This window comes from Emydura macquarii, unplaced genomic scaffold (assembly GCF_026122565.2).
Source record: "Emydura macquarii macquarii isolate MOO-44397 ecotype Brisbane River unplaced genomic scaffold, CSIRO-AGI_Emac_v2 contig_1146, whole genome shotgun sequence".
Lineage (NCBI taxonomy): Eukaryota > Metazoa > Chordata > Testudines > Chelidae > Emydura > Emydura macquarii.
This window is the reverse complement of record NW_027131283.1, coordinates 3,606,156-3,728,051: the sequence shown is the minus strand read 5'-3', so window position 1 is coordinate 3,728,051 and position 121,896 is coordinate 3,606,156. Positions and strand designations below refer to the sequence as shown.

At 41.1% G+C, this 121,896-nt stretch overlaps 1 protein-coding gene across 3 annotated transcripts; it reads left to right on the top strand.

Annotated features, from left to right (window-relative positions):
• The first annotated feature begins 4,193 nt into the window (after positions 1-4,193).
• Positions 4,194-90,589, top strand: HACE1 (HECT domain and ankyrin repeat containing E3 ubiquitin protein ligase 1). Of its 3 annotated transcripts, none has more exons than XM_067546525.1 (24): positions 4,194-4,384; positions 8,543-8,597; positions 10,220-10,309; positions 12,386-12,490; positions 20,683-20,758; positions 21,663-21,794; positions 23,100-23,182; positions 24,729-24,825; positions 27,371-27,472; positions 28,343-28,449; positions 37,027-37,177; positions 43,797-44,134; positions 50,786-50,854; positions 51,597-51,684; positions 55,990-56,101; positions 56,209-56,306; positions 56,504-56,591; positions 59,210-59,359; positions 65,956-66,152; positions 75,234-75,365; positions 78,643-78,741; positions 79,017-79,087; positions 88,412-88,525; positions 89,031-90,589. In XM_067546525.1, the coding sequence occupies exons 1-24, from the start codon at positions 4,309-4,311 to the stop codon at positions 89,131-89,133; spliced, it is 2,733 nt and encodes a 910-aa protein (XP_067402626.1). In that variant the 5' UTR covers positions 4,194-4,308; the 3' UTR covers positions 89,134-90,589. The 3 variants fall into 3 exon arrangements, with proteins under 3 accessions (XP_067402626.1, XP_067402625.1, XP_067402627.1); XM_067546524.1 differs by having other exon boundaries at positions 37,027-37,273; XM_067546526.1 differs by lacking the exon at positions 79,017-79,087 and having other exon boundaries at positions 37,027-37,273.
• Positions 90,590-121,896: the final 31,307 nt, after the last annotated feature.

The following is a 121,896-nucleotide window of genomic DNA, read 5'->3' as shown; positions in this document are numbered from 1 at the left end:
TAAAATTTTCAGAAATTAGGGGGCTACTTTGTACTACTTAAAGTCCGCCGGTTGAGAAACACTGGTCTTAATTTTAAAATTAAATTAAATTACATGAAAGGACAGTTAAACCAGTTCTCCAATTTATCAAGATCCCTCTGACTTTTAGCTTTATCGTCCAAAGTGTTGGCACCCAACCCCCCCATCTTTGTTGTTTGCAAATTTGATCAGTATACTTTTTATTCCTACATCCAGGTCATTAATAGAGATATTAAAAAATACTGGACTCAGAACAGATCCCTATGGAACCCCACTTGAGACCTCCCTCCAATATGACATCATTCCATAGTCACTTGTTTGAGGTTGTTTAACCAATTATGAATTCACTTAATGGTAGATCCACAAAGTCCACATTTCTCCAGCTTACTTATCAGAATATGTGGGTCTGTGTCAAAATCTTGCTGAAGTCCAGGTATATTATGTCCACTGCATTTCCTCTATCCACCAAACCAGTTATCTTTCCAAAGAAGAAAATCAAGCTGGTTTGGCATAATTTATTCTTGGTAAATCCCATGCTGGCTGCTAGGGATTGCCCCTTAATCTTTCAAGTATACACAAATTGAATGTTTTATACATTGCTCTAGTAGCTTCCCAGTTATTGAAGTCAGGCTGACTTGTCTATAGTTTCCTGGCTCCTCCTTTCTCCCTTTTTAAAAATGGGCACTACATTAGCCCTTCTCCAGTCTTCTGGGGCCTCTCCTATCATCCATAAATTTGCAAATATTATTGCCAGTGGCTCAGAGATTTCTTCAGCTAATTTCTTCAGTACCATCAGGTAAATAGCATAAGGCCCCGCTGATTTGCATTCATTCAAATTGGTTAGAAGATCTCTTACTTATCTCAATCTGCATTCACTCTCCTTATTGTCTACTATAGTAACCTCACTTGTCATCCAATCACAAGTTATTTTTTGTGAGAATCTGAAGCAAAGTAGGTATTGAGGAGCTCTGCCTTCCTATCACCTTCCATTACCAGCTCATCATCTTCATTGAGCGATGGACTCACACAGTCCTTGATCTTTCTTTTTTGTCTGACATATCTGAAGCCCTTCTTGTTGTGTCTAACATTCCTTGCCAGCTGTAACTCATTCTTGGCCTGGGCTTTCCTGATTTAATCCTTATATACTTGTGCTATTCCCATGTATACTTCCTTGGTGACTTGCCTTTCCTTCCATTTCCTGTATGTATGTATCCTTTTTGGTTTTTTGAGAGCTAAAAATCTCCTTGTGCAGCCACATTGGCCTCCAGTGGCTCTTCTTGTCTTTCCTGTGTGTCAGAATAGCTTGATGATGAGCCTCTAGTATTACCTCTTTTAGGAACTGCCAGCCTCCTTTGACTTCTTTTCTTCCTAATTGGTTTTTTCATGGGATCTTGCCTACTATTTCTCTGAGTTGGTTGAAATCCATCTTTCTGAAGTTCAGTGTCCTTGTTTTGCTGTTTTCATATCCTCCTTCCCATAGGGTTTTGAATTCTATCAGATCATGATCACATCCTCCCAAGTTCCGGACCACCTTCACATTTGCAGTTAATTCATCCTTGTTGGTCAAAACCATATCCAAAATGAATGCCCCCCTAGCTGTTTCCTCAATTTTCTGATTCAGAAAGTTGATCCTTACACATACTAAGACTTTGCAGGACATACTATGTTTTGCTGTAATAGTTTTCCATCAAATATGAGGGAAGTTAAAATCCCCCATTTATATTAGCTCATTGTGCTAGCTAATCTTGATACCTGCTTGTAGAATGACTCATCCACTTCCTCTTCCTGATTTGGTAGTCTATAATAGACTCCCACCACAACATCATGATTGTTCTTTTCCCTTTTTATCCTCACCCACGGGATCCCTAGGGTATAACCTGCTGTGCCCCCTGAACTCTCCAGCCTGGGCTGTCTCTCACAATGCCTTGCCAGTAACAAGCAGCAAACCCTTCTGGGCGCTGTTATCATCTAGCACAACAGCATGTGGATCCCCACACCCAGCTAAATGGAGTGAATGTTCCTTGAGCCACTCACTAATCTCACAAAGAAAGGCACCCTACAATTTCCCATGACCTCTCCAGCCATGCATCCCAGAACTGTACCATTTTGTCCTGGTCAGAAGCATGACCAGTGTAAATTTACTACCCAGTCTGCCCCTCCCTTGATGTGGAGAGGACACATGCAAGTTTTTGTAAACTGAGCTGAGATTTCCCAAGCACTTCATGCGAAATACACCGTTTTAGGGAAAATATAAAACAGATTTATTAACTTCAGATAGATTTTAACTGATTATAAGTGGTAGGCATAAAAGTTCAGAGATAGTTACCAAAGAAAATAAAAGATAAGCACACAATCTAAATCTTAAGCCTTATTACACTAGGCAGTATTTAGATCAAGCAGTTTTCTGACCCCACTGGATCTTACAGTTCTTAATACACAGGCTTATCCCTTAAGCCTGGGACCAGTCTCCTCAGTTAAAGTATTTGTCTTTCCAGCGTTCTTATTGCTTCCAACATGGGGAGGAGGAAGAAAGGCAAAAGCTTGATACCACTGTCCCTTATTTTATACCCTCAGTCTATGGGCCTGGAAAATACTAGCCCAGACATGTCCTAGTGGGCTTTGCTTAGTCACAGAGTTGAGCAATCCCCTACTATGTGATGCTTGTGCAGTCCTTTTATAGCAGTGTAAATCCCTTGATTACAATTCCCCTGCTGATTAATGGTCATTTAACACTCTCTTGGGAGTAGTTCACCTCCTTTATTATCACTGGAGAACTCTTAAACTTACAACTTATTTCAGTAACAACCATACAGCAAAATCTCATAACTTTGTACACACTAACAATATACATATATTGCCAGTACAATAGGTTTCAGCAGTTCATGAACTTTCATATGATATCTTATATGGCATGAATTGTATGAAATATCACAACCATATACAAATGAGGCACAAGGGGTTACAGGGTGCTACTTTGAGGTACAGTGTGTCACACCCAAAGACTCTCTGTATGTCTGTTGCTCACTTCTTCTTGGACCTCAGACCAAGTGTATACGTTCTTGTCGTACAGCACAACACCTCCTTTTTTCCCATATCTATCCTTTTGGAACAAGCTATATCCTTCAGTGCTGCTACTCCAATCATGGGAGTTGTCCCACCAAGTCTTTGCAAGGCCAGTTAAGTCATAATTGTTGTCATCTGCTATGCCTTTCAATTCATTCTGCATCTAGATATTATACCTATCACAACACCAAGGGCTTGTCTAACCAATTTAACTAATTCAGTGCAATCTCAGGGTGTAGATCAGAACTAAAGCCCAAATCCTACAAATATGCATGTGCCAAACCTTACTGCCATGAGTAGTCCCACTGAAATCAGTACAACTACTCCCAGTAAAGGTCAGACTTATGTAAGATCAGGCCTCCAAAATACTGCTAAAATTCTTTGAGTAGGTCCCTGCTTTTAGAGCTCCTTAAAAATGGTACAGAATTTTTGAAAAAAAATTTTTTTTTGGAAACTGTTTATTTTGCACTTTTCCAAAAGGACTTTCATTTTTTACTTGTGCTTCCATAAGAGCTACATATGAAACTTGCTGTTTGAGAGCTGGCCCACTAATGGATTTATTTCCTATTTCAACATGTGCAAAGTCACTTGGGGGATGCAATCTTCTCATGACAGCACCCAGTGAAACAAGCACCCTCCATACCTTGCAGACATGGGAAGGAAACAGCGGGGGGGTGTGTGTGTGTGTGTGTGGCACCAATGTTTTGAGGTGTGCGGGTGCTACCAGGACGGGTGCAGTATAAGCTCCTGGACCAAGAGATCCCTCCCTCTGTTTTCTCAGGCCCCAGCCTCCAAAGCCAGGGGAGAGCAGCAGACCCCTTCCTCCCTCCAGCTCCTATCTCCCCTCAGCCCCCTGCCCAGGCACCATCTACATTCAACTCCCCAGAACCCAAAGAGCATCCACATTCTACTCCCACACACACCGCCCGCTCCCCAGCCCCGCCCCCGTCTCTCATCCCCGTAGCACTATTGGACGCTGAGGTGGGCGGGGTGCTGCTGAGGGACGAGGGCGGGAGGGGGGATTGAAGAGCAGCCACTTCAACGAGGCTCTCTTCCGTTGTGGGCTCGCGCATGCGCCGCGGTCTCGCGGGAGCCTGTGTGAGCATGCGCAGTGGGCGAAGGACTGGGGGGGGCGCTCTACGCTCATCCCATTCTGGGAACGGGCAGGCTCTGGCCGCGATGGGTTGAGGGTCCACGCGGTTCTGGGCGGAGCGGGCCCGCCCGAGGATGGAGAGAGCCATGGAGCAGCTCAACCGACTCACCAGGTCCCTGCGCCGCGCGCGCACCGTGGAGCTGCCCGAAGGTAGAAGAGGGGGGCGGGGGGGATCCTGGGTCCAGCGCCCGCGAGGGGGGGCGCCGCTCCCCGGCCGCCGCTCCCCGGCCGCCGCTCCCAGCGCTGGGTGGGTGACTCGCTGCAGCTGCCGCGGGAAGTGACTCGGTGCGAACGGCCCCGGCAGTCGCTGCTCCGCTGGCCGGTGCCCAGAGGTTTAAACACAATGTAAAAAAAAAAACAAACAACAACCCACTGGCCGCCCCCGCCCGGGCAGGGAGAGTCAGCAGCGCCCCTCCCCGTGACTCAGCCTGCCCCGGAGACGGGCTTCTCCTGGCAGGTCGCCCTCCGTGAGGAAGGGCCCCGGCGGCCGTTCTGCCTGTGCCAACTTCTGGTCAGACTCCAGACTCCTGCCACCCTCTCGGGCTCAGCTCCAGAGCTGGGCACCCGCCTGGGAAACAGCTGGGGCTCGTGAGCTAGGGCCAGGGCAGGACTCCAGGGAGAAGTCCAGTCCCCACTGCTGCTTGTGGGCAGGGGAAGGGTACACTTCACCGGGGGGCTCGGCCCAGACTGCAACCCCCATGGGTATGTGTGTGGGAGGAGGCCCTGTCGCAAGTTTGTACTGGGCCTGAAAAAAATTATGCTTGGGCCCTGCTTGTGGGTCTGGGGAGCTTACAGCTTACTGTGATTCTGAACCCTGGTCTGCATCTACAGTGTAGGTCGATTTTTGGTGACGTTACTAAGGGGTGTGAAAAATTCAGACCTAAGTCCCTGTGTAGACACCACTAAGTGGACAGAAGAATTCTTCCACTGACCGAGCTACCGCCTGTGGAGGGGGTGGATTTGCTACAGCCTTGAAAAAAACCGTTCTGTCGCTGTAGCAAGTCTACACCACAGGCACTACAGAGGCGAAGCTGTAGCACTTATAGTGTACACAACCTTACTTGATGTAGTGTCCCTGCACCCTCAGTGGATTCGAGTGGCTCTCCACTCCCCTCCTTTGCTACTGGAAGGAAGAACTTTTTTCCCCTCTGATCTTCTTCCCCCAACCCTGCCTCAAGCCTGCTGGCTGCTCTGTGGGTCCTCCCTTGCGCTTTCAATTACTATAGTACTATAAGTAAATAGTACTATGGGGAAAGGAGTCGACTCCCAGCTTCTGTATAGCAGCAGTAAAAACTGAACAATTTTTTTAGGCCTGGTCTAAACAGGAAGTTATACAGACATAAAATCACACCTTTAGTTATACTGATTTAGCTAAACTGGTGCAACTTTGTGTGGATAATACACAGGTGCACGCTGAATTGACATAAACAGTGCTATGCAGTGTTGTTGTAGCTGGGTCATCCCAAGGATATTAGAGAGACAAAGTCGGTGAGATAATAACTTTTATGGGACCAACTTCTTTCTGTTGGTGAGAGAGACAAGCTTTCGAGCGTATGCAGAGCTTTTCTTCAGGTCACTTTTAAACTGATATAAAGCGTTCAGGCACAAAAGTTGCACTGGTTTAAACCATTTTAAATTAAACTGATGCAATGTCTGTGTGTAAATAGCCCTTAATTTCATGCTGTAGCTGTTTAGGAAATCTATGCAGATATATCAGAGTTATACATGTGCAGACTCAGGAAGATAGTATTTGTTTACGCTTGGAAGGTTGTCATCTGTAATGTTTAGAAACTTCATTTTTTAAATGAAAGCTCTAATTCTGCAGAAGCTAATGGCTTAGGCCCCCTCACTTGGCAGGAAAAGACTTACACTAACCAAAATGACTAGGCAAATGTCTCTTTACGTGCGCTTCTACTCTGACATATTACTCCTTAATTAAAAAAAGACATTATGCGGCTTTATTCATTGCTTTAATTTTGTTACAAAATATTTACACTTTACAAGTAAATCAATGTTTTGTTTTTTCTAACAGACAGCCCTGCAAATTCAGCCTGGGCTTTGAGTCAAATTGCATTCTTTCATCTACAACATCATTACTAGTAATAATGGTTCATCAGGGAAAATTATGCCCTTAGTGATACTAGTACATTCCCACAACCCTCAATAGTAAACAGTCCTGTTGCTGATATGCAAAATGGAAAAGAATCCAGCTCTGAGCTGTGTTGGCTGTGCAGAGTTTAAAATATATACTCTTTGTCTTCAAGTGTATATCAGTCTGCGCAAAGGCTGAGGAAAAAGGTCTTAGTTTCATTGACAAGGAAGATTGACATTGTAAGTTTATTTAGTTAAGTGAAGAACACATTTCTCTCTTTGTGCTGTATCTGTTCTTTGAATAAATAGGATTTTATTAATTCCTCTTAAGGGCTAGATTTAGCAAAAACACAAAACCAACATCCTTTCTAAGAGTTTGTCTGTGCAGTTTTTATAGTGATTTAACTATATTGGCTAATTGACATAGTTAAATCGGCACAACCTAGCATCGAAGCAGTTACACGGGTTTAAAGGTGGTAATGAGAGTTTGTGCCGATTTAACCGCTGTATGTCTGTTCTGAACTGGTATAGTTAAATTGGCACAAACTGCATTAGAGTAAGACAAGCCTTAAGTTTGTGAGCCAAGATTAAATTCACTAGAGAAAAAGCATTTGCAATAGTATATTTCATATTAATTCACTTGTTTCTGCTTTATATTCTTCTTTTGTTTTACTGGGTATACTGGTGAAGACACTTAACAGTAATATACTAAAACTTAATTCATGCTGTTGGTGGACACATTGCTCAAAAATATTTTCTGATGTTGTCCAGAACTGATATTTTTATTCAGTAACACCATTACATTCTGTTTTTATCACTTTAAATTTGTGTTGCTCAGAGGCTTAAATTCCAACAATTTCTTTACATGCACCTTGAAGATAGAGCTTACTGAGTCAGTGCTTACTGAGTTTTGCCATAAGGAGCAAACCGTGGAAAACTCTCAAGCTTTGAAATGTCTGAACTTTTGATTGTGCTGATGGCTACAGAGATTCACTGCAGCTTTGAGACTCAGTGATATCAGGCTTGCTATGAGATTCTTCTGACTTAATGTTGTTTACAGTAAAACTACAATGAGAATGTTGTTGAACCTTGGGTTATTTATGATTTGTATTCGTGCAGCACCTAGGAGCCCTAGTCATGGACTAGGACCCCCATTGTGCTATGTGGGGTATGTACGCAGAACAAAAAGATGGTCCTACCCCAAATAGCTTACAATCTAAGGGTAAGTCTACATTGCAGTCACACCTCTGATTTCAGTTTGTACAGATACACCTGCTCTTGCTTTACTCCAGCTAACAGCTAAAAATAACAGTAAAGGCGCAACGGCTGGGACCTGTGGTGCTCATATTGGTAGCCTGTGTATACAGTGTTCTGGGCAGGCTTATGCTGAATAAGAAATATTAAAAAATGTATTTGTTCTGGAGCTGTTAATGCTGAATATTTTGATTCCTTTATATCTTGTAGTATATAAAAAGATCAGTTTAGGTATTGCAATAAATGTTTTAGAAAGATCAGTAGAAATGATCCCTTGTTTCTTTTTACATTTTGTTGAAAGCATTATCCTTTTAAAAGAGTAACATTCTACTACAGTGTTTGGAACACAAACACTGTAGCTTTGTGCTAGTGTGTCAGTACCAGAAAGTGAAACTGTTTGGAAACAAAATGGAAATTGACTACTTCTCAGTGTGTGAATTGAGACAAAAAAGTAAAAGTAGACAGCATTAATAGTATTATGTAGATTAGATTTTTTTTTTTAAATCATTGTTAGTAACTTATCAGTAACACAGTTATGGAAATAATGTGTAAATACAGAAAATCTAAAACATCCTTTACTTTTAAATTAGCTTACATCATACTAAGACAATTGTATAATTAGAACTTAGCAGCAGTCCGAAGCATAAAAAGATAGACAAAAACAAATCTAAAAATAAAAATCGCAACATATATTTTTTTGTATAGAAAGAACAGTTTGCTTTCACCTACAGTAAAATTACTACTATATCATAAAAATATTCTTTTGACATATTTTCCATATAAATAGCAGTAAGTAGCTTTTTCTTTAGAATTGTTAAATTTGTTGTCTCTGTATCTATATATATCTATCGTACAGTGCAAATTGTCTATTCAACTACAGTAACTTCTAAAAACAGACAATAACTACTGGATAAACTTACATGTAAGACTTTATAGTAACTGAATCATCTAATTTCTACACAGATAATGAAACTGCTGTCTACACACTAATGCCAATGGTTATGGCTGACCAGCACAGGTGAGTGTTTCTTCCTACAGGTTTGTGTGTATATTAATTCTTTCTCAATTATCTTATTTGTAATATTGCAACCATTATCCTGTCTGTAACATCCATCTAAATGGTAATAACAATAAACATTCTCTATAGTAGTAGTCTACAACTAAATATTTTTAAGGGCATAGAAAGCAGTATATTTAATAGAGCTATATTTGTTAAAGTAGTGTTGTTTCCAGGGTTTCTGTTGCTGAGGGCCACAGAGGCCAGGTCTACACTACACACTTTCTTTGGTATAACTACATTGCTCATGGGTATGGATTTTTCACACTTCTGAGTGACATAATTAAATAGACCTTAATTCCCTGTGTAATCAGAGCTATGAAGAAGCTCTCCCGCTGACATAGCTACTTCCTCTTGAGGGGGTGGAGTTTTAGCTTAGAGCGTCTGTCAGACGCTCTGCCTCAGTGGCACAGGTGCATCGGTGTAGTTGTGCAATGCAAGACTGTAGTGTAGACCTGCCCAGAGGTCATGTACTTTATGTATCTGAGGAGACCTGTTGACTTAATCCTGGAAATGCCTTCAGACCAGGAGTTTGAAGTGGGTCCAGTGATGGAGAAGGAGCTAATGTATAACGAGTACTGGGAGAACAGAGCAATGTCCGTTTCTTTGTAAATGACATGTAGCATCAGGAGTTGATGTACTGTTGGTCTTGAAAGTCAGAGTATCTTTAGAGGAGATTGTCCAGCACATGTGTTGATCAGACAAAATTGATGCTTGTAGGACTTTTTAAATAACTGCAGTTTGGAAAGGGGGAGAAACTGTTGGAATCTCTCTGAGGAATGTGTAAAGCCACTTCGCTGCTACTTTCCCACCCCTGTTGAGTTTTGTAGGCAAGTAAAAAGCATTTTATGACCATCTTGAAAGTTGCTGATCTAATATCAGCATGGATGTTTGTCCTTCTCCACAATATGTTTATGCCGATATGTATACTAGACTTTCACTTACATAGTGTCCTGTCCACCACAAACAGAACTGGAAGTCACCAGGTCATTTCAACCTGAGCCTAATTTGAAATGTGTGTATCTTGTTGATTCTGTGATCCATCCAGGCTTATAATGTTGTATGTCTTGCGTGTCAGACTTCTTGCATAATAATGGCAATTCGGTCTAACAGTCTCTCTTAAATTTCATTATATTGACACTTTTTCCTTCTAAATTTGGGTATGCATAGGGAACTTGCCAGAAATAAATAAATAATAACTTAATTATAATTGCTCAAAGCAAAGTCAGTATAGTTCTTGTCACAGTATAGAAATAGCTTGGACATCTTGTCCTAGTCCACATTAATGTTCATTCAAAATAACCACACAACATGGCATATTTGTTGATGTCAATTTGAAGTAGGAAGTTGAAGAGCAAGGATTTTGTAGGTTAGTATTCAGGTATTTTAACAGAGCTGTGGAGCCTTACCTTGTTCATAGGCTGTAAGGGGGAAAAATAAAAATGGTACACTGAGATGGTTGTAAAACAGATAAGACTGTATTTAGTCATGCAAATAAAATGTATATTGTGATGCATATTTGAAAGTGGGCAAAACTATTCTTTAAACTTTTTTCCTTTACACACCGTTTTTATCTGTTTAAGGTCTGTTTCAGAGCTGCTATCAAATTCAAAATTTGATGTGAATTATGCATTTGGACGTGTGAAGAGGAGCTTGCTTCATATTGCAGCAAAGTAAGATTTAACTCTTTGAGTAGTCTGTAATTCTTTAAGTCTCAGCTCCCATTAATGCTGTAGATTTCTGTGGTAAACTGGAAAACCCTTCAGTGCATTTTTATTACTATATTTTTTCCTAACCTTCCTTGAATTAGTTACCAGCGTGCACACTTGCCTCTTCAAGAATAGCTTTTAACACAAAACCAGGCAGCTTACACTCAGGATTTCAAGTGACCTTCCATATCCTAACAAGCTTGTGTATTGGAAACATTTATGGTTGGTTGCTTTTTCACCCGTTTTGAAACAGGACTGCTGTGGGAAGAATAAAGACTATTTATGCTGTATATTGAGTAAAGCATTGCCTCTGCTGTTGCTAGCTGTCTGAGCTTTACTATTCCTGATTTGCTTTCTCCTCCTTTGGTAGACAGTTTGCTTTTTTTGGAGGCATTCTATCTCCTGGTAAGGACATTAAGGGAGTGGGAAGCACTCCACTAATTATCAGGTGCTTTGCTGTCATAATATGGTAGGCAGGTACTTTCCCTATCTGCTTATAATTAGGTAGAGAAGAATTTGAGGCTGTTCACTAAATATTTATAGTACTTTTGGATCCAGGCTGAAGTCTTTGCTTAATACAATGTCATATTATTTGCATCTGTCAGTAGTAAAAATAGGCTAACATTTGCATATTTGTATCGCTCCTTCATTATAAAGAAATTTACATTCCTAAGAAAAAAGTTTACTAATACACTTAATATTCATGGCTCTTGGAATAACCTTACAGAAAACAAAACCTTAAAAATCAAATGGATAAGCACATTATTTTAATTTGAATCATATGGGTAATTTCAACCTGCTGACATTTTAACTCAGTAAAAACCTTTAAGGAATTCTGTAATCGTGTGCCTTGTGCAATAGGAGTTATTTGAGCACCTCTGAGTAAAATAGTGTGTATTTTTCCAGTCTTCCTTGAAAATTAAACTTCATAGTTATGTATCTAATATAAAACCTGTTTAACAGGAAAAGCATTAACTGCTTTTAAAAACTTTTTAAAAAATTCCCTCAGTACTAAACAACTTAATGTGTTAGGAATCAATTAAAATAATTATATTTGTTCTGCTTTAAATTCTGTACACTGAAAAAGTAGTGTCATTACTTTAACTAGAGTGGATCTATAATATCTTCACTTTCCTCCTCTGGACTATCTTAGCCGTTATCAGCAAACTGTCTACTCCATCCACTATGGAAATATTGCATGGTTTCATAATAGAGAAACTAAATTAAGAACCTAACCATAGCAATAAACACAAAATAAGGAACATTACTTAAAAAGTGGAAATCAAAGTTAATCAACTACCCCTCGCCATGTCCATTTAGAATTTTCTCAGTGTTAAGTGATGGTAATGCTGGATATTCTTGATATAGTGACAGTTTAGGTTGCAAACAGGAAATAAAGAGAAGGCAGTTACTTAAAATTGTAAACAAAACTAATAGCAGACTCAGGTATTTGGATGGGTCCTGTAACCCTCACTCTTCCTTTTTTTTTTTTTCTTTACTTACATTTGAATATTTACCTTTCTTTTGAAAACTAAACCTTTTAACCCTCTCTTTTTTTTTTTTTTTTTTTTTTTTTTTTTTTTTTTTTAAATAAACCACTAATATTTTAACTAAAAATGTGTTAGCGGTCTGATGGCCAGTCCAATACTGCAAAAGGACAAATTGGCATTGTTTATTTTTTCCCTCAACCAAAGATGGACAAATCATATATTTTTGAGGGTTCCTTGCACCTGCTACAGCGATTTGGTCTTGAGACCACTAATCTAAGATTTTTGACCCTGTCCCTGCAAATATTGATCAAATATTATATAATCAGTTTTCACTCCAGTGGAGTCTTTTTTCAAGTAACCTGAGCTTTCAGGTTGTAAAAAACCAAGTGACATTAAAGCCAAATTTTGTGCTGACTTCAGCCTATGGAAATTAATGAAGTTTGCATGGTAGTGTAGGTCTGTGTGGAATTTGACTCTTGAAGATCTTTGCTATGATTTCACTTCACTGATTTTGCCATTTCCTTACTTTCTTTCCCCACCTTCTTCCCAGCTGTGGATCAGTTGAATGTCTAGTTCTGCTGTTAAAAAAGGGAGCAAATCCTAACTACCAGGATATTTCGGGATGTACACCCCTTCATTTGGCAGCTAGAAATGGGTAAGAAAAGCCTTCTGAAAGCATGCTGAATTTGCTTAACAGAGATTATAGACCTGTTTTAAGAATGTTCTGTAATATTTGTTTGCATACTGGTTAAGATATAGATTTTGCTTTTCACTTGCAAAAGTATAAATAAAATGACAATGTTTACCATGAATTTGCAGTATATTTAATTTTTTAATTTTAGAATATTGATTTAGCAGGTAAATACAACCAAGCAATAAACATGAATTTCTCTGATCATTTTAGCATTTTTTGCTAATCATTAGCTTGATAGTTGGAGAGATTTTGTTTAGCAGCTACCAATATTAAAAACTCTTATTGTAATGTGTTGTACTATATAGTTACAATATTGCGATAAACAAGGTAAATAAACTGAAGGAGTAAAGCATGGATTGGATTATTCAGGATCTGGAAGAGGAAGTTGAAGGGATTTCACTGTTTGGATTGGTACATAGATATCAAAAAATTAACTGCGTTCCTTGAAGGAACAGGGCAAGGAAGACTATTACCACATGTATGGTATTAACAGGACAAAATGGCTTGTCCTAGCTTCTCTCCTTGTGTCTGGTAGTGTATTTCTTCAGCCATCCTGCTGTGAATGTTGGTTAAGTGTGGAATCTTTTTGAGCATCTTGGGAACAACACCACTTAAGAGCTGTGACTTGCTGCTTCCCATCTGACCCTTTTCTCTGTATACATGAATGCCTGATGCCTCTTCATTCTCAGCTTTTCTTGTTGTGTGACGGGCAGACACCCTTTTTAAGGGCCTGGGGAAGAATATGTTCATAAAATGTCTAGGGGCATGTATATGAGTAATGTTATGCTAGTGCAGATGATGGGAAGTACAATTAACCATAATTGAAGAAGGTGAACTGAAAATATGTTAAGTCACATAAACAAAGTGAACAGAAAAAAATGAAGAAGATAACTGAAAAATGTTTTAAGTGGTGGTTATAATGGAATAGTTACAGAAGGAAATCTGACTCTTCAAGTTGTCCCTTTAAAGTACGTGAAATGTTAGTGATTCTAGGCTGGGTTATTTTGTTAAAAGAACAGGTTATTGCTATCAACAATCACACTTTTTTGCATTAAAGCAAAAAGTCACATGAAATGAATAAGATGTGTCTTTCTCCCTAACCACTTTGCTTTTATGTTGTAATGCTTCCCCCACCTTTCATCAGTTATAGTAATATTCACAACTGCTCTTGAGGTTTTCCTAGTTGTGCGCATAGTTACAATAGCATTATCATTTGAGAGCAGATTACTATTGCAAATGAATATGAAAATTTAAATCTCTAATTAGCAACATTCATAATTAGCTACAGCTTAGCTTTAATGGCTCAGTGCACGTGACTACAAGAATAAGACACCAATTATGGCATGTCTTCATTCAAGTGATTGGCACACGGGTTAACTTAGCTTGGATGTGAGTGCAAAGCCATACTCAAATTACTGTGTCCTCGTGTGTGTGTGTGTGTGTGTGTGTGTGTGTGTGTGTGTGTGTGTGTGTGTGTGTGTGTGTGTGTGTGTGTGTGTGTGTGTGTGTGTGTGTGTGTGTGTGTGAGGGGGGGTTTAGGACTTCTAGAAGCATATCCCAAGGTTCTTTGTGTGTGGTACAATGAGCTGCATTATGATTATTTCCCAGTGAATTGTGGGAAAACATGCATCCTTGGGCACATGGGGAGAATTGTGCGAAGGCACTTTGAGTGGATTAGCCTGTATCCTCACTGCAAAGTGGGCAGATTGCTAGCCTGAGTGAAAGCCTCATTCAGGCCTTAGCTTGTACCTCAAGATGTGTCAGCTAGCATGTGTTGAATGTACCTCTATACTCAGGTCAGAGGTTTCAATGTGTGGACTGGAACTGGGATTAGGGATGCCATTTGAGTGAGAACTTGGTTTAACTCTGGAGTGAAGACATACCCTTGGTACTGATCTGTGATACTTAGATGTGAGGTAAGGGTGCTATTTATTCCTTCTTTAAGAGAGAAACTAAGACCCAGAGGCTGTGTCTACACAACTTATCCATCAACAGTCTGAGGCTCACAAGGCTTGTGCCATAGTGCTAAAAATAGCTGTTGTAGACACTGTGGCTCCAGCTGAAGCTCAGGCTTTGAAGCCTGGGGAGGGGATGGGCTTCAGAGCCTGAGCTGCAACTTGAAAGCACTGTCCCTACAGCAAGTTGTAGTGAGAGCCAGAGTCTGTTCACCTGGGCTTGGAGGCATGCTGCCACGTGCTGTGTTGACATACCCAGAGAGACTAAGTGACTTGCTCAAGGTCACACAGGAAGCCTGTGGTGGAGCAGTGAACTTGATCCCAGGTCTCCTGAGTCTTAGATATACCACTGGACCATCCTTCCTCTCTACCTGCTCTAGTGAAACGCCAGCATGCTGACTTTTTTTTTTCTCCAGATCAACTGGGTACAGTACCAGTAATATATGCACTTTGTGTGCTACTGTGGAAGATATGGCTATATTGGTGAAATGTGTAGGAACATTTAGGAAGACTATTATAGGCCAACCAGTACTCAAAATGAATGAGCTCTAGGGATTTTGCACTAACATTCTAATTCTTAAGCCTACAATTGCAGTTCCTGCCCCCTATGGTCTGCTTTAGGGGCAGCCTTTTGGGTTGTAGGCCTCCAGCCATCACCTCTCTGTGGGCAGCCATCACCTGTGTACTTCTCCCCCCAAATGGGTTTAGGCTTGAAATTTCCCTGTAATTCACTGTGACTACCCCAGTCAGTCTACTTTAGTTCAGGACCTGCTGTTTGTGCTCACATGCTCTCAATGGAAGATGAGCGGAGTGCCCTAGGGGTCAGTCCTGGAGCCAGTTTTGTTCAGCCTCATTAATGATCTGGAGGATGGGGTGGATTGCACTTACAGCAAGTTTGCAGATGACACTAAGCTGGCAGGAGCGGAAGATACGCTGGAGGGCCAAGATAGGTTACAGAGTGACCTAGGCAAATTGGAGGATTGGGCCAAAAGAAATCTGATGAGGTTCAACAAGAACAAGTGCAGAGTCCTGCACTTAGGATGGAAGAATCCCATGCACAGCTACAGACTGGGGACCGACTGGCTAGGCAACAGTTCTGCAGATAAGGATCTGGGGGTTACAGTGGACAGGAAGCTGGATGAGAGTCAATAGTGAGCTCTTATTGCCAAAAAGGCTAACAGCATATTGGGCTGCATTAGTAAGATCATTTCCAACAGATCGAGGAAAGTAATTATTCCCCTCTATTGTGCACTGGTGAGGTCTCATTTGAAGTATTATGTCCAGTTTTGGGCCCCCTACTACGGCAAGGATGTGGACAAGTTGGAGAGAGTCCAGCGGAGGGCAACAAAAATGACTAGGGGACTGGAGCACATGACTTGTGAGGAGAAGCTGAGGGAACTAGGCTTGTTTAGTCTGCAGAAGAGAAGATTGAAGGGGGATTTGATAGTGGCCTTCAACTACCTGAAGGGGGGTTCTGGGGAGGATAGAGCTATGCTGTTCTCATTGGTGGCAGATGGCAGAACTAGGAGCAATGGTCACAAGTTGCAGTGGGAGAGGTCTAGGTTGGACATTAGGAAAAGCTTTTTCACTAGGAGGGTGGTAAGGAACTGGAATGGGTTACCTAGGGAGGTGGTGGAATCTCTATCCTTAGAGGTTTTTAAGGTGCAGCTTGACAAAGCCCCGGCTGGGATGATTTAGTTGGCGTTGGTCCTGCTTGGAACAGGGGGTTGGACTAGATGACGACCTGAGGGTCCCTTCCAACCCTAATATTCTATGAGTCTATGACATTACCTTCCAGTGGCCAAACAGCTTTCACAATGCATTTTATTTTAGGACATAAGTATTACAGAGAAAACATTTCATTAAAACAAATCTGCACACATGCTAAGCTTACCAGATGGCACCCATCTGACATATGGAGACTTCTTCTGTCCTTCAAACCTTTAAAGTAGGGTCTTTCCCACAATCTCATGTCAGTTTTTGGATCAAAAGGAGGGTTTCCCAACCCAGTTAGACTGACCCATTATACCAAAATCTATTTTTTGCTCCCTGGTCCTCTTGAACCTGATCTGAACCAATGCAATTCTCCCCAGGAGGTGATATTTCTGTGGAGGAGTTTACCTATCCCAGGATTTGCAGTACAGTAGAATATCAAAGATATGAACACCAGAGGTCTGAACTCACTTTTCAACCAAACACCATGTGGAACTGGAAGTAAGCGATCAGGCAGCAGCGGAGGGGAAGGGGGGAAAAAAAAAGGAAAGCAAATATTATACTGTACCTGTATTGCATCTTAAAGGTCAGCACATCTGGGTTTCCTGTCCCCAACTCCACTTGCCATGTGAAGGGCAGCCACTTATAAGTAGTAGGTGAAGACGCTGAGGTTCACAGGCACCTCTCTGAGCCCCTGCTGCCAGCCCAATGCAGCCTGAGCATGCAGAGCAGAAGCAGCCTGGGTTCTGTGCTGTTTCCTGTAAGCCACAGGTGCTGTTTCACTTCAGTCCCTTGGAGGGGGGATACTGTTTTCACCACCTCCACCCCCTCAAGAGGGGGACAAACTTGCAAGCTCAGTCCGAGCCCGGGAAAGAACTAAGCTGATGCAGCCAGAGTTGTTGATGCTGCAAGAACTGAAGGAAACTGCCAGTGGTAGGATGGGAGCTGCTTTTGTTGCAGCCAACGCGTGGCCTGCCAGACTTCAAACTGCTGCCTGCATGCTGCTCTCTGGAGGAGTTTTCAAGGGCCACAGCCTGTGCAGTGATGCAGCCCAAGCTTTGCCCCTGGCTGCACTCCTGGGAGTGCAAGGTGTGACCTGTCCATGCCTAGGGTAGACCACCTGAAAATGCCAAGGTCAGGGCAGGCTGCAAAAAGAGAGCAGATTCTCCCAGCACTGGTGGGTGACACTGAAGTTAGACTTCCCAACCAGCCACAAACAGTGCTTCTGATTCCCTCTACTGGTTATCAAGAAGCTAAAACAAAATATACACAGCCCCCTTTACTGCATTCCAGTCTCTGGCTCCCAATAAGCCACTAGGTCTACTAAAGAGAGAAGTTATTTAAAACTCTCATGTTCTTTACCAAAAAGGTTTCTCCTGACCCCAAAGGGTCAGCCACAGAACCAGATCAATATAAGTTTGGATCTTACCCAAAAATCCATGCTGCCAGCCAATCCTTTAGTAACTAAAACTTTATTATAAAAGGAAAGAAACGAACTATAAGAGAAATGTTAAATGACTAACGCAATCGGATACCTTCAAATGATTTCAAAGTCCATATATATCAGGTTTTGAGTAGATTGGGGGAGTTTGCAGGCTTGTATAGTCCCTCTGGTGTACATCCAGTACCTGGATGGGTCTCAGTCCTTTGATTCACAGCTTCAGTTGCAGAAGAGATGATCCAGAGGTAGATGAAGACTGATGATTGATGACTGGTGACTGAAGACCAAATGGATATGGTGCAGCTGCCTTTTATGTCCTTTGGCCTTTGCCATGCTGCTTGTGGAAATTTACAGAAATACGATGGAGTCCAGGGTCACCTGAGTAAGTCCTGGTGACTCATAAGGTGTAGCTCCTGGGTTCTTTCGCAGGGCTTATTGTACCTTTTGGGTTCCCCTAATGGGCCATCAAGCAGCTAGTGCTGCAGCCATCCTGTGTGGGGTGTCGCCCAGAAACACAGCACAAGTTGAAATACAGATACATCAAACCTATCCATAACTTCCAATACAGATATGACACATACACACAAATATCATCATACTTAGGCCATGTTGGAAAGGTTATAATTTGCTATCTCATATGAATTATTGTAATTTTGACATATTGATGCCAAATAACGTCATAAATGGTCCCCGTAATCCAGCCAGCATCACATAAGGGGCAGGGGAGGGAGGGGGCTGGTGCCAAACCCCTGCCACGTGCTGCATCTAGAGCATGGCAGCAGTGCACAGCGCAGGGCGAGCCCAGGGGAGAGGTGGCTGAGGACTGGGGCTTGTAGTGCCAAGGGTGTGGGGCAGGCCCACCCAGTTCAGCACAAAGGCAAGAAACAGGAATAGGGCAGGGAGCTGCTTGCAAACCAGGCAGTGCTGCCAGGTGCCACCTTTGCAGAGATCTCTCCCAGCCTCAGCTGGAAGACACTGACTGCAGGGTACTGCCCCATAATGTTTTGTTCAGAGTTATGAACATTTCACAGTTCTGAACAACTTCCATTCCCCAGGTGTTTGTATCTTTGAGGTTCTACTGTAGTTCCCCCCTGCTGTTCCCCCCTCCTCCCTCACATGATTTTAGTTCTACAAGGAAGCTCAGTAACCCTCCCTTCCCTTTCAGCTAAAATACAGTCCCTAGCTCACAAAGAGATACATGTATATAACACTGTTTGATCCAAAATGTGTTTAATCATTGGGCCCATAGCATCTGGCACATCTCAGTATAATAGTCTTCTGAAGTTTCCATGCTTCCAAAGTATCAGATTTATCACACCTACAACAGACGACAGTCAGATAAGCAAGTTCAAATCATTCACTGTAGTTTATTTACATAACTGATCACATCTGAGCTTGGAAAAAGAAAGCATTCTTGAGACTAAAAGGCTCTCTTAGGCTATGTCTACACTAGAGAGCTTACAGCAGCACAGCTATACCGCTGCACCTGCACTGCTTTAACGTCTCCCATATAGCCACTCTGTGGACGGGGGTGAGCTCTCCCCCCAGCATAATTAAACCCACCCCAGTGAGTGGTGTTAGCTGTGTCACTGGGGGAGCATCTCCCACCAACAAAGCGCTGTCCACACAAGCACTTTTGTTGGTGAAACTTTTGTTGGTCCGGGTGTATGTGTTTTTTCACCACCCTGACTGACAATAGTGCTTGTGTAGACAAAGCCTTTGATAGTAATGCAACAGTTCAGCTTAGTTCTCACTGTCTACTGCAATAGGATGCTTGAATAGTGTTTAAACAATTAAGACCGCTATCTATGCTTCTGTTGTGCATTACTCCTTTTTGCTCTCCATTTACAAGAGAATACCAGCCTGTTATGCTTATTAAAGAAGCTTTCTTCCTTTACTTATGTGAAAAAGTAATGTTTGCCTGAATTAACTGGAATCCCCAACTTTGTTATTTTAACTACTTCAGTGAAAAGGGGCCAACCTTTCAGTTTAACTAACTTCTAGTGTTGAAAATCAAATGTTTTCCCCCTCTGAAGTTCAGCAAAGCTATTTTATGGTGGTGTGGTGTATTGTGTTTTGGTAACATTGCTAAGTTTTCTTTAAAAAAATCTCAATGGTTCCCAAACTGAGGTCATTGGACAGATAGCTTGTCAGTGCTTGCTTTTCTTGTTTCTTTGTTATGGATGGGACACCTGTGGAAAATAGTTGGAAACAAAGACGTACAGGTAGTCTAACTACTGTTAGTAGGGGCCACTGCTACAGAGGAGCGGTGACAGAAGCTGCTGTTAGGTAACAGCCACCTGTGGGAGGTGACTATCCCGATGACAAGGAAAAGAGGCAGATGGGCAACATACAGGGCCAGACAGTGACTAGGTAGCAGGAAAGCATGTCCTGGAGAAGTTCAGGGGGCAGAGAAGCATGAACAGGAGGTCTGAGAGAGAATCAAACTCACTGGAAAATAATGCATGATTAACTCTTCTTTAATGCTGTAAGTATTTTGTCCTTTTAAAGATGGTTTAAAATAAAAAAACCAAAAATGTTCTTACTATTCCATGAAAGCAATTGCTATGATTGCAAATGGAAGTGGCCTATTAAACAATGGAGAAATGGTTTAAATTAGTATAGTTTCATTGACTTGATTGGAGCTACTTCAGTTTATACCAGTTGAAGATCTGGTTAGGTGTCCCTAAGTTGTAGTACATGATCATATATTTTGAAATGGTATGTTAGAACAGGACAGTTAAGTACAGTATTCTGTACCTAACTGAATCACAGTTAAGTATCACAGAAACCTGGCTATACAACCCACGTCCCTCTCCCTGCTGTAAGCTAAACCTCTTGGCTGTGAGAGTCTTCTATGGCATTGGTGATGATTTGTTTTTCTTTAAATACCATTAATGATACACTGTCATGAAGCAAACTTACATACTGCAGTTAGTGCATGTGATGAGTTAGTCTGAAAGGGGCATTGGGAAGATATTTGCTTTCTGCAGTCCCTCTTTCTTTTTGCATGGTTGGAATTTGATATGTTCTTTCCTTTACAGACAGAAGAAATGTATGAGCAGGCTCTTAGAATACAGTGCAGATGTCAACATTTGTAATAATGAAGGCCTGACTGCAGTAAGTGCTATCCATTTTTGTTAAGTCACTGAAGTGCTTTTCTTGACATTAATAAACCAGTGATATGCTAACTTTACTGCAAATGCCTGTAGCTTGTGCCGGCTGAGTGTCTGACCAGCTCTGCAATCATTAAAACTGTGTCTTTGTTAATATGGAATTGTAAAGTACTGTGGAACTGTTAATTTACCAGTGACAATTGATCAAAATATTTCTAAAACAGTAAAACCTTTGATTCAAATAAAACGCTTTCAGAAATTTTGTATATGCTTAAGGATAATATTTTATTTTTTCTACCTCCTTCCTCAGTGAGAAGGCAACATAACGAATTTTCATTTTTATACAGGACTTTAACTTTTCCATTCCTCTCTGTGTAGCTGGTATTATAGCAAACTGCTTTGACTTAAGGAGGGTAAAATTGTGGTACCACATGATGCTATATTTGCAACTGCTAGTTTTGCTGGCCTGAACAATGAATGGGGACTTCTGATGTTGAGACAGAGGGCTCCTCCGTCAAATATTCTTGATTGTTTTAGCCAGCACCAGTCCCTCACTCCTTGTGCACGTCATGAGCACTAAGAGTCTAAATTTAACTCTTGGTTCTCTGATTGTAGCTCCTATTACCAGAATATTCAGGCAGTCTACTGTTTATGTTCCTCAGCAGGTACAGTGTTTGAGGATCCTTTCTTAAATGCATTCTTGCAATCTACTCATGATCAAAGGGAGCTGCTATGAATTCAGGCACAGATTTAACTGCCTAAATATGCATCTAGGTATCTAATTCTAGGCTCCTATTTATGAAAATCTTGGCCACAGAGCCTTAGGTTTTGTACACTTGTGTTTATGAAATATTATATATCTGTATGTTTTGACTACTAAGAATATTAGTAATTGATTTTTTACTTAGATTCACTGGCTTGCTGTCAATGGGCGAACAGAACTACTTCATGATCTAGTACAGCATGTCAATAACGTAGATGTTGAAGATGCAATGGGACAGACAGCACTTCATGTGGCTTGCCAGAATGGTCACAAGACAGTAAGTTCATAAAACTCATTTGAACTGACTGTAAATGTTAAAACCTTGGTAATACTTGTCTCTATAAAAAATTCTTGAAATTATGACTAATCATACATTTTATAAAGGTTAAGTGACAGAATTCTTCGCATGCCTATTTTAGTAATTCTTAACTGCATGTACTTGTATAGGAATAAGTGGTTTATTCTTGTGGGGATGATCCTACTGTCTCCTTTGAGAGTTTAAATAATTTATTGTACACCCAACAGCTATTCCTGAAGTTGATTAATGTATTATTGCATAGTTGATTGCAGATTTTGATGAAGTGTTTAATGTTCTTGAATATTTTTTTATGCATTACTCGCTATAAGATGTTGTGTTTTGAGCCATGTTTGTGGCTTTTTGTTATATTAACTATCAGGATGCTTTTGAAACCATCTAAATTGGTAGGTAGTTAATAATCCAGTATAAAAAAATAAATGAAGTGAGATCATTAGCAGCAAGTCAAAATGACTACATACAGGCAGGTATATATAGCAACTTCGTTACTTTTAATCAGATACAGGTAAGTATCTGTGTTCACTCAGTCTTGCGGATTGATCTTGCACTGATCTAAGCATACATGTGTGGAATAAACGAGTGCAGATTTGGACTTTAAAAAAATTATTTTAATATCATATGGAACAATTATCCTGTTATCCAGTGATACAGACCACTTAGTCCAGAGATCATTTCTTACTCTATTTCCCAACCCAATTCTCCATTCTACCACTGTCAAAAAGTGTTACTCTGTGAAGTACCATGAAGGGTGTCTAAAGGCAAACTATCAAGGATTACAAGTTTCAAGACATCAGCTAGTCGTCAGACCAAGAATTATTGACCCATCTGCCTCATGTGGATGGGATAGAGTTCAGCATTTTCATTCTTTAGTGTTTGATTTTACATAGAATTTTCTCCTTAATATATTTTTCAAAACTAAATTTTTTTAACCTCAATTTACTGAAAATATTTAAACTTCAGTATAAGCTTTTTTGGGGGAATCTGATTTCAGTGGTCTTGCAGAATGGCCAAAGTCCTACAAAAGGCATTTTTATTAAAAAGCCAAGGCCTAAGAAATAGAGACTAAGGTATGGGAAAGCTGTTCAGGGTTTAACTGTCATAATTCTTTTCCTAATGTTTAGGTATCTTGTTTTTGAGATTTATTACTGGAAATGAAATCTATTCATATAATTGAAGAGATGCATAAAATTAAACAGTTTCAAGCCAAGTGGAATTTTTGTTGACTTCTTCTAGTTCTGATACTACCTTTTTTCCTATTCCCAAAAGACAGTGCAGTGTTTATTAGACAGTGGTGCAGATATTAACAGGCCAAATGTGTCAGGAGCAACTCCACTCTATTTTGCTTGCAGGTATGGTATATTTGACTTCCAAATATTGTACAAAATGTAACATTTTAATTTTAAGTACACAAAACTACATGAATTCAATGCATAGCAAAGAACTCAAATCAGGAAATATGAAAACTAAGAATGTATTTAGTTTAAACTCTGCCCCTTGCAGTATGGTATAGTATTTGAATATTTTGTCTACAGTTATAGAAATACACATGTATATAACAGTTAGTATTGCAGGCTAAGCACCTTTCTATGGGTGTACCATGGTATACCCTAATAAACTCATGAGTCATTTTAAATGTAAATTTATCAGCAAAATCATAAAACAACCAGTATTTAACCAGCTTTGCATGCTAGGTCAATATTTTTGGTATACAATTCTTAAACCACACTGAAAAAAAATAATTCAAACAGTCAAAGGTACTAGTCTTCCAGGAAGGTTATGTCTGCCAAGTTTGACTTCATTGTAAGACTAATTTTGTTCTAGTTTTATTTTTAAAACAGTAGTACATTTAAGAAAAAAATCTTTGAGGGCGTTGGAAATTAAACTTGTGAAATAAGAGGGTTATAATGGAAATGGTTTGCAACCATAACTGTAATGGATGCTAACCTATAATGTGGTCAAAAATGCCTTATAAATCATGCCTTGTTATAAATTAACCAACATAAAGGAGATCAGCTATCTAAACTAATCAGCTATCTAAATTAATCTAAACTAATCTGTCATAAAACACACACCCATGTCCTAAATACTTAGCAACTAAATTCTTACTTGTAAGAACATGGTTAGTTAGGGTATGTCTACACTGACAGTGTCAAATTTGCTGCCGTCAGATTGTCTGGAAGTCGATCTATTAAAACCACCTCCAAAAAAAGGATAGCGCTGCATTGATGGGTATGCATTTCCTGTCACGAAGCGCAGTGGAGATGGTGCACTAAACGGAAGTTACGAAGTTGATGGGAGTTACACAAGCTACTCTACGTAACTTGCGTAACTCCCGTCGACTGCTGCTGAATTTTGCTGGCAGTATAGACCAGGTCTTAGAGACAAATTATATGAATGATTCTTTTATTTAAATTTTACTGAATGAAAGCGTACTAGGCATCTGGAAAGAACCATAATACCTCATCTTATCTAATAGGTACACCTTTCCACTGTAAAAGTAGCATTAAAAATGCCTATATTTTGGCTTGTGCACTGTACTAAATTTAGGAACCATCAAATGGGCCTGGAGGCTGCTTCTGGTCAGAGTGTTCCTTCATTAATAGGCAAAAAGCTCCCACGCAAGCCAGTGCTTGTAATATATCTCTGCAGTGGGCTGGAGAGCAGCCACTCAGCAGTGTGTCAGGGGGACCAGAAGATGAGTAATCTTCTATCCGGTGCTTCTGCTTATGGATTTCTGTAGTGTAACTATACATTTGGTCCCTCGTTTGTATTGTTTTGGGAATCAGAGTTTGGGAGGAACACCTATTGTGCTGTTAATTAGCTATTTAATGTAGACCTATGTACCACTCATGGGCTAAATACTTTTTAGTAAGCCTTCTCCTGTGTTTCATGTAGCCATGGTCAAAGAGATACCGCACAAATCCTTTTGATGAGAGGAGCCAAATACTTACCAGACAAAAATGGAGTTACACCACTGGATCTCTGTGTACAGGTATACATTTGCTTTACACTAACAGGTTGCCTACAGTGGATAGCGAATACATTATTTTTTTCTCTTCTCATTTGTTTCTGCTATCTGTAAACAATGACTTAATCCCTAGAGGTCAGACCTCTGTTGAGGAGTTTCAGGGAAGCTTTTCTATCTAACTCTTCTAGTTTGACTTTTTGGATTAGTTCAGAATATCACAACATATGCTGTTTTTTGTCTATTAATTCCTTTAGAAAATGTTTTGTTCTTCTGAATAATTAGGAGGAATGTATATTCTTACTACATTCTAGATCAACCATGATTGCTTTCTTAGTTGGAGTAGGCCTGTAGAAGATTGACCCTTCTGTTAGAAAATAACTGCTCACAAGATTAGGGTCTTAAAAGAAGTAAACAGGCAGCCATTCAGTTTGTCTCTTCTCAAAGGCCATGTTTATTCAGGCCATGAATTACATCATCTTGGGGTGACACATTTTCTTTTAGGTGTTCATGTGTAAACTGCTAAAACAACTCAGAACTGAAGGCCTCTATCTAAGAGTAACTTACTACTTCAGATGTTAACTTTTCAAGGAGATCAAGAACACGTTCTCAGCTGCTATGCAAAACAAAATCTAGTTTTGTCCGAAGTCTACAAGGTTTTTATAGACTGTATGTACAGTAGTGAGTATCAGGTAACTCCAGTGACATGTCTTTTTGTTTGGCAAGACAAAGGGTCATGATTCAGGATGTTAGGTATGCTATTTCCAAGTCAAATTTAAAAATTAGGAAAGGTCTCATATTGCCTTTTAGCTTCCGAAGACTGCTCACATAGAGTCATAGATTTATGTTTGGTCACCCACAGTTAAAGAATATCTTCATGCATCTGGCAGCAATTCTGCTTTTTATGCATCTGGAATATTTTTAAAGAAGAATGATTCTGAAAGATTTGTTTCATAGATTAGTCTGTAGAATGTCTTACTCAATTGAGATCACTTTTAGAAGTATTCTGTCCTCTAACAGTGGCAAATACCAGACACTTCAGAGGGAATGAACAGAACAGAGCAATTATTGATTGATCCAGGGTCCACTCCCAGCATCTGGCTGTCAGAGGCTTAGGGACACCCAGAGCATGGAGTTGCATCCCAGACCATCTTGGCTAATAGCCATTGCTGGACTGTCCTTCAGGAACTTATCGAATTCTGTTTTGAACCCACTTATAATACCACACTAAGCCATCCTTAGCATATTATTTTCCTACATAGTTATCAAAATTGTATTTTCTAACCATTACTGATTTCTAATGCTTGCTCCTAATAGTTCTGCTTTGGTAGCTTAAATCATTTATGATGAGAAGGGGGTGGTTACTGCTCCTTTGGTGCGTTTCATTTTGAATATAGCATTCTCCCTCCTGCCCCCACATCTGGGAAACCAGATTGCGGAACTAAGACTCTCATAACAGTCTGCCAGGTAAACTCTGCTGGGATTCTGTGTTTTTGGCTGAGAAAGCCATGAAAGGAACACAAGCTGGGGATTCCTCTAATATGAATAGCCTCTTATTTTGCATATTTTCTTCATCAAAGCAGTATATTCTGGCATGATTCTAGTTGGATAGCTGAGGTCTGTCCTCCGTGAGTTGACAGGACCCTGGGCGTGTTTGTGCAAGTGCTCAGTTCTGTGGGTATTACAGTTATAAAGTGTCACTGACTGACTCTTAAAAGAGTCCTTCCTAGTGAGTTTTGTATGCAAAGATGTTTGTGACACAGGACTTGGAGGATGATGTGTTTGGTGTGAAACTGTTGAGGAAACTGAGGGTAAGACCTATATAAATATTCTTATTCTTTTAAACATAACTGAAAGATAAGGGCTGTTGACTGGTGGGAAAGTCCAAAAAGTCATCTAGGGTAGAGTTTCTGAAACACAATTAGAGATGTGATACAATTCAAAACTCCAGGTTTTGGGAAGTTCATTTCTAAACCTGGTATTTCAGGCACATATCTAGTCATAATACTTTGATTTTCTTGTCCTGTTCATTTTAGCTTAAAAAGTTATACATTGTTAATGGGATTGTCCTATTGCAAGCATCACAAGATCAAAAGAATTGTGTCCCACGAGCTTGTGGTTCAGGAACCTTTAGCTAAGGCATCTTAACCATGTTTTGGGGATTAGTTTTCTTCGTGTAACAAGCTAGAATAGCAACATGCAACAAGTGTGAAAGCAGGAGCTAATTCCATTATGATTTATGTTTCTTATGATTTATCAGTTAAAATGGCTGCTGAAATGTAAAGTTACTGTAGGATGAAATTGATTACTTTGAGAAGAGAAGGTGAGAAACTGAGACTAATGCTTAGCATACGGATGTTCATTTATCTGTATTAACAAAAAATCCACTCAACACCTAAAGCTGACCTTATTTAACTTTCAAGTCTTTACTTTGAGATTAGGGTTTTGAGTAAAACATTGCTCTTTAGTATTGGTCCCTAAGAGTGGACTGTCTAGCTGTAAGTATTCATATAGTATTTGTTTTTAAAACTGTTTTACAATAGTTGTTTGCTTTAAAAATGCTGTCTTACAGGGTGGGTATGGAGAGACTTGTGAAGTTTTAATACAGCATCATCCTAGACTCTTCCAGACGATTATTCAAATGACACAGAATGAAGATCTACGGGAAAACATGGTAATACATCTTTTGCTGTGTCTTCAAGTGTGTGTGTGTAATATACATATCTTCATGTCATGATAAAGATGTTCTAATTTAGGAGGCATAAAAGGATATGGTGAAGAGCACGGAAAGAGGAGTTAGAGAATTTTTATGGCTGGAAAAGCTTTCAAGGTCCTAGACAATGAAGGGTAAAGATTGAGGATTGAAGGAAGGAAATGAAGGTAGAGAAGAGTGGATGTTGGCAAGTTAAGAGTCTGGCTGGAACAAGTAAAGTTGTTTAGCAAGGAAGAGGGTAAAATTGAAAGGAGAAAATGAATTTAAAGAACTGGTGATTAGGACAGTTTGGATCTTCTCCAGTGGAGCTCCTCACTGTTTGAATAAGAATGGAGGTAGTGAAAGCTATGTTGAGATTCAAGATTTGGGATCAGCCAAACTATCTGTATAACATTAAAGGGCAGCAAAGGAACAAAACAAGACGACTGAGTCATATTGGCAGAGTGATGAAGCTTGTGCTAGACTTGAATTTGCCCTCTTATATTTTCACAAATTCTAAAATCTACTTGATTTTTCATACCAAAAAAAGACACTGTGCTTTATGATTCATTTTTAGTACTTTCAGAGCATTTATTCATAGGACTTCATGTTATATTCTCATGTCCTATAATACAAAACCTAACTTGTAAAATATACATTTTTGAATAGATTTTCAGTTTAAAACATCTCTTATTGAATATTAGTTGCTAGTTATAAAATGGTTAGGCACATACATATTACTGTTTCTATGGGATTCCTGCCTCACCTAGCTATATGTTGTGTTTTAGATTAAACTGTAACAGAACACTTAGTAATATTACTATGTTATCTACTTTATTTTACCATATCCAGTTGCGGCAAGTTCTAGAACACTTGTCCCAGCAGAGTGAAAGCCAGTACCTTAAGATCCTAACAAGCCTTGCTGAAGTTGCCACAACAAATGGTCACAAACTACTTAGGTAAGTGCCAAAATATGCAAGTAGTCACTAATGAAAAATATGTTTAATTCCACTTTTTATTGAGAACCCAAATATTTATTTTCAACTGATTTTCTACCCCACTGGCATGAAGACATAAATATTAATTAATCATTTTTTTGTAGAAACATTTGAAGAAAGGCTAAGCCAGTAGGGCTTTCATTTTACATTTTAAAAGAATCTCTTTAAACAAAAAAACCAAAAACAGTGCAGTTTTTTTCAGTGGATCTCAGGTAGGCCTTATGATTTGTGGGGCTCTGTGGTGCTAGAACAAGGATCTAGTGGGGTTTCCTGCCACCTCTTTTCACTTGAAATGGCAGATCAGGGTCAGGTAGTAAGCTGCAAAGCATGGGGTCCCCGTAATCTTTTTTTGAGATTTTAGGTAAGCATATCTATAGGATGGGTTCATTATATGCTAAAGTATGTGGTTTGGCATGTCAAGATCTCCCAAATATAACCGTAGGACACTCTAAATTTTTAAGCTGTCAGCCCAGCTGTGAAAGCTGTATACCACTTCCTGGTCATTTCCTGCTGCCTATTCCCTAGTCATCTCATCTGTACCTTTTTAAACTTAGCTTGTATATTGATAATACTCAATCATGTGTCTTCAGAATCTTTAATGACTGCTTTGTCTGCCATTTTTACATAGTTGAGCTAAAACTTGTTGCTTCGTATTCCTTCAGCCAAATGTCGCCCTAACATAAGTGCTTCTGCAAGGCAAAAGTATCCTCACACACAATGTACTCTATTTCCCTCCTCAACTCACATGCCTCGTGTTGCATCTACTGTCTCACACTAGCATTATCCTTAAATTGAATTCTCATCTCGCATCTCTGTAAATCAGGCTTTTGCTGTTTCACAGTGTTGCCTGATAAGCATTCCTCTGAAGTATCTGAATAATGTTTGCTGTTGCAGGAAGGATCCTGGACTACATGGCTGTGGCTATGTATGTCACTGCCTCAACTTCTTGTCTGTTGCAATCCTAATCTATTCCCTCACTTCCTCTCACTTCAAGCACTATAAGCATCTTATGCCCCTGCTCTTCAGATTAATGTGAAGAAAGTGAATGTCAGGCTCCCTGTATGTTACAGAACTCCATTCAAATAAGATTTTGTCTTTGTCAACCTACTAAAATGTCCTGGTAGGTCTTTGCCCCTTGATGTGTCTGCTGACACCCTGAAGAAGGTACTTCTTTCTTTGAATTTGCTATAAGAAGCATTTCTGAGAAGCAGCTCCTGCTATTGGCAAAAGCTTTTCTGCACCTCAGTCCATCCTTCCTCTGCTGTTCCTTGCTGTATGCAATATATATAGTATATTTTGGGATACAGCTTTTACCTCAGACCTTGTATGCTACTTGGTAACTCTGTCTAGCACTGACCTCTTTTGTTACTTCACACAATCTTATTGTTGGCATGAAACACCTCCTGGGGTCTACAGGATAGTTTACCAGATTTCACTGCTTTCAGTAGTAGTGGATTGGCACTGACTCTTGTCCTCTGCCAGAGAAATGAGTGAGACTTTCTCTGAAAGGGCTAACTGAAATAAGATAACTCCAGAGTGGAATTGCCACACGAACACCTTCTTGATAGCTTTCTGGAAAGGGGGTGATTTAGAGAGAGGGTGAAAAGGAAAGGACTTGTTAGGGCAGTTCTTAAGAACTGTTTGAGGGAAGATGGCAGTTTCCCCTTTCAATCGACAGGGGATCAAATAGGTCCCCTTCCACTCCCAGCTACACTCGTTTTACTAGCAACGTTGAGTATGGATCCAATTCGTAGATAGCAGGTCAAAGCTTTTCAGTATGTCTAGAACTTCAAATTCCTCTCGAAACTCATTTGTTGTCTTCTCCATCTGACATGGATCTATTCACTAGATAAACATTAGAGGTATGTTTAAAAAAATCATAATACATTTCAGGTTAAACAGAATTAAAGTGTATTGGTTTAATGCCATTTTATTTGTGCATTGCAGACAAAGATGAACTCAAGGTTTTTTAAGTTTCAAGTTGAACACCAGATTAAATGTACACATTTGCGGTGCATTTTTTTAGATTTCTAAATTCATGGAGGTCCAACAAATGTACTGCTGTGTAACATGGTGACATCACAAACAACACAGAATCCTGCTGAAGCATGAAACCAACCTATAGGAGTCCATTAACAGAAATGGATTGGGGTTTTCTTTTACACAATGTGGAGCAAAAACAAGGAGAGTCCTGTAGCACTTTAAAGACTAACAAATTTAATTTCTACAGGCATAAGCTTTCGTGCAGAAATTAAATTTGTTAGTCTTTAAAGTGCAACAGGACTCTCGTTTTTGCTGTATACAGACTAACACGGCTACCATCTGGAACTTTTCAATGTGGAGTAGTTTCACAAAATTCTTAATATTTATATCTCAAATGGTATAATTAAAAAAACCCTCTGCTTTACTGGTTATTCCCCCTTCCTACGCCAGGCCATTTCTATGCTTCAGCAAGATTTTGTACTGATTATTTTGTTACCAGCATTGTGCTGGTGAAGAAATGGTACCTGAGAGATCCTGGATTCATTTCTCCACTGCAGGCTTCAGGTAATTTGCCCAAAGCACACTGAATCTCAGTGTGCCTCAGTTCCCCATATGTAAATTGGGGATAATACTTCTTCACCTCAAAAGTGTTGCAAATAAATTGTGAGGTACTCAGGTATTAGTGTAGGGGGTCACGAGTACATATATACTGCATGCTGATGCTTGTATGGTTAACATTTTTTGGAACTAAGGCTATGTCTACACTGCCGCGGGAAGTCGACTTTGTTTAATTTGACTTTCAGCAGGCAATTTTTAGAAATTGCAGCAGAGTGTACACACTACGGTGTTTGCGCTGGTCTCTTGTGTTCACACTGATCAGCCTTAATTCGAATTAGAAAGTAGTGCAATGTGGGTAGCTATCCCACAGTGCAACTAGCCATGGTGGCTGTTGGGATGAGTGTCTTCATCCCAGGATGCAATGCTGCTTCCCCCACCATTTCCTCCCCACCCCAAACAAACAGGAAAAATATTTTTGTGCCGTTTTTTTACTCCCCGCGATCGCCATTGCTGCAGAGACATGGATCCAGCTCAACTCTGCACTATAGTTGTGAGCGTGACAAATACATCGTGGCTTATCATCGATTATTTTAGAAATAGAGCAAGAAGGCGAAGAAGACACTACACCAATGCCACCGAGGCTGCCCTGCTACAAGCCATCGAGCAGAACAATTCCCGATTGCTGCAGGCTGTAACGTGTCATCTGCAATCCATGGAGCGCAGGTTCTGGTGCAGGGAAACAAGCACAGACTGGTGGGACCGCATTGTTATGCACATGTGGGATGATGATCAGTGGCTGCAAAACTTTCGTATGCGAAAGGCAACTGTCCTCGAACTGTGCTTGGAGGTGGCACAGTCCCTGAAGCGCGTGAACGCTTGCTTGAGACAAGCTATGACATTGGAGAAGAGAGTCGCCATCACTCTCTGGAAGCTGGCAAACCCCTACTGTTACTGCTCGGTTGGGAATCAATTTGGAGTCGGTAACTCTACAGTGGGCATAGCCGTGAATCAAGTGTGCAATGCCACTGTTACGAAGGGTAGTGACTTTGGGAAAATGTGCAGGGCATAGTGGAGGGGTTTGTCACGATGGGCTTTCCAAACTGCGGGGGGTTCATTGATGGGATGCACACCCCTATCTTAGTGCCTGCCCACCTATCAACCGAGTACATAAACCGCAGGGGGTACTTTTCCATGGTCCTGCAGGGGCTTGTGGATCACAGGGGTCGTTTCACAGACATCTGTGTGGGGTGGTCTGGGAAGGTGCATGATGCTTGTGTATTTTGTAACTCGGGGCTGTTCTCTAAGATGCGGGCGGGCACTTTCTTCCCTGACCAAAAAATTCACATTGGGGATGTGGAAATGCCCATAGTGATCCTGGAGGATCCTGCTTACCCCTTGCTCCCTTGGCTAATGAAGGCATACACCGGTCACTTTGACAGTGACAAGGAGTGTTTTAATAAGAGGTTAAGCAGTTGCAGAATGGTTGTAGAATGTGTCTTTGGGCATTTAAAGGATAAATGGAGGAGTCTCCTCGCTAGGCTGGACATGAGTGAGAAGTATGTCCCTTCTGTGATATCTGCTTGCTGTGTTCTTCATAATGTGTGTGAAGTGAAGGGTGAGAGGTTCCCCCAGGGTTGGGCTGTGGAGGCAGAAAAACTGGCCGCCAATTATGAGCAACCTGATGAGCTAACCGTGGAGCGCTTTGCATTAGGGAAGTTTGAAAGCCAGGTTCTGCAATGAGATTTAGGACTGATTTCTGTTCCTGTATGTTGTTTGCCTTTGGTGAACCCCCCCGCCCCAATCCCCGGTGATATCTGTGCCCACCAAATCTCTCTTGAACAAGATATGATTTAATAAAGAAACATTTTGGAATGATGCAAAACTTTATTTCTTAACATTCAAGTCATAGGGAAAGGTGTGTGTGGGGGGGGGAGGGGGAGGGTTCATTCACTGTCTCAAGGGGTAGGGTGGTAGCTTGCTGGCCAACAATCAGCGTGGCCGTCGCAGCTTTCTGCTCGCCTCCACCGGGGTGGAGGAGAGCACGTACTGCAGCCTGGACAATCCCCTCCGAGTCCTCTTGGGGGCGGGGGAGGAGGGCAAAGCAGTCAGTTGAGGAGCATTATGGAGGGGCTTCAGCTGGACTCTCTCCTGCCTCCACTCCTCCTGAAGCTCCACAAGCCGCCAGACCATGTCTGCCTGGTCCCGCATGATCCACAGCATTTCCTGCACAGTACTGCAATCATGCACCATCATTTCTTGGCAACTCTCCCTATCCATGTCTGTATTCTGTGACAAGGTCAGCCACCTTGCTCTTTGCTGTCTCTGCGGCTGCTGAGGCGTTCATGAGCTCCCCAAATATGTCATCTCGTTTTCCCCCCCCCTTTCTAATCTGAGACAGTCTGTCCACGCATTTCGTAAGGGTTGGTGCAGTGCTGAGGTGTCTACATGAGAGAAAAATAACAAGCTACCCACAGTTAGGATAGTGAAGAAAATGATACAAATGTAACACTTTAGATAATGATCCCATGATACAATGTAGCAAAGGATTTCCTCTCTCTGCTTGTATTCTAAACCCTTACAGAGAGGAACTGTGGACAGTGTTGTGACGTGTGTGTGCGCGCGTGGGGGGGGGGGGGGGAAAGCTCTGCTTGTATTTCAAACCAAATCAGAGAGGAACTGCAGATACTGTGGTAGTGGGTGCTGGCTACCTTGATTGCAGAGAAGAATCCTACCGTGGAGGGAGGAACAAGGCAGCCCTCCCCTGAAAAGTTTTTCGAGGGATAACAGATTACATACATCAAATTTTACATGAGATATCAACTGATGATAAACATAGTATTTCTCATCAGATAAAAAAACTGATTCCTGGGTAACCCCCCAGATCATTCACTGAAACGCCTGAGATCCCCTTCGTGCCTCCCTCATCCAATGTACAAGGACAGAAATGCTAATAAGAAAGAAAACTCACCAGATGTGCCTTCCCCGGGATCATTTGTGCTGTCCTGTGTGCTGGTGGACTGCTTGGGGGTCAGGAATAAGTCCTGACTTTGGGGGAGAACGGACACCCAGCTCTCCTGCACCCTGCTCTCCTCAGCTTCCTCCTCTTCCTCGTCCACCGAGTCCTCCTCATTGATTATGGACTGTGACCTACCGGAGGTATCGATGCTACGGTGAGGCACCGTGGTGGGATCCCCACCTAGAATTGCATGCACCTCATCGTAGAACCTGCATTTTTTGGGCGATGAGCCAGAACGGCTGTTAGCTGCCCTGGTTTTCTGATACGACTGGCACAGCGTCTTTATCTTCACGCGACACTGCTGAGCGTCCCTCTGGTGTCTCTTCTCCAGAATGCCCTGGGATATCTTCCCATAAATATCCAGATTCCTTTTGCTGGCTCTGAGCTGAGCCAGAACGGACTCCTCACCCCACAGCCCAATGAGGTCTAAGACCTCTGGTCGACTCCATGCTGGAGTGCGTTTGGGCTTTGCAGTAGACATGCAGAGAACAGTGGCAAAGCTCTCGCCATGCTGGCAGCAAGCACAGGAAATGAAAATTCAAATCTTCCCGGGACTTGAGGGGAGGGGACTTTTCCTGCCAGCGTGACCACTGAGCAACGTAGTGCAACTGTCCAGGTAGGTCAAAATGGGGCATTGTGGGATACATTTTAGAGGTCAATTGATTTGAATTAAGTTCCTTTGCGTCTACACTGACACTAAGTCAATTTAACAAATTCAAATTAGGCGCTATGCCACTTGCAGAGGTGGTCTTATTAAATCAATTTTATAGACACCTTAATTCAAATTGAGTGGTGCCAGTGTAGATGTGTGTGTTATTAAATCGACTTAAGTCGCCAGTGTAGACCAGGTCTAAAGGAGTTTAGTCTTGCAGGTGGAGCAATGCAAGTAGTATCTTTAAAAAAACCCAAACAACTCAGCATGTCTAAAATGGTTTTTCTGCAACATATATAGCAGATGTGGTGAGTTACTATTTGCAGAGGAGGACTGGATGGAACTCCACCCAGGATTCATTAATGCTAACTTAGGGAAAATGTTAGTTTATTTCTTCTTTTGGGCTGGTCATATGCTTATGAAACATTCTTAGCCTGGGGAGCAAGAGATTGGAACCAAAGTCTATTACAGAAAGCATTGCCACTAGGCCATGGGGTGAGCCACATGGATGCATTGTTGGTCTCAGATAGTTATATTTAATTTTTTTGTGTTTGTATACTTTGGTTGGTAGATAAGAATCTCTCAAATGATAAATGTATGGCTATGACCAAGACCTTATGGAACCACAAGTTTGAACCTGTACATTTTTTTTTCTTTTCCTTTTTTAAATTTAAATGGGGAAAATGCAGCTTTTTCTATCACAATGTTATACTATTTCTTGTTAATCCTAGCTTTCAAAAAACTATCTGGTCAAAGGTCAAATAACAGAAAGAAAAATGTGAACTCTATATATCAATTTTCCTAAAAGGGTGTTAATTTAAATCCTACTTAAATATTTTAGTAGTAACTTTTACTTAAAAAAGGCAGTGTTAAAAAATAAAGTTTTTCCCCTTCTTTGTCTCCTGTCTTAGAGAATGACTCTCATACCTCATCAAAACCAGAACAGTGCTGTCTTTATTTGTCTAGTGTAGCGCTGCATATACTGGTGGCACTCTTACGTTGATTGAACCAGTTTTAAATGTGGCTTGATCTGGTTTTAGGTTATCACTGTTTAAAAATGGTTATGCCTCCTTCCATGATGGACAGGCAAACCATATTTTAAGAAATATTGAAAACTGGTTTAAAACCCAGTATTCATGTTTTATGTGTAGGCCATTGCAGCAGATCTTGGCTGCTTCCTCACTGATAAATCTGCTTTAAAGAATATTATAATATCGTTGGGGCATTATTGTGGCATGACATTATTTGGTATGCTGCATAGAATGGAACAACCTATGCTATAACATTAATATTCATTGGTTCAGTAACCTAGTCAGGTCACCATAACAATATGCTTCAAGATAGTAGGTAGGCAGGTATATGACTTCTTATAGCCATGTCACCACACACATCTCAAAAACCAGAGGGTATAATTTATTGTATTTATAAATCAGAGTTGGAACTCTAACACTTGTATTTTAATATTGATTAGATACTAAATTTAACTTTGTGAAGTTGTTTAAAACTGTGGTATGGCACCAGTTTTTTCATAGAGGACAAGCATTCTACCAGGCTTGAAAAATTCTTGAAGCTTGATTGCACAGCTTGTTAAGAGAAAGCAAGCTGAACATGGTTGAGTCTGTGGTGTTTAATGAATAAGTGAATTCACTGATATCTAGAACATATATTAATAATTATACTAATGGTGCAGGGATGTGGTCAGCAATTGAAGTTCTGTCCAGTTAAGTCTCACAGGGATTAAATGTCTTTATTTAGTAAGTGTGACTTTTTTTTAATACTAAAATCGTCCAATATCACATGGGGCTAAATACTAGCTAGCATGTTGTGGATCACTTAATTATTTTTAGTGGAAGCTGTGTGATTTCTGTCATCCCGGTCCATTAGCTGACCAAGATAAATGGGTCTAATTTAATGTGCTTAGCACAGTACCTAGATAATACTGGACTTTATCACAGTGTCTCTTTGGCTGGCACAGTTCTTACAGTAGGCTGAAAGATAATTTCACTTCAAGAGAAAACACTTTCTTCTGAGTCAACTTTGTTTATGATTGTGTGCTAAGATCTTATGGTTGTAGATTGGATCTCTTACCCATGCTTTGGAAGTATACAAAAACTAACAAAATATATCACATGGGTTTGGTTGGAAGTCAGTAAAAATTACAGCATGTATACTTTGAGCTCTTGGGCTGAGGAATAGGTCTGTCATTTGTTAACCATGTGTGTTGGAGAATCGTTAAATCCCCAGACATCAGGCTGTATTTACCCCCTTTATATACTGAATCATTTAATTTAGGGAAAAAATATTTGAATTTTCAACTTTTTTCCCCCAGCTTGTCAAGTAATTATGAAGCTCAAATGAAGAGTCTCATAAGGATCGTGAGGATATTTTGTCATGTCTTTCGCATTGGCCCATCCTCTCCCAATAATGGAAACGACATGGGCTACAATGGAAATAAAACTCCAAGAAGTCAGGTGTTCAAGGTCAGAAAAGTATATGACGTTGTTAGGAAGATAGACGTTAAAGAGATGAATTTCAGAAAGCATGCATTCATTAATCAGACATCTCATGAACAGGAAGTAAGTTTGGTTGATACCCATATCAATTTTTAAGTTAGGCCCACCTCTTTACTTTTTTGTTTAGTCATTTTTTTTTTTACATTAAATTCTTTTTTTTACTGACTTACACCTTACCTTTTCTTAACTTCTCTTTACTAATAATCTCATGTTATGTATAAAACATTTAAATGTTTTAATTGTTAATCTGTGTTGACCTTAGTTTTTTATTTCTCTTTTTAGGTTTAGTAGTATAGCTGGTAATATCAATATTGATAACATTAAGAAATGTAGTAGATTACATTAACGTAAATCCAAAATAGGTTAATTAGACGTTTATCATGTTTTTTTCACTCTTTATCTGACTTCTCAAAATAGATTAAATTAATTTAGTTAATAATTTGTGTGTTTCTTTTCACTTTCATCACCAACTCTTTTTCTGAGATAATATTGTTTAAGAGCTTTCAGCTGATAACTTTATTATTGAATATTTAAAGCTTATTAGTTTACTATTACCTTGAAACATCTGCACAAAGCTCTGGTTAATAAATGTCCTCACCTTTGAAGGAACATAATTCATGTATATGGTACTTCTGTAGGAAATTGCATAGTTTGCTATTTTGTAAAGCATTCTATTTTTCCTATCCACTAAAATGCTCTTTTTTTCAAAACACTTCAGTCACACATCAAAGTTGTTACATTTTCTTTATGATGTGAAAATCACGTTAGCATTGAGGTATGTATGTATGTTGAAAGATGAATATGTTGGTAGGAGCAGAGCAGCCCCAAAGGAGATTACTCAAAATTCAAACCTTGTAGTAATTCTTCCTTTTGTTGAACAGTGTCATCTGCTGGAAAGAGGGGAGAAAATATATAAATTAAAAAAGCCTTTCTGGTTCAGATACTGTCCAATTCTTGATAAAATAGTCTTAATCCTTTTTCTCAATGGATTCTGTTGAGTAATATGAAATATTGATAATATAACTCTACCTTTCTCCTAAAACTGAAATATTACATTTGAAAACTTGATATGCCTCTGTACATCACTAAACTCTACTCAAACAATGCCCTCTCTTATTGTCAGCAAAGATTTAATCACTGAGTGCTGCAGGGAAGGTTTGTATTACTAAAATCACATTGCTTTCTCAAAATACACTGGAAATAGCCTTTTGTACACTATAAAGCAGACTTACATTTTCCAAATAAATGAACTAAGTATATACTACAGTACTCACATGGCTTTAAATCTTAACTTGTTAATTAGCAAAAGTGCGAATTGCATGATGGGTCTCAGTTTTTTTTTTTTTTTTTAAGTGAAGTTTGTCTGTTTAGAAACTTTAAAATTAGAAGAAAGATTCTGCTTTGGCTTCTGTATGGTCTTTCTGTCTGTGTATTTTAAGACTGATTAATTTTCACTTTGAGGTGTTAACCCTCATCTTGAGTTTTATATTTTACTTGACTAGCAATGAGGATGGCTAGTTTGAAAATCTTCAGTGGCATGTTGCAAGTAGTATGCTCCTTTTGGACTCACGGTATTCAGATAGCTGAACTGGTGGGGTCAGACAGCATTTGGCTCCCAGAAGTCATTCCTTCCTCTTTAATCCTTCCCTAGGTATGCAGGGTCCTGATCACTTTAATCCTTTGAGAAGGAAGAAATGTCATACCATTGGTCTACTGTCTGCCAGTGAGAAGTATTTACTGTCTCAAGTGAAGGCTTCTTAAGACCTGTCAATTGTAGCACACAATGTGTACATATTTAATACATTTTAAAATACTTATAAACCTAAGGTGACAGTCAATCACAAAACTCCTATTAACTTCAATAGGGCCAGAATTTCACACCTAATTAATTGATATAGCTCAAGTACAAGCTTCTGAAATAACCAGAATGGGTAGCAAAAGCTACTGCCACAAGTCAAAATATAAATCAGCACAAAGTTAAAATAAGCACAATGTCAAATCATATTAAAATATTTTATATAGTACTGTTAAAGTTGCTAAATTTAGGCTTTAGATTGTAAACTTTAAAGGCAACGATCCTTAACTTAGAGTTTTGCCTGAATCTGCTAGCCTTTGACATGCTGAAAGACTGTTTTAAAAAGCAAAAACAACGAGAGTCCTGTAGCACTTTAAAAACTAACCAATTTAATTTCTGCAGGCATAAGCTTTCGTGGGCTACAACCCATGAAAGCTTATGCCTGCAGAAATTAAATTTGTTAGTCTTTAAAGCGCTACAGGACTCTCGTTGTTTTTGCTGTATACAGACTAACACAGCTACCCTTTGGAACTTTTCACCATGGAAGGCACAGTTTTAAAAAGGCTGCTGATGAAGCCAAATGTTATCCATGGTGTTGTGTGGGAACTGTGTGGTTTATCTAATGTGATCATATGCAGTGGGGTTACTCAGAATACACTCTTTCTTTTTACTCACTGACTTACTATATTTAAAAATGTTCAGAAGTACCCAAAGTCTTGGGCATCTCTTGTTACTTTAAATTAACAAATGGCTACAGTAAGCTGGTGTGTAAGGGTGGATAGATCCTGAGCATGAGAATAGCTGTGCGAATTTACAGGAGGCCTAGTTAAGATCCTACCCTTACCTCATTAAGCCCTGGTCCACACTCACCTGGTGATTCGGGAGCAGTTGACGGGAGTTACGCAAACTACACAGAGTAGCTTGAGTAACTCACGTCGACTATTGTGCTTCCCTTCTGCGCGTTGTCTACACTGCGCTGTGCTACTTGAAGGAGTGGTTTTACTTAGTCGACTTCCTGATCGATTGAGCAGGTCTACACTGACTGCTCAATCGATCTGGAAAGATCGATCTGGCAGCGGCGAATTTGCCACCGTCAGTATAGACATGGCCTCAAACAGTCCAAGCCAAGCTTCGTTTAAGTGATTCCAAAAGTACTATACAGTGGATGTTACCTGTGTCATGCAGATTAGAGAATGTACTAGGAGTCAGACCCTCTTCATAAGTGAAGGAATCACTAGCTAATTAAAACTCACTGCTTGAATATATTGAACTTTGGCTGTGCAAATAAGTCCTTTGGTTAATATATATTTTTTGTTTAGAAACCCAAGTTTGAAGGAAAACCTTTTTAATTCAAATTAAAACTCTACCTATGAGAAGCCCTTTTTCTGTTTACCTTGACTAGGCTATAGTCTCTTCTCTGTTATAGTCCACTGAATATCTCAAATTATTTCAAATTCAAGACTGAAGTAATGGTCCCACATCACATTGCAGCTCTAATTTGTCAGTGACAAGCATGGATGGCTGCTCTCATGTAGTCATTAGAAAAAGATCAGAACTTCTTTGGTCTGCATTGTGTGTTCAGAGTCCCTGTAAATTATCTTTGCTACCTTGTAACCTGGAAGTAGTAACTGATCAAATAGGACCCTAAAAGAGCAAACGGTCTTTGCAAAAAATCATGCAGGCACTATCTCTGCTTATTCTTCTAGATGTTTCTCCCTGTGAGCATGCTTCTGTTTTACTTTGGTTAAGCTATAGCCTGTTTGCTTTTATCTGGGTCTAACAATGGGACTATTTTAAGTTCAATATTTCAATGAATTTGGCTAGTAATTCCAATAAATAATGGCGTGATCTGCACACTTCCAGATTTGCAAATCAACAGTATTCCTTGATGCTTGGACTACATTATCATGTCCTTGAAAGTGGGCATCTTCTAAACCTCAGATCCAAAGCAAAACACATGACAACACCTCCTTCCTGGTTTGAATTCATTTCACATTGGACTAAGTATCTAGTTGGAACAAGCTGAACTAACAGTGCAATTTAGTTAAGTGGGTGATAATATATACAAAGTCAGATGCCTCATCCATGAGTGAATTATAGAGTATGATGATGAAGCATTAAACAGCTAAAAGTTAAGGTTGCTGTTGACCAATTTCCCTGTGCATCCAAAGCAATGTCCTTTAAGAGACCACTGGGACAAATAAATGTTAGATGTGCTATGCCTGAATTGTGGCTTGTGTATTGTGCTTAGTATTCTGTAGGGGTCAGTGCATGTATTAAGTTTTTAATCATCATGTTCTGGTGATTTTTTTTTTTAAAGTCTGATAGTACGTTGTCATATTTACCAAAGGAACCTTTTTGCATAATCTCTCTGTCCTAATCAGAGAAGCTTGTAATATTTGATTCTCTCATCCTATACCACTCATTTCTAGAATCTGATTATGATTAGTTGTTGCGATATGGCTATTGCTTTATGAACAAGTGGTTCCTTGCTCTAAATCTTTTAAAACTAAAACATTTTTCAGTGGGCTGGAAGATGTTGCTGTATACTGCTGCATGAGAGTTGGGTTTGATTTCTGGCATCTGGCTTCCCAGGCCAGTAGAGAATGAAAGTGATGCCCAGGCAACATGAATAGGTGTAAGAGAAGGGGTAGTGCCTTGTGTTGCCGAATATTAGCCTTTCTGGCCAGATAAAGAATAACAATGATGCGACTCGAAGGATGTTTGATATGTGGGCTAGAATCCTAGAAATGTAAGGCTTGAAGGGACCTTGAGAGGTCAAGTACAGCTCCTTGCGCAAGGGGAAAACGGAGATCAGTTATTCTTTCCTGATTCATACTGGATATAGAATGAATTTAATTCTATTCTTACCATTCTATAATGAAGCAATGCCTGCATTTTTAAAAGCAGACTACGTTGGTTTCTTGGTGACAGCTTCAATCAAGTAGGCATGGTTATTAATGCAGGCATAAAATGTAGATAGCCTTGGGGAGGAGGTGGGGAAGGGAAGAGAGTGAGACTGAGAGAGAACATTGGGTAAGTCATAAAGTAGAAATGGAAAACAGGAACTGAAACTGTTTAGACCACAACTTCAAATCCTGAATGAATTTGTGGTCAGACCTCAAGGAATACCAGTGGTGCCTGGAGGGCATCTAACGTTGCAAGTCAAATGCAAATGAATCTGAGAGGCATAATGGAACTGAGAATTAAAAACCTGAGTCCTAAGAAATCAAGAAAGAAGGGTGTCTGACAACATGAGTTTCTGACATACTTAAAAGAAAGAATGCTTTAGAAATGCAAGGCTAATCCAGCAAATGCCTATCTAGCTTTTGTCTTTCTTAGTATATATGTTATGCATACAGCTACTTTTTAATCTGACTTTTCTATAGATTCAGTAAATCTTGTTTTAATTAAAAACATTTTAAGTCTTGCATTATTTTGTGGTAAAGTCAGTCATGCATCTTGGGAGGGAAACCAATCTTCTGATTCCTTGTGAGAGTGATTGGAGTAAAAAGGGCAACTATGTTGAAGCACTCAGTTGAGGTGACCCCCAAGGAGAGTCACCCAGATATTGTATGGTCAGCAGGGGTGCAAAGAAAACAGATATCAGTAAGTGACAGAAACAGACGTCCTGATCCCACTTTTCAAGTACAGTAGAACCCCATTTATCTGACCCGTCCCTTAACAGGCTCTCCCCATTTACAGAACAACCAGGACTCCAAGGCCAGAAGCGGGTGATCTTTCCTTTGGCCACTAGATGGTGCTGCAGCATCACATTTTCCCATTCCCCGTTTTTTCCTAAGTTTTTTGATGATCTGATCTGTCCTGGCCCCAGTCCCAATTAGATTGGATAAATGGGGTTCTACTGTACCTCTGCAAATAATGCTTTTAAGATGGGGGAGGAGCTGATGATAGTGTGTGCATACAAAAGCTGCCTTACTTAATCCATACTCTTCAGTTATGCCTCCAATGAGCTGTGGTCTTGAACAAAATAGATACAAAATATTTTGTCTTGTAGAAAACAAACTGCTCTATGAATATCTTTTTGTAAAATAGCGAATGAGATTTTTTTTACAAGACAGTGGGGAAACTTGCATAATTATTACAAATAAACTTGTTTCTAGCCAGTAATAATAATCTTATTCGCAATATGAATTCTGATACTATCAGAACTATTCACAAAAGTATTAATTTTGGTCCTGCTCTGGCAAACTCTGTCAGTGGGTGGAGTGTGCTTGCATGGAGCCCTGTTGATTTAAGTGGAGCTCTGTACAGGTGCTGGGGTCCACCTGGTTGGGCAGCTTGCTTGACCTAGGTTTAAAAAAGAACAGACTAGTTTCAATATTTCAAATAGTATACTGAGGATTGTTAGGACTTGAATTTCATCGCTCTGTCTCACTGCTTGACCCTACCAGTCAGGATAGCACTACCTGTGGTTATTAGCATGTATAGAGCAACTGCTGGACCAATGTGTGTGTATGGGTGTGAGTAAGAGAAAATTAAAGTTGGTATAAAACACAAGGCTATTGTATATCTCTGTTTATCTACTACTTTATTTCTCCCCCTCTTTCTCCTCGTTTGTTTGTTTGTTTTTAGATTAGTATATGGGTATGTAAAAGGATTTACATGACTCCGTCTGTGAGATTAGTTTTATTAGAATTTAATATAGCAGCTTCATCATTTGCATGGAACTCCTGCTGTAATTGTCTTTCATATTTATGGCATGATCTTATTTTTAATATTCACAAATATGTCCAATTAGCTTTTTTGTCATTTCCTTGTGCATTGCAGCCCCTGGAATTACTCTGGCACTCATTAGATGAGTGGCTAGTTCTAATAGCTACAGAATTGATGAAAAACAAAAAGGACTCTGCCAACATTACTTCCATTTTACTAAAACAAAAAGGGCCAAATCAGCAGGATGCTACTCTTAAGCCTCCCTTTGACGCTGCAGGAACTGAGAGCAGAGAAAAGCTATCTATTGACACAGGGGATTCTAAAGCATATGACGTTGCGAGGACGCAGGAAGCTTGTGCGGATTGCCAGGATGTTATCTCAGTGACAGCAAACAGGCTAAGTGCTGTCATTCAAGCGTTTTATATGTGCTGCTCCTGTCAGATGCCTCCGGGGTAAGGAAAATTCTGCTTGTTACCTAAAATTTATTTTTTAAAATTAATCTGTGCTTGTGAAAATATGAATACTGGTATATGAAACTAATGACAATCAAGGGATGGTTCTATAATGCTTTCATTTGTTAAAGTATTTTATTATTTTTCCAGCTCTAACATTTCTAAACAATGCAGCACATCTTCCTTTTCTCAGTGCTGCTGCTATCTCATGAAAACTCGTGATGCAATTTTGCTCACGTTGAGTATCTTGAGTAGTTTTTGCTTTTTGTCTTTTTACATGTGATATTTGTGGGAAAACATGATTTCCTGGGGTTCAACTACTGTTTTATATTTCACATGAGAAATCCTCCCTACTTTCACATAATTGTCTTCATAACTACAATTGTAATGTCAGAAAAACCAGAACTCTCATTTCATGCAAAAATAAGCAACAGGGACAGAACTCCTCTGACCTGTTGTCTCAGAGGATTGTAATGGGATACAAAACCTTTCATTTCTAGGTCACCCCCACTGTGAATTCCATCCCAGGTTAGCAGACACTAAAAAGTTGTTTCTATATGACATCTCTTCCAGTGGCCTATGTGAAATACATTGGTGGTCTCAGTCCGATACCTAGTTAGTAGACAAGTGTCTTCGTCATAACTGAATTCTTGTTAATCTGTTGGACATAAAGGATTGAACTTTGTATGAGAATATGCTACTTGCCCTAGAAGCAGGACACTGTTAGTGTTAGTGGGATAGTGTAGGAGATCTCGTATTGCTGCTCCCTCCGTTTTTCTGAGGCTAAGAGTATTTCACTGTCAATGCAACACTTGTTTTTTTCACAACTCAAGTCTCAGAGAAAATTCTTCTGCTTTCACAAATATACTCAGGAGGAGGAAGAGTAATAAAAAAGCTTCTTGTCTAACTCCAAAATACTAGAATTGAATCCAGAGGTTATTCCCAACAGAGCAAAATGAATTACAGGCTGATAAGTTGTAGATGCAGGTTTTCTGACACGTTGAGCAAAACGTCCTCTTTTTAAGTTGAGAAGGGAGTCAAACTTTTACAGTCTCCCACTCTTTCTAAATATTAAATATATTTTGGAAAACTAAGAACATAGGTTAAAATAGTATTCCAACTTTAAGTGAAGATTATAATTGTACAAACTTTTAACCACTCAAATTGGTTAACACAATACTGAATATAGATCTAGGGTAGGCTAAAAAACATAAAAATGTTTAAAAGCATTTAATATATTTTTAAAAACAATTTCCTTTTCTTCTTTGAGTGATTGCTCATGTCCATTCCACTGTAGGTGAGTGCACGCCACCGTGCACGGTTCCTGGAACTTTTTTCCCCTTAGCAGATCCTGTAGGGCCGTCTCTGGTGCCCCCTGGAGTCTCGTGCACATGCCGCAGTATATGAGGCACTGCCTGCCCTATGCCCCCTCGGTTCCTTCTTTCCGCCTGTGACAGTTGTTGGAACTAGTTGCTCTCTGCAAGTTCTATTCCCCTTCTTAGAACTATTAGTTCTTCAAAGTAGTTTAGTTAGCTTTAAGGAGTTGTTAAGTGTAATTAGATAAGTAAATCCCTGCGGGGACTTAGAGTGGCTGGGCTATGCCCCAGTCTCTGGGATTTAAATCGTGTGCCTCCTGCGGGAAGGCCTTCTTGCTTAGCGACTCCCACGATCGGTGCCTTAAGTGCTTGGGGGAAGAGCACAGAAAAGATGCATGCAAGTTCTGAAGGGCTTTTAAACCGCAGATTCAGAAGGACCGAGAGATCTGGTTAAAAGCCCTGCTCATGGAGGCAGTGCTCCACCCGGCATCCGAGCTGTCCCACTCCACCTTGGCACCGAGCGTAACTCCATGCAGAGTGCATCACTGGCACCCGGCTCGACTCGGCACCGAGCAACATCTCCGGTGCCTAAGAAGAAGAGACCGCGTGGAGCACGGACACTCCCCTGCGCCGTCAGTATGGGCAGAGTCGAATGCGGAGATGCACCAAACTTGACCTATCAGGTGTTCTCCGGTGCCTGCATCTCTTGTCAGGGAGCCTCCCCTGACTCCTGGGAGTGGGAGACTGCCCCTGCCAATGCCGTTAACACCGGAGGCTTTTAAGGGGGCAAGAGCGTTGTTGGCCTTGCCTACGCCACCTCCGTTCCCCCACCTCCCTGCCGAGGGAGAAGGGGCCGGTGTTCCGGGATAAACCTCCCGAAGGGCAGTGGAGATCTCCGGTATGGGGAGGAAGATCTCCCATCGATCGGCCACCGGGGTAGAGCGAGGACGCTCCTCCAGCAGTTGCTCCAGGTTGGTGTTGTTGAGCCGGCCTGCTTTGACTCAGGATGAGGATTCTCCCTTTCGGTGCCGACGTTGGTTCCCGGCACTGGAAGCAGCACAGGCCAAGAGGTGGCATCGGTCGAGATCTGCCAGGCAGCGCTCGGACAGCTCCCGTTCCAGATCTCTGGCACTGAGGAGTTCACTCGCACCGAGGCGGCGCAGAACCCGGTCGCCATCAGAGGGCCCGGCACCGCGCAGCTCCCAGTGCGGAACCCGGTCACTGGAGTCCGGCTCAGCACCACAGAATTCATAGTGGCACCCATCTTGGACACCTAAGGGCAAGCAGCACCGCAAGTCATCGGTACTGAGACGACGCTCCGGTACCTCGAGCTCTTTGGAGCGCACCTCTGCTTGTCGGCACCGCTCGTGGCGATGGTGGCAGACCTCGTCGTCCTCCAGGTTGGAGGCGTCGAGAGGACGGTCCCTGGCACGGAAGGGCACCCGGAACTGAGGACGTGCACAGCACCGCTGGTCCAGTGGCTTGGGTTCCCACAGGGGGGGACAGTCGTTGGGACAGCCGATGCCCCCACACGGTGTCTCAGCTGGTGGCGCAGTCAGCCCCAGGTTGGCCCCAGGGACATTGGGCGCAACAATGGCCTTATTGGGCTCCATGGGGCGTCCATATGGGGCTAGGACCCCAATCCACCCTGTCACTGGGGGTTCAGTCCGTGCCCCCGGCCCAGGAGAAGGCCCATAGACACCACTCAGATGAGGAGTCTGACCCTCTAAGGGTGCATCCCTTAGTCAGGTGGGGGAGCATCCACAGGATGCGCCCCGGCAGTCCTCTTCCTTCTCACCAGACAAGGCAATCTCCTGGGACCACATGGTGCCACTGGAGGATTTCAGGGTGCATCAGGAGCTGCTCAAGAGGGTGGCCTCTAACTTGGGGCTGGAGATGAAGGAGTTAGAGGAGGCCAATGATACCCTCTTCAATGTGCTGGCAGCGGCTCCCCAGCTAGAGTGACCTTACTAATCCATGATAGGGTCCTCAAAATTGTAAAGGCCCTGTGGCAAACCCCTTCCTCGGTTGGGCGTACGTCAAAGATGGCTGAGAAAAAGTAATATGTCCTGGCCGAAGGGTTCGAGTATTTGTTCACTCACCCGGCCCTGGGAACCTTGGTGGTAGACACAGCCAACCAGTGGGACAGGCAAGGTCAGCTAGATTCCACTCCCAAGAACAAAGACAAAACAAAAAGCTGGATTTGTGTGGGAGAAAGATTTATTCCATGGCAGCCCTGCAGTTCAAGATTGCCAACCATCAGGCCCTCCTGGGTAGATATAATTTTAACTTGTGGAACTCCCTCAGGCAATTGGCGGGGGCCCTGCCCCAGGACCATGCCGCAGACTTTACCACCATCCTGGATGAAGGAATCACAGTGGCTAGGGCAGCACTCCAGACATCCAGTGACATTGCTGACTCGGCAGGTAGGGCAATAGTCTCCGCCATTTCCATGAGAAGGTGCTCGTGGCTGCAATCCCCTGGCCTGTCCCATGAGGTGCAGCAATCGATTCAGGACCTCCCCTTTGATGGGTCGGCGCTATTCTCTGATCAGACCGATGCGAAGTTGCATGGTCTGAAGGACTCCAGGGCCATGCTTTGCTCCCTGGGCCTGAAAGTTGGGCAGAGTCCCGTGGTATTCCGCCCAGCCTCTCGCCTATATAGGCGATCCTGGAGTACCTGCTCCAGCTAAAGCTCCAGGGTCTGTCGCTGGCCTTGTTGAGGGTTCACTTGGCGGCCATTTCGGCCTTCCATCAGCCGCTAGGGGGGAGAGATCCCTGTTCTCCCATTCCATGTCGATCAGGTTCCTCAAGGGTATGGAGATGCTCTATCTGCAGGTCCGTGATCCGGTGCCTCCCTGGGATCTCAGCCTGGTCCTCTCGAGACTCACGGGGCCCCCCTTTGAACCCATGACTTCATGTCCTCTGCTCATGCGTTCATGGAAGTTAGCCTTCCTGGTGGCCATTACCTCAGCTAAGAGGGTCTCTGAGATTAGGGCCTTGACCTTGGAGCCCCTTGTACAATATTTTATAAGGATAAGGTGCAGTTAAGACCGCATCCGGCCTTCCTGCCCAAGGTGGTTTCCCAATTTCATTGTAACCAAGATATTTTTCTCCCCGTGTTTTTTCCCAGACCGCATGGTTCGGAGGAGGAGAGGAGATGGTATTTGGTGGACGTGAGATGAGCCCTGGCCTGCTACATCAAGCATATAAAGCCATTCCAGAAGTAGACGCAGCTCTTCATCGCAGTGGCTGACCGGATGAAAGGCTCACCTGTCTCCACCCAGCACATCTCCTCTTGGATTACATCATGCATCAAGTTCTGCTACGAGCAGGAGAGGGTGCCGCTTCCGGGAACCATCACAGTGCACTCAACCAGAGCTCAAGCCTCATCTACAGCCTTCCTGGAGAGAGTGCCCCTGCAGGACATCTGCAAAGCTGCCACCTGGTCGTCGGTGCATACCTTCATGTCCCACTACGCTGTCGTCCAGCAGGTGAGATTGGAGGCAGGATTTGGCAGAGCAGTGCTGAGGGCAGCTCACTGGTAACTCCTACCCACCTCCAAGGTATTGCTTGTTAGTCACCTATAGTGGACTGGACATGAGCAATCACTCAAAGAAGAAAACAAGGTTACTTACCAGTAACTGATGTTCTTCGAGATGTGTTGCTCATGTCCATTCCACAACCCACCCCCCGTCCCCGATGCCGAAGTTGGCAGAAAGAAGGGACTGAGGGGGCATAGGACCGGCATTGCCTCATGTACCGTGGCATGTGTGCGGAGCTCCAGGGGCACCAGAGCCAGCCCTAAGGGATCTGCTAAGGGGAAAAAAGTTCCAGGAAACGTGCACGGTAGCATACACTCATCTATAGTGGAGTAGATATGAGCAACACATCCTGAAGAACGTCAGTTACTGGTAAGTAACCTTGTTTTATCTGTCAAGACCTGAAGTTCAAGAACCTTTCTCTTGCAAGAACTGATAAATCAGAAACCTAAAGCAATGTAAAAGATGCAGTTCCCTAAAATGTTTGAGATGTTTCATGTTGTCACCACTTGTTGGAGAAATGCAAGATTCTGAGTTCTGGTGAGGGCAGGTAAAAGGTAATGATCATATTCATATCTTTAGTTGAGTCTAAACCAGTGGTTTTCAACCAGGGATATGTGTACCAGAGGTCTTTGAGGGGGCACATCAACTCATTGAGGTATTTGCTGAGTTTTACAACACGCTACATAAAAAGTACTAGCGAAGTCAGTACAAACTAAAATTTCATACAGACAATGACTTTATACTGTTCTATAAACTGTATGCTGAAATGTAAGTACAATATTTTATTCCAATTTATTTTATAATTATATGCTAAAAATGAGCAATTTTTCAGTAGTGTGCTGTGACCCTTTTGTATTTTTATGCCTGATTTTGTAAGCAAGTAGTTTTTAAGTAAGGTGAAACCTGGGGTTCTCAAGACAAATCAGTCTCCTGAAAGGGGTACAGTAGTCTGGAAAGGTTGAGAACCATTGGTCTAAACTAAAGACGTTGGTATAATTGTCACTGAGAGGTGTGGAAAATCCACATGCCTGAGCGATGCAGTTACACTGATCTAACCCCAGTGTAGGTAGATAGTGCTGATTTTGACTGGAGGGCTTCTCCTGTTGACATAGCTACCATCTTTTGGGGAGGTGGAGTACCTACCTACTGTCAGTATGGGTAGCATCTTCACTAATGCACTACTGCTGCATTGATAAAATTGTGCCTCTTCAGCAATGTATGTGTAGACAAGCCCTTAGTATCTGTTTTATACTAAATGTTTTAGTTCATCTTCAGATGTTAATATCCTTTGCAATCTAGGTTAAACAGTTAACATTACTATGTGTTTTGGGGGGAACTTTTAACATCCTCCATATAATTAAAGATAAACTGAAGATGTTAGGTGCTCTTAATAGAGTAGTATAGAAAGGATGTGTGCTAATTTGTGTTATCCAGTACATATGTTCCTACCTGCATAGTGAATGAAGCAAAAGTCCTGCAGAAAAAAAGCATGCGATCATGCAATTAAGTTATAACATAAACCATATGTCCAGGAGAGCAGAGTTACCAGTCAGGCTACATGGCCAGGCTTTAACACTTATTACCTTTTTGATTGCTTTACCTTGCATCCTTGGTGGTGGTTTTAATCTTATACTATATCTAATTAATTATGTACCAGAAAAGTCCTTTACTGTGACATTATACAGGGATTACATAAGATTTTTTTTCTTGTATGATCTAAGATTCTGCATTCCTTTTATTTTCATTCAACAAAAATATTTTACAATTGAGTACATTTTATTTGTATTACAGGATGACGTCGCCTCGTTTTATAGAATTTGTCTGCAAACATGACAATGTTCTTAAGTGCTTTGTTAACCGGTAGGCCTTCAGAAGTTTAATATTTTTATTTACCTAAAATGTTAGTCACACATTCATATTTAATTATGATTCAGAGGTGTATGTTGCTGGGTACAGTCCTGATCTAGCATGTATTCATACACATTTAACTTTATTCATGTTGTTAGACTTACTGAACTCCGTGGAAATACTCCTGTGCACAAATGATTTATGTACACAGGCATTTGCAGGAATGAAGCTTAAATGAAGGTAAACAACAATTCTGTATGTTTCACATCCCAAAACTTGTCAAGAAAGAACTAGAACTATTGTTCTGCGAGTAGCTGCCGTCCCCTGCCTTTCTCAAAATACAGCCCACATGTGACAGGTTAAAATTTACCCTCTGTTCCCCAGCCAAGGGTTTGGTTTACTTGAAAAAGGAACACTGAATGAAACATACAATGTAGTTTGTCTTCTTCTTATGCTTGGCTGTTCCTAAGGTTTCTCTGAGGATTGCTCAGTCTACCATCTGGTCCTCTTTCTAGAGAGCCACTTTGACCTCCATAGATAAGGGGTGAGGTAATGCAAGCCTGCCACAAAAGTCAGTCAGGAAAACACACTTAATGCACTGGCAGTGTTGTTTGAAAATATCCTGTAACATTTTTGTTTTGTTAGACTTTTTAAAATGCTTCTTTTTAGATATGCTCAGTTCTGTCATAAGATTTTAGTTAGATCTGTGCACCTGCAACTAGTAAACTTCCAATCTAAAATATTTTTCTTTCAGAAACCCCAAAATTATTTTTGACCACTTTCATTTTCTTCTTGAGTGCCCTGAACTGATGTCCAGATTTATGTACATCATAAAAGCACAGGTAAATGTTAAGCACAGCTTATTTACAACTTTAATACAACAGTCATTTGCACAGCTATAAAGTACTATCTCATCTTAAAGAGTGAAGGTTAACTATGTCTAGTATTTGAGCTTAAACATTTAAATATTTGCTAAATGTTTTAACTATATTTTTCTCTCAAAATATAAGTGAATTACATTTGAGAACAATTGTGACAACTGTTTCTGGCCCATAGCTGCCCAATAATTAGCCTGAGTCATCAGTTTTATAATCTGTTATGGCTGCTTACTCCAGTCAGATATCATGCTGCCAGGGCACTCCCTTGCTGTCTGTAGTATACGTCTTACCACTTGTCACATGCCATCTGAAATTAAAACACTCAGGTGTTCTTGCAATTCCCTGCTTTCATTTTTTTGTGTTCCAATGAGTTAAGTGACAAGACAAGAAACAAAACCCAGTACAATCAGTTGCTACCGAGCATATTGATGCTGCACATAAAAAAACACACGTGAGCATCTGCTACAATGTGATCTTTATCCAAATCTGCATTAGGCCTGTTGGTGAGTTAGGGTGGCTCATGGGCAACACATTGTGTTTCGTTCAGTCTTTAACAAATTGTACAAGAGAGCACCCTTATTAGGAAATCACCAGATGATCCCCAGAAATATTCTCTGTAGTCCTGCTGATTAGAAAGACCTAGGGTAAGAAACCATTTTTGTTGGTCCTTTAGACCAGTTTCTCTAAAGATTTGCTCAAATCCTAAGAAGGCATGTAGGCTAGCTCTTAGCCATGCTGCCTGATTAGCAAAAACCTCTTTAAAGAAATTCTGTATTTTGAGAGTTATAAAGGTGTGGAGAGGATTCCCCTCTCCTCCACAGTCGACAAAGCAAGAGATTTATTTTAAGAAATTAAAGATTTAATGAACCTAAATCCATGGCCATGTGACTAACTTTTCAGAGTGGGATTTGAGGAGTGTGTTAGTTGTCAGTCCTCTCTGGATAGACTGCAACCTTGTCATGGCGGAGAGGCTTGTGTTGGCTAATGACCCTCAGAGCTATATCGTCTAGAGTTTTCGTACTCCTGGTAGGGTCACTCTTCATGAGCAGATCTGAGGTGATGCTCCTGACTAAATACAGTCCAAACCCCACAAAACCCCAATAGCGGATTGGGCGCATAAGAGGATCTTTTAGAGCTCTCTGGCTGTGAAGGTGGATGAGGGCTGCAGCAGGAGGGAGGCCCCTGGTTGTCTTGGATTTCCTTGCCACTGGGCCAGGTTTTTCTCCTGTCAAACTTCGTGTGGTTACCACCTGCGCACTGGTTTCCCCACGTTAAAAGATTTCATGTGCACTCCTCTGACAAAGGGCTCACACCCACATAAAGTCCTGTGGTGACGGATGAGTGGCAGGAAGACAGGAGCAGTGATCTCTGGCAGTCTTCAGTCACAGATGTGCATGCAGGCTGCAGCTGTGTGATGGTCATCTTGTGCTTGGATGAGATAGAAGTGCATTTCGGCAGCTGCGACTAAGCAGGCCTTTTTAGAATCCCCTCTGCTCACTCTAAATGGGGAGCAGGCTAGAAAAGGTGCCCCAAACAGGCTGTCTTACACTCCAACTGGATGCCCACATCCAGTGAGATGACTCAACTCTGCGGCTGAAATAAGAGATACAAGACAATGAATTTTGCCACCTGGAATGTCTGCACCATTATGGATTCTCAGAATAGTGAATGCCCAGAAAGAACTGCCATAATTGCCAGAGAACTGGCAAGACTCAACATTGCCATTGCTGTCCTTAGTGAGACCTGCTGGGCTGATGAGGGCCAATTAAAAGAGGATGGAGGTGGCTATACTTCTTTTGGAAAGGAAAAGCCACCTGAAGAGAGACGCATCCACAGGATTGGTGTTGCCATCAAAAATAAGATCGCCAGTCAGCTTTTGGATCTTCCTGTGTGGATCAGTGAGCGTCTCATGACTCTTCAGCTCAAGCACAGCAACAACCAATATGCCACGGTCATCGGTGCATATGCCCCAATACTCAATGACGAAGACAAGGAGCAGTTTTATAGTACTTTCGATGCAGTCCTCACAGCCACACCTAAGGAAGACAGTCTCATCCTTCTGGGAGATTTCAGTGCCAGATTTGGATGTGGCTCCCAACTCTGCTGTGATCCTGATTCTCATCTGTGACTCATCCTGATTCTCATCTGTGACCGCCTTTCTGACATAATCGGGATTGAGTATCGTTTGGACGGCCAACTCTTCAATCTCCGACATCTCCAAACAAAATCTAAGAACACGAGAATTGGCATCACTGATTAGTATGCAGATATTGCATCATCCTCGCGCACACAGAAGCTGAACTGCAGAGTACCCTAAATCTTTGTGCAGGTGCCTATCACAGCCTGGGTGTGTGTCTCTGTCTCTCTCTCTCTCTCTGTCTCTCAACATTGGAAAAACCAAGGTACCCTACCAGCTCTCACCTACGCAAACTCCACAAATCACCAGCGGCAGAGAACCCCTGGATAATGTGGACTATTTCCCATACCTTGGCAGCCACCTCTCCCAAACAGCTAGCGTTAACACAGAAATTGAATACAGGATCCGCTGTGCCCGCACATACTTTGGAAGACTAATTAAACGAGTCTTCAGTGACAGATCTTGGAGCCTGTTTGCAGATCTCTTGGTCTACAAGGCAGTTGTCATCCCCACCCTCCTCTATGGGTATGAAACCTGGGTGACCTATAGACAATGTCTCAAGTGGCTGGAGTGGTTCCTCAGGATCAGTTGGGAAGATAGACGCAATAACCTCAGCCTTATCTCTGCAGCCAACATCAGTAGCGTAGAAGCACACGTCATGAAATACTAACTTCGTTGGGATGGCCACTGTGTATGTATGCTTGACACTCGCCTCCCAAAGCAAATCCTCTTCTGTCAGTTAAGTCAGGGAAGAAGGGCTTGTGGAGGACAGCGGAAGTGCTTCAAAGACATACTGAAAGTACCCCCTTAAAATGGGTGATATCAATCCAACAAACTGGGAGGACTTGGTGCAGAACAGAATACTGTAGCGCCATACCAAACACCAACCTACAACCTATTTTGAGGAGAACAGACATGCTCATGAGACAGAGAAGCGACAAAGGAGGAAAGAAAGGACAGAACTCTAGCCAACAACTGTATCTTCTCCTAGATTACACGTGTCGCTTTTGTGGGAAAATCGGCAGGCACGAATTGGGCTCTTTAGCCACCTAAAAATCCACCAATGAACTCTTAGTGCAGACATTATCTGTGTATCGAGGCATAGCCGAAGAAGAAGAGTGCTTTGCTACAGCATTTAACTAAGTTTGTAGCCACTTAGTGGCATGGTTGGCTGTAAACACTCAGCTGCCACAGCTGATAACCAACAGTGTTATACTACCAGAACTAGTTTGCTTCCTGTAATCAGTTCTGCATTTTTTTTCTTGTCCTGTGTGGAAAGGACCTCTGAGTTTGCCCGTGTAACTGGTGTGGCCAGTCCTTCCCTGAACATTTAATCTCCAGTGCTTCTCCTGGCATTTTCTCTAAGCATTCTGTTGCCAGCTGCCTACATCCCAGAATGCATTGATGCAGATAGCATAGTAGGTGTACATGTACAATTGTATTTTAACTATGGTAGTGAGATGGAAATAATGTAGTGAAAGACATAAACATATAACTGGATTACCTGGGTGTCATTGGTTACAAAAATATGGCTGTGCTTGTAATATAATCAGGGTCTAATTTGGGTCAAGATCAAACCAGATGTATTGAATTTTTCTCAAACAAAATAGAAGAAAATAAGTGATTTAAATATATATACTGAGTTTGCTTATTTATAGAAGGTCTCTTCCATCATCTTATTCAGTGAAGTCATATTATAGCATAGGGAAAAATGAGGGGTAAGGGAGGGAGCACATGTTTGTGATATGCTAAATAGACAATGTGGAGGATAGTTTCAAAGAAAACTTTCATGAGAATTCATTATTGAACTTGAAAGTGAGCTAATTGGTTGCGAATGTATTCAATTACAGATCTAACATTCAAAGTGCCTGGACATAAGCGTTTGAATTGTTGTCTTTTCCAAATGCAAAAATGAGTTCTACAAAATGTTTGTATTCTTTTAGTAGGATTAGTGCTTGATTTTGCTTTTATTCCCTTTGTGAAATCTTGTTGAAATGGTTGCTAATTACTCTTTAATGAAGTCCCTCACTGCAGCTTAATATTTAAAGCGAATTTAACAGAATGCTTTGATTACCAGCCTTGAGAATGATGGACTAATACATTGAGCATGTTTCACCTGTTTTGTTTTGTAGCCCTTTAAAGATCGCTGTGAGTGGTTCTATGAACATTTGCACTCTGGACAACCAGATTCAGACATGGTGCACAGGCCAGTCAATGAAAATGACATCCTGTTGGTTCACAGAGGTATTACACTAAAAAGAGAAAAGTGCATGTATAAAGTGCATAATATTTTTGTGATTTTTGTGAATCAGATTTTTGAGATATAAAATTAACTAGTGTTTCATATTTAGATTCTATTTTTAGGAGTAGCTGTGAAGTTGTGTCTAAAGCAAATTGTGCAAAGCTAAAGCAGGGGATTGCGGTGCGATTCCATGGTGAAGAAGGCATGGTGGGTAAAATTGTCAGAAACAATTTTTGATATGCATATAAATATCACTTATACCAATTCTAAATAAATTTTGAATCGAAATGAATTTTAACAATACTGTAATGCTTTTGTTTATGAAATATATTTGGCTACCCAATTCTGTTAAACTATTTGTAAAATTAAATTTCTTTGTGCTGTATTTTATCTTTTTGACATAGGGTCAAGGCGTGGTACGCGAATGGTTTGATATCTTATCCAATGAGATAGTTAACCCAGATTATGCACTGTTCACCCAGTCAGCTGATGGTATGTTGGTATCTCTCATTCTCTAACTTTAAATTTTGCTTCAGCAAATGTTCATAATCCAAGGAAAAGGTCAGATAAGTGTTTCATAATGTAAACTGTTATCAATTAGGGTATGAACAACAGAAAAAGTCCTTTGCTAATAAAGAAATAGTGTGCACTGTCCATTAACTATTATTGCAAGCACCTTTTGTAGGCTGAAGTGTCGCTGACTTACACGCCAATATAGCTCTTTCTTTGGCAGGGGTGGAGAAAGCTAAAATAGGATTTTATTAAGTTCCTAGTTTAATCTTTCTCTCTTTTTTTCCTGGTTGCAAGAAGACATACCTCATGTATCAGCAGTAGGGTGGTCAACTTTCTAATCTGGGAAAACCGGACACTGAATGCCGGGACCTCTCCCACCCCGTGCTCTGCTTCTTCCTTCCTGTCCTCCTGCTCCTCTCTCCCCAATCCACGCTTGCTGCTCTCTCCATCTCCCTCCCTGTGCCAGCTGAGTGTAGGGGTCTATGGGAGGAGGGGTGACTAGGTCAGGATGTTGGGGAGAGAGCCATGCTCCAGGGGTCAGTTACTGGGGCAGGGAGAGGGAGGGTGAGCCGTGCTCTGGGGATGGAAGAGCGGTGAGTGGGCAGAGTTGGAGAGCGGGAGTGGCTGGTACCTCTCTCTGCTGGTGCCGGGCACTTCCTGAATGTGCCTCTGGGCGCCAGCTGTGGTGACTGCTCTTCCCGCCTCCTGGTGGTGGAGGCTGGTTACTGCATGTAACCAGACGCTGCCAAGTTCCCTTTTCGAGCGGACTTTTCGGTTGAAAACTGGCAATCCAAATCAGCAGCAGGAAGATGCTGTATTTCCCCTTGCAGTTACTTTTATGTCTGGGCTGGTGTGAGTAGGATCTGGGGAGTTTTTTTTCCCTTCTTGACATCAGCCCCACAATTGATTTCTGTAGTAAAATCAGCTGTTCATCTCCCTGGAACTGCTGCCTGCTTCTTGTCTCTTACCTGCTGCCTGGCTTCTGTGCCTGCCTTCTTGTCTCTTGGGTACCCAACAGATCTTCTAGCCACAAAGTTTTCTTCATTAGTAGGGACTGCCTCACTCATCTCTTCTACCAGTTTCTTAGGAAATGGCAAAGAGAATTCAGCCAGCAAATATTTCATCCTGAAAGCTGGGGAAAAAAGATTCAGGAAGATGTGGGAGAGGAACTGAACTTTCTTTCACTATGTTTCAGATAGATGAAAGGGAGTGGTTAGGCTCTAATCCTGCAAGCACTTAAAGTTCACAGTTTTAGCCATGTGAATAACCATGGAACTGCTTCTGTGAGTAAAATGATGCCTGTCCATAAGTATTGTCAGGATTGGGGCCTATGTATAGCAGCTCATTATTTCCTTTATGTTGAGGGCATAATTCAGAGGCATGCCTGGGTGGGACCCAGTAGTAACACAATTATTGTCTGTTAAAATTCTATTTTAACTTGTTTCTTTCTTTAATCACTTCATTCAACATGACTATCATAAAGAAATTACAATCTGAATTAGAACATGCTAAAACAAAAAAACAAGAACAAATTTGTACTTGTCAATCTTTATACACTCTTCAGTGTTTCAGATAATCAACCAAGTAGATTAACTACTTGGTAGAAGAAGAAATAGCTTTGAAACAGACCACAGGTGAGTACAGCTACATTTAAGCAAGTTGTTTGGCTCTAATTGTAGTCTATTGAACAATGCATGCTAATTCTAAAAACTTACAAATAACTTGGAGAACTTGCTTGAACTTCTTGTTACATAGAAAGATACTGAGAACTTGAAACTACATAATTAAATCTTAATTCGACAAAGGAACATTTCTTCCTACTTTTTCATATGTCAGACCTTGCCTGTTGAAACTTGTGCGAGTTTTGGCTATGCATGTTTTTTTTTTCTCCCTGGATGACCTTTAACTATACTTTAACTCAAAACCAGCAAGAATGTAAATATTTCTGAAGGAGGGAATTCAAATTTTTGTCCAATTCAATAGATTGAGGTGAAGAAGGTAAACATACTGTGGCCCTGGGAAATGTAATTTTTGTTTGACATATTAAGAATCTGTTTGTGCAGTAAAAATTATCAATGTTTCAGCTTTAAGTTAGTTTTAATAAGTTGTGAAAAGTAGTTACAAGTTTTATATTGTTTTTATCTTTTGATTTTTCTCACTGCCTTATTGGTCACACCAAGAAAATTGACTATAACGGCGTGCAAAAAAGAACTAATAAATTCATGGAGGATAGATCCATCAGTGCCTATTAGCTAGATGGTCAGGGATTGCTTTTTGCCAGAAGCTGGGAATGGGTGTCGAGATGGATCACTTGATGATTACTTATTATGTTCATTCCATCTGAAGCACCTGGCATTGACCACTGTCCAAAGACAGGATACTGGGCTGGATGGACCATTGGTCTGACCCAGTATGGTCGTTCTTATGTTATCAGAAAGGGGGGTGGTGAGGACTGTTTTTTCTTCTTGTCCTGTGAACAAATTGCAACTGCTAAATGTATATTTGAAAGATTCAAATTACTGTAAAAATACATAGGCCGTAGTTGTAAGATAAGGCTAAAACCATGACTAAATATAATAGAACCCTTTGTTTTATAGGAACAACTTTCCAGCCAAACAGCAACTCTTCTGTAAATCCTGATCACTTGAACTACTTCCGATTTGCTGGACAGATCTTGGGTTTAGCTCTGAATCACAGGCAGTTGGTCAACATTTACTTCACAAGGTCATTCTACAAGCATATTCTTGGTATGATTCTATTAAAATCCTGTTTTAGAGAACTGATTCATTTCAGTAAATGAGATAAATTTGTGGCTGTATGGTACAGTTATTTGTGCGCTAGGTTTTCATCTTTGGGACCTATGGTCAAAAGTAAAAATCATGGGATGTGAAAGTGAGTCTTTCTAGTTTACTTTTGCGTACATCAGGGTTACAGCACAAAATGGCATGACTGGCATTCTCTGAAGAAAGGCTTAGATTGGAGTAGTAAAGTTGCTGAAAATGGAAGTACTCTAGTGAAGCTGTGTGGCGAATCTTAGTAGAGCAAATTTTCACTATACCAACTGGAGCAAATAGCTAGTGCTTCACTCTTATTAACCAATATATTAAGCTCACTTGTGGATTTTCTTAAGAAAATAATTACAGGGCCACTGCTATAATCCCTTTAAAGTGTAGATACATAATTTAGTGGCCATTGCCACTTTGTGTTCCTGATTGTCTTTTTAAAAATTCTTAGTTGAGACACGATGTACAGGCTAAGTCCTTTTCATGGTGTTTTGATTTTGTGGCATTATGGCCAGCAGGTTCATTAGTTTTTTATCATGTAATGACACTCTATTGATATTTAAATGGCACTTTCAGTCTAAACCTTGTTTCCTAGGGTTAGTAATCTCTGGTCTGAAACGACTTACGTTTTTCAGCCCAGAAGTGTATGAGACCTTTTAGGAATTCTGACAAAAATTTCTTCGTAGTGTGTCCTTGAACTCTAATTCAAACATGGGGTCTTAAACCTAAAACTCTATCCCTCAGACCTCAGTGAAGGGTGTTTTGGTTTGATAATTTTGAAAAAGATTGACAAAGAAGTTTTTCCAGTGAATAAAAATAGTTCCCCTCCCTCCCCTTTCTTAGTTAAGTCAGCTTTGCAAAATTCTCAAGGAAACTTGCCAGATCAATAAAAATTCTACTCCCCACACTTGCCATAAATGCCAACATGCATGCTCAGATTCTCATCACATTGCACCAAACTAAATCTGTATTTTTTCCCACCACCAAAATTAGTAATTCCTTCTCCTGACTAATTTATTACTTCTCAGTAGTGGTTCATTGGTGCTGCTACAGTAGCCTTCTCAGCCTTTCTCCTTTCTGCTGGAACTCTTTTTGAATCATCATTTAGAATGTAACGCATATCCTCTATAGAGTGCTAATGCAGGAGTGCTATAGAGTGCTAATCCAGGAGGCACCCATCTTGCCACCCGCTCCTTGCATGGCACCATTTGACACATTCTATTTATCCACTGATGCCTCTGTCTCAGGTCTACAAGAGCATTCAGAAGTCCATTCAGGTAAAAGGAAGGAGAAGAAGCACATAGAATCTTAGAGTTGGAAGGGATCTCAGGAGGTCATCTAGTTCAACCTCCTGCTCAAAGCAGGACAAACCTCAGCTAAATCATTCCAGCCAGGGCTTTGTCAAGCCGCAGCTTAAAAACCTCTAAAGATGGAGATTCCACCACCTCCCTAGGTAACCCATTCCAGTGCTTCACCACACTCCTAGTGAAAAAGCTTTTTCCTAATATCCAATCTAGACCTCCCCCACTGCAACTTGAGACCATTGCTCCTTGTTCTGTCATCTGTTACCATTGAGAACCACCTAATCCATCCTCCCTGGAGCCCCCTTTCAGGTAGTTCAATGCTGTTATCAAATCCCCCCTCATTCTTCTCTTTTGCGGACTAAACAAGTCTAGTTCCCTCAGCCTCTCCTCATAAGTCTTGTGCTCCAGCCCCCTAATAATTTTTGTTGCCCTCCCCTGGACTCTCTCCAAGTTGTCCACATTCTTTTTGTAGTGGGGGGCCCAAAACTGGACACAATACTCCAAATGCCACCTCACCAATGCCGAATAGAGGGGAATAATCACTTCCCTCAGTGTGCTGGCAATGCTCCTATTAATGCAGTACAATATGGTATTAGCCTTCTTGGCAACCAGGGCACACTGCTAACTCATATCCAGCTTCTTGTCCACTGGAACCCCCAGGTCCTTTTCTGCAGAAGTGCTGCCTAGCTCATCAGTCCCCAGTCTGTAGCTGTGCATGGTATTCTTCTATTCTAAGTGGAAGACTCTGCACTTGTCCTTGTTGAACCTCATCAGATTTCTTTTGGCCCAATTCTCCAATTTGTCTAGGTCACTCTGTATCCTATCCCTACCTTCCAGGGTATCTACCACTCCCCCTAGCTTAGTGTCATCTGCAAACTTGCTGAGGGTGCAATCTACCCCATCCTCCAGATCATTAATGAAGGTGTTGAACAAAACCGGCCCCAAGACCGACCTCTGGGGCACTCCGCTTGTGAGCAGCTGCTAGCTAGACATGGAGCCATTGATCACTACCCGTTGAGCCTGATGATCTAGCCAACTCTCTATCCATTTTATAGTCCATTCATCCAGCCTATACTTCTTTAACTTGCTGATAAGAATACTGTGGGAGACTGTATCAAAAGCTTTGCTAAAGTCAAGGTATATCATGTCTACCACTTTCCCTACATCCACAGAGCCAGTCACCTCTTCATAGGAGGCAATCAGGTTGGTTAGGCGTGACTTGCCCTTGGTGAATCCATGTTGACTGTTCCTGATCACCTTCCTCTCTTCCAAATGCCTTAAAATGGATTATTTGAGGACCTGCTCCATGATTTTTCCAGAGATTGGAGATCAGGCTGACTGGTCTGTAGTTCCCTGGATCCTCTTTCTTCCCTTTCTTGAAGATGGGCACTATATTTGCCTTTTTCCAATCATCCCCCAATTGCCATGAGCTTTCAAAGATAATAGCCAATGGCTCTGAAATCACATCAGCCAACTCCCTCAGCACCCTCGGGTGCATTGCATCTGGCCCCATAGACTTGTGTAAGTCCAATCTTTCTAAATAGTCCTGACCCTGTTCCTTCAGCACTTAGGGATGTTCACCTCCTTCCCATTCTGTGCCACCCAATGCAGTAGTCTGGGAGCTGACCTTGTCTGTGAAGACAGAGGCAAAAAAGACATTGAGTACCTCAGCTTTCTCCACATCCTCTGTCACTAGCTTGCCTCCCCCATTCTGTAAGGAGCCCACACTTTCCCAAATCTTCCTCTTGTTGGTAACATACCTGTAGAAACTCTTCTTGTTTCCTTTCATGTCCTTTGCTAGCTGCAACTCCAACACACCTCCTCATGAGGCACAAAAAGAAGAAAAAGAAAAGAGTTATCTTTCCTCTGTATTCTCTGACACACAAGTGCCTCAAAGACTCTCCAATGGCACTACTATCATCTCTTCTCCATGCTCCCTTGGAGCTGCACATCTCAGCATCAGCTAACTTGGAGTTCTAACCAGTTCAGATCCCAATAACACTTTTGATCTTTCTCTGTGTCTCTGAGAGTCCACCTTTGAGTGTACTAGCCACCCTACAACATGCTTTTCCACTGCTTGACTCTGCACCAAAACTTATTCCTCCAGTCCCAACCCACAGCTGCCTCTAAATACCTCTGACCCTTTTGGAGATGAACTTAGAGTCCCCTGAGTTGATCTGAGGGCACTGGACCTCTGCACTGATGTTGGCACCGAATCCATTAGATGTGCTGGAGGACCTGCCTATATCTAAGGAATGGGATGAGACTCCTTCAGAGTAACCGTCAGAGTATCCTTTGGAAAACAGATGGTACCTTTCTTGAAGACCAAATTGGTGCCTCATCTGTTTACACTCCTGACAGTCAGGCTGTTTCAGGGACTACTGGAACGAGTGGCAGGTGCATGTCAGCTGCAAATGAGTCATGACACCAGAGACATCCAGTCCCCTGTCTGACATATTACAGGTACAGACCAGTGGGAAGTAGGTTCTGCCTCTTATTCTTTGGTGGGTTGAGGATGACAGAACTATTTGGTTGTCTCCTTTTTCTTCTTCACCTGCATCCAAGTGAGCAGACAGGATGTACACTCTGGCAGAAAAAGGACATCAATTACTGCAATAGTATTTTCCAGCCAATTGCTTGATGGCGTATGCAGCGTTGGAGAAAGCTAGAGGCAACAAAGCATCTCATTCCACTCCTGACTGAGGGATGTAAGCTGGATACTTTTGGCAGCAGAATCTACATATTTGTTCAGCAGGCCTCCCAAGTAACTGACTAGTAGGCCATCTTGTTCTGCTACAGTTACTCTGTGGGATGCAATGAGCCCCATCTTGGAATCTTGACTGAAGGAACAGAAGGAAATGGCTAAGTCCTTGGTCACAGAGAGTTGTATGCTCACTAGATACTCTAAGAGCAGTATATGATGCCTCCTACAGCTCCTAGTGCATGATTATTTGGATCACTAGTAGACACCATTGATAATGGATGATGCTCCATTCAGTTCTGTACCAGGCCACTTCATCATTCTCTCCCATCTCATGAGAGAGTCCTGTTGAAAGAGTTGGATTCCGTCTTCTGGACTGCTGATAAAGGACACGCTGTATCTCAAGCTCAAGTTCCTGCAGTTCTTGAGCACCTTCTACGCTTCTAGTCTCAGGACCTACTAGTCTTAGCCTCTCCTTGAAGGTCCTTGTGGCAGCAATATCTGCTTATCAAAATGTTAGTTAAGGACAAACACATCTTTCTCTCAATTCCAGGCTCCATACTAAATGTTCCAACCCCCTTGCCAATTAGAGAGCCCCTCTCTACGTGGGACCTAAATTTTGTCATAGTAAAGCTGATGGGACCCTCCTTATGAGCCTTTCAATCAGACTTCTTTCTAGCATATATAAATCAAACTGGCCTTCCTGGTAGCAGAGGTAATTGGTAGGAAGATGAGCGAATGAGCTTAGTGCTTTGATGACCACTCCACCCTATGCTGTACAAAGTCACCATGAGGGCACATCCCAACTTCATGCCTAAGGTGTTCTCAGATTTCCACATATCTTAGTCTATTTCCTTTCTAATACCTCATTTCCACCAAGGGGAAGCAGGTTTCCATGCACTAGATGTAAAGAGTTTTATATCTGGTAAATGTTTTAACTGGAAAAAACCAAGCCCTTTAAATAATCAAGTAGGTTATTTGTAGTATGTGGAGATGTGCAAGGGGAAAACCAATTACCAGATACTCTCTCAAGATTTCATGATATATAGAATATAGCAACATCTTAGCTAGGAAATTGGTATCTCCTGATTTGAAGACCCATTCCAAAACCACCGCATTAGTGTCAGTGGCTTGTCTTAGGCTGGCTTCCTCTGGTGGAGATTTTCAAAGCATCCATTTGAGAATTCAGTGTACACTTGCACCAGATGCTTCTCCTTTGACTTAGCATCACGCTCCAGTGCCCAGTTTTGTGTAGTGGTTATATGGTTCATATTTAGCTAACAACTCCTTACCCACTATCTCCCTGGTTCAGCCATGCCTGCTGAACTCCCACAAATGAGAAGAATATAGGCCGGTACTGGGTTGAGAGTTGTCTCTCTGTATTCACACAACCGGCTCTCCTTCCTCTCTGCCTTGGAGTTCTGTATAACATCAGAACTCTACAGTTTGGAAGAGAAGCTGGGGCAGGTCCTTATGTAGAATTGGGCGATGATGTCACACATGCACAAGAACTCTTGTGCACCTGCCAATGGACGTGGTTTTGCAAAGTAGCTTGACACCGGGGGTCCTACATGACTGTGAACTCAAGCAGTTACTGGTAAGTAACTTTTTTCTTGTTACTGTGCAGGAGGAGGAGAAAACTGTAATAAACGTGGAAAGAAACTTCTTTGGGTCTGGCTTTGGCTGTGTGATAGGCAAAAAGTGACCAGGGTTAAGCTCGGGGGAGCTGTTGATCTTCCCTCTCCTTCTCCATGGGTCCAGAAGAAAGGAAGATGTGGCGGGTCAGATTAGCAGTGGTGCTTGCAAAATGTTGGGAAGGGGGATAAAAATAGGTAGTTCTGAAATTTCTTTTTGTGCTCAGCTGAGCCGCTAACAATTCTCTGCTTTTCAGCCTCTTTACATTATAAAAGCAAAGCTGGGGGTTGCTTTAGAGTTTCACAACTTAGTTTTTGTACTAAAAGCGAGTTTTAGCTGGGCCATAATTATTGTTGAAAGAGCAACAAGTCTCATAGGGAATAAAAGAAAAAAAAATCTAAGTAGCCAAGGAAATTAACTTATTCTGAGTATATAAAAGATCTTCATAACTACTTCCTTGGTATTTTTCTTCCAACTACAAACTGCTTTTTTAGTGAAAAGAAACATTGTGTAATATACTAAAGCAACTAGATTTGTAAAATTTACAGGATGTTACCTGCTGCACTGGTGTAATTTTTTGGGAGGCTGAAGGTGCATGGTTTGAAAGCCGTGGACCCCACAGTGAAGCTTGGATCAGCATCCCAGGAATGTGCACTTGTTGTAACTTATTGACTAAAAGGTGCATGACTTTGGTTCACCAGGAAAGCCTATATCAAAGGACATGTTTTACTTTCTGTGGCTGTGTCCAAATACGGAAGATATAGCAAGTTAAATTCTGCTGTGTACCATGACTATAAATGTTTTTTCATCCCTGCATTATTCCAGTCTCTCTCTAGAGGGCAATCTTCTACCATAGAACAAGCAGGCTAAGATAAATACAGTGCTAACTGAATATGTGGGTTTTGATTTTGTTTTTTCAGGTATTCCTGTAAATTATCAGGATGTGGCATCTATTGATCCAGAGTATGCAAAGAACTTGCAGTGGATTTTGGATAATGATATCAGTGATCTTGGTCTAGAACTGACCTTCTCTGTTGAGACTGATGTGTTTGGAGCAATGGAAGAAGTGCCTTTGAAGCCGGGGGGTGCAAGTATTCTTGTTACACAGGACAACAAAGTGAGTGTTCAGGTTTATCCAGAAGTTACTGATAAGAACAGTTTAACTGACTTAAGATTGAGTAGAAGCATAAATTATATACTTAAAGCAATCATACCCATAATATTAAAAAATGGCTGGCAAAATGGTCTCCATTTGTCTAAGTCAGTAAGTTGGACCACTCTTCTGAAGAAAGGTCTTTAAACAGTTCTTGTAGATTGTCTCTTTTCTCTTGTGTTGGAGTTTCTATGAAAAAAAGCAAGGTAGAACTCAAATGAAGGACTTTTTAGAAGTGACATCCTATCCATATTGCACATGGTCAAGCTCTTTGGTAGGGGTCTGTGGGGGAGGAGAATATTAACAAAGGACACCTGGCAGTGGCTTTCAAAAATACAGGTATAGGTAATATTGCTTAAGTGTTGCAAAATTCACTGTTAAACATGGCCTGCTTGCTAAACAGTGGAGTATTTAAGGTGTGTTGGGACAGAGAAGTGCAAAGCACCCAAACTCTATTTGAAGTCAGTAGGAATTGTGTGTATTCACCTACCCAGACAGTTGAGTCCCATGTTATCATTGAACAAAATATGGTGTGAATTAATTCATTAAATGGAAAGGCATAGGAATTTAAAATAAACTTATTAAGCCTTTCAACTTTCAATTATATCTTATGAGGGAAAAACAGAAAAATTTAATGGTATAACATTTTGATCTATGTACGCACAAGCTGACAGACAGAATAACTGGGTTAAAAATCTGTGCGCTAGTGCTGGTGGGTGTAGTACTTAAACACAGTACTAAAACAAAGTCTATTTCTGTTGTGTGTTAAACATTTTGTAAACAGCTTGCTACTGCTTGTGCTATAGAAAAACTAAATTAAATATGTACTGTATACTCTGTGCTATAAACCCCTGAAAACTTAATGGTATAGTGAAATCTTAAGAGAATTGCTCTAGAAAAGATAAAATAGTGTACACGTAAAATTTAGTACTGTCATTTATGCTTTATGCACTGTCTACATGAAGAAGGGGAAGGTCATTAGTCTGTGATGTGTAATTATGATAACAAAGACTAAAATAGTACCCTCTGCCCACCCTCTTTTTAAAAATGTAGTTCTAAATAATGATATAACTTACCTTTCTGTTGAATTTTGTCCTTCATTCAATAGCTAAATGTATTCTTCATACAATCTTTAATATTCAGTATTTAGTAATATGCTTTCATATTACTGACATTTCAGAAATTTACCATGTGTGTGTTCTTCATTAATCTTTCCATATATATTAAATGGTTGTGTGGTGGTGGTTCTATTCTATTACCAGTAAGCAGACTGTGTGTGAACAGATTTTAAAGGAAACAGTGCCCATTTTATTCAATGTAGTCTGAAAGTTCTACATTCCATGTAGTGGTCTGAAAGTTCCCATGAGAAGCATTTCCAACCATGTATACATTGTTTAGTGTATATCTGAAAATAGTTTAAATCACAGTTTTATTTGACACTGACAATCTGACAGTCCAGCATTGTGGAGGCATATAATACTTTTCATAATAATTTCATAATAATTGTTGTGGTGACTTTTGAAGTATGGATGCTAATTCTTTAGGAATGTGGAGATTATCAAACTGTTTCATGACACAGGCTACCAACACCAGTTAGATGACAGTGACTTTTGGTCACTACCGATCTGGGCTAGATTCAGTCTAAAGATTTAAAAGTAAAGAACTCTGTATCCTATGTCAGTTCTTGGACACATCTGTTCATTAAATATTTTCTTAAGACCTGGATTTTTAGTGTATATCTTAATGGCTTTGGCAGATTTAAAAATGGCTTTTTAAAAAGGATCTGAACTATGTAACTATTTTTACTGCAGTCTTTCTGCTCCAATAAGTTTAGAATTTTTTCTGTAGTCTAAGAATAAAAAATTTCCCTTTACTAAAACGTGTACTTGCTGCATCTGTAGGAGGAAATTCAGCCTTTGAAGAAGTTCATCACTGTGTGTTCAATAGCAGGGTATCTGTTGAAATGTAACATAAAGTCCCAACCAATTCAGAAAGTCATGGGGCACAAGGGAAAAAAACGGATGCTAATCCAGTCCAGTAGAAGAGGAATGCCAGTAGGGAATGTCACATACTGGTTTGAAACAAAAATTAGGTCAGCAGATAAAAACAGAAGAAATTTGTATGGATTGTGTTGAATATAGGATGTACAATGTCAGTAAAATAGTCTATGTGGCTATCCATCATAACCAGCAATAACTCACAGGATCACATATTCTCATGTGGATTCATAATATGATCTGTGAGGAGCAAGATCATGAGCAGATGTCACACAGGAATTTGCATACTGCCACCAAAGTCTCGGCATGATGCTTGGCCCTCTTTTCAATCACTTTTTCACATCTGGTTTCCTCAAAAGTGCCATAATTTTCATTGATGATTGCTCTCTATTGTATTCTGTGCTCCTCAAATGACATTATTTATGGATAGCTGAGATTCTGCTTAAGTGTGTCTTTTTAGAGATGTTTTTTTTTTTTTTTTTTTGACCACCCATCCTGTGCTTTCAGAGTTTCAGCTCCCAATAGAAGACTTTTTTTGGTATCTTTGCCCATTCTGATAACATGAACTCATCTAAGCTGAGCTTTGATCATGGCCTCAATGATTGCTTTTGTTCTTTAAAGGATATTAATGTTTGAGACTTTGTCTTGCCAGTGGACTTTCAGGATAGAGTGGAGGCAGTGTGTGTAAAATTGTGTGTAAAATTTCCGGTTGTTTAATGTGTCTGTGGTAAACTGTTGATGTTTCACCTCTGTCTAAAAGAGATGCTATTACTGCTGCATTGTGTATCATCAGTTTTGTTGAGTGTTGGATGGTGTACTGGTGAGTGGAAAGTCTTGCTGTTTACTGTGTAATATTTCTTGTCCAAGCCATCTCTTAAGATAGTACTGCCAAGGTATGTAAAGTTATTGACTCTGTTCTTAGTTTATAAGATCAATGATGATATTTGGTTGGTGGTTGATGGCTTCGGTTGGAAGATGATTTCTTTTTTTGTTGTTGTTCATTTGATCAGGCTGATGTGGTGAAATTTGTTTAGTTGGAGAACTTTAGATCAACACAGACATGGGCACACACACACAAAAAGGGCTTCATATTTGAGTTCCTCAAGAATTTGTGTCTTTGCAGTAAGCCTTCAGAAACTGAAAAGTTTTGCAGCAGTTCCATACCCTTTTGAAGGCTGGTCATTGCGTATTCAAAACAGCTGCAAAGAAGAAACCAAAAAGGGCCAGTGCCAGCACAGAGTCTTACTTCATCCCATTATATATGGGAAATTGTTTGTTTAGAAAGGTCGCTAACTGAGAGTACTTGACCAGTCACATCTTTGTGAAATTGATATATGATGTTGGAGGATGTGGTGGAGGAGCCAAATTTTTGTAGAATTTTCCAGAGGCCATTTCTGATAACAGTTTTGAATTCTATTTTTAGATTAATGAAGACAGCATACAGTTCTGTGTTTTGTTCAATATATTTTTTCCTGAATCTGTGTCTCCATTGATCCTATTTACCATTTAGATATGGGTGAGTTTTACCTGCAGATAGCAGAGAAAAATCCCAGTAGTTCCTGCAGACAGATTTGATGCCTTTATTTTTGTATAGTGTAACTGATTGCATCTTTGAAGCTCCGAGGAAATTCCTTGCCTTCCCATCCTTGATGATTTCTTGTAGATAATTGACAGTGTTCAGGCCTGCAAGTTCTAAAGATTTCATCTGGTATGTCATCTTTGCCAGGTGATTTACCTGACTTCATTTGTTTGATAGCTCTTTGCATTTCCTAGGTAGATGGGATACGGGTCAGTTACTCTGTCACCTGTGGGTTGATAGTAAAGGGTGATTGAGTGGCTCAGTAAAGTGCTGTAATCATCTTTCAAAGATGCCACTTTCTTGTCCTTAATTAAGGTAGATCCACCTGAACTCTTTAGTGGAGCTGATCCAGATTTTGATTGGCCATAAATAGCTTTCAGGGAATCATTAAATAATGTTGTTTTTGTATTGGCATAATACAGTATTTTTTCTGCTTTCTTTTCCCACCAGTTCTCCTGTAAGACAGGAAGCAGTCTTGAACCCTTGGCTTGCAGGTACTTGAATTTATCTTTCTTTAATGTTGATTTTTGTCATTTTGCCAAGACGTAAACACATCATATTTTTGCTTCAGGATCTTTTAGAGCTCATCATCATTTTCATTGAATCAATCCTACTGCCATCTTTGCTTTATGGCTAGAGTTTCTTTGGAGGCTTGAAGAATGGGCGATTTGAATATATTCCATTTTAGAGTGTGTTATTGGGTGATGTTATGAAACCTTTCCTCTGTCTTCCCTCAGTTTTTCTTGAAGAAATGGATATCTCAGCTTTGCTGTGTTAAATTTTAGAGTTAATATCTTCAGCCAAGGGACAGCAGCATGTAATTTAAAAATGGCTCTGATCATCATGTGGTGAGTCCAGCTATTCGCTCCTTGCATTACTCTAGTGATCTTAGTATGTCTTTGCCTTATTATGACACAGTCAGTCAGGTGCCGGTGCTTTGATCTCGGATGCATCCAAGAGGTTTTATATTTGTCTGCTTACTTGTGTTGGTGATAGAGATCATGCCCAGCACACTTGCTGAAGTAGCCCATTGCTGTTCATTTTTTCAACTCCACTGATCTTTTTTACATCATTCCAAGCCTTGCTATCTTTTCTTACTCTATTAGTCTCCGACAGGTGTCTTCAGTGACTTCAGAAAGCTGTTTCTAATGGTAAAATAAATGCCATAAATTCTTTCTTCCTCTGCTGGTTTCCTTTTCCAAAAGAAAGTTAGCCACCTCCTAGTTCCTTTCTGGAGCCTTCATCTGCAAGTCTGGTTTTGCAGAGAGAAGCTATATTGATGCTGTATCTAGCAAGTTCCCTTGTAATTAATGGATCTGAATTCAGGTCTTGATGTGTTATCATTATCCATTAGAGTCCATATGTTCCATGTCACCATGGTGAAAACTCTTGTTTTTCTTACAGAGTGACTACGTGTGTGTGGATGATCCACCAACTGGGGTAAACTGTCCAGATTAGAGTTGGGCAGGCAATATTATAGTACCTTTTACTAGCCCCTTCCTTTATTGGGGTGAGCATGCCATCCTAAAAAGGGCTATTCAGTCACCTGGGATGTTGCCTAATATTCTTGGTGCCCAGGATTCAAGGCTGAGTGATCATAATCCTAGGTTACCTGAATGAAGATTTTTGACTGACTTCCATTATTCACCTAGACCTGGCATTTCATCACTTGCCTGTTGCTGGAGGAATTTCTTTCTATGATGCACGAAAGGCAATCTCAATCTCTTGGCTGCTGAAGTCAAAGACCCAGTGGCAGGAAGGGTTGTGATGACAGGGAACTTCATTGGCTACAGTGGATAGCCATTGACGTCTTTTGTGCCTTGCGAAGCTGTGCATATTCCATGGAATGTTGCTTCAGTGCCTTTTCTTCTGTTGGACCACAAAAATCCTCTGCTCTGTCCACCAAAGCAGACATAGTATAGATTCATAGTGCCAGTGCTAAATACAGAGGTAAAATAACCTATCTGCTCTTACTTGAGATTCCCCTGTTTATATTATGCATCCAAGGATTACATTAGCCCTTTTGGCCACAGCATCTCACTCAGAGGTCATTTTCAGCTGATTATCCACGACAGCCCCCAAATCTTTTTCAGTGTTGCTTCCTCCCAGGAGTCTCCTGTTGTGTAAGTAAATATGTTTACTTTTAGTCCTGTTAAAGTGCATGTTGTTTGCTTGTGCCCAGCTTACCAAGCGATGTAGGTTGCTCTATATCAGTAAACTGTCCTCTTCATTATTTACCACTTCCCCAATTTTTGTGTCCTCTCCAAACTTTATCAGTGATTGAATTTGTTTTCTTTCATGTCATTAAATAAGAACATTATAGGGCCAAGAACTGATCCCTGTGGAAACCTCACTAGAAACAAACCCATTTGATGATTATTTCCTGGGTACAGATACATTTTGAGGCCTGTTAGTTAGACAGCTTTTAGTTCATTTAATAAGTAACAGGTTAATTTTATATCTTTCTAGTTTTTTAATCAAAATGTCGTGTTGGGACTAAGTACATCAACACTATTACCTTATCAACCAAATCTGTAACCTCATCAGAAAAAGATATCAAGTTAGTTTGACAGGATCTATTTTCCATAAACCCATGTTGATTGTTATTCATTGTGGTTTTGGTTATAGTTATAGTAATGGAGTCCCACGTTAGCTTTTACATTATCTTGCCCAGGATCAGTGTCAGATGGACAGGCCTAAAATTACCTGGGTCAACCTGTTTCTTTTTAAACATTGGCACATGAGCTTTCTTCCAGTCTTCTCGAACTTCCCCAGTATATTAATTTACTGAAAATTATCATTACCAATCCAGCGAGCTCTTCAGCCAGCTTTCAAAATCCTAGGATGCAAGTTGGCTGGAACTGCTGATTTAAAAATGTCTTAACTTTAGTAGCTAGCTGCTGTTTAACATCCTTCTGATATACTAATGAAATGGCTTTTTTTATAGCTGCCTTCATATTTCTGTTAAACCAGTTTTTTAAAAAACCGTTATGGCCTTCTTCCTGGATTGTGGCTTTTTGGGCATATAGGAAAGTGTTCTTAAACCGTTCCCAGTCCCATGTATGTTGGGGATAAGCATTTTTCTTCACCATAGGTGTTCCCTCTCCCCTCCTCCCCACGGGTACCCTCAACCTGATTTAGCCTGCCAGTCAAAGTGGTGCCCTTGTAAGAGACAGGAATCTTAGTTGAAGATGTACTTAAGTAACACTTCTCCTTTTGCAAGCACTTCGCAAACATTTAACATATTATTTATCTCACTGTTATGTTACTATTACTTTTACATTAAAAAAGAGAATTTCTTCCAATTTTGAAGAGACTACAAATTCCTGTAGAATGAAGTATAAGAGATTTCTCTGAAATTGGTCAGTCATTCAAAATGGGAATGTATGTAAATGTTGTCACTTTAGATACCTACTTATCTCCATTTTACAAATGGAGCACTGGCGGCAGAGAGGTTAATTGATTCTCCATGAACCAGATTTGTACATGCTGTGGTGATGGGTATGGTATAAAAACTTAGGTAGAAACTCTGTCCAAACTTGTCTTGGAGCAAGACAGTGTCACAGATCTGACTGAGCTCCCCCGGTTGGACATTCACCAGACTGCTGTGAGGGGATTCAAATGCTGAATCCTCTGTGCCTTTCACTTGCTGGGACTGGGTGGAGTTCAGGCACTGTTCCTGGCTTTGGGTCTCTAAGCACACGCTCCAGATGTAGACTTCATGTCTGATGCCACTCATGGGAGTGGAAACCCCATTGTCCACTTGCCTAGACCCTGAAACTAGTGTAGTCCTCCCAAGCCTTGCCAGCATCTCTTGAATGTTCTCCGGAATCCTGTTGAAAGTGTGAGCCTACTGGTTTACAGTTTACATCTTTAGAGGTATGTGACAATAAAAGCCAACAGATAGACTTTGTACAGGATCCTAAAACACCATTGCTGTCCACTTAGCACAAGAAATACACAGATCTATACAAAATAAACATCTGTATGAATTTCCCTGTCTCGGGTTCCCCACCAGTTTGACAGCTCTTTGGGCTTGGGCAGAGTCCCCTGGGGTGTTCAGGATCCTTCCCCTGCAGTTCATGACTTTTCTTCAGAAACATGTAATCTTTCCAGCTTAGCTTGCTTTCTCTGAGCTTGGTTGGTCCCACAGTTCAAACAGACCCCTGTGAGCCCTTTTTAAACCCGGCTCTGTCACCTCTCTCCCTTTGTTCTGTTTGGCAATTGTCCAGTGTCTCCACTTTTCCCTCCTTTCAGACAAATTGAAGGAATTAGCATCTTCCAGCTCTAGTCAGCCTCCTTGGCAAAGCAATTTTTCGGTTCAGCACATAGTCATTAAGGTTAATGACTCTCCATTGACCCTGGTCTAGTAGGTATGTGCTGCATTCCATGTCAGCACATGCTAGATTCCACATAGAAGCATTCCCTGATACAATTTTTTATAACATCTAGCGGATTTATAAATTGTACATAGACAGATTTCCCAAATCATCACAGACAGTAACTCAGTTAATTTGTTTGGTAGGTAAGCTTGGAAATACCTCTTATTTCATAATTAGAAATCCTGCCTCACTGGGAGTCAAAGTTAATTTCACTTAGTTTTGAGAAGTCTTGGCATAAGTTTCGATTCCCAGGTAGAAAGATGTCTGCATTGCATAAAGAGAATGTGTTAAAGACTTACATAGTATGCATCAAGATGAGGTGGAACAGACTGCATAGCTGTGCACAAGTGGGTGGTACTATATTCGTGGTCCAGGCAGTTTAAAGCTGGAAGAGGCCGTCTTTCTGCCCCCATTTGAAAGCTCTTTTTTCCCTTTTTGACTGCTCCATAGTAGTAGCAGTTTTGTGTGGTAGAAAGGGAGTGAGCCAAGGCATTGTTTCATTTAGTGTGCACATTGGAAGGTGGAGAGTGAGACGTTCCCACTGGCAGAGTGCTCAAAGTGTATGAGATACAGCATTTCAGTGGTGTCCAACTGACTGTTTTCATATTGTGGGTCTTGTGTTTTTCTCCCTTTAGCTTAAAAAAACAAGAAAAGGAAATTCTCTGCAAGATGATATTAAGAATGTTGACGTTGTATTTTTAAGCAGTCAGTCAGAAAATGACCATGTAAAATTCCATTAACATCCTTGTCTAGATCCTGGCCCCATAGGAGACTGCTCTGCTGTCATTCCAGAAGTAGTCTCCACACAAAATAGGCCTGTGCTACATACATTTGGTTGGGTAAAAAGGAAATAAAACGGTGCTTGCTCAAACTTTGTAGGTGTCTTTTTAGAGGCCTTTTGAAAATGTGGCCTTGTGTTCTGCAATACTTAGTCTCACTTGGTAAGTGAAGAATGCACTGAAAGCCTTATCTAGAATTTACCTTGAATTATAATCTTAATAGAGGCAGGACTATGTTTGTGTGTGTATTTTATGTATTTTTACCATAAAATATCTCGTCTTAACGATTTAAATATCTTTCATTGCAGGCTGAGTATGTCCAACTTGTTACTGAACTTCGAATGACAAGAGCCATTCAGCCTCAGATAAATGCTTTTTTGCAAGGTTTTCATATGTTCATACCACCTTCTCTTATTCAGCTTTTTGATGAATATGAACTGGTAAGCAGCAGTGCCTATATTTGTAACTGACAGCATTCAGCACTTCATCACTAATGTAATGTAGAAGTAAAACTTAGGTGGTGGGGTTTTTTAAAGATAATCATTTGATATCCAGGCTTTTGGTTTTCACTTCTATAGAGCTGCTCTGAAATGTCTGTCCTTGTTCACTCTGATTACCTTAGGTGATCATTTTCCTGGAAGATGGTAGTATTGATCACTCATTATAAAAGTACTTCAGGGAACATTCCTATTGCCTATTTTATTTGTCATCTTCACCCACTTCCTAGTTTCTGAATCAAATTCAAATTTACCTTCCTAAAAATTTTCGTTATACCTACTTCCTACCTTGGAAAAAGTGACCATGAGTCTGGGCCTTTTCTGCCTGTTTCCTGTGATATTCCACATTATTGTTTCCCTATCTGTTTGGCTGTTTCTCTTCATTCCTTCTTCCTAAGTCACAAAGTCATGTGGCATAAAATTTTCATAATGATTTAGGAGCCTAAGTCTCACTGAAAGTGAAAAATATAGATCATACTATATGCATTAAATATTATTTAATTTCATTTTACCATGTAAAATAGTTAAGATTGTAAATTTTACTTATACTGGAGTGTTGTAGTTTAACTAAACACCCAAATCTTATACAAAAACCAGAAAATTCAGAGCAGAAGTTCAACAAAAAATCCTTCTTATTCAGCCTTACTCCATTTCTTTTACTGTGAAGAGTAAATTAGAGTTCCAGCCTCCAAAATGTGTACAGGTTTAAAAGTTCAGCACGTTCTAATATTTGTACCTGTAAAACCCAACACTTGCATGTGCTGATGTTACAAATTACTAAAATGCCTGCTCATGTTTTCTCCTGGAAAGTGTATATGTGTATTTGTGCCCATAGTTGGGGTGTCATTGGAGGAAGAACAGAGAAACCACTGAAAATTAATTTCCTTCCCTTGCTCTCAACCTCTCTCCTGTATGAAATGCAGACTTCCATCTTTTCAGCATTTTGTCCTTTGTCTTGCTGGTCACCTAAGATCCTAGTGTACGAAGATAGTGCATGTGTGCACACAGGAACTGAAATACAATTCCCAGTTGTCATGCTAGTGACACTAGTTCATTAGGCAAACTATTCAGAGGAGTTGACATATTGCCCTGTGATTCATCATATATGCTGTTCTAGATAGAATGTAGATTGTTCTATTGCCAGTCTGCTGCTAGACCAGTGCAGTTCCAACTGGAGGCTTTCACAAAAGTTTGCTGCTGTTCATTAAACTTTTTTTCCTTCTGCCCCCTGTCAGAGATGCTTTTTTGATCATTAGGTATATCCTCCACCCACATCTGTTCTGTTACTGTCACCTTGATGAAGGTGATAGGGGTCAGTCTAGAATCTGATCTCCCATCCTCATGTCAGCAAGGTGTGTCAGACAAGTGTTAAGAACACTAAGTCTCTTTGCTCCCTTTTGTTCTCTTCTCCACAATGTATTCAACTCCTTCTGGTCAAGGATTAAAACACAACTTTAAGCTCCAAATTTGACCTTCTGAATAGTAGTAGTTTGTGGTACAATCACTAACCCATGCTTCTGTAAATTTAAAACAGACATTGATATTTTAATACAGCATTTTCAAATGAATTTCCTTTTTTATAGGTATTTTATTTGAAAAGTTATTGTAAATAAAACTAAATTGAAATTGAAATCTTGAAAAATACTTGATTAGCACTTACACTGACATTAAGGACATTAAAAATGTACTTAAATATATTAAAGGAAGTATATGACACTTTTTTTTCCATTGTAATAGTGCCTATGCTGCAATATGTACACACAGGCTCTTTGCTCATATTCCTAGGTTTTTATATATTATATATACTGGAATGCAAAGAAAGCAACTCACCTGTGTGTGTGTGTTTAAACACACAGGTGAAATGCTTCTTTGCTAATATTATAGAAAGTGTACTGAATTAATGCAATTTTTGTACTGACTTTATTTTTAAGGACAGAACACACTAAGAAACATAGTGTGCACTTACCGCCTTTCCATGTTGTCAGTAAATAATTTGGGTCATTTGATGTATGTAAGAATGGTACTACACAAAGGAGTAAAGAATCCTTTTTATTTTTAAAATGGAAAAAAAAGTTATTTCAGCCGATCGCTCACAGGCTTAAAATTTCTTAACCTGTAAAATTCTTAGCAGGGTTATGCTGTATTGTGGAGACAGCAACTGATGCAAACCTTTCAAGAATAAATTCTAAAGAAAATGAAATTAAAAGCTCAGTCTTCCAGTTATGTAAATGTTTTTGTTTTTAATATTCAAATATGCTTTTAAAGAGGATTTCTTTCTGTATCAGAGGTCTGTACAACAATAAAACACAAATGATCTCTTATTCTGATCTAAGGAATTTAATGCTTTTTTATATTAAGATTGAATTCTGATGGTGTAGTTCAGCGTAGATAAACTTGGCAGCCCTCATACACTTAACTATTCCTCTTAGAACTTGTTTTATTAAAAGGGGTTCTGGTGGCTGTGAGACTGTTCTTTTATCTACTTTGACACTTTATCTTTGACTTCCTCTTTCATATCTAAAATATTAAGTTGTCTTTGGCTGGTAAGTAATGAATTAGTAGGGTGCCCTCTTCTCATTGTTTCAGCGTAGGTTGATCCTCTGCCTCAGTGGATTTTTGGCATTCCTCTACTGAGAACAGCCTGTTTAGCAAGATGCAGTCTTCCTTCTGTCTCACAGTAGGTCAGATATGGATTTGGGTTATCTCTGCCGAAAAGAATGAAATTTATTTTTCCCTTGCCAAGAGAGAAGACCGAAGAAAAGCTATCTCCAGCTGTTGCGCTAGACTTTTCTAGTCAAGGAGAGAGGTTTTTCTGCCACTATTGCCGCCAATCCATTTCTCTGCATTAGAGGTCTGGTGGTCTGCAGGATGGGCAGACAGCTTGACCCTAGTGGAACTGTGGTACCAGGACTGTACTAGCTCCTTTGCTCGCACTGCACTGCACTTGTAATAAAATTTCTACTTCTGATAACTTGCAGTTAGAATGAATAATACACAAAGGTTTCCCTGTCTTTTTTAAAATGTAGGAGACTCAAGGATCTTGTATTATAAGATTTGATATCTTATTTTTTATTAGGAATACAGTATGAAAAGCAAGTTGAAACAACAGAAAAGGTGTTTTGGTTTCATTCAGGATTATTCTTTAATTAAGGCAGCTATACTCTTTAAAATTAATTGTTTGTCAAGAAGACTAATCAAGATTTGTTTTTTTCCCCTGAAGGAACTGTTGCTGTCTGGTATGCCAGAAATTGATGTGAGTGATTGGAGAAAAAATACAGAATACACAAGTGGCTATGAAAGAGAAGACCCAGTTATTCAGGTAAAGTCCCATCTGAATGAATGGAGAATATTGCATTTTAATCCTTCAAAGTTTTTGTCACTTTTGGATGAAAACTTGCAGTAACCAAAATATTGCTATAAATTACTTAAGATGGGAATGTGGCAAAATAAAATTAAGTATGAATCCAACTCAAAGCTAACTTGCGTAATTTAAACCACAAATTTAGAAATGCACCCTTATGTGTTTACATCTTTTTCAAATTTAAAAAAAAAGGCAGTTAATGGGAAATGAAAATTAACTTATTTTTCGTTTAGTGGTTCTGGGATGTTGTCGAAGAACTAACTCAAGAAGAGCGAGTGTTGTTGTTACAATTTGTTACTGGCAGGTGAGAAATACTTCTGTTTGTATTTCATATATTACTAATACCCTTGAGTCATTTGGACTGCAAATGGCAAGATGCATTTCATGATCAAGAACTGTTTGTTTACCTAATTGGGCAACTCAAAGACTCACTCTGGAGGCTACAGTTTGTTGGTGTGTAAACAGTTTTACTGTTTGTTGACAAATACTACTTAGCCATTTTGTTGGTAACACTTACTGTAATTTTAGTTTTGTGGCAGGCAATAACAAGAGGGTGTTGCATTTTGCCCTGAAGGGAGTTAGGTTTGTGTTCATCTTCTGGTCTTGTGGCAAGGAGTTCCATAACTATAGATAGTCTCATAGTCAAGCTCTTAATAGAGACAAATGGGAGTTGGAGACATTTTTTAGTGGCCTATCTCCAAGGATCACAGTCAGCTTATGAGGTTATTTGTGAGAGTCTTGATCTTTTTCTCCATCCCCTGCAGAACTGATTTCTGTAGTTGAACCTGCACTATTTCCATGTCTCAGTTTCTGGCCTTTCTAAGTTTAAAAAAAAAAAAAATCTGTTTCTTGCATTAGTCCAGTTTTGCTATTCCTAAATCTAGAATGGTACTTTGAAAGGCACTGGTTTGGGATATGTGCTGTAAGTGGAATCCATATTTTTTATAGCATTGTTAATGAACTAATGGAATTCTGTGTCACATGTCCTCTGACCCTGACTAATACCAGCCTTGTTCGAGCACCATTTGTTTTGTTTACAGATCACATACTGGTGTGATGTTCTAGCTCTATTTCAACAGTAATTAAATTTAAATTGTTCTTATTGGTACCTTTAAATCTTCGGACTGGAACTTGGCAGAAATGGATCTGATTACTATTACTTTTCTGCTATGATGTATCTGCTTATGGTCTGAGTTTTCAGCTAAGCAGTAACTGATGGTGGAAACCTATTGTTTCTTCAATAAGCAAGAAATCTCAGCCTCTTTGAATATTATAGGTAGGCTTGGAGTACTCGATTTTTATTGGTAAATGTGAGGAAACATCAATTTCACTGTATACACACAAACCCAAAGAAAAAATATTTCCATCAATAATAATTGTATTTTACAGATAGAAAAAGTAAGAAAAATGATACTCGATAACTTAATAGTTTGATTGACAATTTGTTTTTAATGGTTTTAAAGCTTTCTTTTTTGAATCTCAACATCTGTCATAATTGTCTGACCCACCCATTGTTTCTTCCTCCATAACCTTGCACAGCTGTGAAAATTTAAATCAATAAAATTTGAAAAAAAAATGTTTAAAAATAAACCGATATCCATTGAAATTATTAAAAAATCTAATTCTGCCAAACCAAATTATAGGCAACAGTGTTCCACTATAGGATGCTTTCAAAAGCTACTTATGAATTTGCACAGAGCAGACGTGCACATATACACCCAGTGACATCTTGGGAAATGTGGGTTTCTGGGCATGAAAAATGTTAGAAGCTAGATTTAGCTGTCTGTTAGCCAAAACACTAGTCATAATATACATAATACAAATAAATGTATCTAATTTTGTATTTATAAAGTATATGTGTCAACAAACTCTTGCCAAACCCCTTAAACGTGGATGCCTTGCATTTTCCTGAATGAGGAGTTTGTTTTGAGATTCTGCATTTGCTGGGTGGCACTCTGCATTAAGAATTTGAATTATCTTTCCATTCCCCTCATTCCACCTGAGTATACCTTTAGTGCTACTTATGTGAAAAATCAGATTTTTTTTTCCAACCAGAGACTATATAATTTATTTAATGGATCTAGTTTAAAAAAAAAAAAAAGTCCAAAAAACCCATTTGATAGTGGCTTTCATGTTTCAATGAAGTCTTTAAACATATCTTAAATGTCTTTTTCCCCTTGCAATTTTTCCTTCACTTAAGAGTAAAGGAAGTCTGACTTGTGGTGATTTCAGTGTCAAACAGTATAATGTTGGATACACTGGTAAAGTCCTTTTTTAAATAGGCTGCTCTTCATGTATTCTGTAACACAAGTGGCACAGTTTGTGCAAAAACCTCCAGGTGACACTTATTAAACAAAGGGTGATTGGATGGCCCTGCATGCACTGAGTGCCCTTTGGTTTTGGACAGTTCTGTGGCAAAACCTATGGTTTATTTGGTGCTCTGTTGTTGCAAACTAGAAATTCTGAGACAACTTCAAGTAAATCTCAAACCTGAGCTATTCATTGAATTAAATATGAAAATTAGTAATGCTGTTTGCTTACTGGTGGCTTTTATATCCAGTTTTTTTTATTCTGTGCCTGAATTTTCAAAATGACACAGCTTTTTGTATTGACAACGGAAATGCAGTGCTATGGGTGGGAGGTAACCTGGGGCTTTTGGCATGGAGGAAGTCATGGGAGGGAAAGCAATTTTGCACCAGGAGTCAGTAAATCTTTTAGCACCAAAGAGGATATGCATCTTCCATTTTCTTTCCATTTGTGGGTGCAGGCTTGTGATTTCTGGCGAGTAGAAATTTTTGAGGGAACTTTAGCTTGTAGTTCTTTACCTCAGCAATTTCCCCAGTATGCTTCAAGTCATCCAATCTTGAAGGATGTTTGTTAGCTGATAACTATTTCCCTCCTGATGATTAGGAAGAAATAAACATCGATATTTCAGTTATTAAACTTTAAGTTTGGATCCCATTGAAACAAATGGGAGCAGTTCATACCCCCAAAAGTTATTGTTGAAGACTATCTGCAGACTCAGGAGGTTAATAGCATAATATCAGTATATATTTGGTTCACATTTGAAAGGTTTTCTTCATAAATATAATGACTAAAACACTTTTTCAGAATGAAAATTTATATTGTGAAGCACAATTCTACAGTAAAAGGTGCATTCTGCAGCAAATGTCTTTCCTAACATCCATAGCTCTAGCTATTCTGAATCATTCTGACTTACTGACATGAGATGGCAATCTATAAAAACGCTAGCTAATAGCTGGATGAATGAGAGAGTTGTTGCTAAGTTAGAAGGCCTGAGTTTTATTTTGTATTTGAATGTAGAACTCTGTTGGTAGAGCAAAAGATCATCATTCTCGGGAGAAAAAATTATGTTTAGAGATAGAAGCCATAAGCACATTATAAAAGTGTCCACTTGTAATCCTCACTTGTAACTGTTCTGAATTGTAAAAGCACAGTTCCATTTTGAGAGACTGTTACTGCAGAAGGTGCAAGCACAAGTCAGTACATCCATGGGTGACCCTAAATATTGGAGGAAGAAGAATTCTGTCTGCTAAATCTCACTGCAATGATACTTTGTATTGGTTATCTGTTGGATATAGGTAGTTAGTACTGATATTTAGGATCTAAATATTTTAGAAGTACCATTGACTGGATTACTGGTAGACTATAAAATCCTTTTAGTCACAAAACATATGCAATGCAATGCAACCCCCCTTTCCTTCCACTACTTCACCCAATAGTCCATAATCCTGTTTGAAAGAGATTCCCACCTAGAATGCAGAAGGTATTTCATTCTTTCCCCTTTCAATCCTTGCAAAGACTGAGCGTTTTTCATTATTTTGCAAGCATTTTTTAAAACACCCGAAATCCAGAATTTTAACAGTTGTATTCGGATTCCTTAGAATAATGTCCTTATTTATTTTTCAGATTCTTTTATTCTAGCTACAACTCTTACTGAACAGTATTTTAATATTCCATGTGAGGGTCTCATAGCAATGTCTCTTATATTTTAACATCCTCATGTGCACTGCATACTAAAATGAGAATTTAAGTTGATGTAAAATAATGGCTGCATTATTTACTACATTATTGTGACTTTTCATTAGAGAATTTTAGTGAGGGATCCTTTGGAGTTATGTCTCTCTCTGGTTGTCTTTTTTTCAGCTGTCTTTGAATACCATGAAGGTATTCATGTCATCTGAGAGAAAACACCACCACTATACAAAACAAACACAACACCTCCCCCCCCCCCATTGAGCAGGTTTTGATACCAAAACTTTAAAGATGGCCTATAATGATATAAGAACTGTGTGCGCGTGAGTCACACTGTAGGTTAGTGTGAATTGCATTATTCAGGGTGAGAATGGAGTTACAGTCAAGCTTATAGTATTTGTTTAGTTAGATTTTTTCTTAATGTTTCACAATATTGCAATAGGCAATTATTCTATTAAATCACTTTCCTCTAATATACTGACTTTACTGTGAGAAATACTACACTGTTCAATCTTGACACTCTAAAACAAACGAATCTCTGAAAAAGACATGTCAAGAATATTTGGTGAATCAACTTACTTTTATAATGGAAGGGTAGGTTTTTTTTAAAGCTGGTTTCTTAAACTATAAATGCAATGAGTTTATATACATTAGGAAAGTCATCAATTGCTAACAGTGGTTACTAGGAGCAAGTCCCTCAAACACAGGTTTGCCCCTCTTAGCTAGTGTTTAAATAATTTAACAGCTATTGTAAATGGGACAAGCCCATTTTCATCAGCATTTCAGAAAACATGAATGCGGCAATGAGATTTTCACTATTGGTGAAGAGTGGGACCCATTGCTAACAATCATTCATCTTTGAGTGATTTGTACATATCCATTCCACTGTAGCTGTGTTCATGCAGAGTGCACAATTGTCTGAGAACGTATTTCCCTAAGAGGTACCTGTTGGGATGGCTTGAGCATCTATCACTGTATGCCACTGCATGCTGATCTAAAAGTGCAAAGCTACCACTCATCTCCCCCATCCCCTCAATTCCTTCTTATTGCCAGTGACGGTGGTTGGAGCACTTCCAGTCTTGCTATCACAAGTTTATTTCCCTCACTCTTTATATATAGTCTTTCTCATTTAGTGTTTAGTTAGTTGTATATAGTATATAGTTAGGTTACGGTTGTTGAGTCGCTTTTGGACCAAATTTGATTTTCGGTACAAGAGCCATGCTTCGCTCTCCATGATTAAAGTCCTGCCAGTCACATGCCAGACTGATATCAGTCAGTGACCCATGCCCCAGATGCCTAAAGTGTTTGTGGGAGTCTCACATCAGTGACAAGTGACGCATTTGCAGAGGATTTAAGCCTCACTGAAACAAAGACAGAGCAGCGAGACTTAAGTGTCTCTTCATGGGGGTAGCACTTCACCCTCCATTGGAACCATTGGGTTCAAACCATACTCCCAAGTGTGACGCCATCTGTGCACAGTGTGCCTCCCGAGATGTCTTTGGCACCGCATTCTGTATCTCCAGTGCTGAAGAAGAGACACAGATCTGCCGACACCAGAAGTTTCTATTTGTCAGACCCAAGACTCAATCCCAGTATCGAGAACGCTGGAAGTGTACCTTACTGCCAAAGAATTATTTAACCTTCTGGTACTGGTGTCCCTGGCAGTGCAGAAAGGTTTCCAACTGGAAGCAGTGTCCATATTCCCTACACCAGTTCTGCGAGAGCATGTGTCACCAATATTGCTCCTGATTCCTGGGAGACTGCTGGTACACTCCAGGGGCATGCCGCTATTGTTATCCCTGGTACCACCATCGCTGGGTTCAGCTTAACTGTCTCCTTTCCATGAGGATTCTGCTCCATTATCACAGGACTGAGTCATCTTCCTCAGATTTGGAAAGTGGGATCTTTGTGTCACATTCAGACAAGAAGCTTACCCTCTATCAGAGCCCTGGGATCCATGGAAGTCACAGCAGTCCCAGTTATGGGCACATTGCAAGTGACAATGACCTGTCGACCATGGGATCCACCATCACCATACCAGTAACTGTTCAGGATACTGTGGGTGTCCCTCCCCATGCTAGAACCATTCCTCACCCATCTGAGTTGACTTCCTCAAGGATACACTGAGATCACTGACACCGTAGACAGTGATCTCTGAGGCCCATTACTGGTACCAAGCAAACTGGAAGTCTGAGAACTTCTCCACTGCAAGAGGCAGACCAGCCATTGCTTCTGCATGCTGGTGCATTGCATCATCTTCCTCATCACCAAATGAGGCTGTAGAGATGGTGAGTGATTTCTCCACCACCAGAATATTACTAGGCTCACCAAGAACAGCTTAAAAAGGTGTCGTCTGTTTTAGACATTCAAGCGGAAGAGGTCCATGAGAACTCCTACAAGCTAGTGGACATTTTAGCTTCTACTGGATGCTCCAGAATGGCACTTCTGATTTAATGAAGCAGTTCTTGAACTGGTTAAAACACTTTGGCAGACCCCTTCTTTCTTCTTGCCTACCATAAAATGGGCAGAGAGAAGATATTCTGTCTTTTCTAAGGGCTTCAAACACCTCTACTCTTACTTGCCCTCAGGCTTTGGTGGTGGCAGCAGCTAATGAGCACGAGAGGGCAGGGTCACCAAGCATTAATGCCAAAGAGCGAAGAATCAGAGGCTATACTATTTGGTTGTAAACATCATTCAACAGGAGGTCTACAGCTAAGAATTGCTAACCAGCAAGCTCTCTGAAGATGCTATAACAGCAATACTCAGACTGTGGCTCTTGAGCCACAAGTGACTCTTTAATGAGTTTCCTGCAGCTCTTCACAGCACATGATATTAAAACACTCTGATTTTAATTATTAATGAATCAAAGTTATTAACCAATCAGGATGTTTTTACTATGTTATTAACGAATTGTAGATGGATCAGTCATTTTGCTGTGAGAATTATATATAAAAACTAAATTACCAGTTATACTTTTAAAATATGAATATGTAGTACTATAGTAAATGAAACAATGAATTCACACTACTTGGCTCTTTTGGTAATGTTGATCACTAATTTGGCCCTTGAGCAACTGAGGTCTGAGTATCACTGTGCTATGACGTCACCCTATGGGAAAACATCATGAAGTTTAAAAATAGGCTACCAGAGGACTCCAGGCAGGAGTTCAGTCTCACGATAGCGTGGGGTAAGCTGGGTTCCATGACATTTGCTGTTTCTTTGAGGAAGTGTTCATGGCTGTAATCTTTTGGTCTTCCTCCTGAAGTACAGCAGGCCATCCAGGATTTTGCCACTTGAGGGTTCGTTCTTCTTTTATGAAAAGACAGGACGATAGGCAGCATAGCCTAAAAGATTCCAGGGCAACACTAAAGTCCTTTTTGAATTTACAACGAAGAGGAAGCAATTCTGGTCCCAGGAGAGTCACAGATATCAGCTCTTTTTACTTTGGCCCCAAAACCTACCAAGAAAAAGGGGCAGGAGGTGACCACACTCCTTTCTTATCTGCAACAGCAGGTTGCTTTCGACCAATTGCCTAATCTAAACATGCATTTTGATGGGCTTGTTGAGGACAGCATACCAGTACTTGCAGATAAATCTGTTCCTACCCATATCTTTGCCAGTCTTCTGTCCCACTTTCTCTGTGCTAGGATTCACATCAGTTCAGGGGGTCCTGTGCATGATGGATGTGGGATATTCCCTTCAATTTGTCTGTCTTCACGTCCCCATCCCTCTTCAGGGACCACTCTGATGAAACTGTTCTTCAGAAGGAGGTTCAATCTCTCCTTCTGGTGGGAGCAATAGAGGAAGTTTCTCTATTCCTCAGGGGTCAGAGTTTTTATTCCCTCTATTTCCTTATTCCCAAAGCAAAAGGTGGTCTTAGACCTATATTAGATCTAAGAATTAAACAATTGTGAGCAAAATGAGCAAGACCGCCCCGAAGACAACCACAGGTACTGCAGTAGAGGGAGGTTTGCAGGTCTTGAGGAAGGAGTCAAAATTAGTGTTTAAAAGGACGCTATGGGAAAGTGGAGGTAGTGGAGGTGGCAGCAGCGGGGTATTGGGGCCTTTGGGATCGTTGGCAGTGGTGGGATTGATCCTCTTGGCATGGAGAGTAAGGCCAGTAGGCAGGATGAGTAGGGTAACATAGTCTGAAAGAGGCTCGGTGTTGGTGCCTGGAACAGGAAATGGAGGTTATTTAGTGTAACTAGAGGTTCTTCAATATGTGTGATCCTATCAGGAGTCCAGATGTGGGTGCGCATGCGCACCATGCACTGGAGCTGGAACTGTTTGTAGTAGTGTCCGTTGACCCGCATGTGCGTCAGCCCCATGATGCATCTGAGGTCTTATGAGGCTTGCAGGTCGACATCCTTCCAGGTCCTTCTTACCAACCTAGTTACAGTAAATAACCATGACTACAATCCCAAGACTATCAGATTTCTAAAAGAGTTGGACAGATTATACCTCCAATATAAGAACCTGTTTACCTGTGGAATCTCAGCCTTGTGTTAACAAAATTAATGGGGCCTCCCTTTGAACCTCTTGCTCCCTATTCCATCTCTCTATAAAAGTGTTTTTTTCTGGCTACAGTAACCTCAAGGAGAATGGCTGAATTTCAGAGCCTTGGTTTCAGAACCTTCTTATAAAATTTACCTCCACCCTCACCTGAAATTCTTGACAAAGGTGGCTTCCAGTTTCCACATTAATCTTATTTGCTAACATTTTTCCTGAAGCCTCACCCGCATACATAAAGATCTGGAGAAGTTTCATTTGTTGGATGTGAGGAGAGCATTGGCATTCTTCTTGGAAAGCACCAGATCCTTTAGAACCTCAGTGCAGTTACTTGTCAAAGTTGTGGACAGGATGAAAGGCAAACTGGTGTCCACTCAGAGGATTTCCTCTTGCATTTGTTTGTGCTACCAGTTAGCTAATGTTATGCCACTCCTGAACTTATTGGCTCATTTGACTAGAGCACATGCAGCTTCAGGAGCTTTCCTAGCGCAAATACCTAATTTGAGATATTTGCAAAGTAGCAGCCTGATCATCAGTATGCACTGTTATTGCTCATTATGTTGTTTCCTGTCAGTCCAGGAACAATGTCAGTTTTGCATGGGCTGTTTTTAAAATCACTGTTCAGGTAGATTCCGAGCCCACCTCCATGTTAATCTGCTTGTGAATCACCTATAATGGAATGGACATGTGCAATCACTTGAAGAAAAAATTACCACCTATCTTTCTGTAACTCTTGTTCTTTGAGATGTGTTGCACATGTCCAATCTACAACCTGCCCTCCTTCCCCTTTCTATCAGAATCTTTCCAGTAAGAAGGAACACAGGGAGATTGAGGGCGATTCTTATACCAGCACAGAGTGGAGGTTGGCAGTAGAGGATGCTCAAGCTGCCCTGATGAGTACTGTTGAAGTGAAAAAGTTCTGAGAACTGTGCATGAGGTGCACATGCACCTACAGTGGAATGGACATGTGCAACACATTTCAAAGAACAACAGTTATGGAAAGGTAGGTAAACGTTTTCTAGCAGGTGGTCATTAGCGTGGTAATGAAAGATATTTACAGACTACTGTTTTTTCACTTCACAATTACCCTTTTAATGTTTTAATAATTAGCGGATGCTTTCAGTTCCAGGGTTCCTCATGGTGGCTTTGCCAATATAATGGGTGGCAGTGGATTGCAGAATTTCACAATTGCAGCTGTGCCATACACTCCAAATTTGCTACCAACATCAAGCACGTGGTATGTGAAATAGCCTAATTTAAATGCATTAAAGAACTGAGCGGAGTCCTTTCATTGTTTTCGTTATTTTTTTTTACACTTCAGGTACAACCCTCTTGTACAGCCTAATTAAAAGGAGAACCTTTGGTCAGTTTGGAGCATATCCACAATCCAACATAAAACTGATAGTTAAGCCATAGATCGTTACATTTTCTTTCTCATTGGTAAAGGAAAAAATCCTAACTAGTCCCCTGTACTGGAAGGCAGTACAATATCACTAAGGGACTCTTCAACCTAAATTACTGTATTGCTTTTTACTTTAAACCACAAGGAACTTATTTTCCTGCAGCACATTTGAATGCTGAAGGGTACTGCAATGCAGCAGTGTTTTTCATAAATATGACATCTTCAGGGTTTTCTGATTTGAATACATATTTGAGAGGACAGTTTCATGTTAATTACCTATTACAAAACAATCAGAATTTTTTATTTGTACTTATATCTAATGGTGATGCTTTCATTTCAGTATCAACATGCTCAAGTTACCTGAATACCCAAGCAAAGAAATCCTTAAAAACAGGCTTCTTGTGGCATTACACTGTGGAAGCTATGGTTACACAATGGCATAATGAAGTCTGGAAAACTCATCTGATTACTGATACGCAATTCAGAGTGGCAGAAGTAATTTTGGAAACTGTCAACACAAAAGCAGCCTAGATGCTGCGACCTATAGGCAGGGCTGACTTTTTTTTAAATTATAAAGGATCGGTGTTTCCTCTCCATTATATTGTCTAAGTAAGTCTGTGATACTGTTACATGACTTAAATTTCATAGTACACTATTTTTTTTAATGTTAGATTAGTACTGAAAGCAGTATACTTTCTTCTTCATGTTTATGTTAATCCTAATGAGAGGGTTTGTCAAAATGTTTCCACCAATCTTATTTCTGATTCTCAACTGTGTGGGTGAATGGGAGTTTCTTTTAGTTTACTTCCCACTTACAAGGTATGCTATTAACACACACTCTTGGATTGTGTGTCTTGTTGCATGTAAAAGTGCCATTTATTTTTTCAGAGAACACTGTATAGAAAGTTTGATTTAGATAGTGTACAAAATGACAGATCTAATGTATTTTCCCACTTATTGCATTGTACCTATATTAAAAAAGTTTTTAATTTTTTAGTATTTTAATATATATAATATGTAAAGTTGACCATTCTCTCTGAAAAAATAAACATCAGATGGAATTAAGATCTAATTTATATTATATATGAAAATTTACACTATATTGTACTAAATATTTAAGTATTTGTGATTTCATTGTCAATTTGCAGTTTAGAATTTAATATATATTGTTTTAGATGTATCTCTGCTCTTTATTTGAACAATACCTTTTCCATGCCTTGTTCTATAGTCCTATATGGAAAAGGTAAATTAAATTTTAATATTTTACCATAGTCTGTGACTGGCCAGTTTTTATTTTGTCTGGACCAAATTCATGTATTAATGGTCTGAACAAGTATATTGCACCATCATATGAATGAGTATGTATCTTTCACTATGTTGACAAAGGTGATGAAAGCAGGATTTAATAATCATATTGCAAAAACTATTTTAGAACACCTGCACCCTATTAATAACAGAGTATGACAAGCCTGTTGAGAAACTATAACTTAATATAGCTTATAGTTGAGAATGATTAATTGGATCATATTTGTTCTCTCCCACTGTGCCAGAACAAGACATGGTGGGTGTTTTATCATCTCAGAAAGAAAAGAACAGATGTCTTGTCAGATCATAGATCATGAGCGCTCATTAACTTTTATTATCTTTATAAAAATGTTAAATAGCAAAGCCTGGTTTTTGATGCTTGAAAATGTTGTGCATCTAATGTTGCAAAACCATTAAAACCATAAACTGTGAGAAGTAACCTAATGACTATGACTGTTGTAATTCACATGGAATGTACAGTAAATAGGCTGAAAGTGGGAGAAGGACGAAATAATGTCTATGAGCCAAATCTTCTGTAGGCTAACTTCTGAGGAATCCAAATTTATTTTATTAAAAATATTAATGCCAACTCCACTTCAGAAATCTGGCAATTCATGTAAAAATATTCTTTGTGGTTGTAGTTATGTTGGGCATTCTTCAGACCCTTGTAGGCTGTTATAACTCTTGAAGCTTAGTCCTTGTTTACAATATATCTGCCATTCCAGTTCTGTTACCTTTGTGAGCAGAAATAAGTGTCCTCAATTATTCCAAATTGTCTTAGGTGTTTTCTGTTTGGACTGAAGATGTAGGATGTAATTGCAAACATCCTTTCACAGTGGTCTACAATTAGAATTAGAATTTCTATTCCCCACCGCATCCCACCTCCACCATATGCATTACGCATACACAATATTATGTAAACATGTCCCTGCCATGAGTCCTAACAGAACGAATATATTCCAACTTTAGGTTTCCACATGGTTACACAGTTATGGGATTTGAGAGTTCAGAGGTTCCTCATCCTCCAATACTAGTATAAATTTCTATCTTATACATCTGTGTTGTCTCACATTTTCCTATTCTTACCAAAAAGGTGAACCTTGTACTTCTGCTTACTATGCAGCTATAACCTTTGATTGCTGTCCATGTAGCCAAAGCCTTTGTATTATAACTGCTCCTCTCCTACCTCACTTGTCCCACAGGACCCTTCAATCCACACATCTCACTCTGTGACCTGAGTGAGATCCGGAGAGCTCTAAAAATAAAGATTTCTCTTGGATTTTTGAATTCTGAGTTGATTAAAACTGTTAAACATGCCTTACAGCAGGAAAAATTACTCCTAATCTCACTTATATTTGGATATGAACTAAAACCTTATCCAGATGTTTAATTAGAGTTGATAGATTGTAGATGTTTATCATTGATAGACAATAATCTACTATTTACTTACAAAGTGCTATTGTAATTGAGAGAACTTAAGTACAATCATTTTTACGCTCCCCTTCCTGAACCTGTGGTTAACTCTTTGATTCAGCACAGGCCAGAAATCTGTCTCTTCTGGTTTTTTCAGAAAGATTAATCGAACCCCAGGGCAATTGTATTCAAAATCCTGACTGCAGGTCTTATTAAAGAGAACGTACCAAACAACTGTTTAGTGTATAAATATTTACATTTAACTAAAAAAAATTGTAAGCAATTTGAAATATTTTAACAACTTCTGTTTTAAAAACGTAGATAAGTTTACCGGTATGTTCTTCTTATATAGACTTCTCCGAACTCTTTCTGATGCTATAACAGTGCATGTTCGTGGAATGAAAATATGGTTTGTAGTATCTGGATCACAAGGTAGGATTTCAGAATAACATTTGCACTACTATTCTCTCACACCTATATACATTTTCTCTTTACACACCTCTCCCTTTTTATCTTTAGAGACCATTTCTTAGGGCTTTACATTGAGTGGCATCAGTTAAATTTTAGCTTGCGAACAAACAGAAAATTTGGCCTATTGATAGCAGTCCTCTCTTAATAGTTGACTTGTTCTTAGTTTGAGTAGTCAGCCAGGAAGGTGTTGCCTGTTGCCAAAATGTTACAGATTTTTGAAACCCCCTCAGACAAGTCCCTGCTTTTGTGATGACTGCCATCTTGACCATGACTGGGGATTGACGTGGGCATCTCCAAAGCTAAAAGCATAAGATGCCACAGCTTTAACTAAGACCCGGATCCACAAAGGGACTTAGGCATTGTGATGCTGAGCTTTACAATTAGGTGCTTATAAAATCACTAGAACAACAATGGAATCTACAAGGCCTGAGTGAGGCATTCTATACGATATGTTAGGGAAGAATCAACATGGCTTTTATAAAGAGAAATCATGCTTCACCCATTTGTTACAATTCTTTGAGAATGTCAACAACCGTGTGAACAAAGGTGATCTAGTGAATATGTTGTACTTGGACTTTCAGAAAGCCTTTAACAAGATCCCTCACCAAATGCTCTTAAACTAAGCAGTCATGGAATAGGAAGGAAGGTCCTTTTATGGATCAGTAATTGGTTAAAAGATGGGAAACAAAGGTTAGCAATAAATGGTTTTCATAAGGGAAAGAGATACATCGTAGGTACTTAGGACCTTTGTTGTTCAATATATTCATAAATGATCTGCAAAAGGGGGTGAAGAGTGAGGTAGCAAAATTTGCAGACGATACAAAATTACTCAGAATAGTTAAGTCCAAAGCTGACTATGACAAGTTACAAAGGGATCTTGCAAAACTAGATGACTGGGCAACAAAATGACACGTGAATTCAGTATTGATGAATGCAAAGTAATGCACATTGCAAAACATAGTCCAATTATACAGACACAAATGATGGGGTCTAAATTACCACTAAAGAGAGAGATCTTGAAGTCTCGGGGAAAGTTCTCTGAAAACTTTTTTTTAATAAGCAGCGGCACTCAAAAAAAGCTAACAGAATGTTAGGAACCATAAGGAAAGGAATACATAATAAAAATAATGCCACTATATTAATCCAAGGTATATCAACACCTTGAATACAGCATTGTCCCATCTCAAGAAAGATATGTTAGAATTGGAAAAAAGTATAGAGTAAGCCACACAAATTTTTAGGGATATGGAACAGCTTCCATACGGGGAGAGATTAAAAAGACTGGGGCTGTTCACTTTAGAGAAAAGATGACTAATGAATGTTGGGGAGAAAGTGAATAAGAAAATGCTATTTACCTGTTCGTGTTACACGAGAATGAGGGATCAACCAGTGAAATGAATAGTCAGCAGATTTAAAACAAACAAGGAAGTACTTCTCCACACAACACACAATAAACCTGTGGTATTCATTACCAGGGGATGTTGTAAAGGTCAGAAGTGTAACTGGGTTAAAAAAGAATTAGATAAATTCATGGATAATAGGGCCATCAATGGCTATTAGCTAGGATGATCAGAGATGCAACCTCATGCCCTGGGTATCCCTAAACCTCTGACTTCCAGAAGTTGGGATTAGACAAAAGGGGATGGATCATTTTATAATTGCCCTGTTTTGTTCGTTCCTTCTGAATCATCTAGCACCATCCACTGCCAGAAGACAGTATACTGGGATAGATGGACCATTGGTCTGGTCCAGTATAGCCATTCTTATGTTCATATGAATGGAGAGCGGTAAGTGCCTGAGAATGGGATCCACAAAAGCCAGCATGGTTGGTGGGAAGTCTAAACTAGCCAATAGGAGAGGCTGATGAAAAGGGTGAGTCCCCTCTCACTGAGTTAGGTGCCTGTTCAACTCCTTTCTCCCCATCAGACAGAGGGGAATAATTGAGTATTCTAACCATTGGGATAAAAGTTATAAGGAAAGAGGCAATGCCTCCTTCTCTGGCTGGATTTTGAATAGGACCTGATCCAGTAGACATCCTTGGAGCACATCTACCAGATAAGGTCTTGCAGGCAAGATAGGTGGGGGACGCTCCAATCTTGCCCAGCTTTGTGTATTGTGCTGATGTTTAGGTGGGTGATAGGCATCCAGCTGCCTACAGTAAGGCAGCATTATGTGTGTGTGGTCAGAGGCAGATACTTAAGTAACTAGGGGTCTTTTACAGTCAAAATTTAGGTGTAGCGTAAGTTTCGGTATCTACAGGGATAGGCAGCAGCTCTTCAGGGATTTTGTGGATTGCAGTGGCATTTAGGTTCCTTGGGTATCTTTGTGGAGCTGGGCCTAAGTTCTATAGCTGGGAGCTGTACCAGACTATCCTCTGCAGGCCATGTGTAACACGCACAGCGTGACCAATGAATTACGCTAGCGCTCTTGAGCGTTCGTAGGTTGTTGTCTATTGTCTAACAATGGAAGTAGTCAACAAATGGCCTGTGGTCCGGGAATGGCATTATTTTAAATTATATATTCTTAGTAATACCCGGAATGTGTCAGGCACTGTCTGAGCATAGAGGAAGTCACAATCCATACCCTAAAGAGTTCATACTCTGAAAAGACACAAGTTTCTCTGGTTTTTTTCAGAGTGCCCTTTTGCATGGAATTATATCCCTTAACTAGTCTGTAATATCCTCTTCTTCAAACTCCTACACAAGAGGGTTGCTTCTAAGAAATCAGACAACCAATGAGGGCTAGATTGTGTGGTAGTCAGGGATATCAACTTTTACTTTTTTAAAAATTTAAGTCTTGGAATCATTACATAGTGCAATAGGTAAACTACAAAGGCATGATATTTTCATTATCCTATCCTCCTCTCTTTTATTTGTTGCATCCTGTGTCAAATTAGGTCAAAGGTCTAAAGCATAGGAAGTATCTGATTAATGTGTACAGTATCTATTCCATTGGGGCCTTTTTCCTGATAAGGGTATTTAAGTACCACCATAATACAAATAATAAAATAAGGGATGGGCAGAGGAAAACATTCAAACCCCAAGATGTCATGTGGTTTGTGGCTTTTTAGCTTCAGATTTATTTTTGTTGTTTGCAGTATGAATATACTCTTTGTAGGCAATGCTGGAAAAGTGGGCTTTTGAGAATCCCAGAGGAGAATTTGCTTCCAGATAACGTAAGATGCTATAAATTATCACAAGGCACACGATAACAATATGCAATATAAGAAGAGGAAGCTCTATTGCCCAATTTTCCAATTCCATTCACATGTAAGCCAACATTCCTCCTATCATAAGTTCATAATTTAAGTCACCCAGGTATTGTCTCCAAAGTAGATTGGACATATGATAATGATTAAGTGTTGATGTGAGGATCTTCAGTCTTCCAGGCATACTTGTTATGAAGGCTTCACAACCACAGTGGATGAGGAAGTAAGGTCAGATCAACCACAATTGTCCCTTGGTCTTGAGAAGTACATTTCTTCCATGAAGTCTATGAGATAACTGTCTCGGTTCCTTTCTGCCCTAATGGTAAAACAATAAAATAAACAGGACGTTCTCTCTTCGAGTGATTGCTCATATGCATTCCAATATAGGTGAGTGCGTGCCCCGTGCACGAGCCTCCGGAAGCTTTCCTGCCCCAGCAACCCCCTGTGGGTCGGCTCCTGTGCCCCCTGGAGTACCGTGCTCATGTCGCGGTATATAGGGCACCGCCGACCCCGTGGCCCCCAGTTCCTTCTTTCCACCCGTGACGGTCATTGGAACACCTGCCCCTTGCTTAATCGCAAGTAGCAATCTCCCTTAGTTAATAGTTTAACAGTTCAGAGTTTTATACTAGGTGGTAGTTTTTTTTTCATAGTTTAAAAAAAAAATTTGTTTTATAATTGAAGTAGTTATAGTTAGCCCTTAGGGGCTTTGATGGAGCCGTGATGGGTTCCACCAGGTTTAAAGCCTGTGCCACTTGCTCTAAGGCTTTCCCAGTCAGTGATCCGCACGACCGCTGCCTCTGATGCCTTGGAGAGCAGCATCGGAAAGACAAATGCCGGATTTGTAAGTCCTTCAAACCCCGGACTCAAAAGGAGCGAGATGCTCACCTCAGGACTATCTTGATGGAGTCGGCGCTTCGTCCCAGCTCCGAGCCCTCCAGGTCACCGACGGCACCGAGTGTCTCGTCGGTACGCAGCGCTCCACCGGCACCGACGTTGGTACCGACTCTGAAGGTACCGAAAAACAAGACACGGCCAGATGCCATGTCTATGGACTCCCCCCTGTGACCTGTACAGCAGGGGGTGATACAGGAGATGCCCCAGCCATGTGCCATTGAAACAGCTCTGGCACCGGCATCTCTGCGCAGAGAGCCTTCCCCGACCCCGGGGGGGTGGGGGAGCGCCCCTGCAGGGGCCGCCAACGCCGGAGGTGTTTGCAGCGGCACGTCCTGATGGGCATGCCTACGCCTCCGTCCCCCCCTCGGCCGAGGGCGTCAGGGACGGCGTCTCGTGGTAGACCCGTGCTGGGTTACCCCGGTGAGCAGAGGAGACTAGGATCGACGTCTCCCCCCAGACGGTCGAGGAAGGGGGAAAGGGAGACTCTTGCTCCGACTGAAGGTCGTTGAGCACCTCGACACCGCAGCACTGGGAGCAGTTGCGAGGTTCTCGGAGCAGCCGCTCCAGCTCCGCATCTCGAGGTGACCAGTCATCGGAGTCCCGGCACTGCTCCATTACCAGCTATGCAGCACCGAGGGAGACTCAGCACCATTCTCGATCCTCGGTGCGCAGCTCCCGGCACCGGTCGACCTCACCCAAGGACGCCCGGCACTGCTCCCATTCTTGGCACCGTTCCTGTTCACCTACAGCGCCAAGACCTTTGGTATGCACATGCGAGCACCGTTCCCGATCCTCGGTGCGCAGCCCGGTGTGGATCCTGGTGCCAGAGATCACTAACGCCCCTCGGCACCGGTCCAGATCCCCAGCCTATAGCCAGACACAGTCCCGGGAAACTAGACATCGTTCCTGGTCCCTTAGCAGCCGTCGTTATCCAGCTGCTTCTGAGAACCTCCGTCGCCGCTCTACATCGCGGACGCCCAGCCCTGCACGCAGCCCGGTGCGGCCCTCGGCACCGCAGCGCTCGGCAACGAGCGACCCTTCAGCACTGCACCCCAACAGAGGGCGCAGCAGCGAGTGGGACCGCCCCAGGTCTCCGGCAGACAACCGCCGTAAGACGGAGAGGGCCCGGGAGCACTCATCCACCAGCTCCAGCCGGTCGCCCCCCCGCCAGCACTGCAAACGCCATCGCGACCGCTCTCGATCGCCCAGGAGCAGATCTCCGCCTGATCTGGATAGGGATCGTACAAAGCGACACAAATCGCACAGCCCGGCCCCTCGCGGGCCCGTTTCGTATACGGCACTGGGACCAGTACCGACATGGGTGCAGGGCCCCTGGCAATGGCCCTACTGGGGCCCGTGGCTGCCACAGACAACCCAGGGCACAGGGTCAGCGCCTTCAGTGGCAGTCCAACCACCACCCCCGCTCCCCAGCCAGAACAGGGCACACTCTTCGGATGAAGAGTCTGACCCCATGGAGGGCCCCTCCATGGGTCCCCTCCAACAGTCCTCCTCCTCTTCTCCCCCCAGACACTACAGGCAGGGTCCAGAGAACCCCGCTTCCTGATTTTAAAGCCCATCAGGAACTATTAAAGAGGCTGGCTGACAATTTGCAAATAGACCTGAAAGAGCTTTCGGAGGAGGAGGGCCCTCTCTTTGGGGTTTTGGGTTCAGCGGGGCCTTCCAGGGTCATGCTCCCCATTCATGACCGGGTCCTTAAGTTGGTCAAGCCCCTCTGGGAGACCCCTGCCTTGGTGGCTGCCACCTCAAAAACAGCCGAGCGCAAGTTTTATGTCCCCCCTCAGGGGTTTGAATACTTATACAACCACCCTCCCCCGAGGTCGTTGGTCGTAGATGCTGTTAACCAGAAGGACAGACAAGGTGCTCAGTCGAACACTCCCAAAAATAAGGAAAACAGAAAATTAGATCTTTTTGGGAGGAAGATTTATTCGACTGCAGCTCTTCAACTGCGCATAGCTCCTCAGCCGATATAACTTAAACCTCTGGGCCTCCCTCCAGAGGTTCCTTCGTGCGCTGCCCCAAGACCTGGCTGAGGATTATAACACCATACTTCAGGAGGGCGCAACAGTCGCAGGAGCCGCTCTCCAATCAGCCAGCGATGCGACTGATGCGGCGGGGAGGGCTATGGCGTCCGGGATAGTCATGCAACGATCTGCTTGGCTACAATCGTCCGGCCTGTCGACTGAAGTGCAGCAGGCTATTCAAGATCTGCCCTTTGATGGCATAGGCCTGTTTTCTGACAAAACAGATAGCAAATTACATGCCTTAAAGGACTCTAGGGTCACCCTAAAGTCATTGGACCTGTATGTGCTGCAGGCCACGAGGCGCCAAGGCAAACAGCGACCTCAGAGACAGCAGCAGCCTGTCCCCAGACTACCTCCTCGGCCTACCCAGCCAAGGAGAGGTCAAGATCGCTTCAGGCAGTCTAACCGCCGAGACCGCCAAGGCCCTGCTGGGGGCTCTCAGCAAGGGTCACAAAAGAACAAGCGCCCCTTTTGATGGGACGCTCGAGGGCGGCTCTTTCCCCATCCCCTTGGATCTCACTCTGCCCTTCGCAGCAGACTGCGCCTTTTCCTCCAAGAGTGGCAGAGAATAACCTCGGACCACTGGGTGCTAAGCCTGAGGCCTATTCTAGACCTTCGTCGTCTGAACAAGTTTATCAGTTCCGTATGGTCTCCCTAGCCTCTATTATTTCTGCTCTGGATCCAGGGGATTGGTATGCTGCCCTCGATTTAAAAGACGCCTATTTCCACATCTCTATCCTCCCGGGCCACAGACGTTTCCTCCGCTTTATGGTAGCGGGTGCCCACTACCAGTTCTCGGCCCTCCCCTTTGGCCTTTCCTCAGCGCCCAGGGTCTTCACAAAATGCATGGCAGTGGTAGCGGCCCACCTGCGACGCAGAGGCATCCAGATCTTCCCCTACCTCGACGACTGGTTGATACGAGGAAGATCCAGAGTCCATGTACAGAACAACCTGGCCCTAACTTGCGCAACATGCACCAAACTGGGGCTGCTCATCAACGAGCAGAAGTCCACGCTCACCCAGGTGCAGTGCATAGACTTTATAGGGGCTACCCTCGATGCGGTTCAGGCCAGGGCCTTCCTCCCACTGCCTCGCTTCGAGACCATGGCCACCATAATCTCAGATCCCCCACGATGACAGCCAGGCACTGCCTTCAGCTGTTGGGACACATGGTGGCATGCACATACGTGGTGAGGTTAGCTCTCCTCAAACTCAGGCCTCTCCAAGGTTGGTTGGCTTCTGTATACACCCTGACCAGACATTCGCTATCCAAGGTGGTCACTATCCCAGCCCAGGTACTAGCATCCCTCAACTGGTGGACAGATCCGAGGAAAGTGCTGAGGGGGGTTCCCTTTACAGAATTGACCCCCTCCATAACGCTAATAACAGACACTTCGGACGTGGGCTGGGGGGCCCACATGAGCCGTGACCTCAGCACGCAGGGTCTCTGGTCGCCACAAGAACTGCACCTCCACATCAATGTCAGGGAGCTCCAAGCTGTCCGGCTGGCCTGCAAAGTGTTCCTCAGGTTCCTAAAGGGCAGGGTGGTGCATGTCCTCACGGACAATACGGCAGCCATGTTTCATATAAACAGGCAAGGGGGGGGGCACGCTCTTCGGCCCTCTGCCAGGAAGCCATACAACTGTGGGACCTTGCGGTGAGGCACGATTTTCACCTATCTGCCTCTCACCTCCCTGGGGTCAGGAACGACGAGGCGGACCGCCTCAGCAGGTCGTTCTTACCCCGCCACGACTGGTCGCTTCACTGGGAAGTGGCAACTTTTCTCTTCCACAAGTGGGGTGTTCCCCAACTAGACCTGTTTGCCTCGGCATGGAACAAGAAGTGCCCGAGGTTCTGCTCGCTTCGGGGTTGCGAGCGGGGCTCCATCTCGGACGCTTTCTTAATAGACTGCACGGGGCCCCTAATGTATGCATTTCCCCCCGTTCCGCTACTTCCCAAAGTACTTTTGAAAGTCAAGAGAGACAAAGCGGATGTCATCCTGATTGCACCAGCCTGGCCCCTGCAGCACTGGTTCAGTATGCTGCTGGACCTGTCCATAGCCGAGCCAATACCACTTCCGAAACGCTACGACCTGCTTTCCTAGGACCAGGATCGCCGTCTGCACCCAGACCTGGACTCCCTCCACCTGACTGCATGGAGGCTCTGTGGTTGACAGAGGGGGAGAGAATCTGCTCAGCACAAGTTCAGCAGGTCCTGCTAGGAAGAAGGAAGCCTTCCACTCAGGTGCTGTATAAGGCTAAATGGAAGCGCTTTACCTTTTGGGCGGAGTCCCGGGGCATCCTGCCCAGCTCTTCGTCCATTCAGACGATCCTAGAGTACCTGCTCCACTTAAAGATGCAGGGCCTGGCACTGGCCTCCCTGAGGGTACACCTGGCGGCCACCTCGGCCTTCCACCGGCCAATGGAAGGGAGGTCCATCTTCTCTCACCCTATGTCCCATAGCTTCCTTAAGGGGATAGAGAGGCTATATCCGCAGGTCCGTGACCCGGTACCTCTCTGGGATCTGAACTTGGTCCTCACCGTATTAACGGGACCCCCCCCTTTGAGCCCATGGCTACATGCCCTTTGCTCGTCCTTTCCTGGAAGGTAGCCTTCCTAGTAGCCATTACATCGGCCAGAAAGGTCTCCCAGTTAAAAGCTTTGACCTCAGAGCCCCCCTACACGGTCTTCTACAAAGACAAAGTGAGTCTGAGACCCCACCCGGCATTCCTACCTGAGGTGGTGTCTCTGTTTCACTGTAACCAGGACATCTTCCTCCCCGTGTTTTTCCCTAAACCACACGGTTCGGAGGTCAAGCGGAGATGGCATTCGTTGGACGTCAGACGGGCCCTGGCCTATTATATCGATCGCACAAGGCCACTCCGGAGATCAACCCAACTGTTCGTGGCAGTCGCGGACCAGATGAAGGGCTTACCTGTCTCCACCCAGTGCATCTCCACCTGGATCACCACCTGCATACGTGCCTGTTACGACCAGGCGAAGGTGCCGCTTCCAGGGACTGTGACAGCACACTCGACCAGAGCCCAGGCCTCATCAGCGGCCTTCCTGGAGCGCGTGCCCCTGCAGGACATCTGCAAGGCAGCGACCTGGTCATCGATCCACACCTTCACATCTCACTACACCATCGTGCAACAGGCGAGAGAGGACGCGGGCGTTGGCAGAGCCGTGCTGAGAAGGGCTACTCGCCAGTGACTCCTACCCGCCTCCAAGGTATGGCTATTTAATCATCTATATTGGAATGCATATGAGCAATCACTCGAAGAGAGAAAACAAGGTTACTTACCAGTAACTGTTGTTCTTCGAGATGTGTTGCTCATATCCATTCCAAACCCACCCTCCATCCCCGCTGTCGGAGTCGGCAGAAAGAAGGGACTGGGGGCCACGGGGTCGGCGGTGCCCTATATACCGCAACATGAGCGCGGTACTCCAGGGGGCGCAGGAGCTGACCCGCAGGGGGTTGCTAGGGGCAGAAAAGCTTCCGGAGGCTCGTGCACGGGGCGTGCACTCACCTATATTGGAATGGATATGAGCAACACATCTCGAAGAACAACAGTTACTGGTAAGTAACCTTGTTTTTTGCAGGGTTTGTGTCTTTCTCCAATGCACAGTAAATAGAATCTGTATTGGTCCATCAAAGATGCTAACCTCAGATCTCATGGGAATTTAAGCCTTGCTGGTTCAGTTCTGGTTACCCCATCCCAAAAAAAGATACATTAAAATTGGAAAAGGTACAGAGAAGGGCAACAAAAGGTTTTAATCAGGCCGCAACTTTACTATTAGGTGTCTGGGACTACTCGGCAGATAAAAGTGTACAGTGCAGGTAACCCCATGTTCATTTAATAATTTTCTGGGGGGCTTGGCTTCTGCCAGCTCTCCCTTTTTTCCATCCAGGTGCCCAGCCAATCCATTGCTGACACCTTACCAGCCACCCCCCCTCGTAGGAAGGTTAAGGTGGACTATTAAAAAGGGGGATTGGCTTGTTGCTGCACCATTCATAGGAGCCCAACCCTCCTCCCCCCCCCCCCCCTTCTGTACCTTTAATGAACACCTTTTTAAGTCCTTTTCCTAGCTATTTATCTGGTCACTGTGGAACAGCTTCCATATGAGGGGAGATTAAAAAGACTGGGACTGTTCATCTTAAAAAAGAGATGACTAAGGGGGAATATGATAGAAGTCTCTAAAATCATGACAGGGTGAAGAAAGCGAATACCCCTTCACATAAACACAAGAACCAGATGTTACCCAATGAAATTAATAGGCAGCAGGTTTAAAATAAACAAAGCATTTCTTCACACAATGCACAGTCAACCTGAAGAACTTGTTGCCAGGGGATGTTGTGAAGGCTAAAACTATAACTGGGTTAAAAAAATAATTACATAAATTCCTAGAGGATAGATAATGGCTATTAGCCAAGATGGTCAGAGATGCAATCCCATGCTCTGGGTATCCCTAAACAACTGACTGCCAGAAGCTGACACTGGACAGCCAGGGATGGATCACTTGAAAACTTCCCTGTTCTGTTAATTCTGAAGAATTTGGCACTGGCTGAAAACAGGCTACACATTGCAGGGTTTTCCTCTAATAGGAACCTCTTCCCCAGCAAACCTTTCTGGGGCAGGCCCTTTACATTTAACAAAGTCAAACATCTGCAGCCCTAAAGTGGTCATTTTGCAACTGGCTGTTTTTTTTGGTATCTCCTGTTCCCACTGTTAAGTGCTCAGTTCCTGCTGTGCTTTCCCTTTCTTATTCCTGAGGAGACAGCATAGTCTAGAGAGAACTTTCCTCACACTTCAGAAAAATGTTTGAAAAATCCAGTTGTGTGGCTGATTGCAAGGTAGGTCAACAGGCTGCTAACCAAGAACTGAGGGCTAAGGAGTGATGGGCCTTGTCTCAGTGCCAAACTATATAGGTGTGGTGGCCTATGGCCTGTTTCTGTGTTGATTTAATCTGAGGACATGGTGCAGACTCCAAAGAATAGGGAATTGGGGAGACAGTTTCACAAGGGAAAAGTCTGTTTTGTGTTTTTCAAGCCAGTTTCTACTATTGTCTTAATTATGTATATAAAATGAAAAACATTAAAGAGAATGCAAAGTACTGTACATTTGATTGTTTTTTTTAGGCTGTAAGAAATCCAGTTTTTGGGGTTTTTTTTCCCTTTTTGAAAAAAATTACTTCTAATTGAACTTCCTTTTCTGTGTGCAAAAGTAGCTTTCTGTTTTTGGAATGTGCAGAGAGATTTTTGCACTGACTGTTGTTAGTTTGTACAGAATTTTGAAACTAGATAGCCTTTCACTGAACCTTTAAAAATCACTGGCATTTTGGTAAACCCCAGAGTAATTTACTTATGCATGAAATGGTACTTCTGAGTACTTATTTCTGGTACTTATTTATGCATGAAATAAACTTCTGAGCATGTCACACAGCAGAGTTTTGTCCAGTTAAAAAATAAAATTAGCCACTTGCGGCTGTAAATTGATATTAGGAGTCAAAGGTTCAAATCAAATGAATTCAAGTTCTTCAGGGGTTTGGGCTGTAAGAATAGAAGTATTCTTGTCAGTTCAACACATCTATTTGTGCCCAGATATAGTACAGATTAACATACAGCCTATAGGACAGAGACTGTGATGTATTTTATAGGCATACAGGACACACACCAATTCAACAAATCCATTTCAGTTTCTCTAAGAACAGCAAAATTTAAATCTGGGAACTAACTTCTCTACTGACTAAGTATAGTGTACAGGCAAGGGGGACCAAAACATGAGGGGAGAAAAAAGCTAGGAAATGATCTGGCCATTTATTTTATAATTATTTTATTTTATTTAAAATAGCTCAGCTATTTTAAGTAAAATAAAACACTTGCAAATTAAACTACTGAATTACATTGACTGCTTGAGTGATTGAAATAGATTTCTAGTTGCATTTGTGGAAATTAATTAATTTATACTTTGCTCTGAATTTTGAGATCATGGCAGCTTTGGTTTGAAGATCAAAAATTTTACATTCTATTTTGATTGAAAAGATTATTAGATGCCCATTAATTCTAATCTTTCCCTTCATGCCATGCAATGTGGATAGAACACATTCCTTTTCAAGGGCCTTTTCATGCATTTAGAGTGAAACACATGCATAAGTGTCTGCAGGATTGGGACCTAAATGTGGGGGCTGTAATGAGTTGTCAAGAGATATTTCTTCTATGGCCAGTTTTCCAGCCATCTTGACTTCCTTCCCATCAGATTGATTGCCAAACACTGTACCTTTTCACTCCTGCTAAAATTCCTCTCCTTGCCCCATGACAGAGAGCTCTCTGAAACCCTTTTCGAATATTAACTGATTTAGATGCTTAATAATAACAAATATTCTCATGTCATTAAATGTGTGTCCTTATTTTTGCCTGAGAATTTCTTAAGAAAACTTATCATACTAATACAATTAGAAATAGACAAAATGCCCCCAAAATAGGAATATTGTTTCATCAGAAGTGCAGAAACTATTAACTGATGCACAACAGAGCCTACAGTTTGTGTGTCGAAACATTGTGCAGCTGTGTATACTTACTGCATTAAGTGCTTGTGACATTCTATGCCAAGAGTTCAACTGTTGGATTATTAGGTTTCTCAAGGGATAACTTCACTGTACTGATTGCCTTTGACAGATCAGTTTGCTTAGATTAAAAAGCAATTGCTACTGTCAAGTCAAATTTAAACACTTCTGTGAGAGGAAACTGAAGCCTAGCACTGTCCAGTATATAAAAACACCTTGGTCTACAAATTATGTGAAGTGGAAAGAAAACTGTGCATATTTGAGGCATGATATCGGAGGAGGGGGCAAAGATTTCAGCAAATGTGCAAGTGGCTAATGTGCTTTGTCGGTACTTTTAATGCTAGAAATATACTGTGTGTGTGTCTACTATAAAAATATTTAAAGCCTAACTCTTCTAGCAGACACCATACTGCAAGAAAAGTAAATAGATGGAGGGTTTGTTAGGATTTGAACGTGTTCTGAATATTTTTGTGCTATTGCAGTGTAGAATGGGAATGTATGATAAGGTGTACAAACCCTACGCTGGACCGGGTTAATGATCTGACCTACAGATAGGCACTGGATTGCAAAATCTGCCAGAATACTTTAGCTGGATGGCATGACTGGGGGAGAAACAGAAAATTAAAGGCAGGATAGAAGCAGACTGCAGAAGGTTGTTTGCTCGGGTAGAGGGACGTCTGTATGAAATTAGATCTTAGGGCTCTGAGAATTAATGTCTGAAATGACGGGGACACTTTTTTTAGCTGGTGACTGAGAGAACTCGCCAGGTCTCCCTGAGGTAAGGACATTTTTGAGTCTGTAGATTCCACCTTTCCGCCATCCCCTGTTTGAAATGTACAAGTTGTTCACTTAGAGAGATTCTCTAAGCCACCTGGAGAGAAAAGAAAGGCCCATAAATGGGGGTTGGCAGGGAAAAGTCTTTTGTTTCTTTACAATTGACTCCAGTCTATAGCGGGCTTTTGCTGATTCAACAGAGAATTATTTTGCTTAGCGGGGGTTTTTCCTACCCTGGCCTGAGATGCATTTTTTTCACATATTTTGCTGTGACCTGTTGGGCTTCTACTAATGGGGCACAGGTTGTCTAGAAGAAAGCACTCTTCTTCTTAGGGAGCATTCTGTTTTTACTATGGGGAGCATTTGTAATTAAATTGACTGGGTTATTTACAGTAACTCTTGTAAACATAAATTCTATGGGCAGAGAATTTAATGGTTTCTTACTACATCTACACTTTTGGGCCTTATCCAACTCAAACTTTTTCAAACGTACCTTTCTAGTCTCGACAAGGCCTTAGAAATATTCATTGCGTGTGTGTTTTGTTTTAAAACTACTTAGAACAGTGGTAGTCTGTCTTCCTTTTAAGAAGAGAGAATTTCTCCTGACCTTACTATAAAGCAATTTTCGTACAAAGATTGAAACTCAAGCTAGTTGAAATTCAAACAGATGGTGCTTTCTTGCATTAAGTTTGTCATTCATGATGGAAATGACTTTTTTGAGCAGAGTCGGAATCTGTGTCTCCTTGAACGGGTCCTGGTGGTTTAAGAATGACATTCAAAAGACTGGACAAGCACATTTACAGCCTTTTTTAAAATTCATTAAGGTTTCTTTTCTATTTGATGATGATCTGCTGTGACTCTAATAGTAGTGTTATCAAATGCAAAGTAGGTTGGAGTAATGAAAAAGTGCATTAATAACTGTGATAACCCTTTAATGTAAAAACCATGCTTTTCCAATACATTGTAATATTTGTATTAATATTTTTATTTGATTTAGACTATTGAAAAGATCATTATGTTAATTGAATTATAGCTCTTAGCTATGTGTACTTATTTCAGTAGCATAAAAATAAGAAACCGTATTCTCACTGTGGACTCCATTTCACAGAAAGTATCCCTGCCCTTTCCTTGAAGTGCTAGGCTGCAGATTTTACTTCTACTTCAAATCAGTCAGGAAAGTGGCTAACTGGCCTCCATAGGCAAATTTCCCAGTTGCATAGGTCTTGACTGCCTTGCTCCACAGAGGCAGTAAGGGCTTTTACTCTCTTTCACCTGTCTTTATGCTTGAAAGGCAGCATGGTCCAAAGGCTACAGATAGTGCTTCAGGCCTCAGGAGGCTGCATTGTTGTCACTGGCTTTGTAGTCATGTTATCTCTTTGTGCCTTTTAGAGGGGGTGGGGGGGATCTTGTGTATGTGTATTTTTTGATCTATTATGGGATTATCTTCTTATGTTTGTACAATGGGGAGCCCAGTGGGGCCATGGGACCTCTAGGTACTACTGTAATACAAAAAAAAGTGACTAGGAATTTTATTATTTTGTCTATAGTTTAATACACTGATCAACACTACTTAAGCACATGTGCTGAATTTTGAAAATCGTAATTAAACAAAATTTAAAAAATGGCTCAGTGCCAACAAAATATTTTCCCAGGCATCAATTGCTGACCCTCTCCTACTCACAATCCAATGGTTTTAATAGCAAAACACGGTAGCTAATGAATCATCCCATCTCAATGAAAAGCAGAGAGCAGATGTTCTTGCAGCCTGACCAGGAGACAATCATCTTCAGGATTTGGTGAACCAATGGGGAAGGATAAGAAGGAAAGAAATTCAAGTGTAGAAATTGCCCTACAGAGATCACCCTCTGAGCAGACCCCGTCATTTACACATGGGGATTTTTACCTCGAGCACATTATACAATCACAACTGCCATGGAATCAGGAGGTGAGAGGCAGTCTATCAGGCAGGCAGACCCCAAGCTATCTAGGAGTGTGTTACTGCTTTGATAGGCAGGAAACTGCATTTGTACTGTCTGCAGTCTTCAGAGGGCTGGAAGGCTTAGCTCTATGTGGAATATGTTGCACTAATCCAATGTCGTGGTGAAAGATCGGTAACAATCATGAAGTTCCCATCCAAAAGAAAAGGACATTACTTACCTGGCAAGTGCATCAGTGCTAACTCTGTTCCATTTTCCTTTCTGGCAACAATTAATGAACCGTTTTATCCTATCCTTCCTTTAAACCCATTTCTATATCCAGTGTCTTATATAAACTGCGCTAGAACTTAAGGCCCAAGGAGACCATTGTGATCATTTTGACTGACCACCTGTATGAATAACTCAGACCATAGAATTTCACCCAGTCATTCCTGTATCAAGCCCAACAACTTGTAGCTGAACTAGAACCTACCCTTTTACATCCAGTCTGTTACTTACACAATCTATGCTTAAGGAAATCTGGGGTCTTTTCCTGCTTGTTGCAGGCTGAGATTCTGATTCTGAGATTCCTAATACACGAAAATTGAGATTTTTCCAAAATATTATCACTCATATTGGAGTTGACAGGGTGAGATCGCTAAGTATTCGGGGAGGGGCAGGGCTGAGTTATTTTTAATAAAATACAGTTTGTATCTCTATGCCAGAAGTTTTGTTTATAAATTGAAATATCGTTTCCCACTACCCCCAGCAGTGTAGTGCATTTTAAAGCCTTCTTCTGGCACAATAGATGCAATCATACAACTCTGGCCTTCAAAAAAGATTCTCTGGTTGAGGGCTGCTTATATCGTATACAAAATGAAACACTGGTTTCATCATGTAAATATAAATCTTTAAGGCCAGTAGCTGATGCTATTTTCTCAGTTTTAACTTGTGTTCCATCTGCAATATTTCAGTTAGACTGAGCATTTAACTCAATAGTAGAAATGGGCAGCATTTAGTAAGTAAAAAAAAGTTCATTTGAAAAGGAAAAATAGCTTCATTCGCTGCAGGTTTGTGGAACTTCTTTGTTTCAGTAGCTGGAGGCTATCCCACAGCACTGCAGTGGAAGCTGGATTTGTAAAATGCACCATTCTTCTGTAACTGTGGAATTTTAAAAACTAGGCATCCCATGCTGCCCCTCTCTCCAGAGCAATCAAACTCTTGACAGTGTCAGGGGGACCCCTGGGCATTCCCTGATCAATGTAAGGGACAGAAGGCAGAAAGCCAGGAAGAAAATGAAAAGCTCCAAGGCTCCTCATTCTGACATCAATAGGTCATTCTGAGGTCAATAGGAAATGTGCGCCAAACATCAGCTTCTACCAGTCCTACAACAAGGCTTGCATGCATCTAGCTAAGCTCTTCTGCTGCTCTCAGCACCATATCATAAATGTCTATGCAGCTCTGGGTCTTAGGGCCACACTGGTCAATTCAGGCACTGTAATAGCAGGGAAGATCGCAGGCCTGTCAAGAGAAATTTGGAGCCCCAGTACATCATGTTCGCTGAGGTCCCACCCTCTCCCATTTCACCCCCAGTATATGCTGAGCTTTACAGCCTCTGGGTTCAATAACATAGCTATCGAAGACAAAACTTTCTCTAAAACATATTCTTGAAATAAACGCAGGTGTAAAAAGCTGATGTATGGCATATTTAATTGTCAGTTCCACAAGTGTGTGACTAAATACTAGATCTCAGGCAATTCCCATAATTCTGGCCTCCAGACTCCACCCATATGCCCACCCCATCTAGCTCCCAGGCTCCCATCAATTTTGCTCACCCTGCCTCACCTCTGCTACTGGATTTCTTCACTGCCCTCTCCCAGGCCAGGGGGGGCACTGCAGCAGGGTCCCCAGTCTTCTCTCTCCCTTTTATGTGGGGCAGGGAGGGATGGCTCCAGGGGCTCCCTCCTTCCCTTTCTTTTTCAGCATGCTGCAGGGAGGGCGAAGGAGCAGAGGAGCCATCCCCTCCCCCTGGAGGTAGGGGGAAGTGGGAGTGAAAGAGAAAGACAGAGAGACAGAGAGAAAGTTCTGATGCTTCTTAGCGCAGCTCTGATTGGGAATCACTGTTTGCCTTAGATCTATGGAAGTTTTCCATGTTGCTGGAAACTCAGACTTGAAAGTCAGAAGGGACCATCATGATCATCTAGTCTGACCACCTGCACGTTGCAGGCCATAGAACTTCACCCGCCCTCTCCTGTAATAGACCCCTAACCTTTGACTGAGTTACTGAAGTCCTCAGATCATGATTTAAAGACTTCAAGTTACAGAGAGTCCACCATTTTTAAACCTGCAAGTGAACCATGCCCCATGCTGCAGAAGAAGATGAATCTGCCCCCGCCACAGGGTCTCTGCCAGTCTGACAAAAAAAATTCCTTCCTGACCCCAAATACGGTGACCAATAAGACCTTGAGCATGTGGGCAAGACCCAGCAGCCAGACACCTGGGAAAGAGTTTTCTATAGTAACTCAGAGTCTTTCCCATCTAGTGTCCTATCAACAGCCATTGGAGATCTTTGCTGTTAGAAGTTGCCAATTGGCTACATGCCATTATAGTCTCATCATAATATCCCCTTCATAAACTTATCAAGCTCAGTCTTAAAGTTAGTTAGGGTTTTTTTGACTCCACTTCTCCCCTTAAAGCTGTTCCAGAACTTCACTCCTCTGATGGTTAGAAACCTTCATCTAATTTCAATCCTAAACTTGTTGATGGCCAGTTTACATCCATTTGGTCTTGTGTCCCCATTGGCAGTTAACTTAAATAACTCCTCTCCCTCCAAGTATTTATCCCTCTGATGTATTTATAGACAGAAATTATATCTTCCCTCAGCCTTCTTTTGGTCAGGCTAAACAAGCCAACCTCTTTGAGTCTCCTCTAACAAGGTAGGTTTTCCATTCCTCGGATCATCCTAGTAGCCTTTCTCTGCACCTGTCCCAGTTTGAATTCCTCTTAAACATGGGAGACCAGAATGGCACACAGTATTCCAGATGAAGTTTCATCAGTACCTTGTATACTTCCCAGGTACTTCCCTGTCTCTATGGAAATACCTCACCTGATGCAACCTCGGACTGCATTAGCCTTTTTCACAGCCGCATCACATTGGCGGCTCATAGTCATCCTGTGATCAACCAATCCATGGAGGTCTTTCTGCTCCTTTCCTCACTTCCAACTGTCCACAGCATATAGCAAACATCTTTGTTGTTAGTCCTTGAATACATGGCCTTGCACTTTGCACTATTAAATTTCATCTCATTTCTATTACAAGGTCCTTCAGATCTTCTTATGTGGTATTCCAGTCCTCCTCTGTATTGGCAATATCTCCCAACTTTGTGTCATCTGCAAATTTATGAGCACACTCACTTTTTGTGCCAAGGTCATGAATGAAAATGTTAAATAAGACTTGTCCCAAGATGGAGGAACTCCACTAGTAACCCTCCTCCAGCCTGACAGTTCACCTTTCAGTATGACCTGTTGAAGTATCCCCTTTAACCAGTTTCTTATCCACCTTTCAATTCCCCTATTAATCCCCATCTTCTCCAATTTAACTAATAATTTCCCATGTGGAACTGTATCAAATGCCTTACTCAAAGCCAGGTAGATTAGATCTCCTGCATTTCCTTCATCTAAAAAATCAGTTATCTTCTCAAAGAAGGAAATCAGGTTGGACTGGCATGATTTACCTTTTGTAAAACCATTTTGAATCATTGCACTTATGCTGGCAAAAAGCACAGAACTTTGCTTACCCTCATACAGTTGAATTCAGTCAAATATGAAGTTTCAGATGCAGAAAAAAAGAAAGGAAAAGCAGAGAAAAACTGCAGAACAAGAAGTAGGGAAAATAACTATAGAATGCTTTGGATGGAAATCAGGGAATGGTGAAGGAGAGGAAGATGACAGTAATTCTACTAGTTCTGGTCTAGATGAAGTGTATCTGAGGAGGAGAAAGAACATCTGGAGAATAAGGATGAATGTAAACTACCTCATTTTTTTCTGTTGAAACATCCTTTCAAGTGCAGGGCCTGTAAACAGGATGACATAGGTAGACTTGCATTTCATAACTGGATGATAAAAATTCATCCAGAAAGGTATACTCAAGAAAAGCTGTTTTCTCTATGCACTTCTCTCCTATACTCTTCCTAACAGAGAAAAAGTTGACTATGATTGGACAGTGTGATATTGTGTTTATTGCATTCCATGTCAACTTTTCCCTCGGGATGAAATGACACAAGGAGTTCTTCCAACATTAGCCATGCTAACTGGGTGGACTGCAGATTGTAGCTGTATAAGTGAATTCCTGACTATGGAAAAAGCAGTGCACACGGAACTTGCTGTATGAAATGGCTGGATGCAAGAAGAAGATGATATAGAATATAGAGCAAATGGAAGGTCCCAAAATATAAGACTTCAAAGTGGACAGTTTTATGTGTAGAAAACCTGTTACATAACTATTTGGTTATTTTAAATGTATTTGTTATAATTTTCTACTTTAGAATCATCATGGATTGTGATATTGAAGACACCTGGCATTACAGGTGGAAGGATACAACAAAGAGTTCCAATAAAAAAATTTAAAACTATGTCATTCAGGGCCTGAAAGCAGTTCTGCATGAGGTTGTTAGCACCAGGTGTAGACATCTGGTTTTGGTTTGTGCAGTGGTTTTATGCAAAGAATTGTCAAAGTATGGGAATGCTTTTAAGTGTAATTATCATGAATTATTTGCTGCTAACTCTCCTTTTGCATGGGCAGAAAGCTCTGACTTCTGTCTTTGCAGGATATCAGGCTTCAAATCTGTCATTGGCACAGGGCTTCACTAACTTTTGAACTTCCTGTCCTCAGGCCAGTGTAACTTGGTGGGTGAGGGGAATGGGGTTCCACATTTGAGAATGTTTTCTGGAGGGATGGCTTCATAGAACATTTTAATTTGGTGGGGAGCATTTCCACCAAATCATTGGTGTAGGAAGGGGCCCTTCTATCTGCAAACTGGAATGTGAGGACCCTGGAATGGAAGGTGTATGTTGTTTTCTTCTTTGGTAGTGCATAGCATGTGGAGAACTATGGAATCCATTTATTATTTGTGTTGCAGAAGCACTAATGGATCCAAATCAGGGATCAAAGCCCTACTGTACCCTGAAAAAAATAATCCCTGTCCTGATGATGAATTTACATATTAGACAAGACTTAACAGGCTACAACAAATAGACTGAGGAAGGATAAGGTAACAATGAGACAATTATGAACAGTGTAATAAAATGGTTCTTTCTTTATGGAGTTTTAATTAGTTGTCAGTAGATGCAGGGATTGATTATTGTCCCTCTGCTATTAAACATTTTTATGAATGACCTGGGGAAAAAACACCACCACACAAATCATTACTGATAAAGTTTGCAGATGACAACAAATTGGGGGAGTGGTAAATAATGAAGAGGACAGATCATTAATGAAGAGTGATCTAGATTACTTGGTAAACTGGGCACAAGCAAACTGTTTTTTAATATGGCTAAATGTAAATGTATACATCTAGGAATTAAGAATGTAGGCCATACTTACATGATGGAGGACTCTATCCTTGAAAATAGTGATTCTGAAAGAAGTCTGGAAGTTATGCTGGCTAATCAGCTGAATATGAGCTCCCAGTGCAACACTGTGGCCAAAAGGGCTAATGTGATCCTTGGAGGCATAAACAGGGGAATCCCAAGTAGGAGTAAAGAGGTTATTTCACCTCTACATTTGTCACTGTTGCTACCATTACTGGAACACAATTCAAGAAGGATGTTAATAAATTGAAGAGGGTTTAGAGAAGAGCTGTGGGAATGATAAAAGGATTAGAAAACATACCTTACAGTGATAGATGCAAGGAGCTCAATCTATTTATCTTAACAAAGAGCAGATTAATGGATGACTTGATTACGATCTGAAACTAGAAGAGAAAGGTATAACCATCCAGTGGCTGGACATTGAAGCTAGACAAATTGAGACTGGAAATAAGATGTAAACTTTTAACAGTGAAAATAACTAACCATTGGGAAAACTTACAAGTTGTGGTGGTGGGTTCTCCATCACTGACAATTTTTAAGATTCAAGATTGGATTTAAAAAAATAAATAAATAAAAGTTATACTCTAGGAATTATTTTGGGGGACGTTTTACAGCCTGTGTCGTAAAGGGGGTCAGACTAGATAATCACAGTGGTCCCTTCTGGCCTTGGAATCTATGCTATTACATTATGACGTTCTCCTTTGTCTGTTTTGTCTCAGCATTACTTTTCCCATTTGATCACTGATCTATTTTTAACCAAATTAAGAGAGAGAGCTTAGTATTTTATCACCAGGTCTGGTATGCTTCTGCTTGGATTATGATTTGTGTGTACCTCTGCTGAAATTTGGCAACACAAAATAGGGGAATCACATGCCTTTGAGAGTCTCTATTTGGACTCCACTCCATATAGAAAAATGACTCTGAAAAGAGTTAATCTGCCCCCTCCCCAACATAGTTTAAAAAGCTTTTCAGAGTGGCTCTCAAGCTGTGTCATTTAGAAGCACATATGATCCTACTCAAGGTATTCTGGAAAGACCATATATTCTCCTTATCATTGGACACCAGTTAGTCTCGGAAAGACACTGATCAGCTGTCTCCCAAGAAAAGCATTGGTGAGCTGAGAATTAAGTCTCCTCTATTCATTATGAGAGATACTTGGAGCAAAATGGCTCACTGGGGTTATGAAGAAGTGTGCTACTCCCAGATTCCTGAATGGAGCTTCATATGTAAGACATGCACTGTGGCAGTGAGGTTGCAGACTCTTTCTGAAGGGGTGTGGCAAAGCAGCTGCTCTGGTGGAAGGGGATGATGAGGAGAAAGCAGTAAAAAGATAGCCTAAAGAGCAAGTACAAGGATCACAAAAACATTTGAACCCCTCAGGTGCCCTGAAAGACCAGGTTCCTTTGATACTTGTTCACTTACAGGGCAAGGAAGGATGATCCAGTGGTTAGGATACTAGTCTGGGACCTGGAGGATCTGGTTTCAGTTCACTGCTCTTCCCTAGACTGCCTACGTGACTTTGGGCAAGTCACTCAGTCTCCATGTGCCTCAGTTCCTCATCTGTAAAATGGGGATGATAGTACTTTCCTGCCTCACAGTAGCATTGTGATATAAATACAGGAAAGACTGAGGTGCTCAGATGCTACAATGGTGATAGGCTTTCAATGATGTAAGAGGAAGAGCTTGATTGCTTAAGGCACTACAATATCCACAAGAAGCAAGTCAATCACTGTTTAACAAACAATTGAGATCTAAACGGAGTCAACTTGCAATTATATTGCTCATCATTCTTCACCCCATGCCTGCCTGTTACCCTCCCTCATCACAGCCGAGATCACAGACAAACAAGTAGACATAGAACCTGTTAGTGGCAGGGATCATGTATTTCTATTTTGTGTCCATAACACAGCATGCATTGCTGTGGGTGGGTGGGCAAATCGCCATTTATAGTTTTTTATTAAATATATATATATTTTCACTTTGGATCAGCATCTTAGAGTGTATCAAAGCCCAATGAAGTAAATGAGTCTTTCCATTCACTTCAATTGGCTTTGGATCTGTCCCCAAATCAATTGTATATAGTGTCTTGGTGCATAGAGATCGCTTAGGAAACATTCCATTGCCCGTTGCTGAATTACATTGTTTTTGACTTATAGGTATGTATTTTTACTTTGTTGTGGTAACCATTATACAATTTTGTTGACATTGCCTATGATCAAAAACTGCTAGTTGGCTTCATTCTGACTAACAGCACTCAGCAAGATGGTAATGGTCTGTAATAGATAAGATCCAAAGATGTCTGCAGGACAAATCTATTTAAATATTATTGAAATTGCTGTATTGTTCTTGGGAAAAGTAGGCTGTAAAATATGTCAGGGCTGCTACAGTTTCGGATGCATTCTACAGAATACCCCATCCTCACTGTAACTCAATTACTGGTCATAAAATGAAGTTTCTTTGTTGCCTGGGGTTATACATTGTTGTTCTACCATAATAAATTTAACCCAGAGACATTTACTTACAGTAAATTTGTCTCCCCTGAAACAAAAGGACACTAGATGCCGAGACTCCTGTAAACAATATCTGTTTCCATTACCGATTGTGGCTGCAAGATAGGACATTTTGTAGAGTAAGCACATAGGGTAAGAATTAATATGAGTTTTATTACCACCAGGAGACTAACTGGATTGTTTTTAACCTTTATAGCCAATTGCTTGAAAAAGGTAAATTTAAAAGTTAGCCATCTGCTGTCTTACTTTTCATTTAAAATCTTGTATTTGATTACTCCTTTCTGGGTAATCATTGTCCTCTATCATTGCTATAACGTTGGCTCTTAGAAGAAAGTGGTTTTAATTTATCACTTGTATTCATTCAAAGGTATTTTCAGAGTCACAGCTTTTATGCATCCTATTAGCAGTTTTGGAAAATATTTTTTCCTTCATCGAAACAGAACAAAATTCAATTTAGAAATATAATTTCCTGCCACTGAGACACTTGATAACGTTGGAGAGATTAATGAAGCTTTATGACAGAAACTTGATTTAAAGCAGGAGATTAATACTGTTTTATCAACCCATACTGCTAGTGAATTAGCTTTAAAAAATCTGTTTGAAGTTGCTGAGTTGTCTGCTTGTCTGTTAGAAAAAGGTCTCTGGACATTTATTTTATTATTGCTGAGTGCTTGCTACAAGCTTGTCTAACAGACGACTCTGGAACAAACTTCACACAACACCAGGCTTGCCTTTTAAAAAAAAAACAAAACAAAAAAACCCACAGTAACATGTTTCTTATTATTCCTTGCTAGCCCACAGGAAGCACCGATGTTTTGGAGGTCAGCTTACTGGCTCAAGGGGATTATTCCTAGTAAATGAAGTTAAAATTAACAAATAGAATTATGTTGACATTCTGGTTTCATTGATACGTCACCATTATAAATACCATTTACACAATTTTGTAAAGGGTCTGTCCTTAAACCCTTTTGTAAATCCTATATTTTATCAGCACGGAAAGAAGTTATTGATGTCCTTTTCTAAAAGAGAAGTTTGTTTCTTTTTGGAACACATTAAAGCAGTCTAGAAGTCTGGCCTGACAGGTTGATAAGTCCACTGAAAACAGAAAACCAAGTTTATGCCAAGTTATCAACTGAACTCTGATCCACGTTGGCATTCTAGCTTTCCGTTTTTACTAGCATTTACATGAACTGGGGACTTAATTGCTTCTATTTACTTCCTTTGCTCTGAAGTTAAGCTAATGTGTTTGCACATACTACTTTAAAAAAAACAAAACAAAAAAAACAAAAAAACCCACACTCACCCACCTTCAGTCATTGGTTATTGTCACACCTTTCTCTGCTGTAATAGAGCTCTCTAAAACCTGGTATTTTCTCTCTGTGAAGATACTTATTACAATGATCTAGTCACAGCTTGATCTTTCCTTCTGATAAGCTAAACAGACCTTTTAAAGTATCCCAATAAGGCATTTTTTTCCAGCCCTCTAATAATTTTTTGTGGCTTTTTTTTCCTTCATCCTTTTCAATTTTTCCACATCCTTTTAAAAATGTGGACACCAGAGCTGTATGCAGTACTCTGGTATCTGTCTCACCAATGCTGAAGACAGAGGTAAAATCACCTCCTTACTCCTACTTACTATTCCTTCTTGATACATCCAAAGATTGCATTAGCACTACTGATACAGTGGTAAATCTTACTCCTTTCTGACAAACATTTAAGAGAATGACTTGTCATTTTCTACAGAGAAAGGCTCTTGGTGAATCACATATTTAAGAATTAATTACTCATTTAAATAACTTGCTCTTCAGTTTCTGAACTCCCAAATCCAACAATTGCATGGTTAATTCTGCACTAGCAAATATTTCTTTATCATTGTGGAAAATGCATACGATTTTCAGGAGGTGGCCTTTTACTGCCTTTCATTCTGGGCACTCTTGAAGCTCAGCAAAGAAGTCATGTTCATTTAAAAACAAACAAAATCTCTTCTATATGTGATAAAGGTACTACCTGTGTAGAAACCCTTCAAACATGCTGTGTTCACTTGCATGAATGCACCTTCATGTAAAAAGAAACTATCAACAAGGTTAAGCAAATGAGATCATTTTGTTTCATTGCTTGAGATAGTAAAGAAGTTCACAGGTCAGCAGAATTACAAGGTTAGACAAGCTTTATCTTCTGGTGAAAGTACATTTTGTCCTAGCCTCCTTTTCTCCCTCTTGTGCTCTGTACTTGTTTAAAAAAATGTGACTTCTGCCTCTCTTCCCCCCATCCACCCAACAGTGTCATCCAGTCACGGCAGAGGGCCAACGTGGGGGACAACTGCCATTCCTTCCACTGAGTGTGTTGCTGACAGGCTGCTAGGATTAGAGCTGCTGTACCAGGGCTGTAGCTATACGCAGACAACTAGGGTGTCAGACTGTTTGAGAGTGGCCCAGGTGGGAGCTACAACAGCAAGACACTGTGAGGTTGTTTGGCAAGTGGTGACAATCCCTGACTGGTCTGGATTGCACCCCAGAACTTTACACACTGTAAAGCCCTTTGCCACCTAAAGTCCACAGGGATATGACAGGCTCCAAAATATTGTGTCAGTCACAGAGGTGTAAGACTTTAAACTGGGATTTTAGGCAGCCAGAGCAAAGCAAGTAAGAGTGTGCAATTGTTAGGGTTGTTGGCTATGACGGGTTACACTGTGGTAGCCAGCCTGTTTCCCAACAGGATTCCACAATGAATACAAAACTTTATGAATCATAAAGGTTCCTTCTAACAATGAACCTTTGTTCCCTGACTACCAGGGAATAAAGCAAAATATGCAAACCCTTCCAATAACATAGCAAAAATATGTAAAAATGTGTTCTGAATCAGCCTCAGCATAAGAAAAATGCATATACATGCAGTGATGGGGAAGGTTCACAGTTTGGATTTTTACTGAACCTAAGGAAGACCAGTCCTCCTCACATGAAGCATATGGAGAAAGTGGTCTGCATATCCAATTCCATATTACCTTGTGATGTAAGGAAGGATTGGGAGTCTGCTGCCCTCCAACACCTTTGGACTTTCTGGAAAGCTCCTAGGTATGCCTCTTCATCCTTCAAAACTTGGATGGACTCTGAGAGAAGCAAGTAAGGCACAACAAGTGCTCCCCCTCCCTTCCCTGCCCCACTGCTGTAAGGAGCAACATAGATCTGCTTCAGAAAAGGAGTCAAAAGAGCTTCTACAATCTTTCCTGCCAACAAGGAACACAGAAACAATGCCATGGAACTCATGTGACCCTTCACAAACAACCAACCCATCTTAAAATTTGAGGGGGGAAAAAAAATGCAAACATTCTTCATGGCTTTCACCACGACCCTAATACCAAAAAATATTTTGAACAACATTTAGTGGAAAAACCTCTGAAATTTTGTAAAGCTACTCCAATTTTGGAAATGTTAAACTAAGAAAAGGACCTGGATAAGCACAATTAAATCATTTGCTCACCATAATATTAAAAGCACTCTATGTTAATTAAGCTTTTCAGCATAACCAGTAGGTAAACAACTGATCTTCACATTAAGTGTTTTAACCTGAGGCAGAGTGGATCAAACTGTTGAAAATGGCCTATGAAACAGAATAGATTAATATCTGGGAGCTCACTCAAGTGGAGGCACCTCTTACAAATTTTTGGCCAAAATGATTTCTTCTTAAGGCCAAATAGCGGGTTTATGACTGAGCCAGGAATTAAAAAAGAAAAAAAGAAAAAAAAAGAGCACTAGGCTCCCAGGTGAATTCTTTAACCACCAGAAATGGCTTTGTCTTCAATAACAAGACGGGATTGTGGCTGATGTGGGGGTGACACCTGTATAGGTTTGAACTATTTTTCTATTATTTTGTAATTAAATCTTTAAGCCCTCAGTCAATAAGTTATGCCATATCAGTCTGGAAGGGGCTGTTGCTGAATGTTACCATTGTATGAGAAATTTCTCTCTCTCTTCCATGTTCTGAACTGCATTGTGCTGCATATGGGACCTCTAAGTAAACCAGTACTGACATATGATAAATGTATAGCTATGGCTAGAGCAACAGAAATCAATGAATTACATGAATTCACATACAGAGAGACAGGCAACTTGTTTCCACTTGCAGAGTGATAAATGCAATTTCAGACTAAAGAGTAAAGCATGAGTGCACACTGTTAATGCAAGATCATACCTCCAAAAGGAAAGAAAAATGCTTCCGAGGTAGCTGTGTTGCTTTGCTTTGAAACCACTAGCAAAATAATTATTTCTGAAATGTGCAAAGATGTTGTATAGTAGAACACGTGTAAAATGTACACCCATGGGTGAGGAAAGCCTTCCCTAGTAAATAAGATACATATTAGCATTGCTACTGGAGCTCAGCCATGAAAAATCTTTGTTTTACAGCAAAGTATTAGACCACTTGAGAGATACTCAAATGGAAATGAAGTTAGGGCCACAAATTAAGGCCATTACTTCTGACACTAGAAACACAAGTGTAGGCTCTCAATTTCAGAAAGTTAAAAATGCAGGTTAAATCACTGCATGTACTGCTAAAGTGTACTTTATAGCAAACTCTGGAAATAAATTCTAGAACAAAAATGGTGAGAATAAGTTGAAGCACCAAGAAGGGACAGGAAAAGACAATATACTAAGCTTCAGTCCCACCTGGGCACTGTGGCTTTGAAATGTGGCCATTACCATATATGACAGGAAACAATTTGAGAATATAACTTCATTCGGATAGCCACCCACCAGTCCTGCAAAACTCCTGGGTTGTTCCTAGTCACTCTTTTTAGAAAGAGTATCAATTCTAATGGTGGCTAGATTGAAGAGCAGATGGGGATAGCTGCCAGTTATTTTATCTACTTACAATCACTTTGAAAAATGTTATTGTATGCCTCTCCTTCTATCCTTCGTATGCCATTTGTCATCTTGGATTTTAAAATCTTTGAGGCAGGAGACCATGTGTTTGTACAGCAGATAGCAAAATGAGGCTCTGTTCCTGATGTGGGAACACTATGGAGTACTCAAACAAATATAAAATAATATTTTGTTTTAGTTTTGTTATTAATTATGGAATCAGAGAATCAAGCGAATACTTCCCCCAAAGAAAATGCTTCAGCCAAAGCCAACTGTTTAAACTGAAAGTCTCCTATTGACTTTAATAGATGTTGAAGTCCTGTTGCACTATATTGGCTCATTGCCATGACTCCTAACTGATGCCATTGACTAGTAGCTCTTTCACACACACACACACACCTTTAAAAAAGAAAAGGTGGCGGCTCTAGGGAGCTACAGACCAGTCAGCCTCACTCCAGTTTCTGGAAAAATCATGGAGTCACGTCCTCAAGGAATCCATTTTGAAGAGCTTGAAAGAGAGGAAGGTGACCAGGAACAGTCAGCATGGATTCACCAAGGGCAAGTCATGCCTGACCAACCTGATTGCCTTCTATGATGAGATGACTGACTGCGGATGTGGGGAAAGCAGCGTATGTAATATACCTTGACTTTAGCAAAGGTTTTGATATGGTCTTCCACAGTGTTCTTGCCAGCAAATTAAAGTAGTATGGGTTGGTTGGATGAATGGACTATAAGATGGATAGAAAGCTGGCTAGATCATTGGGCTCAACAGGTAGTGATCAATGGCTCGATTTCTAGTTTGCAGTAGGTATCAAGTTGAGTGCCCCAGGGGTCGGTCCTGGGGTTTTGTTCAACATCTTCATTAATGATCTGGATGATGGGGTGGATTGAACCCTCAGCAAATATGTGGATGACACTAAGCTGGGGGGAGTGGTATATACACTGGAGGGTAGGGATAGGATACGGAGTGACCTAGACAAATTGGAGGATTGGGCCAAAAGAAATCTGATGAGGTTCTGCAAGGACAAGTGCAGAGTCCTGCTCTTAGAACAGAAGAATCCCGTGCACTGCTACAGACTGGGAACTGACTGGATAAGCAACAGTTCTGCAGAGAAGGACCTGAGGGTTACAGTGGACAAGAAGCTGGATATGAGTCAACAGTTATTCCCAAGAAGGCTAACGGCATATTGAGCTGCATTAGTAGGAGCATTGCCAGCAGATCGAGGGAAGTGATTATTGCCCTTTACCCGCTGTGGATGAGGCCACATCTGGAGTACTGTGTCCAGTTTCGTGCCCCCCACTACAGAGAGGATGTGGATAAATTGGAGGGAGTCCAGCAGAGGGCAACGAAAATGATTAGGGGGCTAGGGCACATGACTTATGAGGAGAGGTTGAGGGAACTGGGCTTATTTAGTCTGCAGAAGAGAAGAGTGAGGGGGGATTTGATAGCAGCCTTTAACTACCTGAAAAGGGGTTCCAAAGAGGATGAAGCTAGGCTGTTCTCAGTAGTTGTAGATGACAGAACAAGGAGCAATAGTCTCAAGTTGCAGTGGGGGAGGTCTAGGTTGGACATTAGGAAAAAGTTTTTCACTAGGAGGGTAGTGAATCACTGGAATGGGTTACCTAGGGAGGTAGTGGAATCTCCATCTTTAGAGGTTTTTAAAG

Bases quoted from the DNA above. Each gene is read 5' to 3' on its own strand.
- HACE1 (XM_067546524.1), top strand. From the start codon at position 4,309: ATGGAGAGAGCCATGGAGCAGCTCAACCGACTCACCAGGTCCCTGCGC. The intron at 24,826-27,370 runs GTATACATTTGC...GCTGTCTTACAG, and splicing joins CACTGGATCTCTGTGTACAG to GGTGGGTATGGAGAGACTTG. The intron at 28,450-37,026 runs GTAAGTGCCAAA...TTTTTCCCCCAG, and splicing joins AATGGTCACAAACTACTTAG to CTTGTCAAGTAATTATGAAG.